This window comes from Oryctolagus cuniculus, chromosome 1 (genome assembly GCF_964237555.1).
Source record: "Oryctolagus cuniculus chromosome 1, mOryCun1.1, whole genome shotgun sequence".
Lineage (NCBI taxonomy): Eukaryota > Metazoa > Chordata > Mammalia > Lagomorpha > Leporidae > Oryctolagus > Oryctolagus cuniculus.
Window position 1 is genome coordinate 99534587 of NC_091432.1, and position 131785 is coordinate 99666371.

The 131785-nt window shown below is 43.3% G+C and overlaps 1 protein-coding gene, 1 long non-coding RNA gene and 1 pseudogene across 30 annotated transcripts; 2 read left to right on the plus strand and 1 right to left on the minus strand.

The window, feature by feature from the left end:
• Nucleotides 1-8523: 8523 nt before the first annotated feature.
• On the plus strand, nt 8524-93314 carry LOC103349530 (uncharacterized). Of its 27 annotated transcripts, none has more exons than XR_011390445.1 (7): nt 8599-8730; nt 27610-27741; nt 48585-48664; nt 60775-60972; nt 65476-65539; nt 89358-89415; nt 93134-93314. It is a non-coding gene; the product is annotated as an uncharacterized lncRNA (long non-coding RNA). The 27 variants fall into 27 exon arrangements; XR_011390468.1 differs by lacking the exons at nt 89358-89415; nt 93134-93314 and adding exons at nt 52631-52754; nt 67396-68236; XR_011390448.1 differs by lacking the exon at nt 48585-48664 and having other exon boundaries at nt 8524-8712.
• Nucleotides 43282-99577, minus strand: SLC35F2 (solute carrier family 35 member F2). Of its 3 annotated transcripts, none has more exons than XM_051849731.2 (9): nt 99441-99577; nt 98775-99046; nt 60178-60353; nt 58160-58287; nt 50980-51139; nt 49973-50129; nt 48785-48837; nt 47100-47254; nt 43282-44683 (listed from the first exon to the last, which is right to left on the minus strand). In XM_051849731.2, the coding sequence occupies exons 2-9, from the start codon at nt 98882-98884 to the stop codon at nt 44498-44500; spliced, it is 1125 nt and encodes a 374-aa protein (XP_051705691.2). In that variant the 5' UTR covers nt 98885-99046; nt 99441-99577; the 3' UTR covers nt 43282-44497. The 3 variants fall into 3 exon arrangements, with proteins under 3 accessions (XP_051705691.2, XP_069933825.1, XP_051705701.2); XM_070077724.1 differs by lacking the exon at nt 99441-99577 and having other exon boundaries at nt 43702-43838; nt 44374-44683; nt 98775-99035; XM_051849741.2 differs by lacking the exons at nt 98775-99046; nt 99441-99577 and adding an exon at nt 98135-98327 and having other exon boundaries at nt 44357-44683.
• Nucleotides 99578-114171: 14594 nt separating this feature from the next.
• On the plus strand, nt 114172-118689 carry LOC138847639 (small ubiquitin-related modifier 2 pseudogene; annotated as a pseudogene).
• Nucleotides 118690-131785: the final 13096 nt, after the last annotated feature.

The following is a 131785-nucleotide window of genomic DNA, read 5'->3' on the forward strand; positions in this document are numbered from 1 at the left end:
CTACTAGGCTAATACCATCTGCCCCCAACACATTCCCTGCTTTCAGGCTGACTTTGTTATGTTTCTGAAGGGAAATAAGAATTCAGCAGTCTTTTGAGACGTTGTTGCTGAGCGGTCCGGGGAGAGTCGGGCCAGACACACCCACTCAAAACAGTCTGCTCCTTAGTGAGTTTGGTCAAGGGCATTTTCACCAGGTCTCTTCTGAGAATCTGTCAGTCGGAATAACACAATTGCCATTTCAGCAAGAATAATGGGGATCAAACCACCTTGCTGGTTGTTCTCCGGGAGAGTCCATTTGCTGTTGCCTCTGGCTCCTACGGCACAGAGAGCAGAGTCATGAGGGAGGAACCATGAAAATCTGCCTGTGTCCTCCGTGATGGTAATGAGAAAACTGAAGCGCCCAGTTGCAGCAATGTGGAAGAGGATTCGCTGGGTGCAAACTACAGGCTGGGTTTCCTTTTGGATTAGGGATGTGCTGTCTCACAGGGTCACTGGGCACTTGTTCGACAGGCTGGGGAGTAACCTAACCTTTTACACTTTTACAGTAAGAACGAACGTGGGGTTGCCAGGGGCTAGTATTCTGGGAATTTGGGCAGCTTCTCTGGGAGAGGTGGTTCAGTCCTACTCTACTTAGCTTCCATTTCACTGCTTCTTGCCCCCACTTGCTGATGTAGAACAGAAAACCCCCCCCACACACATCCCTCAGGCCACCAATTCTACCTGTGTCTTCACGGGGGCACACCTTCTGTGCCCACACAGTTCTCACCAGGCACTCACAGTCAAGCTTTCAGTCCCGTCACTCTCACTGAGACCGACACGTGTGCCAAATACCCCCCTCCCCGCCATGTCCACCTTTGCTTGCCTGGGGTGTTGTCCGTGCCTACAAGGCTCCCTTCCTCTGTGGCCCCCTAGGAGGGATCCAGGGCGTTTCACCATTGGAGATGCCAAAGTTACACTCACTTCTGGAGCAAAACGGGCCTCCTTCTGTGTGCTACACTGTGCTAAGGATACTGTGTTAATCAGGTTCTCCAGACAACCAACCAGTGGGCTACCTGTAGTTACATAAAAGGAGACTTCTTATGGGAACGGGCTTCCATGATTACGGAGGCCAAGAAGTCCCTCGATCTGGTGTCTGCAAGTTGGAGGACCAGGGAAGCTGGTGGTGTCCTTCATTTGAGTCCACGGGCTTGACAACTAGAAGCTACAGTATCCAAGGGCAGGAGAAGATGGGTGTCCCCACTCAGGAGGAAAAGGGAAGTTGCCTTTCCTCCACCTTTTTGCTCTGTTTGGGTCCTCAGAGGATGAGGTGGTGCCCACCACACTGGCAATGTGATCTTCTTATCAGTCCACTGATTCCAGTGCTCATCATTCCAGAAACACCCTCGCAGACACACCCAAAGAAATGGTTTATTAGTATCCAGTATCTCTAAGCCCAGTGAAGTCAATATTTAAAATTAATCATCATAAGTACTGAAGAATACTACCTTGCCTTCCCTCGTGTCTACCCTGACATGAGTTAATGGGATAGTTAAACCAAGAATTACACTGAAGTGAAGGCATCGCTTTCTTTTTCCAAGAAGGAATTCTCCCTCTGGATATGCCTAAGTTCCCAGATCACATCAAATCAACTTCTATCCAGCTTAAACTGTTAGTTCTTGAGACAAACCTGACAAATCTAGGTTGGGGAGCTACGCACACCTGTGACTCAAGCAGAGGCCCCACCACATCAGTCCTTGCACAGATGTCACGGTTTCTACTAATTAACTTGGAATTGCAGTCGTGGTAGAAAATGGCTTCTCTGCACTCCAGGTAAAGAGTATAAGGTTTCTTATTTCAGTGGTTTCCTGTCGCTCCCAGATAAAATCCAAAATCTTCTGAAGCAAGGTCCTGCAATGATCTACCTTTGAAGCTCAAACTACACTCCTCGTCAGCAAAGCCAAATGTGTAGTTCCTCAGACTTTGGCCGCAAGTTTGCAGATATGTGTCTCATATGTATTACAGCACCGAGCCTGCCTTTTCTTAATAGCTCCCACTCCTTTGATCATTAACAGCACTGTTTAATTCATTGTCACATGGCATGACACACAGACCACTAGGCAGACAGACCTTTGTAATCTACACAGTCCTACATACCATTGACTTCATCTTATAGCCATCCTTGACCTTCTTGTCCACCTCCCCTCCTTAAAAATAGAGGTGGCATCTCTCACCTCTGTAAGTTCAGTGCCTGGAGTCACATAGTGCATGGTATGTAGCAGGCATTCCATAAACATTTGTTGAATAACTGTATGCATGAATGTAAAGTGATTAAAATTAATTCGTAACTGTTCAACACTGGGGAGTCATGGCAAATGAATACTTTTTAAAAAGAAAATATTCTAATCTCTCATCAGTTTATGTTCAGAAAAATGGTGCTGTTTACAAGAGCTGTGGTAACTTGAACTACTCAGGATTTCTTGATCTAAGAATAGTATATTCTAGGCTGTCTTCCACTGAGCAGGTCTGACAGCTGTTTGTTAGGTTGCCATATAACATGCTTTAACGGGCTGGTTTTCTCTGCTGTGAAGTTGAGCTGCAAACAGGGTAACTTCTTTGAAGAGTGGACTTCTTTGAAGAAAAATTTTAAATCTAGAAAAGTAGAAATAGTTTAAATGTTCCTAGTGTACATAGTTAATACTTCTTAAATGCTTTGTCATATTTCTTTGTGGGATTTTTTGATAAAAGAATGAAAATATAAAGTTAAGGTCCCATTTAACCACTATTCTCAGTTCTATGCTCCTTCCCACCTCCCCAGATTAAACATTTGTTATGAGTTAGGTGCATTGCCCTAGTTCCTGTGATTAACCCTCTGAGATCCAAGCATCGAGGCTGTGCTAGCCTGAGACATAGGTTTCCCTTTTTCCTTCTCTGAAACAGTCTGTGTAAAATGGACATTCCTCTTTCTCCCTCTCCTCCTTCTCTCCTCCCTCTCTCTCTCTCTCTCTCTCTCTCTCTCTGCAGTCGTGTTAAACTACGTAAGCCTGGTAACCTTTCAGAGGAAATTTTTGACTATTGAGTTCATGATTATTCAGTTATCAGTCCTACTTTATAGATTTTCTATTTCTTCTTTGGTCAGTTCTGGCAATTTATTATAGTACTGGAAAATTGCCCCTTTAATATTTTGTATTTTTATTAGTATCTCTTTTCATTGTATTCTGCTAGACTTTTTCAATTTCCCTCTTATCTATTGTTATGCTCCCCCCTTTCTAAAAATATTATAGAGGGCTTTTCAACATGTAAAAGTTGAAGAGATATGGGGCAGGCATTGTGGTGTAGCAGGTTAAGCCACTGATTGTGGTGCCAGCATCCCATATTACAGTGCCATTTCAACTCCAGGCTCCTCTGCTCCACTCCAGCTTCCTGCAGATATGTCTTAGAGGCAGCAAATGATGGCTCAAGTACTTGAGTCCTTGCCACCAACATAGGAAACTGTGATGGAGTTCCTGGTTCCTGGTTTCAGCCTGACCCAGTTCTAGCTGTTGTGAGCATTTGGGGAGTGAACCAACAGATGGAAGGTCTCTGTCTCTCCCTCTCTTTCTCTGTCATTCCATCTTTCAAAGAAATAAATATTTTAAAAAATAGAAGAAATAATATAAAGAACTGCAAATTTCAGCAATTATGAAAATTGTGTCTGGGCTGGCGCTGTGGCTTAGCAGGTAAAGTCGCCATCTGCAGTGCCGGCATCCCATATGGGCGCCGGTTCTAGTCCCGGCCACTCCACTTCTGATCCAGCTCTCTGCTATGGCCTGGGAAAGCAGTAAAGGATGGCCCAAGTCCTTGGGCCCCTGCAACCATGTGGGAGACCCGAAAGAAGCTCCTGGCTCCTGGCTTTGGATTGGCGCAGCTGCAGCCATTGCAACCAGTTGGGGAGTGAATTATCGGATGGAAAACGCCTCTCTCTCTGTCTCTCTTTCTCTCTCTCTCTCTCTCTCTCTGCCTCTCCTCTGTGTAACTCTAACTTTCAAATAAATAAATAAATCTTTAGGAAAAAAATTGTTTCAATCTTGCTATATTTATTCTTAGCCTCCTTACTTTTCTTTCTTCCCTTTCTTTCCTTCTGACATTCTCTCTGCTGAAATATTTTAATGGGAATCCCAGAAATCATGATAATTTCATATGCATATTTCATTGATGACATATTTTAACACAGCCTCCACACCATTATTACATCTAATGAAATTAACAGTCATTCTGCTGAATTCTATCTAATAACCAACCTAGAATCAATTTTCCCTAATTATCTCAAAAATGTCTTTTTTCAATTTGTTCCAATTAGGATTCATACGAGGTCCCTATATTGCATTTGGTTAATATGTTCTTTATTCTCTCACAGTTCCCACTCTTACTGTGATTAATCTGTCAGAGAAATAGGACTGTTACTCTGTCTGATGTCTATATTCTTGACTGGAAGCACTGCTTCCCTGTGATGGCATGTAACTTGCTCCTCCATCATCTGTATTTCCCACAAAATGCTGATTAGACCTAATTCATCTGGCTGTTAGATTCCAATTCAGGTTTGGGGGGCGGGGGAGAATTCTTCATAGTTGGTGCTGTATACATCTTATTATTATAACATTGTAAGACATAGAATGTCTGGCTTTCCAAGTTACAGTGTTGCTGAGTCTGATCAGTGAGTTCTGGCAGTTTTATAACTGTTGCCCTGATCTATTATTTAGCAGAGGTTGCAAACTAGTGATATGCTAATTCTGTAGCTGCATCTACATTTAGTCACTGAAATTCTTCCATACAGCACATCCCTTAATCAAATTCTGTTTGATTGTCCAAAAAATGTAGTTCAGAATGGAAGGCAGGAGGGATACTTTCCCTTCATATATCAATTTTTACATGTCACAGTTGATACCCTATCACCCCTCAGTGGTTACCAATGAGAATTCCTGAATATTTTTATGAACTAGAGAATTTTTCTATTTCTGACGTTTCAATCAATAATTGATCATTTTTCTACTGCTCAACTTTGTTCCATCTAAAGGTCAGTGGCACCCTGAAGAAGATTTTTATATTCTCCTTTTGATATGATTCCTTTCAGAAATTACCTGCGTCCAAGGAGCCCTGCTTCCCTTCAGTGGGAGATGGCACTCAGACAGCAGCTTCCACATACGGGGTGTCCACTGCCACGGCCTTGTCTTTCTGTCTTTTAAGCGCCTCAGTTTTGCTTTCTTTCTTTTTCCTCCTTAATGAGAATTAATACTTTATTAACTTGTTTTCTATTTAATTTCTTTATTATTTCCTTCTATTTTCATTGATATTATTCTTTGCCTGGTTTCTAACTTCGTTGTTTAAATGCCTAAGGATTTTTTAAAAATCTGCTTTGTTTTTAAATAGAAGAGATCTTCAAGAAGTTTATGGGAAATGTCTATTATGAAAACACAATGCATGGATTTCAAAATTTTTGCACCAAGATAAATTTATCTTTCAATTCACTTTCCATGAACTTTTTGAAATACCCTCATGTATGCACTTGAGATTAGAATGCTCGTAAACACTAATTTAGCTGCTTTCTGCATGTTTCAGTATAATAGCACTGTTGGGATCAGTCAGCATTACAAACTTTATCACTAGGGTTTCCTTTTTAAACATGTATTATATATGAATGAGAATTTTAGTTTGGTTTGATTTTATTCAAACATGGATATTTGGAGTTTACTATTATTTATGTCTAATTTTTTCTCATTATTTCCCAAGATTGTCCTTTAGTTGATATGAATTCTCACAGAATTATTTTAAATATGTATTTATTTATTTATTTATTTTTTTGAAAGTCAGAGTACAGAGAGACAGAGAGAAAAAGAGATCATCCATCTGCTGGTTCACTCCCCAAATTGCCACAATGGCCAGGGCTGGGCCAGGCCAAAGCCAGAAGCCAGGAGCTCCTTCCACATCTCCCACATGGGTGCAGGGGCCCAAGCACTTGAGCCATCCTCCACTACTTTCCCAGGCACGTTAGCAGGGAGCTGCATCAGAAGTGAAGCAGCCGGGACTTGAACCAGTACCCGCATAAGATGCTGGCACTGCAAGTGGCAGCTTAACCTGCTGCACCACAGCACCAGCCGCTCACAGAATTTTTCAAATGACTACTTACTACTTATTTTTCATCAACTTGAAAAGCAAAACAACAAAGTAGGAGAGAGAGAGCACATGAGGGACTAACAGAGAGAGATCTTTCATCCCCTGATTCTCTCTCCAAATGCCTTCAACAGTCAGGGCTAGGCCAGACTGAAGCCAGGAGCCCAGAACTCCATCTGGGTCTTCCATGTGGGTGACAGAGACTCAAGCACTTGTGCCACCATCCACTGCCTCCCAGACCACATTAGCAGGAAGCTAGATAGAAGTGAAACAGCTGGAATTTGAACCCGTCCCCATATGGGATGCTAACACAGGTGACAGGTTAACCTGCTGCACCACAATGCCAGCCCCTGTCTTATTACTTCTAGTGAATATGTATATTTTACTTTTAAAAATAAGTGTTAGAGGGGCCGGTGCTGTGGCGCAGCGGGTAAAAGCCCCTGTCTGCAGTGCTGGCATCCCATATGGGCGCCAGTTTGACTACTGACTGCTCCACTTCCAATCAGCTCTCTGCTATGGCCTGGGAAAGCAGTAGAAGATGGCCCAAGTCCTTGGGCCCCTGCACCCATGTGGGAGACCCAGAAGAAGCTCCTGGCTCCTGGTTTTGGGTCGGCACAGCTTTGGCCATTGCAGTCATCTGGAGAATGAACCAGTGGATGGAAGGTCTCTCTCTCTCTCTCTCTCTCTGCCTCTCTGTAACTCTGCCTTTCAAATAAATAAATAAATCTTTAAAAAAAAGTGTTAGAACTATATAATGAGGACTAAATGGGGGAAAAAACTATTCTGTTTACTTTTAACCTTGTTTATAATATTCTTACTGTCCTAAATTTGCATAGACTTGTAGAAGCTATGAGTTGAGAGATTATTTTGTCTAGCCTTTGTTTTGTAGACAAGTAAGTTAAGGTCAAGTTAAATGATGCAGTCACATCTCTAATCTCTTTGACCTGCATGTTATGGATTAATATTAATTTACCATGAATGGTTAAAAGGCATGTACATTTTATTGATCCACTTTGACACTAGTCTGGATTTAGCAGATTTTACCCAGCAGACTAATCCAAACTAATAGCCTTTTTGTTATATCCTTTCAGAGTGTTCTGTGCCTTTTTTTATAGCGCTTGTTACAAGTTTTAATTGTATACAAGCATTTCTTGTACTTATTTGCTGATTTCTCCTCCACCAGACTCTGAAGTCCTTGAAGGCTGACTGTATACATGTTTTGCTCTCCGTGCCCAGTGCCTAGCACAGTCCTGCTATGTCAGGGGCACTCAAGAACACGCAGTCAGCGGGTCACGGAGTCATTGACTGCAGGTGCTCTCTATTGACTGTCCTTTCGTGCCTTAATGTGCCTCTGTTTATTGAGCATTTAGATACCACAAGAATGTCCCATGTGCATACAGACTTTAAGCTCATTAGTAGCACTATTATTATCTCTACTGTACGGATGTGAAAGACTAAGGCTGGGGGAGGTTAGGTAAAAGTCAAAAGGGCAGAAGCTGGATGCTGGGGTTTGGGTATGGATCATCCCCTACAGGTTCACGTGCTGAAAGCTCAGTGGGAGGTGACTGACCATCACCTGTCCTCATGAAGAGGTTAGTGCTGATCCCCCAGAGTGCGGTAGGTCTGACAAGAGTGGACTCCTTCCCATGAGAGCGGGTTGTTATAAAAAAGCAGGTCTGGCCCCTCCCTGGTCTCTTCCTTTCTCACCATATGATCTATTCTGCACACCCCACTCACCTCTTGCACGTGCTCTGCCTGTGATGCCACCTGCCAGAGGGGCTCTGATGCAGCCAGAGGAGCTCACGAGATGCTTGCCCCACACTGCTTGGACTTTCCAATCACCGGAATCATGAGTCGAAAGACTTCTTTGCTTTATCATGTGCCCAGCCTTGGGTATTTCATTATAGCAACACAGAATGGACTAAGACACAGAGCAAGTGACAGTGTGCGATTCTGGAGTCTGCGATCAACCATCTGCTTGCTAATTTCTTGGCTTCAGTTAATCTTTGGGATTCAGTGACAGGAATGGTATCTCTTTACCCCCAATTTAGAAGTGTTCTGGGCTAATAAAATAATCTTGTCAGATTGAACATATATTATTAACTTTAATCCTTCTCAGAGACCTTCTAAAATGATAGTGGAGAGATTCTCTTTAAAAGCATAAAGCTATGAGGACAAGAACTGACAGGAGAAGGCAGCAAGTTGATGTTGGGAGCTGTGAAGCAAAAAGACAGGTGTACCTGACAGCACAGCTAAGAAAGCTGAATCCTAAACTGGGAGTAGGGGCAAGCGAGCGCCCATCTGATTTATGCTGTTCAAGCTGCTGGCAGTGGGAACGAAAGAGATAAGGAGAATTAGTTGAGAGCCTTTAAAGAAATTGGCCCCAAGACCCTTCCCTTTACCCCAGCCTTGACACAGCCAATGAGAGCTCTTTCCTCATCCACGCAGAAGACAGAAGACTAGGGTTTAAGTCCCAGGGAGAGTCTAGACCAGGAAACTGTATGCACAGTTGAGGCAGAAGTATCTTACTGAAGAGAGGAGGTGCTCCACCAGATTGAGGGGGAAGACCAAGGGAATGCCAAGGCAGCAGTGAGTAGACATTTCAAGGTAACACTTGTGTTTCTAGAATCAAGCGCAGGCAGACTGCAGGAGATCAGAAGGCTGTGAGAGACGCCTTAGGGAAAACGCAAACGGCTCTGACACCTGCTGCATGCAGCACCTTGGGAGGAGTGTTGGAGCACCATCAGAGTCTGGAGTTGAATGAGGGATAAATTCATAGAAAAGCAGACAACTAAACCCAGAGAAAAGAAGATGGCTATTTTTACCCTGGGTGGTGGGGAGGTTAAAATTTATACAGAATATAAACCATTCATTATAGTTGACTACGTGGCTCATCTATGAATAACATTTTCAAAATCCCAAGGTAAAACATTGAATAATAAGCCACATAAAATTAAATATAACTTATTGGGACATTGAGGAAAGAGTAGTGAAGAGAAATAAATTATTTCTACATTTGCGACAAGTCAATATAATGGCTAAAACTAAACAAAAGAGTAAAGTATTTTATTTAAAAATGTGTGCAGATAAGAAATGAGCAAGCAAAAGTAAATATATAGGAAAACATGAATCAGCAAAAAGGTGAAGGTGGCTGGCATGGGACAAGATTGCAATGAGGGCATAGATGCTCTTGTTTGTTGTAAAGCTGTCTCTTTAAACCACAGCATATGTAACAAAAATTAAAACCAACAAAACAAAAAGAAAATGTAAAGAAAGATTTTTAAATGACAAAACTTATCCTCACCCCCTCTTCTCCCTCCCCTCCTCAACCTCCCTCCTTTCTTCTCTCTCTAAAATTACAAACCTTGTGTCAGTCAGTCCCTGCAGCCAGTCAGCTAGAGAAGAGGGCTTGTTTTAAAATAGCAAGTTGACTCAGCAGGTGAATAAGCAGAACCCAATTAGACAAGAAGTTCATTTCCTTTCTAGCTCTCCCTAAGAACCAATGGAGAACTTGCTGTAAGTAGAAGTTGCAGTTTTGCCATAAAATAACCCTTTACATGATTTATTGCTCATCTCTGTGTAACACTGCATTTCTTCCTACTGATCTCTATAAAAGCTCTACATAATGGTGTGTGGGGATTTAGGACACTTCCTCCAGTCTTTATTCCATTTCTACTTTTTCTTACCTTGTTATTTCACCTGCCAGACGCCAGTGTTACTATCTGACCATGCAAAGGGTGTGCAGCCAAAGAAGGTCCTCAGTCAAGCTGAGGCCTGAGGCAGGCGGTGAGGCCCAGTCAGTGCCTTCGGGCAGTCAGATTACATTTCCAAGGCATTCTCGTGTAACAGCTGTGTACCTTTGATCAAAACACTGAGAAACACAACCCTCACGACCTCCTCAGCGCGGGTGCATGTGCACGCACACACAACAGCCTAGACTCTGTTCTCCTAGATCAAGGAGAGCTGGGGCAACGGCTCCACTGGCTCTCAGAGGCACTGAATACCCACGTTCCCAGAAGAGCTCAAAGGCACAGGATGACGCAGGTCAGTCCAGAGAGAGGACCCCTGTAGATGGTGGGACAGATTCTCTCCAGGAGGGCACTTTCCCTGGCTGCCTGCTCTGCCCTCTGCACCTGCTACAAGACTTGGCACATAGTAGGGACCCAGCAAATATCTGCTGGATTAATGATTGAGTCAATATGCTGCTCTGTCTGGTATGTCTTCTACCTTTTCTCAAAATGACAAATTCCTGTTCATCCTTCAAATTTCAATTCAACTATCTCTTGTACAGCTTTCTTTGGCACATCCAAACTTTTTCCACATACAAAGGCACTTGGAAAAGTTCACGAAAAAAATGAATTAAAAGAAAAGTTTATCTTGGTGCAAAAATTTTGATATCCATGCATAGTTTTCTTTTTAATAATATGTGTTTTTTGAAGATGCCATATATCTTTACTTGGAACACATATCTGTTGCTTGTTCTTTTAAAAGTATTCTATTTATTTATTTAAGAAGGAGAGAAAGAAGAGTGAGCGAGCACACGCAAGCAGGCACTACCATCTGCTGGTTCACTCTTCAAATGCCCCCAACAGCCAGGGCTGGGCAGGGCAAAATCCAGGAGCCAGGAACTAAATGCAGGTCTCTCACGTGGATGGCAGGGATCCATCATTGCTGCTGCCCTTGGCAGGAAGCTGCAATCAGGAGGCAGAGACAAGTATCAAATTCAGACACTCCAAGACAGATACTACAAACACTCACTCCTGTTATATAATAATACATATTATTATATAAAGTATTTTTCATAATATAAGTATATATTATATACAAGTATAATGCATATTATTATAGTACTTACCTACATGTCTCTATACATATTATACTTTAGCTCTTTCAGAACTAAGGTTGTGTCTTTTTTTTTAAGATTTTATTAATTTGAGAGGTAAAGTTACAAACAGACAGATAGAGAGAAAGATCTTACATCCACTAGCTCATTCCCCAGATGGCCCCAAAGGCCAGAGCTGAGCCAATACGAAGCTAGGAGCTAGGAACTTCTTCCAGGTCTCCCACACAGGTGCAGGGGCCCAGGGACTTGGGCTGTCCTCCGCTGCTTTCCCAGGTGCATTAGCAGAGAGCTGGATTAGAAGTGGAGCAGCTGGGACTTGAACTGGTGCCCATATGGTATGCCGGCACTGGAGGCAGTGGCTTTACCCGCTATGCTACAGCGCTGTTATAAAGGGGCTAGCCCCTTTATCATACTTCTTTTTCCAGAAGCTGGCCCTACCAAGAACCCTATAATTCTCGGAGCCACCTGACACTCCATCTTATTTGGAAGATCTGTGCTCACCACCAGTCATCTAATCACAGCCTATTGCAGCGACGGCACAATACTTTCACGCCTAGTTCTGTTCCTCTTCTTGTAGATATGAACTCTGAAGTCTACAGAAGATGGTGATTACTATATTTAGCTTTAATGTGCCATCTTATAAAAACATTTCACCCCTATTCGGTGTGAACCCAACAGCCCTGGGAAGCTGCATCATCCTTTTTTAACACATCAGGAAACTGAGGCTCAAATGGAATTAGTGGTAGAGCTGGAAGCCAGGGCTCTTCTGCTGCCTGCCCAGTGCACATTCTGCCACGCCTCAGAAGTCACACCAGTAGGAACGGAGCCAGGAGGAGATGACTCCTCATCCAAAACTCCTTCCAGAAGGCAAGAGCATTCTGACACCTGATAGGAGCGGGGTGCTGCTAATTATTCACAGCCTGTCCCAATTATAAGGACACCTGTGCTCAACGACTCACTTGCCAAGAGCCTGGAGGACACCCCAAGATAGAGGTTTACCTGGTCTTGCCTTCATTTGGGGTTAGCTTGTTACAAATAAAAAAGATTGTTAATTTTGACTCCATTAAAAATGGAACATGTCTGTAAAAGCAGAACTCTACCAATAAAATTAAAGGATAAGTCATAGACTGGGGACAGATATTAACTGCATATAAAACTCATCAAAGAAATACTATGTAGAGTTCAAGGAGCTGCTACATGTCAATGAGAAAATGACTAATAACCCATCAAGAAAAAACTGGCAAAGGATATAAACAGGCAACTTGGAAAAATGCAAACTGTAACAGCCAAAAAGCACATAGAAAATGCTCACCACTAATCAAGATGTGCAGTAAAATGGTATGATCACTTTCACTCCAGATTTATAAACACTTGAAAGTGTAGTCAAAGGAAGTGTTGATGAAGATGGGACAAGAACTCCCTTTGGAGTAAGTCAAACAAAGCTAAAACACTATGACCCAACAATGAATTCCACTTCTTGATTGATATATATATATATATATAAAACTCATACACATAACTAATATTATAAAAAATATCTGTAATATATATTAAAGAAGCTCATGAGGGTACTTCAAAAAGTTTCTGAAAAAAAGGAATTAAATTTTTAAAACTATTTTCAAAGCTTTTTTTTAAGATTTATTTATTTGAAAGGCAAAGAGAGAGAGGTCTTCCATCCACTGGCTTACTCTCCAGATGGCAACAACGGCCAGAGCTGATCTGATCCGAAGCCAGGAGCCAGGAGCTGCTTCTAGGTCTCCCACATGGGTGCAGGGCCCAAGCACTTGGGCCATTTTCCACTGCTTTCCCAGGCCATAGCAGAGGGTTGGATTGGGAGTGGAGTGGCTGGGACTTGAACCAGCACCCATATGGGATGCCAGCACTGCAGGCAGTGGCTTTTCCCACTACGCCACTGCACCAGCCCCTTTATTATCAACTTTTGATAGAAGATTTTTGAAAACGAAATTTTAAGAAACACAAAACACAACAAAGAAAAAAAATCCTAACAAATTTGAAGCCCATTTCACTCTTTTATCTTCTTCCTCTCCTTTTAGAGGTAACTGTTATCATGAATTTAATATATATATAGTCTATCCTTTTAAACTTTTGTTTCATATATGTATCATATATAATTGTTATATATATTTCATAGACATGTATTAATAGATCATTTTAATTTTAGAAATGGTAACATAGTACATGACATTCTGAAATTTGTTTTTGTTCATTTCAACAGTGCAATTATTTTTTGGCTTGTAATATGATAATGTTTATTTCAAGGTTTTTATTTAATGAATACAAATTTCATATGTACAGCTTTTAGGAATATAGTGGTTCTTCCCCCCATTCCCGCCCTCCAACCCCCCCTCCCATCTCCTACTCCCTCTCCCATTCCATTTTTCATTAAGATTCGTTTTTAATTCACTTTATATACAGAAGACCAACTCTATACTAAGTAGAGATTTCCACTATTCGCATCCACACAAAGTATAAAGCACTGTTTGAAGACAAGTTTTACCACTAATTCTCATAGTACACTTCATTTAGCACTAAGGTCCAACATGGGGAATAAGTGCACAGTGACTCCTATTGTTGGTTTAACAATTAACACTTTTATTTTTGATGTCAGTGATCACCCAAGGCTCTTGTCATGAGCTGCCAAAGCTATGGAAGCCTTTTGAGTCCACAAACTCCTTTGGTATTTAGACACAGCCATATGCAAGGTGGAAGTTCTCTCCTCCCTTCAGAGAAAAGTACATACTTTTAGTGCAACTATTTTTTAAAGATTTATCTATTTATTTGGAGGACAGAGTTACAGAGAGAAAGGGAGAGACACAGAGGGATCCTCCATCTGCTGGTTCACTCCCCAAATGGCCACAACAGCAGGAGCTGGGCCAGACAGAAAAGCCAGGAGCCATGTGCTTCATCCAGGTCTCCCACGTAGATACAGAGGCCCAAGCACTTGGACCATCTTCTGATGCCTTCCCAGGCTATTAACAGGGAGCTGGATCAGAAATAGAACAGCTGGAACATGAACCATGCCCATATGGGACGCCAGCATTACAGGTGGCGGCTTCACTGGCCACCCACAACGCCAGCCCCACAGAACATTTTACATAAGCCAGACATTTCACATGGACGTTTTTAATATGCCCTTTTGAACCCCAGACTTAACACCACTAGTTTATTCACCTGTGTAATGTAAGAAAAAGTAGATAAGGTCATTTCCAAGGTCCTTTGCAGCCCTGACATCCAAGACTCCTATGAAACCTCTAAGTCCTCTGAAGAGCACACAGACCTTTTGTACGAGTGTGTTCTGGGAAGGGGCTAGGAATATGCTGCCAGCTGTTGCAGGGGGAAGAAGCCTTGGGACCTTCTTACAACCTGTGAAAGCCGCATCTTCTCACTGTAGCCTCACCCCAGAGGCATTCCCCACTTGCCATCCTCTCTATTTATATTCTGTTAGCTCTATCTAAATCCAGCTCTGATTTGTACTATGACGGGGTCTGGACGTTCTGGGACTATTTCTCTTCCCCTTCCCCAAGCCAAAAACCTTTACTTGAAACTTCATTGTCGCTGACTCCTGCATTGTCACTGACTCCACTGACTCCTCCTAGTGTCACTGACACTAGGCTTGGAGGTTTGGAGACCATACATTGAACTCCAAAATAGAACTTACAACCTGACACCAGTCTGATGTTGCAACAGACTATTTTGCAATCAAGATGGTGCCAGCAAATCTCCAGTCTTGTGGAAAGGAACCAGTTATAGACAAGATGAGAAGACGCTGGCAGAATCAAGAATCTTATACACAGTCAAGCTGTCCCTCTAGTCTGCGCCAGCTCCCGAGGAACCCATGAGGGACCAGTTTCATTTAACCCAGGGGAAGCAGGAAACATCAGCAAGTGGGCTGATCATAAGCATTTAATATGTTTAATCATACAGAACAAGACTCAAACAAAGATTAGAAAATATGTAGAACAGTACATGAACAAAGCAGAAACAATGCAACTAAAATAATGGGAACAGAGAGATAAAGGGGAAAATAGAAAAGTGTGATTCAAAGAGGGAACCATCTCTAACTGAAAGTATACAGGGATGGCGTTGTGCTATAGCAACTAAGGCTGCAACCTGCAATACCAGCATCCAATATAGGCACCAGCTCAAGTCCCGGCTGCTCAACTTCTGATCCAGCTCCCTGCTAATGCACCTGTGAATGCAGAAGATGATGGCCCAAGTGTTTAGGCCCTTGCACCCATGTGGGAGACCCAGATAAAGCTCCTGGCTCCTGGCTTTGGCCTGGCCTAGCCCTGGCTGTTGTAGCCATTTGGGGAGTGAACCACCAGATGAAAGACCTTTTTTTTTTTCTCTCTCTCTCTCTAACTCTGCCTTTGAAATAAATAAAAATGAATTTTTTTTTGAGAGCTAGAGTTACAGACAGAGAGGGAGAGACAGAGAGAAAGATCTTCCATCTGCTGGTTCACCCTGCAATTGGCTACAACAGCCAGAGTGGGCTGATCTGAATCCAGGAGCCAGGAGCTTTTTCTGGGTCTCCCATGCAGGTGCAGGGGCCCAAGTTCTTGGGCCATCTTCCACTGCTTTTCCAGGCCATAGCACAGATCTGGATCAGAAGAGGAGCAACTGGAACTCAAACCAGTGCCCATATGGGATGCTGGTGCCACAGGCAGAGGCTTAGCCTACTAAGCACCCCAGCACCAACCCCTAAATCTTTTTTTTTTAAAGTGGATGGTAAAGATGGAATGTGCCACCTTGAGAGTCATTGAGCACCTAATGTTGGGGCTGTACAGGCAGAGATATCACATGCATTATATGTATCATAATAGACACTTTCCGTAAACTTTCTCAAGCACCCTCATTCCTAATACACTGCCTGTTGTGCAAGGAAAAAAAAAGGAGACAGAAACATACTTGTATCGAATATCTTTTCTGCAAAAAAATAAAATAAAAATAAAATAAAATAAAGGAAGAGTAACTAGAAAATGATGAAATTGGTCACATACCAAAAAAAGGAAAGAGTGAAGCTTCTTGGCAAGTGGTATTGAATTTTGGAGGAATGGAAATATTCTACCTATGCCAGTGCTAAAGTAGGGTCAACAGGAATTGGTGAGGGACAGGGGCTAAAATTTAGTGCAAACAAATTAGTTCAACTGGGTGTGAAATGAATCACCAAAATGGGTAGAAGAAGGGGAGAACTAGTGAGAAACTTTTGAACATGACCCTCAGTCCTCAGACTAGTGAAGGTAGTCATGCAAACAAATTCTGAACCCCCCTTTTTTTTTAAATGTATTTATTTATTTGAAAGGCTGAGTTACAGAGAGAGAGAGGTCTTCCATCTGCTGGTTCACTCCCCAAATGGCCGCAACGGCTGGAGTTGGGCTGATCCAAAGCCAGGAGCCAGGAGCTTCTGCCAGGACTCCCACATGGGTGCAGGGGCCCAAGGACTTGGGCCATCCTCCACTGCTTTCCCAAGACCATTAGCAGGGAACTGGATCAGAAGAGGAGAAGCTGGGACTGGTCCCCTGAACCCTTTTTAATAGGTTTGCTATCCTTGGCAGTGTGGATGTAACAATTCAGAATCTACTTTACATTGATTATAGAATTGAATAAATGGGTAAACATGATTATGTTTGAGGAAGCCTGGGATCTCCCTGTGGAAGGAAGGAGATACAATTATGGAATTGAGGAAAGAAAGCAACATCTCTGTGCTATCAAAGTGGCATCGGGGGGTGGGGGTGGAATCGTGGTGTAACAGGTAAAGCCACTGCCTGCAACCCTGGCATCCCGGATGGGGACTGGCTTGAGTCTTGCTACTCCACTTCTGATCCAATTCCCTGCTATGGCCTGGGAGAGCAGTGGAAGATGGCCCAAGTCCTTGGGCCCCTGCACCCACGTGGGAGATCTGGAAGAAGCTCCTGGTTTCAGTCTGGCCCAGCCCTGGCCATTGTGGCCATTTGGGGAGTGAACCAGTGGATGGAAGACCTCTCTGTCCCTGTCTCTCTCTCTATCTATAAAACTCTGCCTTTCAAATAAATAAAATGAATCTTTAGAAAAAATAATTGGCAGCAGAAGCCTAAGGAAGAACTCATGCTTTCTAAAAATAAGCCCCGCTAGTGCCCAGATCTGAGCTGCTTTATAGTAGAAGTGGCATCACAAAATTAGAGGGAAACATGAGTGAAAAAAGCACCCTGTGATATGGAAAGGAATTAATTTGGATGCACACTTCACATCATAAATTAAGGTAAATTCCAGGTAGGTTAAATAACTATGTAAAAGGTAAATTCATGAAGCAAATAAAAAATGTAAAAACCCAGGGGTTTCTTAAACAAGACCCAGAAGGCAAAGACCATGAGGAGAAAATTTCGTATTTTACCACATCAAAATTAAGGGTTTTTGCTTAACCAAGCACCGGGTACGAGCAAGTGCTAGGATGACAGATTAGAATATATTTGCAATATATTAAGCCAACAAGGAATTAATTTCTAGGGTGAACCAGGGTCATATAAAAAAGAGAAAGGACATCTAATTTTTAAAATGGCTAAATAATATGAACAGGCAATTCATGAAAAAGAAAAACCAAAAAACTAGCAAAGATATCTCATCAAGACAGAATCTTTCTCTTCCTCTACTATACCAAATTCTTTTATTGTAGCCAGTGAGTCTTTTCCAAGCATTGCCTCTGTCTCAAATCCTTTTCCCCTAAAGCTTCCTATGACGAACTCTTCCTTGCTATTTAGGTCTCAGTTTAAATGTTGTCTCTCCATACAGGTATTTCTGACCCACCCCACCTTCTTTTTTTTTTTTCATCATACATTATTACTTGCTGACATATTTTTCTCTATCATCTAATTAACTCTTTTCTCACCAGAAAGTCAGACTCCCAGAATAGGAAATTCATCTATCTTGTTCAGCCTCGCATGCCCGGTGCTTGACACATAGTTGGTGTCCAGTGAACACCTGTTGAATATATTGATGTATGAAAAAGGTAATACAATCCTTTTTGCTGACATAATGCACTTTCCAGACAAGTATATTCAACTAATCCATGGACTAATTAGTGGAATCTTGCGAAGCAGCACCAACCATCAGCTGGAGAACTGAGCAGGACGACCATTTAACATACTCCTTCTAAATACATTTTATGAATCAGAGGACCACGATTCCCTTGGACACCTTTGTTTTGATCACGCTGCACAGATCTCATTATTCGAGCTAAATGGACTAGGCCAGTTGAAACTCAATCCCCTTTACAACTATGCAGATTCTGAACACCAGCACCCAGAGGGGGCGCTGGTGTGAATTCCAGCCACAGGAGGTGGTGTCTGTGCTGAGTTTTCCAGGAGGCAGGAATAATCTAACCATGAGTCTTTGGGATTCAAGGTCACTGACAGTTGCTTCCCACTTTAAATCCTAAGGAGTGGGAGTCACCACATGATAATGGAAAACTACTTTGCATACCAGGTCTCACGTGAGAAAATTTAGTGAGTTTCTTATGATCAAGTCTCAGGAGGAAGAAAGACGGCAGGGGGACCACACCTGCCATTTCAGTTAAGGTATAAAGGGCTTGATTTCACAGATCGTTGAATTTATTTCAACAGAGCACTTACATGCTTGGAAAATCTGTCATGCTGCTTCTCGGGATGCCACGCGTTTTCTAATGATCCATTTATGTAACTTTTGTTGACCCAGTGTAAGTTGAGCCTTGTCCCTGGGGATTTGCAAGGATGTCTGTTTATGAGACTTTGTTTTGGTTTGTTCTAACTTAGATGAAGAGTTAAATTAAGCATAATCCTAATTCTTAGCACATTATCATCAACAGTCCATATAAAACATCTCTCTTGCTTTATGTTATCTCTCCTTTTCCACTTCATTTCTGATCCCAAAGTCAGTAACTCTGATGTATAATTTTACATAATGTCCTAAAATAAACAAGCACTCTCATGAATGCTGTGGTGTTGTCAAGAACATTTAATGCAATTTCAATCTCTTTTTTTATTTTTATCTGTAACACCATTTTTCTTAAAAGACTTGTTTGTTTAAAAGGCGGAGTTACAGAGAGAAGGAGAGACAGAGGGAGAGATCTTCCATCTGCTGGTTCACTCCCCAGATGGCTGCAACGACCAGGGCTGGGCCAGGACAAAGTCAGGAGCCAGGAGATCTTTCCAGGTCCCCTATGTGGTGGCAGGGGCCCAAGGACTTGGGCCATCTTCCTCTGTTCTTCTCAGGCCATTAGCAGGGAGCTGGATGGGAAGTGGAGGAGCCGGGACATGAACTGGCGCCCACATCTGCTGCCAGCACTGCAGTTGGTGGCTTTACCCATTACGCCATACCACCGGCCCCTGTAATACTATTTTAAAGACCTATCTATGCTGGCATGAATATCTACTTCAAAGCTTCCATTTTTATCTTTATCTACTGTATTCCACTATATTTTAATCATCCATCTTCTTAACTGTTATCACAATTATGAACAGAATATTATTTTCTATATTATTTTCCAATTTGTTGTGCCTAGCCTAAAGAAGAATACTCTTGATTTTTACAAATTGGCCTTGTATCCAGTAATCTTGCCAAATATTTGCATTACTTCTAATATATGGGCATTTTGAACAGATTGGGTTTTACCTCTTTTGTTTCAGTCCTTATATCTCTTGTGCCTTTTTCTTTTTTTAACCCTTGAGCCAGGACCTCCCTATCTCTATTAAAAAGCAGCAGTAAACAAGAGTATTCACTGCAGTACAACTACATTTTATATGTAGAACCATAAAAGGAAATGAGGAAGAACTCCTTATTTTGCAGTGGAATAATCTCTGAGATATGCATATATTGTTAAATGAAAAGCAAGTTACAAAACAGTGTGTATAGTACTCTTCTGTTTACTCAAGAAAGAGGAGATAAAAATGAAAGAGGGAAAAAATTTTCCCCAGAAAAGCTAGGATTTGAGACAAGCCAGAGCCAGAACCTTCACTCTTCACATTTCTAGGACTTTGCTTTACCTGATATTCCAGCTTATTAATTATTTGTCTCTATTCATTCTGTTTAATGCCATGTCTATTCAACCAATAGTTCAACTATTATACTTTGTATACTTGGGATATCTGTTCAGAACCAAGTTACTTTTTGTGCCTACTGTTAACATAATCTGATATTTCTTTGAGGGTATTTAATAAGCTTCTTTTGAAACCTTGATCCATGTCTTATATTAATTCTGCTTCCTGTACTATAGGTCATTTGAGTGGTGTTCTTTCTCTCAAACAGACTGGACTCCTTCCAATATCTTGATATTTTTTGCCTCTGAGTTCATTTTCCCCTGGTAACCAGAGTGAGGAGCTAAGGCCTGGGCTCCTGCTTGTGTGTCATTCCTAGGGAGTTGTGGGGAGAGGGTGTCTATTTCACATCTTTCACCTTCACCAAGTGACCCTGACACTCACAGCAGATTACTGCAGAAGATGCATAAACAGTGACCTTCAAACATCTCCACTGAAAGACTGGTTTCTCTCTGCAATGCAATTTTTCCAATCCTGGAAACGTGGAGCAGATAGGAGAGAGCAGAGAAGACACAAAGTCTCAATAATCGGGCGTGCACCATTATCTGCTCCTCACCCCAGGCAACCACTCTACTGTTGTGCCACTGCCTCTTGAAGCCCTGGGCTGGAGCTGCTGCATTTCTATTCTACATTACAACACAGACAGCAATGATCCGCCCAGGACAACAAACAGCATAACTCAAATCCCACCTGCACTCCTAGCCAAGCACAGCCTGGCTTTCTTCTACTCCATAATGGGTTCTCCTTCCCATACCACACCATAATCACTTTTTATCTCCTCTAGGGTTTCTCATGGATTTTGCTTCTCTTCTCTAATAACTGTAGCATCTCTACCATGCAGTTACAAAAGGGAGCCAGCAGCTGGGCCAATTCATCCTCTTGCCTAGAACCAGAAGAGCTACTGTTCCCTGTCAGCGCTAGTTGAATTCTCCCTTTGACTTAAGATCTTTGAATCTTTACAAATTTTCTAAATCTTAATTTGCCTCTTCTACCCACTGGCAATTGGATCTTGAGTAAGCTAATCGAACCTAAAATCTCTACTTTTTAAAATTCTATCTCATATAGTATCTGTGAAAAGCAAATGAGGTACCATGCAAAATCAGCTACAAAATATGATGTACAAAGTATACAGTAATTTAGAGGGAGCACAATCAAGTTATCAATTAGTTTTTGATGCTTAACAAACCATCCCCAAGCTTAGTAACCTAAACAACCACAGTTCATTTAGCTCATGTTTTTGTGGGTTGGCACTTCACGCTGGGCTCAGCTGAGTGGTTCTGAGAATTGGCTGCTGTCAGTTAGAGCCAAGGAGGTAACTGGGCCACGTATTTCTCTTCAACCAGCAGGGCAACCCAGGCTCATTCACATGGCAGCAGGCTGGGTTCCCAGGGTGAGAGCAAAGCATGTGTGGTCTTTTGAGGCCTGAGCTTGGAACTGGCACAGCATTGCTTCTGCTACATGCAAACGGCCAAACCAAGTCACAAAACTAGTCCAGATTCTACCTCTCGATGGGTGGAGGTGCAAAGTCACTTTTCAAAATCCCAGTTACAGAGAGAACGGCCATCTGTATCCACTTCTGCAATCCACAATCAGGATTTAAAAACAACCTCTGGAGTCAGGTTGCCTGGGTTTTAACGCTGGATCTGCGACATCATGGTTGTGTGACTTTGGATAGTTATTCACTGTTTCTGTGCCTCAGTTTCCTTGTCTATAAAGAAGTTCTAGCACATATCCTGTAGATTTGCTGTGAAACTGAATGAGTTCACAATAATAAAACACATTGAACAGTGACTGCCACAGAAAGCCTATTCAAAGGTACATCAAAGAATTTGTAGAAATGCATATTATGAAAAAACTATGCACGTGTTTGGGAGAGATTATGGTTGACATATTGTATATATTGTATGAAAAAAAGAGAAGAAACAAGCTCCAAGCCTCCAATTATAAAGTAATGCTAAAGAAGTGAAAACATTACCTTATTTTGATCAGTATATATGACATACATGTATTGAAATATCATACTGTAGCCCATAACCATGTAGTTATTATCAATAAAAAATTTTTTAAATCAAGAATTGTAATGGAACCACATTTTAAAAAGAATTCACGTAAAAATATGTATTGTTTAAAAAAAAACACAAGGGATTTGATTGTGTGCCAAAATAAACTTATTTTTTAATTCCATTTTTCCATGAACATTTTTTTTTATATGCTTGGTGGGGCTTTGTTTTATTTTGAGATTTTTTTTTTTGACAAGTAGAGTTGTACACAGTGAGAGAGACAGAGAGAAAGGTCTTCCTTCCGCTGGTTCACCCCCCTAAATGGCCACTACGGCCGGCACTACGCCAATCCGAAGCCAGGAGCCAGGTGCTTCCTCCTGGTCTCCCATGCGGGTGCAGGGGCCCAAGCACTTGGGGCATCCTCCATTGCCCTCCAAGCGACAGTAGAGAGCTGGCCTGGAAGAGGGGCAGTTGGGGCTAGAATCTGGTGCCCATATGGGATGCGGGCACTGCAGGTGGAGGATTAACCAAATAAGCCACGGCACCAGCCCCTTGAGGTTTTTTTTTAAAGATTTTATTTATTTATTTGAAAGCTAGAGTTACAGACAGTGAGAGGGAGAGACAGAGAAAGAGGTCTTCCATCTGCTGGTTCATTTCCCAGATGGCCGCAATGGCGGGAGCTGTGCCTATCGGAAGCCAGGAGCTTTGTGCTGCTTCCGGTAACATGACATATGTATCCGCGACTCAGTGCTATGATGGGCCCTGTTGTTTCTGTCAATGAATGTGGTGTGACTGAGCTCTGATTCTGAAAGTACCCTTGCCAACACAATCACAGATTATTTTGATACTACTTTACTATATTTTTAGGAGCCTCTACCATGGAGTGTTTTGAGTCAGCATAGCACAAGATAAAAACAAACTACATCATAAAAATCAATGTAAAAAAATAAAGTTCTGATCTTCTCCATAATAGCTATTTTTAAAAATAAAAATTACCAAACTCCTTCAAAGTATGTCTTCACATTTTTATGGGCGGGGCTGAGAGGGCCCTGAGCACAGAAATGATCTCCATTTCTGCTACTCCAGAATGGGAACAGGTGCTGTTATTACTCATGTGCAGCCAAGTAGGGACGAAGAAATAGACAGGTGAGGAGGTTTACCAAGATCACAGGGTTAACAGCTAAGCTAAAATCGTGCGCTTCCCCCAGTGGATTATACTGAGTAAGGACCAAGGGTGTGTGTGTGTGATCAGGTGGAAAATATCTACAAAAAGACAAGGTAACTCTCTCGGCCTGAAGGAAGGTCTGGGCTGACCTGCTATCTCTGTGGGCACAGTTGCTAGGGAAAGTAAGAAGGCGCTTCAGAAAGTTCGTGGAAAAATGGAATTAAAAGATACATGTATTTTGTTGCAAAAAAAAAAAAGTTGAAAGCCATGCACAAGTTTTTCCTAACTTTTTGACGGTCCCTTGTACAACTTCCGGAGAGACTCCGTTCAAGTCTTTGGAACTTGGCATCAGATTGCAGCACGGCTCCCAGAGTACCATGGAGCAGAGAGGAAGTGTTTCTCACCTATCTGCCAGGGCTTCCCCTGCTGCGGAGGGGACAGGAATCAGACTGGATTTTCAGGGTAGGAGGCAGCAAGTGTAGTCCATCTGCTACAAGCATCAGGGACAGGCTGTGAGAGAATTTATTTCTTCTTTATGGCAAAGTTTCAGTTTTACGGATAATAAATCTGAATGTGGCCTTACAAATGTTTTGGCGTCTCAGCAGCGGATGTGTGCAGCCCGACGGGCGAAATGTGGAGCCTCCAAGGTAATACAATCTTAACCAGATCATTGTTCTTTCACAGTTATTAATTATCAGGATGTCAATAACAGGACTCAGCAGAACAAAGCCCCTGGGGCAGCTTGTCAGCGAGGAAGCATTTGCTTTCCAAAATTTTTATTTCAACATCGCCATCTAGTGTCCAGTTCCCTGCTTTACCAAGCCTCAGGATTTCTGCTCAAAGCAAGATCAATGTTGTTGCCATGGAAAGATATCTATGAGATATCTCTGCATGTATTATGCAAACTTTTTGGTGTGTGTGAGTATGTGACACTGACACTCTCTCCTCCCACTTTGATTTGTAAGGACTCTTGTGGCTGCATTGAGCTCCCTGGCTATCTACTCTTCGAAACATCCATCATTTGATCATAAATGCAATGTTCCCTTTACTCTGTAAACTAACACGTCCACAGGTTCCAAGGGTTAGAATGTGAACATCCGTAGGGGACCGTTTCTCTGCCTAAGGGCCTAAACTCTTAAGAGTTTTTGGGTTTTTAAACCCGTTTGCAATTATAATTTTTAAAATATGTTCCTGCATCAGGTTGTTTTCACTATGAGAATTTGTTCAGGTGTTGCCATTTAGAGTGCAAAGTTACTTCACAAAGAAAAGACCCAAATTTCCTTATTTGTGCAGTTGTAGATTTCTAGCCCTCTGGGAGAATTCCAAGTTTGGAGGGCCATATATTTCTGGACTCTGCATTATTTACCACCAATCCAGGACCCACATGGAGTTTTTTGCCTAGAATCTCCTTCACAATTCACTATGGTTCCCAATCCAGGGAAAGATCAAGATAAGTTACAGCTGGAGGGTAGAAGGTAGACTCTAAGAGAGTCATAAGGAACAAAGAATAACGTGAGATGGGTGCAAATAAAAAAGTCAATACATTTAAAGTAGCTTTTGAACAGCCTTGTGATTAAGACCTCAGGCAAGTTACAGAAGATTTCCATCACACTAGAAAGTTCTCTCATGCCTCTTCCAATGACTCCCATACCACCAAAAAACAACCACTTTGCAAGTTTCTCTTTCCATGGATTACTCTACAAGATTTTGAGTTTCATATAAAAAAACAATATAACTCTTGTTTCTGTCTTCTTTCACCTGACATAATGTTTTTGAGATTTATTCATATTACTACTTGTATCAATTGTGTGTTTCTTTTTATTGCTGAGTAGTAGTCTATTTGTGAATATATCCATTTTTATTCATTCTTCTGCCAATGGACATTTGAGTTCTTTCCAATCTTGGGTCATTATGGTGAGAGCTGCAACAAACTTTCTTGTCAATAGGAGTTCACTGGGCTGATGGTCTCCTCTATCTCTGAGGGCCCAGGTCATAATCCCCTATAATACAGTAGACAATACATATGTATACCAGCTGATAGTGATACCTAAGCTCTAATGCATACAAGCAAACTTTTTGAACCCATCTGTAGCCTATCAGAGGGTAAGGAAGTAGAAGAACTATATTGGACAATCTGAGCGGAAGCATGGAGTTACTTGTTATGCATTTAGTGTAAGTGTTATACATTTGAAAGGTGATGTTTGTCTTATTGGTACAGGTATAGTAATATAGAGAGCCTTCTGCACTTGGGGATACTGTCTGTTGTTAGTCTGTAGATTACTGAACATGGACTTCAGGGGTTCTCCAAAACCAAATACAAACTGCATGTTGATTGCCAAAAATCACATGATTTTGGAGTGAGCTGGAAATTATCACAGACAACTCAAGAGAAGAGAGCTCCTGGAGCATATAAAATGCCACATCATTAAGAATCTAACATAAGGACAATTGAAAGAGAAATGAACAATAAGTAGTATTTGATGTCCCTTAGTCAATAGCAAGTGTAATAGGCCTATCATGGGCTCCAGAGGTCCCCCAGAGACTACGATCAGTATCTTGACCAAGATCTGGTAACCTACAGAAGAGAAAACAAGAACGTCTTACTGATGCTGCAATGAAATTCATAATCTCTCCATTCTCTTCTTTCTGAGGAAGTTGGTACTGGAGTTATTGGGATAGAAAACTGAGAAATGAACCATAAGAAATGCCTAGGGAAGTTCAAGAACCACAGGATATAGTGGATATGATAGGAAAGCTTTGGCCATAGGATTATTGGTGCCAATCCAATGTCATGTACCCATCTCCCTTAGCTGGATAGAGGTATTCTCCCACACATATTTCCTGGGTTGGACCAGATATGATGACAAGCAGGTAAATGAGGACTGATTTGACATTTGCTATAGTGTTGGAATTTTGCTGGGCAGGATGTGGGTACAAGTAAATGAAGGGCATAGGTGAGACTAGAAGTCCAAGCAATAAATCATGATCTCCAGAAAGGGTAGAGAAGAAAAAAAGCAGTCAAGAAAAAAGGAAAAAAATAAAGTAATTAAAAAACAGGAGTTGAGTAGATGAAGAAAGCTTGGAAAACAGTTGTGCAGGGTTTGACAAAGTGAGTTGTGAAAACTGAGAATGCAGGAATTTAAGACACAGAGATAAAGCATTTCTAAATGAAAACAAAATTTAGATACAAAATGGGAGTAAATTCCAGAGAGAAGTCAAGGTAACAATCATTGGCTTTAAGGAGATAAGAAATCATGTCATTTAAGCAGGGGTAATTGGGCATGGACCACCCAACTGATGGAGGAAGTTGAGTGAGAAGACTGTAGCCAAGTTCCAAAGTCCTTTTTGAAGGCTGGGGAGTGACTGGAAGACAGAAGTTGATCACAAGAGATAGAGTATAAAAGTAAATAGGAAGAAAATAAAATGTATAGTTTTATTGTTGGAAATATTTTGTTGCTATGCAAAAATCACAGCTAATTTTTCCATTAGGCCAAAAATTGAAATACTGTTAGCAGCAAATGTAACTGCTATGTAAAAAAAAAAAATACAAAAACAGTCCCCATCAGAGAAGAGCTTCCTGGTAGGTGTTATCCTTTTAAAGAAAATGTCAAACTTTTGAAACTTTACAGCTTTTTAAAGAAATATACATATTTATTTGAAAGTCAGAGTTACCAAGAGAGATGCAGAGAAAGAGGAGAGAGAAAGATCTTCCATCTGTTGGTTCACTCCTCAAGTGACTGCAATGGCCAAGACTGGGCCCAGCCAAAGCCAGGACCTTCATCTGGGTCTCCCCAATGACTGTCAGGAGCCCACGCACTTGGGCTAGCTTCCACTGCTTTCCCAAGCACATTGGCAAGGAGCTGGATTGGAAGTAGATCAGCCAGGATACAAACCAGTGTCCATATGAAATGCCAGCACTGCAGGTGACAGCTTAAACTACTCCACCATGACACCAGCCCCTAAAGCTTATTCTTCAGTCTAACTAATCCTCATATGAGCAGGTGTTTAGCAGTTAGGACACCAACATCTCACCTTAAAGTAGCTGGGTTTGACTTCCAGCTCCAGATCCTGTCCACATCCTCTTGCCAATGCAGACCCTGGGAGGAAACAGTAATGGCTCAAATAATTGGGTGTCTTCCACCCACGTAGGAGGCCTTGATTGGGATCCTAGCTTCTGGCTTCAACCCCATCCCTGTCCCAGCCTTTACAGGCATTTGGGGAATGAACCAGGGAATGAGAGCTCATTCTATTTTCTCTCTCTCTCTCTCTCTCTCTCTCTCTCTCTCTCTCTCTCTCTCTCTCTCTCATCCTCCCTCCCTCCCTCCCTCCTTCTTTGTAAACAAACAAAAAAAGTTTTCAAATTTTAAATTAAAATAATTTTAACAAGCATCAATTTTTTAAATTCTTTTTCAGCAAAGAAAAGTGACCTAATACACCGAGAGACGCTTCTCTTGGGAATAGAATAGCTTCGGTCCTTGAAAACAGTCATTGCCCAGAATTTGATGTGGACACACTTGTATCTCTTGAGAGAAGCCCCCTAAGAAGGTGAGTGAGCCTCGCAGTACTCTCTAAGTACTAAGGGTTGGTTAGCAGGATGGTGAACCTGATGTGTGGAGGAAGAAGGTTGTTCTGTTTTGGGGATTGAAAATTTGAAAACTGCTTGGCTACTAAAGGTGTGGACCCCTGGGCAGGAAAGGAAGTCAGTAGTTCCTGAGCAGTAGATACTTAAACTAAGTGTCTGAGTCCAGAGGACACTTTGAGAAATCACTGTGTATAAATCAAAATGCTAAGTGCCAGGGATTGCAACGTGTCTGGCCAAGCTTCCATAGGCTTGAGTCATTCATTCATTCATTCTCTACCAGAGAACCACATCAAATCTGTGCAGATCTGAATGCACACAGGCTTCACCCCAGAAAGGAATGGCATCCTCTGTCCAGCCTTTAACACTTCAGTTGATCATTGTAATATTGAAGACGGTGTTTATACCACCGATTCTTAAGGGTTTGGAGCCCCATGATTAATCCTTAGGCTGTACCCTTAGAGGTGAGTCCATATGCTTCTATGCATGACTATACTTTTTTTTTTTTACAGTTTTAGACTACCTCCTCCATCTTTTATTCCCTCTCTTTTTTTAAGCTGGTATCTTTTTCCAATTGCTTTAAAAATACATATAATTAACTCTGTGTTACATAGAGAATTCAGCCTACAGTGTGAGGTAGATGAAAGAGAGAGAAAGAAAACAGGAAAAACAAACAAACAAAAACAACCAACAAAACAAAACCAAAGGGATATACACAGTAAAAAGTAACAGTAGTTAACTGTCTCTAGACAATCAGGTCAAGGGTTTTCAAGGATATTAGTTCTGAAGGTGACTATTTCGCTTCTATAGCTTTCATTTTAGCTGTGCTGATAATTCTCCTGAACCAGGGAGAACATATGGTGTTTGTCTATTTGAGACTGGGTTATTTCACTGAGTATGAGGTTTTCCAGCTTGCTCCATTTTGTTGCAAAGGACCAGATTTCATCCTTTTTTACTGCCATGTAGTATTCTATAGTGTACGTGTCCCACAGTTTCTTTATCCAGTTTTCGGTTGATGGACATTTAGGTTGCTTCCATGTCTTAGCTATTGTGAATTGAGCTGAGATAAATATGAGGTGCAGATAGTTCTTTTGTTTACTGATTCATTTCCTTTGGGTAAATTCCCAGTAGTGAAATAGCTGGGTCATATGGTAGGTCTATATTCAGATTCCTGAGGCATCTCTAAATTATCTTCCACAGTGGCTTTACCAGTTTGCATTCCTACCAACAGTGGGCTAAGGTGCCCTTTTCCCCACATCCTCTCCAGCATTTGTTGTTTGTGGATTTCTGTATGAGGGCCACTCTAACTGGGGTGAGGTGAAACCTCATTGTGGTTTTGATTTGCATTTCCCTGATGGCTAGAGATCCTGAGCATTTTTTCATGTGTCTGCTGGCCATTTGGATTTCCTCTTTTGAAAAATGTCTGTTAAGGTCCTTGGCCCATCTTTTTATTGGGTTGTTTGTTTTGTTGCTGTGGAGTTTCTTGATCATTTTATAGATTCTAGTTGTTAATCCTTTATCAGTTGTGTAGTTTGCAAATAGTTTCTCCCATTCTGTCGGTTGCCTCTTCAATTTCCTGACTATTTCTTTTGCTGTAAAGAAACTTCTCAATTTGAGGTAATTCCAATTGTTCATTTTGGCTTTGACTACCCATGCCTCTGGGGTCTTTTCCAGGAATTCTCTGCCTGGTCCAATGTCTTGAAAGGTTTCCCCTATGCTCTCAATTAATTTGATGGTATCGTGGCGTAGATTTAGATCTTTAATCCATGTTGAGTGGATTTTTTATATGGTGTAAGATGGGAGTCTTGTTTCATACATCGACATGTGGACACCCAGTTTTCCCAGCACCATTTGTTGAAGAGGCTGTCCCTGTTACAAGTTTGTCTTAGCTCCTTTGTCGAATATGAGTTGGTTATAGATGTTTGGATTGATTTCCAGTGTTTCTATTCTGTTCCGTTGGTCTATCCATCTGTTTTTGTACCAGTACCATGCTGTTTTGATTATAACTGCCTTGTAGTATGTCTTGAAGCCTAGAATTGTGATGCCTCCAGCTTTGTTTTTATTGTATAGGATTGCTTTAGCTATTCGTGGTCTCCTGTTCCTCCATATGAATTTCAGCATCATTTTTTACAGGTCTGTGAAGAATGACTTTGGTATTTTGATTGGAATGGTGTTGAACCTGTATTTTGCTTTCGGACGAATGGACATTTTGATGATATTGATTCTTCCAATCCATGAACATGGCAGATTTTTCCATTTTTTTGTGTCGTCTTCTATTTCTTTCTTTAGTGTTTTGTAATTTTCATCATAGAGATCTTTGACATCCTTGGTTAAATTTATTCCAAGGTACTTGATTGTTTTTGTGGCTATTGTGAATGGCATTGATCTTAGAAGTTCTTCCTCGGCCACAGCATTGTCTGTGTATACAAAGGCTGTTGATTTCTGTGCACTGACTTTGTATCCTGCTACTTGACCAAACTCTTCTATGAGTTCCAATAGTCTCTTAGAGGAATCTTTTGGATCCTCTATATATAGAATCATGTCGTCTGCAAATAGGGATAGTTTGACTTCCTCCTTTCCCATTTGTATCCCTTTAATTTCTTGCCTGATGTCTCTAGCTAAAACTTCTAGGACTATATTGAATAGCAATGGTAAGAGTGGGCAACCCTGTCGTATGCCAGTTTTCAATGGAAATGCCTCCAACTTTTCCCCATTCAATATAATGCTGGCCATGAGTTTGTCATAAATTGCCTTAATTGTGTTGAAGAATGTTCCTTCTAAACCCAATTTGCTTAGAGTTTTCATCATGAAAGGGTGTTGTATTTTGTCAAATGCCTTCTCTGCATCTATTGAGATGATCATGATTTTTGTTTCTTAATTTGTTATCACATTGATTGATTTTTGAACGTTGAACCATCTCTGCATGCCAGGGATACATCCCACTTGGTCCGGGTGAATAATCTTTCTGATGTGTAGTTGGATTCGGTTGGCCAGGATTTTGTTGTGTATTTTTGCATCTATGTTCACCAGGGAGATAGGTCTATAGTTTTCTTTCTCTGTTGCGTCTTTTCTGGGCTTAGGAATTAAGGTGATATTGACTTCATAGAAAGAATTTGGGAGGATTCCCTCCCTTTCAATTGTTTTGAATAATTTGAGAACTGGGATTAGTTCTTCTTTAAATGTCTGGTAGAATTCAGTGGTGAAGCCATCCAGTCCTGGGCTCTTCTCTTTTGGTAGTGCATTTATTACTGATTAAATTTCTTGCATGATTATGGGTCTGTTTAGGTTTTCTATGTCTTCATGGCTCAGTTTCAGAAGGTTGTTGTGTGTTCAGGAATCTATCCATTTCTTCCAGGTTTCCCAGTTTATTGACATGCAACTCTTTGTAGTTGTTTCCGATGATTCTTTTTATTTCTGTTGTGTCTGTTGTTACATTGCCATTACCATCTTTAATTTTACAGATTTGGGTCTTCTCTCTCCTTTTTTTGGTTACTTGGGCCAATGGTGTGTCTATTTTGTTTATTTTTTTCAAAGAACCAGCTCTTGGTTTTGCTGATCTTTCATATCGTTTTTTTGGTTTCAATTCTGTTTGTTTCTTTTCTAATCTTTAGTATTTCTTTTCTTCTTCTGTGTTTGGGTTTGGTTTGCTGCTGTTTTTCTAAATCCTTGAGGTTCATGGAGAGGTCATTTATTTGGTACCTTTCCAGTTTCTTGATGTAATCACCAATTGCTATAAACTTTCCTCTTAGCACTGCTTTTGCTATATCCCACAAGTTTTGATAAGTTGTATTGTCATTTTCATTTGTTTCTAGAAATTTTTTGATTTCTCTTTTGATTTCTTCTATGACCCACTGTTCATTCAGAATCACGTTGTTCATTCTCCATGTGTTTGCATATGATGCAGAGATTCTTGAGTTGTTGATTTCGAGTTTCATTGTACTATGGTCTGAGAAGATGCATGGTATAATTTCAATTTTTTTTTAATTTGCTGAGGCTCCCTTTATGGCCTAGCATATGGTCAGTCCTAGAGTAAGTTCCATGTCCTGGGGAGAAATAAGTTCTATGTACTGGGGAATTCCATGTACTCTGTGTCTGTGGGGTAGAAGGCTCTGTAGGTATCTACTAGGTCTATTTGGTCTATAGTGTCAATTAGCTCTGTTGTTTCCTTGTTGGTTTTCTGACTGGTTGATCTGTCCATTGGTGAAAGTGGGGTGTTGAAGTCCCCTGTTATCATTGTATTTGAGTCTATATCTCCCTTTAAGTCCTTTAGTAATTCTTCTTTCAAATAGTCAGGTTAGGTGCATATACATTTATAATAGTAATATCTTCGTGTTGGATTGATCCTTTAATCATTATATATGTCCTTCTTTGTCTCTTTTTTTATTTTTTATTTATTTGACAGGTAGAGTTATAGGCAGTGAGAGAGAGAGACAGAGAGAAAGGTCTTCCTTTGCCGTTGGTTCACCCCCCCCCCCACAATGGTCGCTACAGCTGATGCTGCGCCAGTCCGAAGCCAGGAGCCAGGTGCTTCTTCCTGGTCTCCCATGCAGGTGCAGAGACCCAAGCACTTGGGCCATCCTCCACTGCCTTCCCAGGCCACATCAGAGAGCCAGACTGGAAGAGGAGCAACCGAACTAGAACCCAGTGCCCATATGGGATGCTGGCATCGCAGGCAGAGGATTAACCAAATGAGCCACAGCGCCGGTCCCAGCCATGACTTTAATGATAAGTCACTTTATGCTTCCTTTGTTTTTGGACCTTCTCTACCATCAACACAGAAACACTGGTTATCTTAAGGTGGAGGAGGTAGCAAGACTGCATAACTTGAGATAGCCAAAGTGAAGGAAGAATGCAAGGCAGTAGCTCAGGGGACAGGGAGCCCTAAATGTTGCCACAGGAGCATAGCTGTGTAGTGCTCAGCACTTGATGAATCCTCACTTTTTCACAAAAGGAAGTAGATGCACAAGGCTCACCCAGCAAGGAGCAGAGCCAGGATTGCACCTGTGGGGCTTGCCATCAGTACTTTAGGGAGCTTTGTGCTCACAAGGCTGGGGGTTTCTTCCAGAAAAGCTCTCAGATCAGACCCTGCCTGTACTCTAACCCATCCAGGACTATTATAAAAGCTTTAGATCAAGAATTCTAGAGCTTAATATATCAGTACATTAGTTATTCTGGCTGGCACTGCCAATAGTTCCCTGGGTAACAGGCCCACGTCTGGAAAACAACCAAAATTGAAGCTCAAACTTATTTTCAAATTTCCAATGTCTAAAAATACTCTCTGGCAGGCTTGGGTGATCCCTAATTGAGGACAATCAAAGGACTGCATGTGAAACTACCCACCAAGATGCAACAAAATGGCAATACTTCAAGCTCACCATTCTTGGTTCCAACAAGACCTCCATGAGTCTAAACAATGATTTTATGATAAAAGTTAAAATAATACTTTGTGATATAGTCATCCTTTTACTTCCCATATTACTGATTTTACTACTGCAACAAAGGTAGATAATGCAAGTATTACTTTTTTACCATGGTAATATATCAAGGTAGCTAAAAATGCAGACTCTGGATTAAGTCACATGAGAGTTTAAGTTTAATAAAGTAGCTCAACTTCTTTAAGCCTCTGAAAATTTTCGAGATGCACATAAATGCCCCAGGTTTCTCCCTACCAGAGCACATAATAGAATTGCTTTTCCACATGCCCTTGAATTTAGACATGGCCATATGCTATACTTTGGACCATGAAATTAAGAGAAAGAGGCATACATCACTTCTGGAAGAAGCCAGGGAGAAATTTTTTTGCTTCTCACTTTTCCTCTGCCATGGAAGTTCCACTTGCCTGGGTCCCAGAGGAGGACAACTTGAGGCAGACCCACATGGAACTATAGTTCAACCAAAAACTTCATCTTTGTTGTTATAAGCCAACGAGATATCTGGTGCTGTTTGTTATAGCAGCAAACTTGGTCCACCTTGACTGGTGCAAGCCTTGGTTTCCTCATGTATTAAATGGGTGCAGAAACATAACATCCTTAAGATGCAGGAAGTGGCCGGCGCTGTGGCTCAATAGGCTAATCCTCCGCCTTGCGGCGCCAGCACACTGGGTTCTAGTCCCAGTCGGGCACCAGATCCTGTCCCGGTTGCCCCTCTTCCAGGCCAGCTCTCTGCTATGGCCCGGGAAAGGCAGTGGAGGATGGCCCAAGTGCTTGGGCCCTGCACCTGCATGGGACACCAGGAGAAGCACCTGGCTCCTGGCTTTGGATCAGTACGATGTGCCGGCCGCAGCACGGCGGCCATTGGAGGGTGAACCAACGGCAAAAGGAAGACCTTTCTCTCTATCTCTCTCTCTCTCTCTGTCCACTCTGCCTATCAAAAATTAAAAAAAAAAAATGCAGGAAGTTTAAGTAAGGTAATATATTTGTATTAGTTAATTAACTTTAATTAATTTGTTGGAAAGGCAGAAAGAGAGAAATCTTCCATCCACAGGTTAACTCCCCAAATACCTACAATAGCTAATGGTGAGCCAGAACAAAGCCAGTGACTAGGATTTCAATCCAGGTCTCCCATATGGATGGCAGGGAGCCAACCACTTGAGTCATCACCTGCTGCCTCCCAGTGTGTACATCAGCAGGAAACTGGATTGGAAGCAGAGCCAGGACTTAGCCAGGCACTCTAATACGGGATGTGGGCATACCAAGTGGCATCTTTTTTTTTTTTTTTTTTTTTTGACAGGCAGAGTGGACAGTGAGAGAGACAGAGAGAAAGGTCTTCCTTTGCCGTTGGTTCACCCCTCAATGGCCACTACAGCCGGCGCACTGCGCTGATCCAAAGCCAGGAGCCAGATGGCTTCTTCTGGTCTCCCCTGCGGGTGCAGGGCCCAAGGACTTGGGCCATCCTCCTCTGCACTCCCTGGCCACAGCAGAGAGCTGGACTGGAAGAGGAGCAACCAGGACAGAATCCAGCGCCCCGACCAGGACTAGAACCTGGTGTGCCGGCGCCGCAGGTAGAGGATTAGCCTATTGAGCCGTGGCGCTCATAATTTATAAATTTATTATAAATTTAATTTATAAATTAAACTTTAATGTTACATATTACAAAGAGAAAAAAAAATATATATATATATGGTTAGGTACTATCTGCAATTTCAGGCATCCACTGGGAGTCTTAAGGTATCTCCTGAGGAAAGAGATGACTACTACATAGTCATTTGCACTGATATTTATATTAGCGTGAAGGTGACCATAATTTCCTGTGATTTCCCTTCTATTTAGTTTGCTTGTCATTTCTCAATAACATGGGCTCTGACCATGGAAAATGTAACCTACTGACCTAGGCTTTCCTTTTTCCGAACTGGAGTAGCATTTCCTCATCAAGCATCTTCTAAAATTCTTTGTTCTGGCCCATTTTAGCTGATGCCTAGAGTGACACTTCCTGGGAGAGATTAATGTACAACATCAGGTAATGCCATGAATATTAAATCATCATTTGGTTTCTTACTTAAAAATTTTTATTTATTGATTTAGATAAAGGGAACAGATTCCACATATTTCATATATACAATTTTAAGAACATTATGGTACTTACCATGCTCCCTCCAACCTCCCTCCTCCTTCCTTTCTTGTCTAAGTCAAAAATAGTGATTCATCAGTTTACAGCATGATAAGAAGCAGGCATTGTGGTGAAATTGGTTAAGCCACTACTTGGGACAATTGCACCCCGAATCAGAGTGCCTGAGTTGCGGAGTCTTGTCTCCACTTCTCACTTAGCTTCCTACTCAGGAGCACTTGGGAGGCAGCAGATTATGGCACAAGTACTTGAGTCTCTACCACCCATACAGGAGACCCACATAGAGTTCCTGGCTCTTGGCTTGGGCCTGAGCAGGCTCCGGCTGTTACGGACATTTGGGAGGGTGAACCTGCAGATGAAAAGTATTTCTCTCTCTCACTCTGCCTGTCAAATAAAAATAAATAAATGTAAAAAATAATCTGATAGAAAATGACAAAAACATAACTGAGAAACACAAATGAAATATACTGAGTTCCTGTTACTTTTAAGGCTTTATGCTTGCTGCTATTTGTCCATAAAAAGATTTTGTTTCTCAGCTTTCTCATCCATGAAGATTGAAGTACACCACAAAGTAAGACAAAATATGCCTTAGTTCTTCCAGGCTATTGTAACAAAACGTACCACAGACTGGACGGTTGAGAAGCAACAGAAGTGTATTTTCATGGTTCCAGAGGCTGGGTGTGCACTGGGGGTCTGAGGAGGGCCTCCTTCCTGGTTTCTAAAAGGTCGCCTTTTCTCCAGGGCCTGACGTGGCAGGAGGAGGAAGGGCGCCCCTGGGGCCTCTGTGTAAGGGCACTGATCCCGTTCACGAGGACTCTGCCCTCAGTACCAAATCACTTCACAAAGGCCCTGTCTCCAAACACCACTGCGCTGGGGATTGAGTTTTCACGAATGTTCTTTATTTATAGTTTCAACAGAAATGCAAACATTCACTCTATAGCAAAATACAATCTCTGTCCATAACAAATTTGTAATTTCATTAAGAGGCAATAGGAAGATCTCAAATTCAGTACTTTCATAAAATCTTCATTTTTCCTTTTTAGATATTAAAGCCTCAAACCAATTTTTGAAAGCTGTATGGGGCCATCTCCTAGAACAGTGCCTTCTCTGATGCTCAGTAAATATATTTTTGAATGAAGAAACAAATGATGGTGCTGCCAGCCAACAATTTAATTCCAGCCTTATCCCCCACTGAGCAATCAACTTTTATATACCTATTTACCTATCTTATCTCATTTTGCCTATGTTATTTAATAACAAGAAGTGAGAATGGGGGGTCCCAATTAGGAGCATAAATTTTTACAAATGTAACATAAGACAAAAGTGGACATTATTTCTTTCCATTTTCAAAGAAAGAATGGAAATTTTAAAAGTGGTGCATCTGTAGCCTCAATCAAGATCACTGGTCTGTTAAGTTATTAAGTGAGAAATAATAAAAAATGTGTACAGAATGCTGAAAATGTATCACCAAAGTATGTATCTGAAATGTGAGATGTAGTTGAGAATTTTAGGTTTTCTTGGCTTTCTTGGAATGAAGCTCCTTCTTTACAATGTCTAAGTGCAGTGTTTGATGCCCACTTTCAACTCCCATACACATTCTGAGGAATGCAGCATAATTCTGATAGGACGTGATCTGTGTGTATCATCCGAGTGGGACAAGAGGGTAAATACTATGGGCATTCTGCAGAGGGAAAGAACCTTATGCACACCATCAGATAGGCAGGAGGAGGCAGAGCTGAGCTGAAGCCTGGAGAATGAAGCAAGCATTAGCTACACAAAGACAAAGTGGAAGAAGCAATAGTGTGCCTAAAACTAAGTCCTGAAGGAAGATTGCAGAAAGCATGTGAGCACAGACCACAGAAGAGGCTTGTTGACTGGATTTGTGTGAGCTCTGTCACAGGAGATCAGATTAGCAATTTAAGAAGAAAGTCCGTTAGGCTCAGCTTGAACTTCATTCTAAAAGTCATGAGCGATGAAGTTTTCTGAACCAACTAGGGATATGTCAGAAAGATGCCACTGGAAGAACTATGTGGGATTTAAAGAATGATAGGAATATGAAGAGAATGAAAGAGGATGCAAAAACTCAAGATAGTTAGGTGTGATATTTCCTTTTTTGTGTCAACTTGAAGGGGCTAAGGGATACCCAGGTAGCTGGTAAATATCACTCTGCGTGTATCTATGAATGAGTTTCTTGAAAATACCGGCATTTAACTCATTCCACTTAGTACAGAAGGTCCATCCTCTCTCGTGTAGGTGGGTGCCACCTAATCCACTGAGATAGCACACAAGGGTGGAGGAAGGATGCCTTCATTCTTTCTGCTTGAGGTGGGCCATCTGTCTTCTCCTCAAACACTGAATCCCCAGTTCTCAAGTCTTCAGGCTCAGATTGGGACTTACACCACTCGCTCTTCTGGTTCTCAAAGTTTTTGGACTCAGATGGAACCTCTATACCCACTTCCTTTGGCCTCCAGGTTGCAGACGGCTCGTGGGACTTAACCTCCATGATTGTGTAAACCAATCCCTCATAAATGTCATTAGCTATATCCCATTAGTTTCTCTGAGGAACCCTGACTAATACGAAAGACTCTAGGACCAGTACTGGCAAAATAATGAGAGTTTGCACTGAAGCAAGAACTATAAAGAAGAGACACAGGAGACATCACCAGAGAAGTGCCCTTTGGGATGTGAAGAGTGAGGAATGGATAGAACAGTTTCAAAAGTTGAATCGGAACACTAGAATGGTGCCATTAGTGAAATATGAAAATTAGAAGTGGAAACTAGCTGGCGCCGCGGCTCAATAGGCTAATCCTCCGCCTTGCGGCGCTGGCACACCGGGTTCTAGTCCTGGTCGGGGCGCCGGATTCTGTCCCGGTTGCCCCTCTTCCAGGCCAGCTCTCTGCTGTGGCCAGGGAGTGCAGTGGAGGATGGCCCAAGTCCTTGGGCCCTGCACCCCATGGGAGACCAGGATAAGTACCTGGCTCCTGCCATCGATCAGCGCGGTGTGCTGGCCGTGGCAGCCATTGGAGGGTGAACCAATGGCAAAGGTAGACCTTTCTCTCTCTCTCTCTCACTGTCCACTCTGCCTGTCCAAAAAAAAAAAAAAAAAAAAAAAAGATACAGAATCGGGCTGGAGAAATGCCCCTTTTAGAAAGTTAAGAGCATTCTGATGACAGAGGCCTATTGGGAGGCCAAACTGAGTTCCGTATGTCTCCAGTGCTCCCAGCTGCCTTTCTTGAGCTCATCTTAGTCCCAGGGTCCTAGAAGTCTCACCTTCTCCAGTTAGTTCTCCTCACACATACATCCCCATTAGGAGGGCCTTTTTTTTTTCCTCTTTATTTGAAAGGCAAAGAGAAAAAAAGGTATGGGGGTGGGGAGAGGGAGGGAGGGAGGGAGGGAGGAAGGAAGGAAGGAAGGAAGGAAGGAAGGATGGAAGGAAGAAAGAAAGAGAAAAGGAAAAAAAAAGAAAAGAAAAATTCCCCATGCCTTGGTTGACTCCCCAAATACTTGCAAAAGCCAGGGATGGGCCAAGGCCAAAGCCAGGAGCCAGGATCACAACCCAGGTTTACCCAGTGGGTGTCAGGAACCCAATTATTTGAGCTATCACCACTGCCTCCCAGGGTCTTCATTGGCAGGAAGCTGGAGTCAGAAGCCAGACCAGGATTCAAACCCATACTCCAGTGGTGGATGTGACCATCTTAAATGCTAGGCTAAATGGCCACTCTCTTGGGGCCCAATTTAAGTGCCCTCTCAGACCCTAGCTAGCCTTCTTCCTAAGAGATTGGCTGTTGGAGTACTCCAGTCTCTACAGATAGACTTCCCCAACACTGTCTCCCAGCCTGCCCCAGAGACCTCCTGCTGTGCTCTCCCCACCCACAATGAACTGTGGGTTTGAACCATGTTCCTAGATGATAACTGAAGAGTACCTGAGATAGTAGTACACTGTGCTCATCAGCTAAATTTGGCTCACAACTGAATCAAACCTACCTGCTCTAGCATATCCTGCGCTTTAGTTAGCAGATCAGGGGCCAAGCCTTGGCTCTCCTCTTTAATCCTATCAAATAAAAAAGCGTTGTACACCAATTGTGTCCAAGTAGAGGCCATATATACTCAACCTATGAAATTCTACCGGAATGCTATAGAGGTGTGAGGGCCTGGGACAGATTCCCTGAGGCTGCTGCAATCAGTCTCTCTGAGAATAGCAATTCCTCAAAACGGTGGTCCTCCACGGGGTTTGCTTGGGTGATGGGGTAAGTGTGTGGGTGTGTGTTCTTCCCACCACCACCACCACCTGAAGATGTGTGGACTAAACCAGCAGGCTTTTCATGGACCAAGGTAACATCCCACATGGGTTTGTAAGACCAAACTCAGATTATGAATGTAAAAGCATGTGAGTCACTCAGGAAGAAGAGAGCAGCACAGTCGCTAGGCAGACAGAGGCAGGTAGATGGTCCAAGGTCAGGGAAGGGGAGACAGCACGGAAAGTCCAGCTGTGAACACAAAGTTTTCCAGGTCATACATAGTGTAAAGACTCTGGCCTCCCCAGCGGACAGGCAGTGAGTGGTAACAGCTGAGTGATGGCCCTAGGAAACCTCCTGAACCCTGTTTATGGTCAGCTGGAGCCAACGGTTGTTCAAATGGCTTATATATTTTTATTGGGATCAATTCTCCTGCCCTATCAACCTAAATTCCCTTCTCTAACAGTGTCTATCTTTTTTAAATTAAGCTTGTTAGAAGAAGGTAATATTTAAACCAAGGAATAAAGTGCATGGTGAAAGTTGGAACACTGGGAGGATAAACCTTGTGACGCTAAATCCTACAGGTTTATAGATGGAGGGGCAGGTAACACTTTGCTGTTCTGCAGGTCTTACTTCCCTGACTGACCACTTCCTCTACTGCTAGGCTTCTCCAAACCCCCTCTGGACAACTGTTGGAGAACTGCATGTTCAGCATTACCTAATTTCCTCATAAATCTCTTGCCTTTTAATCAGCTAAGTGGCTATCTGCTGAATTTCCCTGATTTATTGACATCTTTTGAGGGCTCAGGATATGTCTAGATCCTAAGTGATTAAATGTGGATGAAATGGCACAGCACCATAATTATGATAGAAAAGAGAAGCGTGACTAGGCATACGAATGGAGACCGCTCCATAGAAGGGCAGCCTCCAGGGCTGCAGGAAAAACCGTCTACCAGGCTAGCTTTTCTCCCCAGAAATCCTCCCCAACAGCTCTCATTAGCAGTACATTTGCATTTGCATTTTCTGGCTTAGCAGAAGGATGAGCCACTAGGCTCTAGTGGGAACTGACTGCTGGCGAACCTCAAAGGTTAGAACACCATAGATGGCCGGCGCCGTGGCTCACTAGGCTAATCCTCTGCCTTGTGGTGCCAGCACACGGGGTTCTAGTCCCGGTCAGGGTGCCGGATTCTGTCCCTGTTGCCCCTCTTCCAGGCCAGCTCTCTGCTGTGGCCCGGGAGTGCAGTGGAGGATGGCCCAAGTGCTTGGGCCCTGCACCCCATGGGAGACCAGGATAAGTACCTGGCTCCTGTCATCGGATCAGCGCAGTGCACCGGCTTCAGCGCACCAGCCGTGGCGGCCACTGGAGGGTGAACCAACTGCAAAGGAAGACCTTTCTCTCTCTCTCTCTCACTGTCCACTCTGCCTATCAAAAAATTAAAAAAAAAAAAAAAAAAAAAAAGAACACCATAGATTTGGTTTTCACCCTAGCCACCAACTCCACGTGAGGATGTTTCTGTGATGGATGTTTCAGTTTATCTGGACCCAAATTCTTCACTTGTTAACCATGGCATTGCCTGTAATACCCTCTTTAAAAAAACAAACAAACAAACAAAAAAAAAAAACAAGGAACAGGTGTGTGGCCTATAGGTGTGGGACACTGGTCAGAACTCCATATCCCACATCAGAGTACCTGAGTATGAATTCCTGCTGCAGCTCCTGATTCCAGCTACCTGCTAATGTAGATCCTGGCAGGTGATGGCTCAAGTAACTGAGGTCCTGCCACTCACATGGAAGATCTGAATTGAGTTCCCTGCTCCTGGACCAGCCAGCTACTGTAATCATTTGAAAGAGCACACTCTTGTAAAATTTAACAAGACACTGTGGAGGTACTAAAAGTGAGACAAATTATTATGTATGTCACCAGCATTCTAGATGTTACAGTTGTTAAAGCACCACCAGTTGGAAGCTCCACTGTTAAGTACATACCAAGTGAATGAGATCTGCATGCCCTCATGAGAACCTAATTTCAAAATACAAATAGTATTGCCACAGTCCAGCTGCACAATTTATTATATCTACACAACATTGGAGAACAATCTAGCAACTCTATAATATTATTTAATAGGGCTTTTTTTTAATAGAATGAGTATCAACCAAAAAATGAAAAATCAATATGATTGCAATAGGAGAAAAAGAGATTTAGAGAAAGTTCCCAATCAAAGTATGGATTGTGTTTCAAAAGTCCATGCGTGTTTCTAATTTTTTTAAAAAGACATATTTACTTGTTTGAAATTGAAAGAAATAGAAGGAGAGGGAGAGAGAGAAAGACAATCTTCCATTGCTGGTTCACTCCCCAATGGCCACAGTGGCTGGGGCTGGGTCAGGCTAAAGTCAGGATCCAGGAGCTTTTCCAGGTCTCCCATGTGTGTACAGGGGCCCAGGCACTTGGGCCATATTCTGCTTTCCCAGGTGCATTAGCAGAGAGCTGGACTGGAAATGGAGCAGCTGGGTCTTGAACTGGTGCCCATATGGGATGCTGCCACTGCAGGCAGAGGCTTAACTTTTATGCCATAGTGCTGGCCCCGTTCCTAATTTTTAGCTTCTAGGATCTTAATGTCATCCATGGATTTTATAGTAAAATACTCATTGGAAAATTCTTCATGAAAATTAATAGGGGACTGGCCCTGTGGCATAGCAGGTAAAGCTGCCCCCTGCAGCACCAGCATCCCATATGGGTACTGGTTCGTGTCCTGGCTGCTCCACTTCCGATCCAGCTCTCTGCTATGGCCTGGAAAGCAGCAGAAGATGGTTCAAGTCGTTGAGCCCCAGCATCCGCGTGGAGACCTGAGGAAGCTCCTGGCTCCCGGCTTCAGGTTTGCTCAGCTCCAGCCGTTGCTGCCATCTGGGGAGTGAACCAGCGGATAGAAGACTTCTCCATCTCTCTCTCTGCCTCTGCCTCTCTGTAGCTCTGCCTTTCAAATAAATAAATAAATCTTTTTTTAAAAAAAAATTAATGGATTGATATCAGACAGATTTCAGTTTTAAGTGTTGTGAAAAACTTTGACTCTTCGGTCTTTATCATGGGACAATTGATGCAAGGAATAGTCAAAAAGTTCATGGAAAGCACATATGATGAAAAAAAACATGCATGGGCTTCAACTTTTTGCACCAGGATCCACAGCAGGACCCAGCCTGGGCAGCATCAGGAAAGATTCACAGAGGAGCAGACATTAAAACTGGCTCTTGACGGACACGTGGGATTTCGTCACCTGAGATGCTCTACTGTAGCACTCTCCCTCTAAAGAAACAGGCTTATTAAGCACTGTACTTTCAGAAATAACCAGTGTGCAACCCAACCAGAAAGCCTTCCCCAAAGCACCATTTTAACATAACCTCTGCGCTCATGGATCATTGTTAATGGCAGGGCATGAAACCAAACATGAATTGAAAAAGCAATTTCCATCGGTTGTAGAGAAAGTTATTTCACTCAAGAAAGAAAAATCCCTGTGGTAATTCAGAATTCGAAGACATTTCTTCTGAAATGTGAACTCCTCCCTTCGATCCCAGAGTAGCCCCCAAATTGATAGGTTTGCCTCACCGAACATTAGACATGATTCTGAAAAGCTGGGTATGAAGAGATCGCAAATATATGGAGCCATTTACCACCCACAAGGGGAATTGGTTCATCAAAGAAACCACCACGGTGAATGTCTTTCCACGAATTCAAAGTCTTTTAATAAATGGACACTTAACTCCAATCTCTTTTATAGTCTTACAAAGAATTTACATACATATTTTCATGAAGTGGCATTCTGGCGGTCGATATTACACTTGAATCTGCATGACAGCACTTTGTACTGAAGGCGCATCACAGAAATGTCACGGCATTACAGATATTTGTAAGACGGGGAGCAGTACCCCATTCTCAGGGCTCCTGGACATATCCTTTTCTGAAAAATTATTAATTCTGTTTCCATTTTGATTAAAATCTATTTTTTACCACTTACAGAAATAAAGCTCTCTTCTTGTTGTGAAAATTGGCAGTAAGACTTGGTTTCTTCAGTCGATATTTAAAAAATGGGACCAAGAGGAATACTCGAGGAGGTTGTGGGAATTTTTTAGAAAGGATGGCGTCCATGTATTCACTCGGGTCTGCGAAGTCTTGGAGAGCACAGTGTAGGAGTACATATGTGGAAGAAACATCCAGTGTCACAGGCTGGAGGGCAGAGTTTGCTCTGGGGCCTGGAGGGAAGGAGTGACTGTGACTGGCAAGGAGCCAGGAGTGACAGAGGAGAAATTAAAAAAAAAAAAAAAAAAAAAAAACCTTGGAAGATGACTCCAGGATTTACTGCACTGCCATTTAACACGTCTATAGTCCTCACATCCGTATCTCAGGACTTCTCAAGTGCAGCCCCAGCCGCCTCCCCCAGCACGTGCCATCAGTCACTAGGCCACATCTGTGCAAAAAGGCCACAAGGCCTGTAGACAGTGACTCTCTACGGGGTGAAAACCCCAAGCCTCCAACCCGGGAAACCTAAGACACAGCCACCCTGCCCTGTCCCTACTCCCGGCCAACCGCAGCCTGTCCTGTGGCTGGCTTGCTCCTGGGTACCTCCCCCGTCCTGCTTCCCCATGTGTGCCTTGGAGAGCTCAGTGTGGAGCCCACACCTCACCTCCCTGACACTAACAGGTAGTGGTCCTCAAATACTCAGAAGCATTACCCTAGCCTCGGGCTCTGCTCTATTTTGGTAGTTCTAGTTTGGATACATTATTCAGAGTTCTTTTCTAAAGTCTACGCACTGGGTCCAATCCGATGCTGTGGAGTGTTGGCTCGGAGTCTGATCATTTCCCCAAGTGGCCCCTCAGCAGTGGGCGGGCGCTGCTTTCTCCTGGTGGTGCACAGGCGGGCACCGTCCCTCTCCGGCTACAAGACCTCAGAGTGCGTCTCCGGGAGGTTCTCCTCGAGCTTCAGCCCCAGGTTGTCGATGCCAATGATGGTGACTGGGGGTACGCTGCTTTCGGCCGGCTCTGCCGTGCGTGTCGGGGTGGAACAGTACAGGACGAAACCCACCATGATGATGGTGAAGGACAGGATGTAGAGTCCTGAGAACTGGAAGAGAAGAGCAGGCAGTGGACTGTGCTCCCCCAAACTCATCTGTGCTGCTGTGCTTTTAATGCTCTCATCCCACAATCCTTTGTGGCAAGCTGCCTCAGGGATGCTAATGCCCTTTGAAAACACTCCCAAGCCTACCTGGGCTCCGCCAACCAGATCCTTGGAGAAATGGAACCTTTGCCTTTCTTAGTGATAGTCCAGCTCTACCCTACCCTGCAAGTAGTCCTACTTAGTGGAGAAGATAAAAGGTCAGCATAAATACTCTGGGAGAGACCCTTTCAGACAACAGGCACAGCTTACAATATTGACATGAAACAGGAAAATATTGGGCCAGAGTTGTAGCACCACAGGTTAAGCCACCACCTGCAATGCCAACATCCTATATGAACGATGGTTCAAGTCCAGGCTGTACCACTTCCAATCCCAGCTCCCTGCTAATGTGCCAGGGACTCCCAGTAACCCGTGTGGGATAATTATATGAAGTTCTGCGCTCTTGGCTTCTGCCTGGCCCAGCTCCAGCCTTTGTGGCCATTTGGGGAGTGAACTAGTAGATAGAAGATCTCTCTCGGTCTCTCCCTTTTTCTGTAACTCTTTCTAATAAATAAATCTTTTAAAAGCAATTTTACACCTCTCTTTCAACTGTCTGATTCAAAAAACTAATAGCTAAAGTTATTTAGATAGTATAATTTCATAAATTGGTGGTGCACTGGGTTTACAATTCCGTATTTTAAAACTATGTTAAAAAAAAAAAAAAAAACTATGTTTAAAATGCTAGACATCTTTATTATGCCCTGAAGTTTTTTCCTACCTCTGAAATTTACTCTAAAGATTCCACTCCTGCCAGGCACATTACACTATAAGGCTTGACATGACCTCTGACCAAAAACAATAAAATCTCATCCAAGTTCAGAGTGAACTGCTAGACATGCAGGACAAAGGAACATAAAAGAACTGAAAGGAATGTCAGAGTGCCTGCTCTGATTCCAGGACTAGTGCAAGTTAAGTGTCCAAACAATGAGGCATGAAAGGGCTTTTTTATATCAAAGTCAAAAGCAGCTGAAGAGCAAATATTTAGATTAAGCGAGTTTACAATAGGTAGTAACAAGTGTACTTTCACTTAGACGTTATTTCTTTAACCTTAGCTCCCTCTTGAACACTCTTTTACTTATGATGGAAAAGCAAACTACTAAAGCTAAATCAATGTTTGGTTAAAAAAAAAAAAAAAAGCAGAAGGAGGGTGTTACTTGTTATACTGCTGAGTTCTCAGGCTTTCTTTGGGTGTAGTGTGTTACCAACCTGGCACCACAGTAAACAAACACCAGCATCCCTAGTGGGCGCCATAGGAAATGCAGCCATGGCACTGATGTAGTCCTTGACAAACTGTGCTCTCACAGAAAAAATTATCAGGGCCTACAAAGACCACTTCTCTGATTCACTCTGACATTTACCACCTTTTTATGATGCTACCAATAAGTCTTAAATATCCTTTCAGTCTCAGTTCAGGAATATCTTAACCAGCAAGTCTGCAAAACAACCGCTAGTTCCTATCACATGTAGCCTTGTAAGGCAAAAAGGTTAATGCTTCTTTTGCAGAAATTTCTGAAAGCCCATTGAACTTAATTCAGATAAATGTTGTGAATCCATGGCAAAGTCCTGGGAACACTGTCAAATCAGGGACAAAGTTTTCTGTACGGATACAAAATTGTACCAGGACAAAGAAATACAGTTGGTATCTCCCACTGAAACTAAAAATTATCAGGTAACAACCAACATTATAACTATGTTCTCAAATGATTATCAAGAAAGATAGCAAGCAAGTCAACAAGACCTCACTGCTGAGAACAGATGCATCTCTAAAGCACTGGCTCTCCAAAATGTGGTCCAAGGACCCCTGAGGGGATCTAAAATCTTTGAGAGGACTCTGTAAGGTCAAAACTAATATCACAATAATATTAAGATGCTATTTGCCCTGTTCCATTTACGTATGTATGAATCTCTCTCTCTCTCTCTTTCTCATTGTCTTCCATCAGCCACTCCGGACATCTCTGTGTACCAGGGCAAAGACAGTGAGCTCCTGGCATGCAGTCTAAGCTAGAATGTCTCTTGAGGGCCACAGCAGCTATGGAGTTGCTTGCATATCCCCTGGCAACAGTTTCCTAAGCTAGTGTCCTAGGGCGTACCATCAGAGAAAAAACCAATTGTATTTCACCCTTCAGAAAAACCCTAAAAGGGCAATTCTTTCTTGGACCTATTTTCTAGTTTAGAAGCAGTTACATGAGGAGTGAGGCCTGTCACTGAGATTCTTGCCAGGTTGGATGATAAGATTTTGTTTTGGGACATAGGGTCTTAAACAAACCTGCCACTTCTTTTGGACCAACCAAGTGTTCTTATTTAACATGATCCACCTCCTTACCTTATAGCCAAACAGAAAGAGTCCAAAGAACAGGCTGTAGAGGTCAGCTGTCAGGATGCCCAGGTTGACAGACGTGGCACTAGTGACTTTTATCACCAACGGCATGAAGCTGTACAGGCAAAACATACAGAGGGCAAATGCCACGAACAGCAGAGCTGCGAAGAAAGGGAACATTTACTGTTATGTGAAGAAGTCAGGAGACAAAGGGCTCAAAAGCTCGGCTGCCATCTAAAACTCCCTGGTCTGCTAACACACCATGTATAAGAACTCTTGTTAACGGTCAGCATTGTGGATGAGACTACAAAACTTTCTGTGGTAAAAATAATTATCAGGGCCAGTGATGTGGAATAGCACATTAAGCCTCCACCTGCAGTGCTGGCTTCCCATATGGGCACCGGTTCAAGACCTGACTGCTCCACTTCCGATCTAGCTCCCTACTAATGCACTTGGGAAAACAGTGGAAGATGGCCCAAGCCCTTCAGCCCCTGCACCCACTGGAAGACCCAGAGGAAGCTCCTGGTTCCTGGCTTCAGCATGGCCCAGCCCCAGCTGTTGCAGCCATTTAGGGAGTGAACCAATGGATGGAAGATCGATTTCTCTCTATCTCTCCTCCTTTCTCTGTAACTCTGCCTCTTAAGTAAATAAAAGATAAATCTTTAAAAAATAATAATAACAGCAGCAAGTTGTGATGTATATGAAGGACCTCAAAAATCCAACTAGGTGCTGGATGACTAAGGCCATAAAATCTTGCTTATGGTTGTGACTGCATCAAAAACCTTCCACCCTCTCAGGGCAGGGTGACACAGGTCAATAAAAGTAGAATCAATATCTTGTTTCAAGAAAAATCACTCATGATCTTTTGTTTGCTTTCGTTTGGTTGGTTAGACATGGTTTGTGTAACTGGATTCAGAATAAAGTATTTTTAGGGCATCAATGAGAATTATTAGGTCAGTTGTATTTTGTTCATCTCATTGGATTAAATAGTCCCAGACAATACAGACAACTATCCTCTCTAGGTCAGTGCTGGTCATGTGATGCTACCTGTATCATCTGTATGACTGCTCTGCAAGGGATTCTTCAATCTCATCCCATATGCAACACACACATTTTTCTGGCAATCTAAGTTATTTAATTGAATTAAATTATCCAAGCATGGTGTGCAACCTTCAATGACATGTATATTTACCTTGTTCTACCCATCATTAAGTAAGGTTAAAATCTTTCCTAACCAGCCTAACAATTTCTTCTGCCCTATTTATTTGTTCAGATGCCTGGGACTATCAGATAAGAGGGGCTAAGGGGGTGGTGGGTGATTACACACCATCAGATGATTCAGATTCATGCTTCACAAGTAACAGCAAGCAGATAAGAACCTTCACATGAAGTTTGAGGACCCAAGATACAGATCTAACTGAAAGCTAGCGTGATGAAGGCCAATCTTCAGTGAGGCTCAGAATTCCTGGTAAAGTAAAGCTATTCCTGCAGGTGAAGATCAAGCATTAACTTTCCTGGAGGTTCATCACCAATTCTCAGAGGAAAACAAGCAACGTAAAGCACTATAGCAGGTATGATTCTTACAAGGATGTTTAAATACTATTGAAAGGATGTAGTCATTTCTTGATGTGAATTTTGTTGATTAAAGGATATAATACCAACTAAAAAGAACGTATCACTTATGTACATACCAACTTTCCAGTCCCAGTGAATGCTAGCAATATCCTCATATTCCACAATCAACCTAAAGTTAAAACAAGAAGTTTTTGAGAGGTCTACATACTAATTTTTACTATTTTTTTAAAGATTCTATTTATTTATTTGAAAGGTAGAGTTACAGAGAGGCAGAGAGAGAAAGAGGGAGAGATAGATCTTCCATCCACTGGTTCACTCCCCAAATGGCCACAACAGATGGAGCTGCACCAATCTAAAGCCAGGAGCCAGGAGCTTCTTCTGGGTATCCCACATGGGTGCAGGGGCCTAAGCACAAGGGCCATCCTCCACTGCTTTCCCTGGTCATAGCAGAGAGCTGGATCAGAAGAGGAGCAGCTGGGACTAGAACCGGCACTCACTACGCCACTACTATTTTATAAGCATGTTAGTTACCATTCTTTGGCTAAAGTTATGAATTATGTTAACTTTTGGGGCAGGCATTTGTTGGGGAGGTTAACACACAACTTGGGACACTCACATCCCTAATTAGGGTGCCTGAGTTCAAGTCCCACCTGGCTACACTCTTGATTCTAGCTGCCTGGTATTGCACATCCTGGGAGTCCACAGATGATGGCTCAAGTGGTTGGGTCCCTGCCACCCATGTAGGAGACTCAGAATGAGTTTCTGGCTCCTGGTATCTGCCTGGCCCAACCCTGGCTGTTATAGGCATTTGAAGAATTAAAATTAAAATTAGAATAAAAATGTTTAAAGAATTATGTTGACTTTTTAATTTTTCTTAAAATATAACAATGACTATCTTTAATAAAAAGACAAAGAATAAAGAGAGCCCTTAAAGACATGCTGTATTCCTTTCCAAGTGCTATTCAACACAGTCAACTATCAGAGGAAGCCATGATACTATGCTTTCCCTTTGAATGCAAGGGAAATAGGAAGTTAAGGTATTAACATTTACTGAAAATGAGTGGAAAAGAAAAGTTCCAACTGGTAATGACCCTCACACACTGTTACCAGGAATCCTGAGTGTCACACATGTCAGAAAATAAAGCACAACTGTTGATGTTAACAATCCCCTAGTAGAAATTTAGCAAGCTATTGATTTCAAATGCAAATTTTGGCAAACTCAACAATGAATATTAGCAGTTCCAGAATAATCATCTTTGATACATTTGCTTGTTTTGTTTTTAAGAAAAATTTTAGAATCTTACAGCTGTATGCCACTAATAATTGTTCCAAATAAGCCCACCATTCCTAAAAACTCCTGTCTGCTCAGCTTTTTCACAATGTATTCTTCACACACATTAGAAACGGCATAGAGGGAAGCCCCAAGAAGGACCAGGATGTCACCGATGAGTACGCCACTCCCTGCAGGAAGAAAAGCCACAGAGGGAAGACATCATCAATGGGTGAACCTCTAACTCTGACCTGGAGGAAACTATCAGACTTTCATTTAAATAAGATCATGCCTAACCCTGGTTTCTAGAAATTCAAAATCCCTTACTCTTCTCCTTTTCTGCCACAGTTCTGTTCTGCTTCCTCTTATTCTGGTTCCTCAGGAGAGTCACAGACTGGAAGGTGGTGGTACACACCATAACAACCAGCCTCAGGAGGTGACTCTACGACATGACAAATTCATGGAATCCACCTAAGGGAATTTATTTAAAACTACAGGGGAAGAAGCTTGGTGAGCAAGACACTTATCTCTCTTAATCCAAGGAGACACTGAAGTCACCTGTAGATTGGGTGACTTCACAGACCTTATTTAGCTAGGAAGCCATCAATGATCTACATTTGACACCAAGGACAAAGGCACCTACAGGGTGAATCCATCAGAGGCCTCCAATGAACTCAAGTCTCCTTTTTGGTAAAAATGAAAAACAAAGAATCTTCAGTAGGCTTTCCACTAACTAATTCAAAGGTATAAGCCAAAGGAGATTATTGCAAATATATAATAAAACTTCTCTCTTGTCAGACAAAACGGGACTTGGCAGGATGACACAAAGGACAAGGCCAAGACTGTGGGCTGGTAGGAAAATAAAGATTGTTTTGTCCATGTGGTTACAAAACCCCAGAAACAAGGAAATCTTAAAATAAAGTTTTAAATGTAATTAACTAGGGTCTATTTTCTGCCTTTTACTCTATCTTTGCAAAATAGAAGTGAAATATGAGCAACACTGTTTTGTGACTGAACCACAAACAAGGAACAGAATCTTACCTGAATTGTCTTCCCTCCCTGCTAATATGTCTGCACCAACCATGGTTCCTACGCCCAACAGACAGACAGCCACAGCAATGAAGTGAATCACTCTGTATCTTGCATACAGAACAAACCATGAGAGAGCCATCAACACAGGAATCCCAAAGCAATCCAAAAGCTGCATGAAAAGAGAAAGAAACTTTAAAACCTCTTTCAGAGGTCGGTATTGTTGCATTAGGTTAAGCCAGCACTTGATGGCAGCATCCCATGTCAGCGTACCAGTTGGAGCCCTGGCTGAAGTCTTGGCTGGGTAGGCAACAGAAGATGGCCCAAGTACTCAAGCCCTGCCACCCATGGGGTAGACCTGGATGGAGTTCCAGGCTCCTGGTTTTAGCCTAGCCCAGCCCTGGCTGTGGGGGCTATTTAGAGTGAACCAAGGGCTGGCGCTGTGGCGTAGTGGATAAAGCCACTGCCTGCAGTGCTGGCATCCCATATGGGTGCCGCTTCAAGTCCCGGCTGTTCCACTTCTGATCCCACTCTGTGCTATGGCCTGGGAAAGCAGTGGAAGATGGCCCAAGTCCTTGGGCCCCTGCATCTGTATGGAAGACCTGGAAGAAGCTCCTGGCTCCTGGCATTGGATCAGTACAACTCCGGCCATTGTGGCCATCTGGGGAGTGAACCAGCAGATGGAGGACACCCCCCCCCTACTTTTGCCTCTCTGTAATTTTGCCTTTCAAATAAATAAATCTTAAAAAAAAATAGTGAACCAATGAATGAAAGAGTTCTGTCACTCTTCCTTTCAAATTAAATAAATAAATAAATCTTTAAAAAATTAAACTCTCTCATTACTACAAGATGGACAATTAGGTCATATTAAGAGCCAATAGTTGTTGAGTATTGTTGGCAGCTCTGTACTAAGAACTTCACCTGGGTTATCTTTTAATCTTTATAACTATATGAGTTGCTCCAAAGTGACATAAAGAGCCAGCTGGTGAACCCAGGAATTCTGGCCAAGGTCCTGTGTAACTTATCTCTATACTTTCAACTGTGTTTATCTGTAAGTCCAGGAGGCAAAGTTTCCTTCCTTTACTTGTTCAATCAGCAAATATTTATTAAACCTCTCACATATTTGACACATTGAGAGGAGCTATGAACACAGAGATGAACAAGACAGATAAAGGAGCCCCCAACAAGCTAGCAGACACAGAATAATCATGCAACCAACGTTTGGTAATTGGGCCAAGTGTGACAAAGAACAGGAAACAATGAAAGAGCAAATAGATGCCACCTCCTTGACCTAGTGTCCAGCCCCACTATGTGAAACAGACACTTGTTCATGGCACACACTCCCACTCCCCTTCACTGTATGTCTTCAGCACCTGTTAACCCTGGCTCCAGAAAGCTTGGCACTGCCCATCTGAAAGGCAAGGCAATTGGGGGTGCCAAAATTATAGCCAATCCAAAATCATTGGTCAGATAAAGGAAAATTCAATCTCACTTTGCAAGATCCTGTGAAATTTCATTCAATTCTTAAATTCACAAATTCAAATTTTATATGAACTCAGAATAAAATACACTTCATAGAATATTCCTGAAAGTGCTGTATTACTGCTTGCCCTGTTTTGTGTGTGTTTCACTTTGTCCCTTGTCACTCCCCGTCTTCATGGAGGAACGACACTAAACCCTGCCTAGGCTTCATATCCGAGTCACGGCACCATTATGTCGCTCCCCGTCTTCGTGGAGGAACGACACAGGACCCTGCGCTGTTCTTTCGTCTGCTCGGCCCTTCCCAGGTTTGCTGCTGGTTCTTCCCAGGTTGGCTACCGACCCTTCCACCTCCGTGGAAGGGCAGTTCCCTCTGTCACTTTCCCCACTTCCGCGGGGGAGCGGCACACCGCCGGCCGGCTCTCTCGGGGGCTGCACAGGTGTTCCTTCAGATAGATGTTCCTCAGGTGTTCCTGGTGCATGTTGTCTCTCTCCTCCTTTATAGTCTTCTTCCGCCAATCCCAACTCTGCTACCCACACGCCGAGTACGCTGCTCTCCTCCAATCAGGAGCAGGTCCCACAGTCTATTGGTTGAACTGGAGGCAGCTGTGTAGAAGCTGTTTCCTCCTCTCCCAGCGCCATATTGTGGGAGAGCAGATGCATAGAATAAGTCTTAATTCCAGTAACTTAGTCTAGTCCGAGTTGCTCCCAGTTGCTCCCCACAGTCCCTGATTCTCTTTTATTCTCCCCTAAGTCTCTGGCAGCCTGTCCGATTGTACCCACAGTTGTTTACTGATTGCCCTTCACCATAGTGTCATCACTGGTGTCCATCGTGTCTGGTGTGGGAATGGGCACCTTTGCCTTGTCACTGATTCCAGCTGTGCAACCCTAATCTCCTAAGTGTTTTACTGGGCTGCCTGAGTAACAAACCATTAAGTGATGCAGATGATAATGGCCTGTCCTGGAAGACACCAGGAGAATGCAGCCATTGTGGTTTAACAAAATCTAAACTACATTTTTTAAACAAAAAAACTAGAAAAGGCCACTCCAAAAACTTTCACAGAACCCTCCTACCCTCAAACTGTGTTTTAAAATCAAACTGAAATTTGCTTGAACCATTTTTGGTGCAATGATTGTGCCTAAAATGGAGCTGCCTGTGCCACCATGAGAGCCGCAGGGCCTCAGGTCCCAGTCACTCTCTGGAGTTCCACTTTACATGGAATGAAGGGATCAGACCAATGGTTTTACAAGTCTGCTCCTACTTGAAAATTTCAGGACTTATCAGCTGATCCCTATTACCTCCGATCATTTATCTACATGAACCACCTTTTCAAAATGTATTCTCAGGGCTGGCCTGAATTTTTGGTCACCTGCAATGCCAGCACACCATATGAATGCTGGTTTGAGTCCTGGCTCCTCCACTTCCAATCCAGCTCCCTGTTAATGCACCTGGGAAAGCAGTGAAGATAGGCCAACTACTTGGGCTTCTGCATCCACGTGGGAAACCTAGATGAAGCTCCTGGCCACTGCAGTCATCTGGGGAGTGAACCAGCAAATGGGAAGTTCTCATTCTCTCCCTCTTTCTCTTTAACTCTTTCAAATTAATAAATAAATCTTTTTTAAAAATTTTAAATGTATTATCTTGGTGATAGATGTCTTCTTCAATGCTTTTGGTTCTAAAAGTCTCATTTAATTAAATGTTTTTAAATGATGGTAGAAAGACCGGTATTGTGGTGCAGCAGGTTAAGCCGCAGTCTGCAACACAAGCATCCCACATGAGAGCCAGTTTGAGTCCTGACAGCTCCAATTCCAATCCAGCTCCCTGCTAATGCACCTGGGAAGGCAAGAGAAGATGACTCTAGTACTTGAGCCCCTGTCACCCACATGGGAGACACAGATAGAGTTCCAGGCAACTGGTTTCAGCCTGGCCCAGCTCAGGCCATTGTGGCCATTTGGGGAGTGAATCAGCGATGAAAGCTCGCTCGCTCACTCTCTCTCTCTCTCACTCTCTCTCTAACTCTGATTTTCCAGTGAATATATAAATCTTTACAAAAAAAAAAAAAATCAGACAGTCACAGTAAGCAGGATACTAAGACCTGAGGGAGGGGGGAAACATGAATGTACTCATGAGTGAGACCATAACAGGTGCACAATGAAGTATAGAAGAGAAGTGAAACTGATTTAGGCCTGGGGGGCATTAGGGGTGGGCTTCAAGAGGGCTGCATTCCAGAAAGAATAGAGGAGCTCAGAAGAGAAGGGCCAGACAGTGGGTGGGGAACTGGCAGACTGCGGCAGTAAAGAGGGAAAGGACATGAGTAGATACCTCAGCCATAAAATGTCAAGACTATAATTTCAGCATCTTGAAAGGAATCCTTATAAGAAGGAGGTTCAATGACCATTTAATCCAAACTTCCGCCCTGGCAGATCACGCAGGCCAGAGATCTACTCAACTAGAGAACCAGCTCATAGCTCCAGTGACGGGCATCTCTGCTGCTGGAGGGAGCTTTGGAGGTTCGAGGCCTTTTCAAATAATATATTCCTTGCTAGGACCACAGGCACCTGACTTCTGACAATAAATGCTAAGATTTTTCTGAGAGACTAGAATGAAAGAAATTGTTCTTGACAGTTCAAGGCACAAACTTCAGTTGCAAAAACCCAACTGTGTTTTGCTTAGCTGTGTTTAAAACTTAAACCAATTCAAAACTTTTTTTTTTTAAGATTTATTTATTTATTTGAAAGGCAGAGTTACAGAGAGGCAGAGGCAGAGGCAGAGAGAGAGAGAGAGAGAGATTGAGATTCTTCCATCTGCTGGTTCACTCCTCAAATGTCTACAACGGCCGGAGCTGGGCCAATCTGAAGCCAGGAGCTTCCTCCGGGGCTCCCATGCAGGTGCAGGGGCCCAAGGACTTGGGCCATCTTCTACTGCTTCCCCAGGCCATAGCAGAGAGCTGGATCAGAAGTGGGGCAGCTGGGACTCAAACCAACACTCATATGGGATCCTGGCATCGCAGGAGGCATCTTTACCTGCTATGCCACAGTGCCAGCCCCTCAAAACTTTTCATCATTATTAGTCTGATATCAATGTTACTAAAAATTATAATCAGGTAATTAAAATGTGTGTGCAATTACGATATGGGGGCCAGCATTGTGCCATAGTGGGTTAAGCCACCGCTTGGGACACTTGCATACCATATCAAAGTGCTACTTGGCTGTTCTACACTTCCAATCCAGTTTCCTGCTGATGTGCCTGAGAGGCAAAGGATGATGGAACAAGTACTTGGGTTTCTGCCACCCATGTGGGAGACCCAGGTGAAGTTCCTGACTCCTGGTTTTGATCTGGCCTCACCCTGGCTGTGGCAGGCATTTAGGGAGTGAGCCAAAGGACTGAAGATATCGCTCTCTCTCTCTCTCTCTCTCTTTCTCTCTTTCTCTCTCCCCCTCCTTCCCTCTTTTGTTCCCCTCTGTGTCACTCTACCCTTCAAACAAAATAAATTTTAAAAGTTTCTATATACTTATACCTTATCATCTAATGATAAAAACTACACTTACTCCTATCGGCAATAAACTTCATCCTCTAGGTAACTCCTGTGTTTAATTTCTATGAAATTCTGGGTTCTTTGTGTGCCTCTTACATCTGGCTTAACAAATCATTTGTGTTTAACTTTGTGTTTAACTCCTGCTGGTCAAGAACCAAGAGGTTTGCTGAGGACATGCTTGGCATAATGTTACAAACAAGAAGCAACTTAATAAAATGCCTACTGTCTGTTCACTTTGGAAAAATACTGTTTTTACAATCTTTCTCTTTTCCAAGTGAAATAAGTCTAATGTCATTTAGTTTTACACAGCTCCTAAAATCTAGAGATCAAATAAATAAAAACTCTGTGTTGTGTAGTGAGGAAGTGAGCCATCAGAAAGTTATAAATTCACCACACTGAGAAGTCTAAATCTGTCCTTAGAGTCTCCCTCTCTTTCACTTCCACTAACAAAACATGTTGTTGTTAGTGTTGGTGAGACAGCATCATGATACATCCAATAGTTTGCTAACAGACAACGGGCACCAGTCTTCCTGGCGACACAGAGTTGGAGGTTACTACTGTACATCAGCATCTTCCATCTGGGCTACTACAATGGCTTCCTCAGTGAGCTTCCTGCCACACCCCTCCCCCTTCAACATGACCTATACTCCATTCCAAAATGACCATGATCCCCTTAAAATATAATTCACATTACCACCAGGTAAACTCCACGAGGGCAAGGATTTTCATCTGCCTGGCACATATGTGGTGATCCACAGATGCTAGTGGGATCATGTCACTCCTCTGCTTCTCATCTGTCAGCTCGAAAAGCCAGTGTGCTAATCACTGTCCATCAAGCCTCACAGCTATGCCCTCCCCACCTCCACTCCACATTATCTCCAAACCCACTACCTATAGCCTCATCTCCCACTACCATCCATCCTCTTCCTCCATTCCAATCCCTCTGGCACACTCCTGTCCTTTGTGCATGCTGTTCCCTCTGCCTAGAACACTCTTCCTTTAACTGACTTCAAGCCTCAACCCTCACCTCTGTTCCAACACTCATTACCTCTTTGTTTCATTTATTTTTCTCCACTGGGATACTATGTAATTTAATTATCACATTTGTTTCTGTCCCCTGACCCCCAACAATAATGTAAGCTCCTAGAGGGTACAAACTTTAAAGAAATTTACTTATGTATTTGAAAGAGTTACAGAGAGAGGGGGAGATGAGGGAGATGAGAGAGAGAGAGAGAGAGAGAGAGAGAGAGAGAGAAAGAGAAAGAGAAAGAGAATATGAGAGAATCTTCCATATATTGGTTCACTTGCACATTGGCCACAACAACCAGGATGGGGCCAGACAGAAACCAGGAGCCAGGAGCTTCATCTGGGTCTCCCATGTGGGTGCAGGGGACCAAGCACTTGGGCCAGTTTCCACTGCTTTTCCCAGGCCATTACTAGGGAGCTGGGTCAAAAGTGGAGCAGCCGGGACTCGAACCAGCGCCATATGGGATGCAGTTGTTGCAGACAGCAGCTTTTCCCAATGCGCCACAGTACAGGCCCCAGGTACAGACTTTTAACGATTTTGTTCATTGCTAATCCCCAGCAGGTATTAGTGCCTACCACTTAAGAGCTAGGCAATAAATATTTGTTTAAAAAGTAAAAAAAAAAAAAAAAAAAAAAAGGACTGCTATGTAGGAACATTTTCCTTTCAACTCAGCAAGAAACAGTGCTGGTAGTTTTACCTTTGGGTACAACCTCGCCCTAAAATGTCTAATAAGCTCCTTCTAATCGGTTCCTTTGTTGTCAATAGCAACTTTGCCAGGAAATCTCCAACTTTACAGCAGTATCAAGGTATATCTAATTGTATACAGCATGTTTGAGCAATGCATAAACCAGAGCTCTCACCAACATCACAGCATCAACTGCCAACTAAATATTTATGCTTATTTTGGTAGGAACAATTCTAATCTGCTATAGCATTAGCAGTTTGAGAAGTGATTAACTTGTATACATTTTCACTAATTCCAGGAAACATTACTCATTAGAACATATGCTCCACTGGAAACAGAGAGCATCCACCTGTGCTTAGGTTTGCTTCAAGTGAACAGGTTTTCCATACAACTGGGTTAACAAACATAAGTTCACATTCTCCTCTTGAAGCTGTAAAGCCCAGGGGTCAGAGGACTCCCCCTTACCTGGACACTGGTGAGAGTCGTGTACTGGTATGCTTTGACAATCAAGTAATTAGCTTCCACATCTGCCAGCCCCAGCAGAATGTACTTCCACCATTTTCTTTTCAAGATGTCTAAAAGGTTTTCACTGCCTGGGTGAGAAAAAAATCTAGATTAGTACTTGGCAAGATCATTTGGAGCTTGAAGAGTCAAAATAAGGTTTGTTGTGTATTTTGATGGGGGCCCCACCTAATTTCCATTATTCATAACCCAAACTCTTGCAACAGTTCAGCAGAATCAATCATATGTTTTCTAGCTTGAGACTCAAGTTGTTAAAGTGTCATCATAAATCAAGGGTTCAATGAAAACATTGGAAAGGAAATAAGAGAAAAGTGGTAAATTCCCTATCCTATCCTAATAGAAACACAATATATAGATAAGAGTTTGCATGTTGCCATTTCTGACAAGCAATAGGGTATTCTAAGAAATGAAATGTTTTTCAATGAATTAACAGGCTTCTTCAGAGGACTATCTGTAAGTGACCATTCTTTTGGAAGAGATGTGCTCTCAAATTAACTAGGATCCACTAGTTTGGAAAATCTAACATTATAGGAGAAGTAAAGTTGGTACACATATGAAAAGGCATTGTGGTATGATAACATTAAGAAATAAAAGTAAGTGAGAATCACAATCAAATAATTAAGACCAATTTGCAGTTACATCCTGAAAACACAGAATTAGCCTCTACACAGCATGGCAGGAAACACCTAAGACCTGTCCCTAGGAGGACCACAGTGATGTGTTATGAACCACACTGACATTCGAGTGGCCAATGCTGCTAGGGAAGAGTGGTGTCCAGGGCCATGAACCATGCACCAGTTCTACAAACAATCCCGAAAGTTCTGGCCAAGTCTTGTGTTTTCCCCTAAAAATGATCTCCCCACCCTCACAAAGAGCCACTCCTTTAAAAAAAAAAAAATGAATTATTTGTCTTGATTCACAGGAATGCAGTTGATACATTAAGGTTCATTTTAAATGGGGCTAACAAACATCATCCTGGTTATTTTGTTATAGGACTCAGAGATAAGGAAAATGGGATTGCACCCTCCCCGTCGGATATCCATTTTCTTCACACCCCTGAATTCAATCCCATTTAATTTCTTTTATACCATGTGCATCTATTGTGGGAAGAACTTTAGGGGCTGCAAAATGGGCAGCATCTAACAGAGAGGGGTGGTGAGATCATGGGCGCTGGAGCAGGTTGCCTAGGTTGGATTCCACTCCATCAGTTATTGCCAGTGCGTCTCAGAGCAAATGATTTAAGTATTCCATGCCTCAATTTCCTCATCTGTAAAGTGCAAGCAATAATAATATTCTTCTGAGTTATGAGGTTTTAATGAATTAATATACAACTTAGAAAAGTAAAGCAACCAAAATGATTGCCTCTCACAAAAATGTCAGTGACTTCCTACTTTTTCCCATTTCCACCTAGAAATAATTATTTTATGATGGTTCTAAAGTAGCTTGAGCAGCCAGTAGTAAAGATGTTAATTCTTTACTAATTCCTCATCTTTGTTTCTGTTACAACATACACTTGATCAATGTGAAATCCATGTTCCATTCAGCATTCTCTACTCAATTAAAGATATTTTGAAAAGTGAAGTTCTTGACATTTCAAGTACTTAATATTGTATCTTAATTTTATCAACCACAAGGGGAAAAAAAACATAAAACCCAACAAGTAATGACTTTTACACCTTTTTTTTTTTTTTAAATAACAATTTCCATCCTGTTAGGGTTTGGTGCTACTTGTTTTAATCAACAAGTTCTGACAGGAATGTATACGTCTACAGCCATTACTTTCAAGGCCTTTAGGAGTGTCATGCTTTTCGAATTACTTTTATAAATAACAGCTGTAGTTTCTTGGTCTTCATCTTACATGGTAGGTTTTTCTTGGGCTCGGGTGGTGGTGGGGTTGTCTGAAAGCCAACATTTTCATGAAGATGATTCTGTTGGAAAGGTAATTCCTACATGTAACATACCTGATTGAAATGCGAGCATCATGGTATAAACTATGAACAGTAAGCAATAGTTGATAAAGCTCTGAAGCATAGGGGTGTTCACTTTGTATTTTTCTGCCAAATACTGGCTGCTGATGGCCGTCCCACATATACACAAGGACAACATCTGACCCAGAGCGATTGTTTTCAGAATATGCCTAGAAAACAAAGGTGGGAGTCAGAATAATGTGCAAGTAAGTTACACCTTTAACATACTCACCAATATATGCTGCAGTGCCAAACACAAGGGGAGCCAATTATTCCAAGGGGTTCTGTGTTTCACCTTACAGCCTACTTCATGAGTATGGGAGCACAGTGTTGAATTTTGAGAGACTACACTGCATATTTGTTAGCATTTTTGACCCTCCCCCCACTCCCATACGGACTAATGTGCCATTTCACTGACATTCCATTTAGAGATCATTTTGCTCAGCTGTGTCAAATACTATGGAAATGTGTATGGCATGTGTATCTGTGTGTGTATGTGGCATTTATTTAAAGCAACTTGAACTCTAGTTTTATATCCTCCATTTATTCCATAAATGTTTAACATTTTCTCTTTCTTTCATTCTCCCAGAGACTTGGTTTCCCCAGCAGCTCCTCAAAGGCAGGGATGGGCCACACAGCCTGCACATCAGAACCATGCCTGCTGCAAGCGCATCCTAGGTGTGTCTTCAGGAGACTTCAGCTCTGGCCAGCACCAGGACTGAGGCCTGTGGGAGACCCCAGGGCAGAGCCCAAAACATGCTCTGATGCCTGCTACATAAAAACTGTGAGGTGATTAATGGTATTGTTTTAAGCCACTCCGTTTGTGGTAAGCCATTACAGGGCAATAGATAACTGGTACTTGGTTATCACTCAACAAATATTTATTGAATGAATAAATGTAAAAGAAAAAAGCACCATAATACTCAAATATGTGATATTTCCCCACTTTCTCAACAGAGAAAAAGATAAGGAACTCTGAGAGTGCCATGACACAAGCCAAGGTCGGTGCTGTGGTCTGGGGGTGGAGCTACCTCCTGGCTGCCCCACTTCAATCCAGCTCTCTGCTGTGGCCTGGGAGGGCAGTAGAGGATGGCCCAGGTCCTCAGGCCCCTGCACCCACGTGGGAGACCCAGAAGAAGCTCCTGGCTCCTGGCTTCCAATCAGCACAGCTCTCACCATTGTGGCCATCTGGAGGATAGACCAGCAGATGGAAGACCTCTCTCTCTCTCTCTCTGCCTCTGACTCTCTGTCACTCTGCCTTTCAAATAAATAATAAGTCTTTTTAAAAAATTATTTTTTCTATAAAAAAAAAGAAAAGAAACATTTTAAGAGGGATGAGAACACCAGCTCTGGAGTGTCAGCAGCTACACAGAGAAGCGGTACTGTGGCTTGAGACACAGTGTGATTGGCTCACTGGAGATTGCTGGAGCTATGGAGGAAAACTTTCTATTAGTGGCAAGGTCCAAAGATCTCAAGTGCTGAGCAAGTAAAAGAGAAGCAGGTTGTATGTGTGCATTTTATATCTATATCTATATCTATCTATCTATATATATATATAAGTTCACAGTATGCATTTAGCATTTATTCTATTATAGCAGATTTGAGGTTTGTATCGAAATGATGCCTGTGAGATATAGGCTTTTTTCCAGTATTACTCTAACTGATGAGGGTGAGTGTTTGTTGTTCAGCTATTTATTAGATTGTTTAGATGGAGGGATTTAAATATATTTTTCTCTTCCCCTTTATGACTTAACACTTCCTTGGGCTGCTGAAAGTTAAAAGTAGGTAGAAATGATACTGATTCTATGGTACAGTGATCTGCCATAGTTGCTACTGCATGAAGAGAACAAGAGTCATACAAGTTCATCACCTTGCATTTCATAGACAAGGTCCACGGACACATTGCAAAGATATGTCTCCATTCTCTGTGCTAATAGCTAAAGTTTTCCTGATATCAAGGACACATCTTTAATCTGATTTTATTTTTGCCAAATATATACAATGGTATTTAAAATAATGATCCATCTAAATTTATTTCAACTTCATCTTGGAGGAAGGTAAGAGCTCTCAGTGATAATGAGTTTGTTTCTATCTTATGTGTTCAATTTGCAGATGATCAAATGACACAGAATTCTGACTTATTTTTGGTTCCTAAAATTAAGGTAGCTTGAATATTGTTTCACATTCCCTTTTCTTTTTAAATAACCAGGTATGCTTTGCAAAAGGCTTAATGATGGAATGTTAGAGTCTCACTAGGGTAAAGGAGAACAAGAAAAATCCTGCAGGGTTAGGGAAAAAAAGATATACAGACAAACAGAAACAGCTCCTTTAAGTTAACACAAGGAAAGGGAGGAGAATTGGGATGGGGCAGGAGCTGGAAGAACAGGCAGCAATTAAGGAGAGAGTGTTCACTGTTTTGTTGGAGCATCAAGGAAACTGAAACATGTTTGTAAGATAAACTGAAGGCAAAGAGAATGAAATCTTGATGACTTACAAGGATGAAAGTTAAGAGGTGACAAAGAGAGTTCTTGAAACACTCAAGAACCAAAATTGAGAACACTGCAAACTTTATTTAAAATGTTCTCTACACAAATACTTTCTGAAACAAACAAGCAAACAAACAAAAAACAAAGAGATACAAAATGTGAGTTCATTATTTGGTAAACCTCAGAGTTCATCTAACTCACTGATCTTTCCACCACAGGTGTGCACTAGAATTAACAAGAGAATGGACTTTCTTTTTGTTTCTTTTTCTTTTCTTTTTTAAGGTGGAGAGAGAGAGAGACAGAGAGATTGTCCATCTTCTATTTCACTCCCAAAATGCCTGCATCAGCCAGTGCTTAAGCCAGAACTTAACTTTGGTCTACCAATTGGGTGGAAGGGCCCTAAGCATTTGAGCTGTCACCTGCTGCCTCCTAGGTTGTGCATTAGTAGGAAACTGGTTCAGAAGTGAAGTAGCCAGGACTCAAACCAGGCACTCTAACATGGGATGTGGGTGTCCCAAGTGGTGATTTAACTGCTGCATCGAATGCTAGCCCTGGGGCCAGTGCTGTGGCACAATAGGTTAATCCTCCACCGTGGCGCAAGTATCCCATATGGGCACTGGTTCTAGTCCCAGCTGCTCCTCTTTCAATCCAGCTCTCTGCTGTGGCCTGGGAAAGCAGAGGATGGCCCAAGTGCTTGGGCCCCTACACCTGCATGGGAAACCAGGAGGAAGCACCTGGCTCCTGGTTTTAGATTGGCGCAGCTCTGAACCAACAGAAGAAAGACCTTTCTCTCTGTCTCTCCCTCTCATTGTCTACCTCTCAAATAAATAAAATAAAAAATCTTTTTAAAAAAAATGCTAGCCCCAAGAGCCATTTTATTTGTTTTTTTAAAGATTTATTTATGTATTTGAAAGGCAGAGATACAGAGAGAGGAGAGCAAGAAAGAGAGATCTATTGATCTTACACCCATTGGTTCATTCCCCAAACAGCTGCAACGGCCAGACCAAAGCCAGAGGCAGGAGCTTCCTCTGGGTCTCCCCATGGGTGCAGGGGTCCAAGTATTTGAGCCATCTTCTGCTGCTTTCCCAGGCACATTAGCAGGGACCTGGATCAGAAATGGAGTGACTGGGACTCAAACCAGCACCCATATGGGATGCCAGCACTGCAGGAGGAGGTTTAACCTGCTTTGCCACAGCGCCACCCCCACCTCCCTCCAAGCCACTTTAAAACATTGATGCTGAGGGCTCAAATCAGATCAATTATTTGACAGTCTCTAGTGTGGGATATTGGTATTCTTTTAGCTCTCGGCTGATTCTCCTAGGACACCGCCAGGTTGAGACCACTGATGCAGTCCAACCATGTCAGAGTGGAGACAAGGTGCCAAAGCTATCCAAACTAGATTTCCAAACTTCTGTGGAATTACCAGGACATGTCATTCTTTTCTCTCAAAGACTTCTTGGAGTTTCTTCTAGCTTCAAGATGTTTATATTATGCTTTCCCCATTTTTTTTCAAATGTCTTTTTTAGTCTTTGTTTCATTAAATAAATATGTACTTTGTGTCACAGCTTCTAAACAAAGTAGAAACTATCAAAAGGTAGAAAACACAGAACCTCTAAAAGTTTACAATGTGCTTTTTCCACTGGAATATTTGTTGCAGTAACTTACAACTAACCTCAAATAAGCATAGCACAAGGTGGAGCTTGCTGGGCAAGACAAACCTGAATACACTTGTGGAGCACTTTCCATGTGCCAGGTCATGAAGTCACAACAATGAAAAGGCAGCCCTAGTGCCTCTGGCAGATAAGTGGGCATATACGCTGGTCACCAGAGTGCAGCAAGACAAACGCTAACCTGACTAGTTGTAAAAATTCCTGAGGCCAGTGCTGTGGCACAGCAGGTTAGGCTGCCACCTGCTGTATCAACATTCCCTACAGTCACTGATTCAAGCCCCAGATGCTTTACCTCCCATCCAGCTCCCTGCTAAGGAGCCTGGGAAAGCAGCGGGAGGATAGCTCAAGTGCTTGGGCCCCTGCACCCGTGTGGGAGACCTAAACGAAGCTCCTGGCTCCTAGCTTTGGCCTGGCTCAGCCCAGCTATTGCAGCCATTTTGGGGAGTGAACCAACGGATGGAAGACTTCTCTCTCTGTCTCTCCTCTCTCTCTCTCTCTCTCTCTGTAACTCTGCCTTTCAAATAAATAAATCTTAAAAAAAAAAAAAAATGGCATCTCTCACCAAATAAATAAATAAAAATCCAAGAGTTCACCAGAAAGGCAAGATAATGAAGGGTGTTCCAAGCAGAAGGAATAGCATATGCCAAAGCAATGAGCTCTAAAATAATGTGACACATTCGGGAATGTCTAAAAGGTTGATGGAGCTACAGCACCAAGTCTAAGAGAGAAATAGCAGTGGAGGAGGATGGAAAAGCCCACCAACACCAGATCAAAAGGGTGTGATGTATAACTCTCTAATGCTGGCTGCCACTTATCTTGCTGGCGATGAGATCATTGGAATCTTCTGAATAAGGAGTAACGTGATTAGCCAGGCAGGAACCAAGCATTCCTGGTTTAAGTACTAGTGCCCCCACCACAGCCCAAATTCAAGAGTTGAGCCCCCAAAGTCTTAAGCTGCTGATATTAAGGGGGTGGAATGTAATGCAATCACGGCATTTGCAGGTGGTGTCTGCTGGGAGACCCTTAGGTCCCTGGGAGCATGTCATGGGAAGGGAGTTCCCACAAGCGGACTGTTACAGAAGCCTGATTTGGGCCTGAACTCTGCTTCCTGACTCACCATGTGCTCCTCACTCCAGGTACTTCACCAGCCACTACGATTCCTCACCAGGCAAAGCCGACTCTGAACCTCCCAGCTGTAAGGTAACTAAACCTCTTCCTTCACCAGTATTGTCTTAGCTATTTCACTGGAGTAACACAAAACTGATTATTGCCCTGGATCCCCAAATACATCGGAGCATAGCACCAAAACCTATTCTTAATTCCTAACATGGAAACCAATTAAAGAAGCAAGTTGACAGAGACAGAAGAGTTTATGATAATAGCCAGTTTCCTGGATCAGATAATTCATAGATAACAATACGATTAATCAGATCCCAAAAACGGGGGAGGGGGAGGCATTTGGTGCAGCAACTAAGACACTATTTGGAGGCCTGCACTGAGGCTTAGTGGGTAAAGCTGCCGCCTGCAGTGCCAGCATCCCACATGGGTACTGGTTGGAGACTTGGCTGCTCCACTTCTGATCCAGCTCTCTGCTATGGCCTGGGGGAGCAGTAGAAGATGGTCCAAGTGTTTGAGCCCCTGCACCCCCGTGGGAGACCTGGAAGAAGCTCCTGCCTTCAATTCAGCCCAGCTCTGGCCATTGTGGCCATTTGGGGAATTAACCAGCAAATGGAAGATCTCTCTCTCTCTCTCTCTCTCTCTGCCTCTGCCTCTCCCTCTCTGTAACGCTGCCTTTCAAATAAATAAATAAATCTTTAAAAAAGAAAAAGAAAGAAGAAGACAGTGCTTGGGATGCCTGCATCCCTTATTGGAGGGCCTAGTTCCAGTCTTGCTCCTCCACATCTGATCCAGCTTCCTGCTAATGAACACCCTGGGAAACAGCAGGTGATGGCTCAAGTACTTGAGTCTCTGCCATCCACTTGGGAGACCCAGAATGACTTCCAGACTACTGCCTTTGGCCTGGCCTAGCCCAGATCAGACTGGGGCATTTGGGTAGTGAACAAGAAGACAGATTTTTCTCTCTTTCTCTCCCTTGAAAATAATTAAATTAACTAAACATGTTTTTAGGTTCCAAGAACAGTAGAGAAAGGTACATTTGGAAAAGATAATAACTCCACTCTGAACATGTTGGGTTTTGTTTCATTATGAGACAGCCAAGAAGAAATGTTCAATAGGCAGTTTGGAGACTGGATTGGAGAAATAGATCTGGCACTCATGAGCATAATAAAGGTGGTAGTTGAAGCTGGGGATATAAATTAGACTGCCAAGGCAAATAACTAAAACCCAAAAAGAAATAAAGGTAAAGAGAAATATCCTGGGATAATTTCTTTTTTTTTCTTTTTTTTTTTTTTTTTAATTTGAGAGGTAGCGTTACAGGCAGTGAGAGGGAGAGACAGAGAGAAAGGTCTTCCTTCCGTTGAGTCACTCCCCAAAAGGCCACTATGGCCGGTGCTGCACCAATCCGAAGCCAGGAGCCAGGTGTTTCTTCCTGGTCTCCCATACAGGTGCAAGGGCCCAAACACTTGGGCCATCTTCCACTGCCCTCCTGAGCCACAGCAGAGAGCTGGACTGGAAGAGGAGCAACCAGGACTAGAACCCGGCACCCATATGGGATGCTGGCGCTGCAGGTGGAGGATTAACCAAGTGAGCCACGGCGCCAGCCCCTGGGCTAGGTGTTTGGTACAGCAGTTAACATGCAACTTCAGACACCTGCATACCATATCAGAGTCCCAGCTAACCCATTCCTTGTCCAGCTTCATGATAATGTGCACCCTGAGAGGCAGCAGATGATGGCCGAAGTGCTTGCTGGCCACCTATGTCAGAGACCCAGATAGAGTTCCAGGCTCTTGGCTTTGGCCTGGCCCAAAAAGACTGAACTAGCAGACAGAAAATCAACCTCACGCTCTCTCTCTCTCTCATTCTCTTTCTCTCAATGCTGCTCTCCCTGTTGTTCTGCCTTTACAAATATTTTTTAAAAACATAAATAAATATTCTAGGAAACAGCCACATGTAAGGGACTGAAAGAAGAGGAATTAGAGATGGAGATGAAGGGGCACGGTCAGAAAGGAGGGACCCGGCAAGGAAGGGCGAGCACTCTGGAGGCCACATGGAGGTGTCATTTCCAGGAGGAAGCCCCAGCGTCTGGACCTCAGCCACATTCTCCTAACTGCTGTTCCTGCTCCACTCACTCTGCAAATCCAGTCTCCACACCATACTTGGAGTCAATGTTCTGGATGTTAATTTGATGGGATTGCTCCCATGGCTAAAAACCTTTCAGTAGCTCCCTCTGCCCTTGGATGAAAACCAAACTTGAAAATGGCCACCAAGGCAGCCAGCCATCTGACCCTGCCTGGCTCGTCAGCCTCGTCTTTGGCCACTCTCTCACAGCCTACTTAATTTTTCATGTTTTTAAATTTCTTATAAGATACTTAAAGTATAACAAAGTATAATGTATATTCCACAAGTATTCATGTAGCTACCAGGCAGTTTAAGAAATAAAATACTAAGGGTGGATGCTATGGTACAGCAAGTTAAGCTACCACTTGGCACACCAACATCCCACATCAGAATGCCAATTTGAACCCTGGCTACTCTGCTTCCTATCCAGCCCCCTGCTAATGCATCCCGGGTGGCAGCAGAAAACGGCTCAAGTGCACAAGCTCCTGTCACCCATGTGGGAGATCCAGGCTCCAGACTTCAGTCTGGCAGTTCCGGCTGCTGTGGGCATCTGGGGAGTAAACCAGCCACGAAATACACCTCTCTCTCTTTCTCTTCCTCCCTCTCTCTCTTTCTCCCTGTCAAATAGATTAAAATAAACATTTTTAAAAATAAATAAAATATGAGCAACAGCAATTTATTCCCCATGTTCTCCCTGATGTCTTAGGCCTCTGGTGAGATAAGAGAACTTGGTATTTTCAGAACTTGGTATTAACTATTCTTTCATTTCTATACAGGGTAATATTTACACTTCCCTAAGCAATAAGTAGAATTGTTTTGTTTTGAGACTTCATAGAATGCTGTATATTGTATATGTACTTCTGCAGCTTGCTATTGTGATCAACACTGAGAGACTCCTCCATATTGACACATTAGTTCTAGTTCATTCCCTTACTGTAAAGTACTCCACTTTCTGAATAGGTCATACTTTATCCATTCTGCTTTTATAGACAACGTTTCTACAAATATTCTTGCATATGTGTCCAAATATATATATGCAGATACTTCAAAAAGTTCATGGGAATGGATAAAAAAATGTTTATTTTGATGCCAAAAATTATTAAATCCATGTGGCCTTTCATATTATGCATCATTCATTAACTTTCTGAAGGCTCCCTCATATCTAAGACTCTCTCTATATTTTAGAAAAGTTGTACAATTGGATTATTATAAATACGGTGAGACCCGGTCTTCTCAGAATTCAGTATGGCCTGATGGGGGCCATAGACAGCATCTGGCGAGCATCCAGCCAGTTGCTTTCAATGCTAGGAACCGCAAACTCAGAGCTCCCTGAAGATATGAGGACTTTCCATTTGTGCCAGGGAGTCTAAAACACTCATTCACTCTGGAGATCTTTCTAAGAGTAGAATTGTTGGTCTTAGGGCATAAGCATCCTCAATTTAACTTGTTTTGCTATATTGCTCTCCAAAGGATTTTTATTATTAGTCTGTTACACCCAAAAGGAAGGAACTGAAGAACCTCCACCCATCAAGAGGGAGAAATGATGGCAGGAATGGGCTGAATCAAAAGACATTTTATGAAGCTATTGAAGGACATTTTCACCATGATGAGCAAAGGGGAAAGGACTCGCTTCCATAGAGCATTCTTTTTTCTAGGCACAGGTTGACAAAACGAGACAGATCCAAGGATTGCTATCTCTTTTTCTCGTGGTCACTTCCTGCTGAAGGAAGGCGTAGTTTGCACTGATTCATGGTTTGGGGTTGCCCTACCCTAGACAAAAGAAGTTCACTACTTGGTCCTGTACAGTGCACTAGGAGTCTACAGGAATATGGACCCAAAGCCATTTCATGTCATTGTTCCCAGCCAAATACTTCCTCAGGAATCAGAAGGGGAGGGGCACCTGGCCAAGGAAATGGTTCTAATTCTCCCATTTTTCATTGTTCAAATAATAACACCACAGCACACATTCTCAACATAATACTCACAACAACCCTGAGAAAAGAATGATTATAATCATGTTACAGATGGAGAAAATGAGACTCAGAATAGCTCCATAATTCACCCACACCCATTCAGTTAATAAAAAGCAGAAAATCAACACTCTGAGCTGTCAAAAGACTTGCTCAAAGAGTTAAAATTTATTTAGGAAAATAACTTAGGGAAACTTTCTCTCCTCCCCAGAAGAAAATCTCAGAATTAGATCTTGGGTGCTCATGCCACATTTTTAAGTTGAAGAGAGACTAGGGGTACAGAAGAGGGAAGTGTTAGAGGCAATGCCCAAATTTCCTGGCTATTAAATACCTGCTGTCCTTGGATAGCACATGGAATAATAGGTGAGGCCACCCCTCAAGGCTGGTCTCTTCCTACCCTGTATTTCTCTTCCTCCTCACTCTTCCCTCTTCTCACGTCTCCATGATGATTCCACAATGGAACTTAAACTAGAAAGCACCCTTGCACCTCACCTTGCTGCCAGGAAAGAAGGGAGCTAGCCTGATCTTTCTCCTCCCCATAGTAACATGGCTTCCCAATGCATCATGATGGAGCTGGGTGCCCAAAGAACAAGGTACATAAAATCTAATCAAAAGGCTAATAACCTAATCATATTCAGAACACTTTTCACATCCTGTAATGGACTTGAAAGCAATTATAAATTTGAAATAAGTGAGAATAAGAAGTGTGGAAGTGCCGAGCCCTGCTCACAAATTGACAAAATTTCTCCACTAAGCTTGTGTTTGCATTCTAAAATAGCACAATTAAGCAAGCTGCCCTCCAACGATAAAGGATAACTATTTTTTTTTTTCAAATAAAAAAAAAAGGAGACTTGCAAATTGAGTATGGAGATTTAAAGTTACAGGAATGCACTTCTCTTGGCTTCAAACCATAATGACCTCATCTATAATGGAAGAGCGAGAACGAGAGCAAGCAGAAGCTGGAGGGGACAGAGATGGAACAAAGAGAGAAAAGAGAAAAACACTGAGACTTGTAGGGAAAGACGAGACAGGCTTCAAAACAATGTCTGTTACTTTTGACTTCACTTAGAGGTAGATTTGCGTTTTACCACAGATTCTACTTCATTTGAATTCTGCACTCAGGGGCTCTCTACACCATAACAAAATCTGTTCCTGCCTCAGAGAAGCTGCCAGAAGCCACATGCATCTGACCCTGGGACATATCCTGTTAGGATGTTTCTAGCGGAATCTTCACTGAAGTGAACTTCAATGGCAGGATGTGGTGAAACTCCAAGAACGTGTTTCCCAAGGCAGCTTCATGCTGTGGGAGCCAGGGCACCACAAACCACAGCAAACAAGAGCTCAGAGCCATGCGGGGGTGGGGGTGGGAAAACAAGTGGGAGACAGGCTGAGTAAGGTCATCCCCACCCACTTTACTGTCTGGGTATACATGTGTTCTACAAATTTAATAATGTATGGAATGAAGGAAGAAAAGATTTTAAAACACTTTATTTCCCATTCTTTCTCCCAGAAAACCCACAGTCCCTGTGTTAACCTCACTTCCACTCCAAAACACACTCATGTCCACACTTTCCTGTGAGACTATACCTTCTTTTACTCAGCTGGTAAGCTTCAGTCATGTAAGCAACAAAGGTTCCTGGGTGTTATGCACCAAGCACGAGGAATTTATACTTTAAAAGACCCCCATGACAAAATCATAGTTGTGCTTGCAGCCGGAGAGAGGAGTGGTGAGGACTTTGTGGAGAAGGTTCACAGAGGCTGAGACCTTTGATCACAGAATAGGAAGATGCATGATTTCAAGAAGACTCTGGCATGGAGGAAAGGCTATCACCTGGGTTTCTGTCTTCTTCAAACCCGTTTTACATAATATATACGTGAGACAGAGAAATAACATGGTCCATTCAGTCCATTCACTTCTTTAGCTTTTTTTTCCCTTTGCAACTTTGAGTTAGGCAGCTCTCTACAGCTCTCTACTGTATATTAAACAGTCAGCAAACCAGTATGTTATTCTCTTCTTTTTATTTGAAGGGGGAAAAGGTGCTCCAAATGACTGATAAAATGCATTGTTTGAATTCAAACCACACATTTCCTTCACTTTCTGTCTCAATAAATCTGTGCTGCCACACGTTGCCATGTTGCCAGCTAACGACACCCATGGCACTAAAAGACTTCTATGGAACACAGTAACTTCAGGTAGATTTTCAAATCCAGCCTATCTGCCACCTGAAAATACCTGGTAGGGAATAATAACTTCCAGCATATCTATAAAAATCCTATCACATAGCTGAAAAAAAAAAAAAACCTGTCATTTAAGCAAAGTCCTCACACTTAGCATGCAAGTTATTCAGTTTCTGTTTCTGGAACATTTTAAGTTATATTGCAAACAAGCTCAAAAATGAATTATCAGTAGTTTTTTTTTTACACGGTGAGTAGCAGCCTAGATGATCTGTTTTATTTCCATTTCTACATTTCTATGACTCAAATCCTTCCAGCAATACCACTACTGGGTATAATTCAAAGGATATGAAATCAGTACATGGAAAAGATATCAGTACTCCCCTGCTGAATGTGTGATTCCCTACAGGCAACCTAAGTGTCCATCAGTGAATGGATAAAGAAAATGTGGTATAGAAGCAATGGAATACTATTCAGCAAGAAAATGATATACAATCCTCTCATTTGCAGCAGCACAGGTGGGCCTGGAGAGCATAGTGTTAAGTGAAAGAAGTCAGACACAGAAAAACAAATTCTTCATGATTTCACTCATATGTGGAATCTAAAACAGCTGAGCTCATGGGGGTTGTAAGTAGAATGGCCATTACCATAGGTCGGGAAAGGGAGAGGAACTGGAGATGAGGAAAATTAGTACAAAGTCAAAACTAAATACAAGGAATAAGCTCTTGGAGACTATTATATTATGGTTTACAACATCGCATCTTGTAAGCCCAGAGCTACTCAAAACAGCTAGAAGAGAGGAATTTTGAACATCATTGTCACAAAGCAATAATAAATCCTTGAGAGGAAGGAGAACCTAAATGTCCTGGGTTTATCAGCACATAATGGATATATGTATCAAATTATCAGGGCCAGCATTGCGGTGTAGCCGGTTAAGCTGCCACCGGCAATGCTGACATCCCATATGGGCATTGGTTTGAGTCCTAGGTACTCTACTTCTGATCCAGCTCCCTGGGAAATACACCTGGGAAAGCAGCAGAAGATGGCCCAAGTGCTTAGGCCCTGCACCCACATGGAAGACCCAGAAGAAACTCCTGGGTTCAGCCTGGCCCAGCCCTGGCTGTTGTGACCATTTGGAGAGTGAACCAGTAAATGGAAGATCTCTCTCTGTTTCTCTCCCTCTCTCTGTAACTCTGCCTTTCAAATAAGTAAATAAATCTTAAAAATTAATAATCAAATAAGTAAATATGGGCCCCTGCACCCACGTGGGAGACCCTCAAGAAGCTCCTGGCTCCTGGCTTCGGATCAGCCCAGCTCCAGCCATTGTGGCCGTTTGAAGAGTGAACCATCAGATGGAAGATTCTCTCCCTCTCTCTGCCTCTGCCTCTCTGTAACTCTGCCTTTCAAACAAATAAATAAATCTTAAAAAAAATAAAAATAAAAGCAGTGGCAGGGGAGGCAGTAATTTGGTGTGGAGGTTAGACACCCACATCCCTTATTGGAGTGCCTGGGTTTGAGACCCTGCTCTGCTTCCATCTCTGTCTCTCAGTCCTTCAAATAAATAAAAATAAATTTTAAAAAAGGAAATATTTTATGTATACAATATCCAATACAGTAGTCTCTAGCCACATATAGCTACTGAGCACTTTAAATGTGGCTAATGTGAATGAAAAACTGAATTTTCAATGGCATTTAATTTAAATTTAAATTAAAATAGCCATTGTGGCCAGTGGCTACCAAATTGGACAGTTTAGCTATGGACTAGCATTGTGCAAACAGAACTTACCGCAGTGATGAGACTGTCTGAGAAGTACCTGCCAAGCACTTAAAATGTGGCTAGTGTGAATGAGGAACTGAATTTTCATTTTAATTCATTTTCATTTAAATAACCACATGTGGCAGGGGTTATGGTATTCGAGAACTCAACGCTAGCCCAGTGCTTTTCAATTTTTAATGTGCTATAAATCACCTAAGGCTCTTATTAAATTGCAGCTTCTAATTCATACATTTGGAGAGAGCTGAGGTTCTGCATGTCCAGCAAGCTCTCAGGCAATGCCTATGCTGCTGGTCCACGGACCACAATTTGAGCATCAGGAATCTGAAGCAGGGTGTCTGATTCCAAGATTTCTGACCCCCTAGGAATTCACACAAGAAGCAGCAGCAATCCACGGGCTGCTCAGGATCTGTCTTTGATGCTTCAAAGAGCTTAGTAGTACTTCTGACTATTGCTGGTAACAGCACTAAATAATACACCCTCTAAATCAGGAGTGAGGGTGGCAATTTCTCACAATTTTTATTTCTAGAAACCTATCCCAAAGATACTAAGGGAAAAAGACCAATAAGTGTTTATACAAAGTTACTCATTACAACACTATTTGTAATAGCAAAAAAACTAAAGGAAAAAACCTAGTCTTAACAATATGGGACTAGCTGAATAAACACACAGGATTACTGCAGAGCCATAAAAAGCAAGGCAAATATTTCTTTTCACTGCTATAAAGTGACTTTTTAAAGTGTAATTTTAAAAAAGACAACAAATATACAGAAAATGGGTATAGAGTGCTAATATTTATCTGTAATTTGTTGATGTTCTTAAATGAAAAGATAAACACTTTTTTTAAAGTTATCTGTAGGGCAGGAGAGGGATCAAAATAAAAGGATAAGAGCTTTGTCTTTGGAGCCATGTAAGTATTCCACATAAACTGAAACCATGTAAAACAAAACTTAGAGAGCCAATATTGTGTTACAGCAGGTTAAGCAGCAATGACATCCCAGATGGGAGGGCAGGTTCAAGCCTGCTTCGCTTCCAGCTAATGTGCCTGGGAAAGGAGTGGAGAGAAAGGTCTTCCTTCCATTGGTTCACCCCCAAAATGGCCACCATGGCCGGCGTGCTGAGCCGATCTGAAGCCAGGAACCAGGTGCTTCCTCCTGGTCTCCCATGCGGATGCAGGGCCCAAGCACTTGGGCCGTCCTCCACTGCACTCCCGGGCCACAGCAGAGAGCTAGACTGGAAGAGGAGCAACAGGGACAGAAGCCGACGCCCCAACCGGGACTAGAACCCAGGGTACCGGCGCCGCAGGCAGAGGATTAGCTTAGTGAGCCGTAGCACCGGCCAAATAAATCTTTTTAAAATCTATTATTTAAGATACTTTTGTAAAGAACTTATGAAGTGTCCTCAAAAAGTTCACGGAAATATATTATGAAAAACCGATACACAGATTCCAAAGCTTTTGCACCAAAATAAACTAAATTCTTAACTCTATTCTTCCACATTTAAAAAACTTTCAATTATTTATTTGCTTGAGACACAGAAAGACAAACAGAGCTCTCATCCGCTGATTAATTCTTCAAATGCCTGCAATGACTAGGGCTGGGCCAGGTCAAAGCCAAGAGCTAGAAACCCAACCCAGGTCTCGCACAAGAGTGGCAGAAATCCAGGAATTTGATTCATCACGTTCTGTATCCCAGTGTGGTCATTAGCAGGAGGCTGGAATTGGGACTGGAGCCAGGACTTGAACAGACACTCTGATACAGGATACAGGTGTCCCAACCCAGCTTCTTAACCATTAGGTTTATCAACCACCCTTATGAACTTTTTGAAGTACCCTGTATATTAACATATGTCACAATTTGTTTCTTAATCATTTGTCAACTAAATATATTTAATTGGTTTCCATTATAATCCCATGTGATTAATTTTATACTTTAAAAAGCATTATGCCAAGAAGGAAATACCGGAAACCCAGGACACAGCCAGCAAAAACAAGAATGTGAGCAACTCTACATGACAAATGAATTGTTTCTTCAAAAACAGCCGGTTAACACCCTGGCCTGAAGCGCCGGCATACCATATGGGCATCAGACCCGAAATTCCCATCCAGCTCTCTGCTGTGACCTGGGAAAGTAGCAGAAGATGGCCCAACTCCTTGGGCCCCTGCACCCACGTGGGAGACCCAGAAGAAGCTCCTGGCTTCGGATCAGCGCAGCTCCAGCCATTGCAGCCAGTTGGGGAGTGAACCAGCGGATGGAAGACCTCTCTCTCTCTGCCTCATCAATCTGTGTAACTCTGACTTTCAAATAAATAAATAAATATTTAAAAATAAATAAATAAATAAAATAAACTGCAAGGAAAATTTAAAAAGAGGGGCAAGAGTTTAGCCTAATGTTAAGTTGTCAGTTAAAACACAGAAGTCCCACATCAGATGAGTTCCTGGGTTCAATTCCAGGGTTCAATTCCTGGCTCTGGCTCCTGATTCCAACTTCTTGCTAATGTAGACCCAGAAAAGCAATGGTGATGGCTCAAGTAATTGGGTTCCTGACACCCATGTAGAAAAGACATGGATTGAGTTCCTGGCTCCAAGTTTTGGCCCAGCAGCACAGGCTGCTGTGGGTGAACCAGCAATGGAACTGCTCTCTTGTGCTCTCTGAGTCTCCTGCTCCCCCCACCACCTGTTATATCTTAATGTTAGCCTTCGCAAAGCACACCGGACACTGGAGTAAGGGAAAGGGTTTATTGGGGAACACCCTACAGACCGGAGTGAAGGGGCGGCGAAGGAAAAAGAGAGAAAGAGAATATAAGAGTGAAACAGAGAGGAGGGAGCTAGCAAGGAGAGAAGATAGAGCAGAGAGCAGAAGGGAAGAACCAAGAGCCAAGAGACCAGAGGAGGAGGCTGGAGAGAGGAACAGAGAGAGAGCAGGAGAGAAGGGCCGAGAGAGCACGTGTGCAGGAACAGGCCCTTTTAAAACTTTGCCTGAGGGCGGGCAGGGAAGCAGGAGCAGCGAATCCCATTAGGATGGGGGTGGAGCCTGGCTCAGGTAGCTGGGCCATTCGGCCACCTGGCTACAACTGCGCCAGTTTCCTAACACCACCAACCCCACCTTTCAAATAATTTTTTTTTCATTTTTCACTAAAAATTTTTTAAAAGAGGAAGGGAAGACTACAGAGAGAAAATGATGTAGACAGGAAGATGCATTAAGTGCTCGCTTCAGCAGCACATATACTAAAATGCACTAAAATATACGGACCTTATTTGCATGTCAACTTGAACAAAATATTCTTAAACTTATGAGATAACTGAAGATACCTGAACAGGAACTGGATATTTTATATTAAGGAATTATTGTAGTTTTTAGATAGGATAATGGTATTATGATTACATGTTTAAATCCTTATCTTCTGGAGATTAATACTGAATAATATGTATGTACGATATTATAGGACAACTGAAATTTAAATCATGAGGGGGAAGGAAACAGAGGGATATACATGAAACAAGATGAGCTGAAGGCATTTACTGAAACCGGGTGATGGGTACATAACAGTAGGAAACAGCTTCTACTTGCTTGAATATTCCCATAATAAAGCTTAAACCAAAACCTAAAGGAATGGTACCTTTAAGATAATAAGGCTGTTCACACAACCAAAACACACATTTATTTGCTTCCAGCTATAATTATAGCAACCAACTGGAATAACACTCATTTTTTTTTTTTTCATGTTAAGCAGAAGCTCTAGAGTCTGATTATTTAAAAGAGAGAAAAATAAACTCATTACTACTCAACAAATGCAGCTGTGGGGAGGGTCAAAATCTTTCAAAAATAGCATTCTGGGGGCCAACGCTATGGCTCACTTGGCTAATCCTCCGCCTGTGGCACCGGCATCCCATATGGGCACCGGGTTCTACTCCTGGCTGCTCCTCTTCCAGTCCAGCTCTCTGCTGTGGCCCGGGAAGGCAGTGGAGGATGGCCCAAGTGCTTGGGCCCTGCACCCGCATGGGAGACCAGGAGAAGTACCTGGCTCCTGGCTTCAGATCGGCGTAGTTCCAGCCTTAGCAGCCATTTGGGGAGTGAACCAACGGAAGGAAGACCTTTCTGTCTCTCTCACTAACTCTATCTGTCAAATAAAAAAAAAAAAAAAAAAAAAAAAAAAAAGAGCATTCTGGCAAAAATAAATAAATAAATAAGAACAGGAGCTCACAACAGAGGAAAACCCTGAAGACTGCTGCTATAATGTAAAACATCTCACACTGTATTCCAGGTAGTATACATGTTTGGGTCCCTGGGTAGATTGCAGGCTCCTAAAAGGCAGAAACAATGTCATATCCATCTTTGTTTATCAAAATGTGCATCAAAATGGGCCGAGTGAATTGCTGCAAACATGAAAATGCCACCAAAGCTTTACCCAAGCCTCTGAGTACAGCTGTAGCCAGGGGATTATGATGGAGTACACCAATAGATCATTCTACATTGCAACTGGGAAATGTCAACCCAAATGTGACCACCAGAAAGAATTCAACCTAAAAATAAGTCACAATGCATATTCAGATGGGACAGAGTGACAGTGATCTGCTCTGCTAGGCAAAATGAATTCTGGAAGAAGAAAACTGGATGAGTTATCTCGTATTCTTCCGACCTATACAGGGGTCCAGCGTTTTCCTAAGCTACGAGTCTTCACCCATTTGGAAAGCAGGTGCCAAGAGAAAGGGTTTCATGAAGTCGGGAACATGTAATTTCTTTTGTCCTTGTTCTAGATTCACCAAGTAACTTCAGATCTCATATTTTCTGTTGGGATGGTCTTATTGTGACTAGAAGCCAAATTTAGCAGTGATGATTCTCATTATAAATTAATACACTCATTTTCAAATATAAATGTAAATTTGGGGGGCTGATGTAGAGCAGCAGTTTGAGTCCCAGATGCTCCACTTCCAATCCAGTTCCCAACTAATGCACCTGGGAAAGCAGCAGAAGATGGCCCATGTACTTGTGCTCCTGCCATTCACATGTAAGACTCAGATGGAGTTCTTGGCTCCCGGTTTAGGCCTGGCCCAGTGCAGCCATTGCAGGCATTTGGGGAGTGAACCAGCACATAGACGATCTCTCTTTGTCTGTCTCTCCCTCTCTCTCTGTAATTCTGACTTTCAAATACATAAATAAACCCTTTTTTTTTTTTTAATGTGAATTTGGACAGCAAGACTCACCCTAATGACTGAACCTGGTGTTCCAGACATACAGAACTAGAAAATTCATGGTGGGAGTTTGGCACAGTGATTAAACCACCACTTGGGATGTGATGCCCATATCCCATATCAGAATGCCTGTGTTCAAGTGCTGGCTCTGCTCTCCATTCCAGTTTCCTGCTGATGCAGATCCTGGGAGGCAGCAGATGATGGCTCAAGTACTTGGGTCCCTGTCACTCACACGAGAGACCCAAACTGACTTCCAGGCCCCTGGTGTTAGCTTGGCACAGCCCTGGTTGTTGAGAGCATTTGAGGAATGAACTGGTGGATGGGAACCCACTCGTTTTCTCATTCTCATCTTTTAAATAAATAAAATGATTTTTTTTTTAATGAAAAGAGCTAGAAAATTCCAAAGAAGTTGTACCAAGTCAAGAAGCATTTAATGAAGCACTGGAAGCAAGCTTTACCAAAAATTACTTCATAACACAAATTACATTTTCTTGTTTTCATGATTATTTTAGATAAAATAATTGAGCAGGCCACTTCTGAAATTGACAAAATATTTTTTTCTCTACTAATCTTTACAAAACATTATATGGTGGTGGTGCCGGCACTGTAGCATAGAAGGTAATGCTGGCCTGTGGCGCCAGCGTCCCATATGGGCACCAGTTAGATTCCCAGCTGCTCTATTTCCAATCCAGCTCTCTGCTAATGGCCTGGGAAAGCAGTAGAAGATGGCCCAAGCACTTGACCCCTGAACCCACGTGGGAGACACAGAAGAAGCTCCTGGTTCCCGACTTCGGGTCAGCTCAGCTCCAGATGTTGAAGCCATCTGGAGAGTGAACCAGCAGATGAAAGATCTCTGTCTCTGCCTCTCTTATCTCTGTAACTCTGCCTTTCAAATATATATATATATATATATATATCATATGGTGCTTCTTAGATTAGAGGCAGAGGAGATTTTGCAGTGTCCTATAAGAACACAACAGAAGTTTAAAGAGCAAGTCGTGTGCAGGTCTAGATCCAGCAAGTAGCCCATCTGATTACATTTGGTCACTTTAGTCATAACTTGGGATGTTTTTAATCAAGACAAACTTCAATCCCTGGGCATTCCCATCTCTACAAGGTCCTGGATCAGTTTCATCTGTTCCAAATCTGCAGGAGCAAGAAAAGGGCTAGAGCCAAAAGATGCCACTGCAAAGGGTAAGAAGTCAATACCTCGGCAAACTGATTAATAGATCAAATTTCCTGACTGAACCTTAGAAGAACCAGAGAATTTGGACCAGATTATGGGGCTTTTTTTTCTTTTCTTTTGGTTGCTTTACTCTTTATTCATGCTGTGTGTAGAAACTGACAATGAGAAATCAATTTTTAAAACCTACATCCTTTTTTAAAAAAACAAGGAAAGTGAAAGAACAGTGAGAAATGCTCCTTGCAACACTGAAGACTTCTCCTTGACTTGTCTGGAATCCTTGTGCTCACTAGGATTCGCAGCTCGCCTTTCCTCTTCCATTTCTCCCCTACCCGCCTTTGCTTCGTGACCCTCTGTCAATATTCAGGGTTTCCAAACTGCTGATTTAAAGCTCCATGGACTTGCCAATGGGCATCCATCATCATCACATATTATTTATTTATTACACTCATGCTAATGGACCCCATCAGAATAGCTTGTTTTTATAGTGCCTCACAGTTTACAAAAACTTTTCTTATTTGATTTTTTTTATCCATTTACCAATGCTGTGGGATCACAGAGAGTGAAAGGGTTCCCTAACTGATGTTGTTCAACAGTGTCAGAGCCAGGTGCAAGAAACAATTTCCCTGGCACTAAGTAGAGTGCTTCCAGTAGCACCTGCCTTCTATGTGACTCTAAAAATAACTTCCCGATGGAAGATCCATCTCCTCTTCTTCTCTAACCAGATAGCTGATGGAAATGAATGTAACTGCAAAAATACAGGCTAGATCATACAAATGCCATTTCTTTCTATAAAAGCCCAATCTTGGGCCGCCTCCATGGCTCATTTGGTTAATCCTCCACCTGCGGCACTGACATTCCATATGGGCACCAGGTTCTAGTCCTGGTTGCTCCTCTTCCAGTCCAGCTCTCTGCTGTGGCCCAGGAGGGCAGTGGAGGATGGCCCAAGTGCTTGGGCCCTGCACCCGCACGGGAGACCAGGAGGAAGCACCTGGCTCCTGGCTTCAGATCGGCGCAGCGCCAGCCATAACGGCCAATTAGGGAGTGAACAACGGAAAGGAAGACCTTTCTCTCTGTATCTCTCACTGTCTATGACTCTACCTGTCAAATAAATTAAAAAAAAAAAAAAAAGCCCAATCTTTTATCTGACCATTAACTATTGAGTATTTTTATATATATTTTATGACACATAATATATTTCATAATAAGCATGCCATTATTGAGAAATTATAATTTACATTGTACTTGGAATTTTACATGAAATACATCTTAACACACTCCAATCAATTTAATATTGTCCATACTACTAACATATACCAACTTGTACAATACCTGGCAATTTTAAATCATCACACTATTATCCCATAGCAATAACCAAGAAGCTAAGAATATCAGATCCTCTAGAAAACTAGCAGAAAATCAAATGAATGCTAGTTGAAGGGACCAATATTCAATGTCTCAAAACACACATACATGGGGCCTCCCTCCGCTGTGGTGTAGAAGGTTAAGCTTCCACCTGTACCATATGTGCACCTCCACCATATGCGCACCAGTTAAGGGTCTCGGCTGCTCCACTTCCCATCCAGCTCCCTGTTAATGCACTTGGGAAAGCAGCAGAAGATGGCCCAAGTACTAGGGTTCCCACCATCCAGGAACCTAGATGGAATTCCTGGTTCCTGGCTTAGGCCTGGCCCAGTCCAGCAGTTGCAGCCATTTTGGGGGTGAACCAGCATATGGAAGACTCCCTCTCTCTCTGCCTCTGTCTCCTCCCTCTCTCTCTCTGTAACTCTGCCTTTTCAAATAAATAATTAACTCTCTAAACACACACACACACACACACACACACACACATAGATCAAGCAAATGCCACCTGAGGTATGGGAGGGTAAGTGAACCTACCAACAGGACAGAGCTCCCTGATAAACTGCAGCCGTAGATGCTGGCGCTGTGGCACAGTGGGTTGAAGCCACAGCCTGCAGCGCCAGCATCCCATATGGGCGCTTGTTTGAGTCCCGGCTGCTCCTCTTCTGATCCAGCTCTCTGCTATGGCCTGGGAAAGCAGTAGAAGATGGCCCAACTCCTTGGGCCCCTGCACCCACCTGGGAGACCCAGAAGAAGCTCCTGGCTCCTGGCTTCAGATCAGCTCAGCTCTGGCCATTGCGGTCATTTGGGGAATTAACCAGTGGAATGGAAGACCTCTCTCTCTCTCTGCCTCTCCTCCTCTCTCTGTGTAACTCTGATTTTCAAATAAATAAAATAATTCTTAAAAAAAAAAAAAAACTGCAGCCGTGTTTGAGGGCTCATCTACCTCGGGAACACTCAAATAAAGGTTGGACCTGTGTCTTTGGAGGAGAGAAGGCTTTGCTGCAGGACTTCTACATAGAGACTGGAACGTGTAAGAATTTTCCTTACCTGCTTAGTGGAAATAGTGAAAACCTAGGAGGCGACTTCAACAGCCCAAAATGATTTTTATTACCATCTCCTCAAGGATAATCAGTTCAATTCAGCAAGTTGTTTTTTTGAGTTTTGTTTTTTTGTTTCTTTGTTTTGTTGTTCCTAGAGGGATCCTAACACTGTACCATGCTCTAAAAACATGGAGAAACAGAGCCGCTGAGCTCATGGAAATCACCAGTGCAATGAATGTGACCAACGAGATGCAGAGCATAGGATGGGCTCTTAACCTAACCTGGGATTTCACGGAAGTCTTGTTCGTGGAGGGATAGTTCATCTCTTGCTCAGGTCATCCCAGTAGAGGGAAGAGCATGGTAAATTCTCCAGCATGACTAGGCCTGACAGCCCATCCATGGGTATCAGCAGTGGTCTAATCTCTTTCACTCCTGGGGTAGGACTTGAACAGAGTCAACAGAAATTCTTGGATGATTTCAAGCACTGAGTTATATAAAAGGTTGTGAGTTAAAAGGGCTAAGAAAAAGTTTCCTTGACATTTTATGAATTCTTGCTGCAGTTTTACCAACATCCAGATGGTCTTTTTTCTTTGTGCTCTAAAGCTATTTTTTTTATTGGAAACATTTTTAGGTTCTATCACTAAACATGGAAGGGAGAATAATGGTCCTCCCAATATGTCCAACCTCCCTGCCACACACATACACACCTGCAAATAAGTTACCTTACACAGCAAAAGAGATTTTGCAAATGGTATTAAGGTTAGGTACCTTGAAATGGGGAGCTCTTCCTGAATTAGCCAGGTAGACTCATCTAATCAAATGAGTCCTTAAAAAAACAGAACCTTTTCCAGTTACAGTCAGAGGGAGAATTGAAGAGATGCAAAGTGTCTGGCTTTGGAGATCAAGAGGGCCATGACCCGAGGAAAGAAACAGGTAGCCTGTAGAATTTGGACAAGTGAAGGAAACTCAATCTCCAAAAAATCTTCGAAAAAAGAATGCAAGCCCAAAGATCTTTTTATTTTGGCCTGCATTTTCCTTCTGACCTATTAACTGTAAGATAATAAATTTTTAATAGTTTTAAGCCATTAAGTTTGTGCTAATGCATGTGTGGGGCTGGCGCTATGGCATGGTAGGTTAAGCATCTACCTGCAGTGCAGGCATCCCATATAATTGCCAGTTCGTGTCCCAGCTGCTCCTCTTTGAATCCACCTCTCTTCTATGGCCTGGGAAAGCAGTGGAAGATGGCCCAAGTGCTTGGGCCCTGGCACCTACATGGGGGACCTGGAAAAAGATCCTGGTTCCTGGCTTCTGAAGAGCACAGCTCCAGCCATTGCAGCAATTTGGGAAGTAAATCAGCAGATGGAAGACCTCTCTCTGTATCTCCCTCTCTCTGTAACTCTACCTCTCAAATAAATTTTTTTTTTTTTTTTTTTTTTTTTTTTTTTTTTTTTGACAGGCAGAGTGGACAGTGAGAGAGAGAGACAGAGAGAGAAAGGTCTTCCTTTGCCGCTGGTTCACCCTCCAATGGCCGCCGCTGCAGCCGGCGCACCGCGCTGATCCTGGCAGGAGCCAGGAGCCAGGTGCTTTTCCTGGTCTCCCATGGGGTGCAGGGCCCAAGCACCTGGGCCATCCTCCACTGCACTCCCTGGCCATAGCAGAGAGCTGGCCTGGAAGAGGGGCAACCGGGACAGAATCCGGCGCCCCAACCGGGACTAGAACCCGGTGTGCCGGCGCCGCAAGGTGGAGGATTAGCCTATTGAGCCACGGCGCCGGCCCTCTCAAATAAATTTTTAAAAATGCATGTGATACTTTAAAACAATGCTTGAATCATAGCTATAACTATCTACATTCATCTCAATGAATTTGCTTAGAAACAAGATAATCACATCAAATAAAGAGTCTATTAAATAATGGCAGGCAAAGCTGAGCAGGAGCCACCCTAGATTAAAACACTGTCATTTTCAAGGTAGAAAATGAAAACCAGGCCATCAAGCTGAAATAATGGAGCTGGTTTCACAAAAGCCAACAAAAGTAAAAACTGTAAATCCAGCAGTTTCTTCTTATACATTATGTCCTACAAGAACATAGAAGAAGCATATTAATACCCTCTCACCCCCTATACAATAAAAAGAAGAGGGGACACAGTGCCAGCCACTGGTCTGACCTCTTGGCTTAATCAGCTTCCTGGATTTTCACACAACATATAAAACAGGTGTCATTTGGCCAAAGCTCAAATATTTTAACCAAGTTCCTTTGGCAAATAAACAGCAGCACTAGCTTAAAATCCAAAAATGTGTCTATGTTCTTTCAATTCTACCATGCTAAAAAAAAAAAAAAAAAAAAGAGAGAGAGAGACAATTGTGGGACTACAGGCAGTAAGAAGGCTGCCCAGTGCCACAATGGTGACCTCTAAATCCTTGTTACCACAAGGATTGTAACCCCCTTTTCCCTCTCTCTACATTTTGCCTTGAATGTCTCACATGATACATTTGCTCTAATTGATTGGGAACTGTGTCAGGGGTATTTTTCTTCCCTTTATACATACATAGCCACATAATATCTTCTAAGAATAGTAGTGGTAATAATAATTATGGCTTGCTGAATGCACTCTATGTACCAAGAACTGTCCTGACGATTTCAAAATCCTAATCCATGTGGTAGGTATTATTATGATAGCTTTGTATAGATAAAGAAACGGAAGCACAGAGATTAACTGATGCAAATTATCCTGCATCTCTAACAATGGGCATTGACTAGCACAATCTGTTTGATGCTATGTTCTACAACGATTATAACAAGGGCTGTTCTATAGAAGTAGGGAAAGGGTATAAGATCTATTTATGAAATCCTTCTCTTCGTCTTCCTGTTTATTTTAAGATTTATTTGTTTGTTTTAAAGGCAGAGTGATGGAAGGAGGGGAGATCTTCCATCCACTGGTTCACTCCCCAGATGCCCACAATATCCAGGACTGGGCCAGGCTGCAGCCTGGAACTCCATCCATGTCTCCCACATGGCTGGCAGAGGCCCAAATACTTAGGCCACCATCCGTTGCTTTCTCAGGCGCATTAGCAAGAAGCAGCAGCTGGGTCTGGAACCCACTCTCCCATATGGGATGCAGGTGTTGCAAACAGAGGCTTACCCTCCTGCAAAACAACAGCGGGTCCTCCCTTCTTATTTTTTATTTGCTGAATTGAGCAGGTGTGAAACACATTTTCCAATCCCCAATTTTGTTGAGAACCTTGAGTTACAGAGCCTAAATCAGGAAGAAGGCAAAACAGAAAGGGTGCACTAAACTGGGGGTGCTGTGTGGGGTTTGTGGTCCCTGCCCCCAGCATCTACCTCTCACCCCAGCCTCCTCTGTGAGAATCCCAGGAGGAGTACCTCCAGGGAGACACAGGAGCTCCCAAGGAGACTGAAAAGGCAGGAGAAAGACAGGGGGAAGGGTACAATCAGGAAGCTTGTGACTTGCACTGGGCAATGAGTGCGCTGCTGCTCCTAGGGTCCACACTAGACTAGAGTTCACATCCCTGAGACAGGCACGCAGCCCTGCCTCTCCCATCCCAGCCTGGCACGAGAACTGAGGAGAGCAGACTGATCCGTTCGCAGCAGGCAGCCAAGAAGCCACATCCCATAAATGTTCAGGGCCGAATACTGCCTGCCCATTGAGGTGGAATGGAAAGTTTTCAACTAAATTTTTAAACTATGGTAAGATCTAAGTGTAGCTCCTTATGGACTGCCAAAATAAAAGTCATTCCGGAAACGTGAGCTTTTTGTTTTGGCTGGTTTATCCTGTCCGACAGAATCCCCACAGGAAGATCATCAACAGTAAGAGCAAAGCACAGGAGATAGGGAGGAACCCCGGGCTGGGTGCTGGTCCTGGCTCCAGGCTCCAACCGCTCCTCTGGTCTCTCTGTGGTTTGGCGGCAGAACCCTCGGTCATTCTGTAAAGTAATAAATTCTCTTTCTTCCTGTGCCAGTGGTGAGCCGGATTTCTCTAATAACCGACCTAAAACACTCATCAAACAGCAGGCAGGCACCTGAAGAAAAAAGGAGGCTAAGGCTAGTCTAGAAAGTTCCAAGGGCCCAGCCCAAAGAGGCAGATAGAGGCGTAGAGCAGGTTTCCTGTGAGTCATGCACCCCTTCCAGCCTTTCAACACCCACAGGACTCGAACCAGAAATATGGTCATGCTCCTCCCCTTACCATGCCCCGGCTGCTCCTCATTTAATCCAGCCAACACTCAGACTTTGCAAATGAACTGCACATGAGGTGAAACACACAGACATTAGTGGCGAAGCTGACGCAAGCCCCGGATTTTTTTCAACTCTCAGGTGGTACCTTTAGAACCCACGGAAATTGCGATGTGTATAGAGCAATCTGCTTACTAAAAAAATTATGTGCAAAAGGTGGGTGTTTCACAAAACACTAGCACTTCACGGAAGAAGAACCACATAGGCCAATAAACATACAGAGACCCCATTTCCTTAGTGATCCGGCATATGGAAATTAAGAAATACTCTTACATTTCTTTAGCTGTCCCAAGCACAACAGCAAGTTGTTTCAGAGGATTTCTCATAGACCGCTGCTGGGTGTACAAACTGGTACATCTGTTAGGCAGGAAGCTGGAAATTAGCCTACGTTGTGTGAGAAGGGCTTGAAGCCCAGCCCCTTCTGCGCAAGCTCCGGAAGCCCAGCATTCTAGTTCAAAATGTGGATCAAACGGAGGTCCAGCCAAAAGAGAGGAAGTGTTCCAAAAGAGACTTAGTGTTGCAAAAGAGATGCTTATAGGGCAGATATCAGAGAACTGGGTTCCAGGAGCCCAAGAAAGCTCTAGTATCCACAGGCTACACAGTGAAAATCCAGAAGCCCAAAAACTTACTACATAAATCCAAAAATTCACCGTTTGGTATGTTCTAGAATAAACTTACAGGTTACACAGTGACACTAGTTAAACTTGGCAACCCAGGCCCACCAGCTACACAGTGAAAATCCGGAAGCCTAAGGATGTCAGAGATGTCTGCCACTTCTCTAAGTCAGGCTATGCAGCAAACACTTGTTAAACACCAGTTAAATTCGAAAGCCCAGAAAGTCAGGCTAAGCAGAGACCTGACTTGCTGCCTCATTTCTCCTCTTTTCTCTTCCAGAAGGGAAGTTGACTGTTCCATAGGACTCTCCACAGTGATGTGCAGTTTGATCCCCACACCTTATAAAGGGATGACTGACCTTTTCTGTAATAATGCCTAGCCACAGTATAAAGGACCAAATAGCATAGCCAGAAAATGAGAGATGAAACTATGAAATGATTTAGCAGCTAGACTGATTTTTCTGTGTACACAGTAAATGGGAAGAACTCCCCTTAACCCAATTTAGGGGGAGGTGGGAAGTTGTATGATGACCTCAAAATATACAGACAGGTCACCACATTTGATCTTACCTGAAAGGTCATACTTCTCCACATGGATACAGTTTTAATTCACATTTATTTGCTGAATTGAGCAGGTGTGAAACACATTTTCCAATCCCCAATTTTGTTGACATGCGTCAGAGAACCTTGAGTTACAAGGAAGAAGGCAAAACAGAAAGGGTGCACTAAACTGGGGGTGCTGTCAGAATTTGCCCATGACCATAGCTTCCTAGCTCATCCTGATGATTTTAAAAGAAATCTTCAAAAATCAGGGTTGGGTTGAGCACCCCCTTGACTGACATCATGGAGGCTGCTTCCATGGTCTACTTTATTAGAAACCAGGAGAATGAGGAGCAAGGTAGCGGCAGGAGCAATGTAAGGATGGGCAGCAGGCCAATTAATGACTGCTTTACACAGAGATCTGCTGTCAAGGAGACCCAACAAGGCCAGATCACCCCAAATGGCACCTGTTTCTGATGTGAGGAGCCAGGGCACTGGGCAAGAAGCTGTTGTAACAGAAACCAGCTTCTGTCAGCTCTGCCAAGAAACAGAACTGCCCTGGGTGTCGAAGAATTCCTGGTTAAGAACTGCAGACCCTGAGGCCCCAAGCTACAAAGCCTTTGGCTCTGTCCAGCCTCTGCCCAGCTTCCAGCTCTAAACACTGCTATTGAGGGGATGGCCGAGGGGCAGTGAACCGTAAGTTGCCTATCTGTACTAGCCTCCTTTTCAGTTCTCCTACTAGTCCAGCCACATGTAGAAGTCAAAACGGTGTCTCCTTTAAGGAGATTCACATCTCTTGTAATTCTCTTCCAGCATCCCATGGATAGGTCTGGGCCTCACACATACCTGGCCAGGCCTTAAAACCTATCCAAATATTGGTAAACTTAAAAAGCCCTTCCTGCCAGTTCCTAAAAACAGGGCTTAGAGCAACAGCTGACTTAGTCCTGCACCTATTTGGACAGGACCTCACCAAGGACTTAAAGGAGTATGAAATAATCTAAAATGTAGGTGGTTAAATGTAAATGATTTATTAGTCTGTTTCCTTTCCCAGCCTGAGACTCTGGTCTTATACATTAGCTTAACTTCCTAGCAAAACATAGCTATTAGGCATGGGGGGTGGGGGGGAGCATAGCCAGTCCACTAGAGAGTTAATTATTTAACCCTTATCCTCACCCCTGGGGAGAGAAAACCAACCCCAGAGAGGATATGGGCCATGCAGTAAATTCCTACTTCTGCAAACTTCAGGTAGTTCCAGCATTTCCCTAACCAGTTACGGATTCCTAGATACGGGAAATTGCATAGTTCCTAGATCAGGCTCTCAACAAGGAACCAAAGCAGAGGTCCCCCCTTTGGGAAAAAAACAAGCTGTCATGACTAGGGCTCTCAGAAAGGGATTGCTAATTCAGTCCTTCAAAACAGGCAGGCCCTAGACCTGCTACTTGTTGCCCAAGAAAGTGTCCTGAACTAGGGTCAAACTAGATGGGTACAAAATCATATTCATGCTTTCATGGACAGGACCAGACAACTCCAGGACCAGGTCAGACAAGGCTAAAATATCTGGCCTAACATCTGGTCATAGAAATCCTGGTCATTGCCTCCCCTTGGTGACATAACATCCACATTCTTTCTGCTTCTCTGCAGACTTTTGTGTCTAATGCCCTTGTTTTTTTGCCTCTAACAGAAGACAAGCCATCCACTTCAGGTGCTTCTAAGACAGGACTTCCAGCCTACCACATCAGGTAAGATGACCAACCCTCTAGACCAAGCAGGACAATGGTTCCTGATGCCACTCTCAAACACCATAGGACAGATAGCAAGAGAAAAATACCCATATCCCTCTCTACATCCATTTTGTCAGCTTCCGAAGTAGCTACAGAAAATGGACGTTTGGCCAATTATCCCCATAAGATTATGGGTATTTCTCTCCTGAGGGGGGAGAGAATGTTAGGAAGTTAGAAATTAGCCTATGTGTGAGTGAGAAGGGCCTGAAGATCAGCACCTACTGTGCAAGCTCCAGAAACCCAGCATTTTGCACTTCAAAGTCCTGCTCAGACCCTGATGACCTTCCAGGTGATCCCACCCTTTCCTCCAAAGGAAAGCTCCCAGGAGAATTCTGTCTCCTCAGGACCAAGTGGGGCAATAAAACCTTCACAGACACCCCCTCTGCCTGGCTCAGCCAGCACCAACAACCCTGGGAAGGAATTGGCTAATTTATCCTCCACAAACCCTTTGTCATAGAGGAGGAGGGGAAGGAGAAACCTGGCTCCTTTTTCCCTTAAAAGCCCCAGTCTAAACAAAGACTGGGCATACTGAGCCCTCTGCTCTCTGCTGAGCCGCCCTCCTGGCTTGCCCAGGTGTATTCTCTCCATTCAACCATGTAATCTCGTTCTCCCCTAGCCTGAATGACTTGGCACTCTCTATCTGTTCCTTCTGTTCTGATGGATGCCTTATCCCCAACAAAACCTTATTACTTCACTCTGTCTCATGCCTGAATTCTTACTTGTGTGAAGACAAGAACCCCACAGCTTCCATGGCTCTTTTCTCCAGTGACACAGTAAAGCTAAGCCTCTGCCTGCAGTTCCAACATCCCATACGGGCACCAGTTGGTGTCCTGGTTGCTCCTCTTCTGATCCAGCTCTCTGCTATGGCCTGGGAAAGCAGTGGAAGATGTTAACACTCAATAATTGCACATATTTATGTGATGCAGTGTGATATTTCAAGAAATGTGAACAATGAATACTGAAGAAATCAGAGTAATTAATGTGCCCCTCTCTTTATCATTACTTACATTTGGAGCCTTCCAACTCCTTGCTTTTATTTGTTTATTAAATACGTAACAGGTTACTGTGAACTACATTCAACCACTGTGCCGCAGAACATCAGAACCTGGCACCTGTAATTCATCCTCTCACTGTGGCCCTCTACCCTTCCTATTCTGTATTCAAATTATCTCCTCTCCACACACACACACACACACACACACACACAAATACTCTGCTTTTTAAGAAATGACTAGAAAGAATTTTGGGGCTTCACTACGGTTTTTTACAGAATCTATCTCTGCATCATTAATCTAAACAGCCAAGTTTAGTCTGACTGTAATTAACAAACTCCTGTGACCATTCAAAATAAACATCCCAAAATTTGTGGACTAAAAGATTTTATAATGTATTAAAATGAATACTATTCAAATCTTTATTCGAGGCCTATCTATACTTTGAAGGCAAGAGCAATTCTAAGAAGCTGAGTTCTATGGTTTCTACAATGTTGATAGATTAGAAATCTTAATTTAGAAAGAACACAGGCTTCTTCTAGAGATATGCTTGAAACCACAGAAAAAAATCACAAGTGATAACCCGGGAGAAAAAAAGTGAGAAAAAATAATAGAATTCACTCCAATGCTCTGAGCATATTACTGCCACTTAGCAGAATAATGAAGCTCATAGTGATGATCCAGAACCAAAAAGCAAAGTTGATATCTACTACGTTGAAGGCACTTTGTGTATTAAAAGGAGCAAAGTCACATATATTTGTTCCAAATATGCTATGAAGAATTTTACATCATGTCACTTTTTCTTGGCAAAATCTTCAGGATTAGTTGCAAACAGACCCACTCAGTTAAGTAAATGGATTCACCTACCCTAGAGAGTTGTTGAGTACAAACCAATTAAATGTTGAAGAATCACTGCCAAAAATTATGAATAAATGAATTAGCAGAAGTGGATAATCTATTACATAAGTAGTGCTTTTTTTAAAAGTGCTGTTTAAAAATAATTTTAATGCTCAAAAAGTGAACTTTAAGTTACCTTGAAAATTAATCTGTGAAATGTTTAGTTCTCTCTGATAATCCTCAATGAATAATAACAAAGGAACTGTTCATAGAATTTTTAACAAACTTACCAAAATTTATATACACAAACAGCTTCCTTGAGAGGCAGCTTGCTTCATCCACAGATGTGGCTACCTCCAAAACAACTTTGAAAGCTTCTTTTCAGAAACAGCCTAACTTTATTTCAGTTCTAACCATCACATCTTATTTATCAAATCTGGTTACAAATTCATTTAAATTTTTTTTTTTTTAATTTTACTTGAAAGGCAGAGAGGGAAAAGCAGAAGCAGAGGCAGAAAGAGGTCTTCCAACCGCTGGTTCACTCCCCAAACGGCCACAACAGCTGGACCTGGGCCAATCTGAAGCCAGGAGCCAGGAGCTTCTTCCAGGTCTCCCACACGGGTGCAGGGGCCCAAGCACTTGGGCCATCTTCTACTGCTTTCCCAGGCCACAGCAGAGAGCTGGATCGGAAGTGGAGCAGCTGGGACTTGAACCAGTGCTCATACGGGATGTTGGCACCGCAGGCAATGGCTACCTGTTAGGCCACAGCACCAGCCCCACAAATGCATTTTTACCATGACTGGAAATCAGTTCAACCTCTAAAACACAAAGAATTGGTACCATTTCAGTTCAGTGCCAAGCACAAAGCACTGGCAGGACTTCAATGCTGAACAAGAGCCTCTGCCCATGATACGGCATTCTCCCAGGGGAGCAATGATTACATGGAACACACAACGTGGGAACTGCAATGTCATGAGTTAGGAACAGGTGTCTGGGGAGTAGAGAAGAGGGGCACCCAACCAAGATGGGTGTTAGAAGGGGCTAAAAGGGGGCCAGAAGAGGCTTAGCCTACTGCACTACAGCAACCGGCCCCCACAGAAAGTTCTTAAGCCACCATGAGGAGAGGTCAGATGGCAAAAGCATCCGAGGAGGGAACTACAGGTGCAAAGGCACAGGCCCTGCTGGGTCCACGGGAGCCACAGGCACATCAGAGTGGCTGGATTGTGCCAAGTGAGAGCGGCATCCTGGGAGATGAGCCTGGGAGGGCCTTGTCGTCCCTGTCCAGAAGCTGGAGCTCACGTGAGAGGTCCGATCCCATACAATCCCGCTTACATGAGGTTATCTAGAGAAGTCAGATAACAGAGACAGAAAGGTAGAATGGTGCCTGCCAGGCGCTGCGGGGAGGAAGGGACAGTTATTACACAGTGGGTAGAGCTGGTGTTTGGGACAATGCAGAAGTTCGGGAAATGGATAGTGGGAATGGACTTCATGGCCCTGAATTCACTGTACACATAAAAATGGTACCATGGTAAATTCTATTTAACCACAATACAAAAACCACTGAAGTGAAAACCAATTACAGGAACAGAGCAACGAGAAGGATCAGCAGCAGCTTAGCTCTGAACACTGCCTTTCAGACGTGGTTTAGCTGCAGAACCCTTTCTTCAAACCAGACTGTGTATTCGCTTCTGAAAAAATTCCCACGTCGAAACCTTGTCTCCAGTGTGATGGTGTTTGAAGAGGTGTGGCTCTGGAAGGTGATGAGGCAATGAGGGCTAGCCCTCACCCATGGGATTAATGGCCTTATAAAGAGGCCTGAGGGAGCTGCTGTCTTCCCTTTCCACCAGGCGAGGACACAGTGAGAAGACACCAACCAGGAACCTGGGAGCGTGCCCTCAACAGACACGGAATCTGAAGGCACCTCGATCAACTGTGAGAAATAAGTCTCTGTTGTTCATAAGCCACCCAGCTACCGTTTTATTACTGCAGCCCAAATGGGCTAAAATAAACACCTTGCATAAAAGCCCAGCTATATAACAGGCAAGAGCAACATACCCTAGAGGGTGCCAGAAGCCCACCAGCTCTCACTCCCTACTTTTCCCTAGTAGGGAACCCTAAGGAAACTCCAAAGGGCTCCAAGGGCTCCCCAGTTTGCAAACCACAGGTGCAGACGACAGGAGGAATCCTGAAAGGTTTCAGTCTAAACTTGATGCAGTGAGATTTCTGAAACAGTAAAGTTGGTCTGCCTTTTAGAATCCAATGAAACCATCTCAGCTCTGCCTCTCACCAGCTGTGTGCCTGCTCTGTCAAATGGATCTGAAAACCCTATTTTTATAGACTTGTCATAGGAGTGATGAAATACGAGATGTCTGATACATGGTGAATTCTTACTTGATGACAGTGATCTTTCACTTTGGGGCTCACTCTGGTTCTTGTGTCATGAGATGACGGTGGGAGAGGGAGAGGGTGGAGGGCAGCAGTGGAAGCTATTTGGACAAGAGTCCAAGCAAGATGATAAAGGCTTGACCTGAAGTAGTAACAATAGGCATCGAAGGGACAGGTGACTTGGAATATTATGAAAGTGCTATCAAGATAGAGAATAAACATTAGCAGCCACCTCCTCTCAGCCTAAAGAAAGGCTGCATTAATCCATTGGTTGTCTAGAACCAATCTGGTAGAGGGAGAGGCCTACAGCTTGGGCAAAGTTGGGGCATGCTGGAGGAAAGCTTTTAAGTTCCGCTTGCCACTCCCCTACATTGCAGGGAGACAATTGCTACCTGCCCCTTTAACAGCGCCCTGTAGGATGGAGAAATTAATAAAAACAGGTTCAGGTTGTCCAACTAGCATCATTCTTCCTCTCACTGCTCCAAGCTCCTTGAGCTTACGGGCTACAATCTAGAGATGCTGACACTCTTCCCCCCACAATAGCAACTGATAGGAATAGCCTAATGGAAGAGCACTGCAAAACAGCAATCCATAGTGGTGCTGTTGCCCACGGTTTCTTCATCCTGCAGTTCATCCCCTCCCCGATAAACTGAAGTCACTTGGAAGGACTCAGACCCAGGCCTGGCCATCAGCTCTTCTTCAGTACTCAAAGGGAAGTGTCTAGGAATGCTCATCATGCTATGTTGCATTATCTGGGACCATGGAGCCACAGAATTCTCTGAGACAGAAACACGGGGCTGGCTCAGTGGTTCTCCACCAAGGGGGATTTCATTCCCCAGTAGGCACTGACACTGTCACAACCAAGGGGGTGGTGACAGGGAATGTGCTATCCTGTCATCAACGGGATAGAGACCACGGCTGCTGCTATATCCTACAATACACTGGACAGCTCTCACTCCAAAAAAAAGGACCCAAAATCTCAATAGGGCTGAGGTTGAGAAACACCAGATGAACAAAACAACATAACTGAATCAAAAACAAACATATAGTACATTATACATTATATAATTCCTATTTGGAATCAGGGATTAATTTAGTCATGCATCAGGGGCCGGCGCTGTGGCACAGTGGGTTAACGCCCTGGCCTGAAGCGCTGGCACCCATATGGGCACCGGTTCTAGTCCCGGCTGCTCCTCTTCCAATCCGGCTCTCTGCTATGGCCTGGGAAAGCAGTGGAAGATGGCCCAAATCCTTGGGTCTCTGCACCCATGTCGGAGACCTGGAAGAAGCTCCTGGCTCCTGGTTTCAGATTGGCGCAGCTCCCGCCGTTGCAGCCAACTGGGGATTGAACCATCGGATGGAAGACCTCTCTCTCTCTGCCTCTCCTCTCTCTGTGTAACTCTTTCAAATAAAAATAAATAAATCTTAAAAAAATTTAGTCATGCATCCAATACATATTATGTATCTACTGTAAGGTAATAGGTACTGTAACCATCAGAGTATACTCACATAAGAGTAACCAAAACTATATATCATTTCTGGCTTCTGGGGTCTAGTATAAGAGGAAGAAATTAATTAAAATTAATAAAAAGGGGCAGGGAGAAGAATTTATGGGTACGATCTAGAGTTCCCCAATTGCCCCACTGCACAAGCCAGAAAAAGCCCCTTACTTTACATCTTTGCTTAAATAACTCTAATGAATAATACCCTTCAGCAGGGCTACACACCAGCTTCAGACTTGCGCTGTGCGCATGGGGGTGCACAGATGTCTGCTCAGTGAACAGATGAAGCCCGCATAGTTAAACACAACTCAGTGACCCCTTTTAAAACATCGTCTGCAAGGAGAAAACAAAAATGAAAGAAGAAACCAGAGGGCCAGGCCAGGTCCTTTGTTAGACAACAAGGAGAACACTCATTGATCAACCTACTATTATTGTACCATTGCTCCTCTAGCCCATGGCCTCCTCACACCACGCTACCTGCAGCTCCTTAAGCAAAACACTCTCCAGCACTTCCAAGTCCTTCCTCACTTAGCCCCCCTGGAAAACTCTTATTTATGCTTCATGATCCTGACTACGTCACTCAAAGCTCCCCAGGCCTACGGTACCCCGTAGACTTGGTCTCTGCCACTTGTTTTAGCTTAACTTTGTACTGACCTCCATAGCACTCATCATAACTTCTTACCATAATTTGGCTACAAGCTTCCTTGAGAGCAGATATTCATCATAGTAGCCAAGATGCTAGTCTAGAACCTAGAGCACAGAAGTTCAAGTTCTGAAGAATGAAAGAATGAAGGAATGAACTGCATCCAGCACTGTCCGACAAAAGGAATCTGACAAAATCAGTGCTCTCCAAAAGTTTTCTACTTGATGGGGAAAAAAAAAGATAGATATGAAATAACCATTAAAGGATTTTGCCACCGGCACGGTGGCTCACTAGGCTAATCCTCCACCTGCAGCGCCGGCACCCGGGGTTCTAGACCTGGTTGGGGCGCCAAATTCTGTCCTGGTTGCTCCTCTTCCAGCCCAGCTCTCTGCTGTGGCCTCGGAAGGCAGTGGAGGATGGCCCAAGTGCTTGGGCCCTGCACCCCATGGGAGACCAGGAAAAGCACCTGGCTCCTGGCTTCTGATCGGCGCAGCGCTGGCTGTAGTGGCCATCTGGGGAGTGAACCATCTTTCTTTCTTTTTTTCTTTCTTTCTTTTTTTTTTTTTTTTTTTTTTTTTTTTTTTTTTTTTTTGACAGAGTGGACAGTGAAAGAGAGAGACAGAGATAAAGGTCTTCCTTTTGCCATTGGTTCACCCTCCAATGGCCGCTGCGGCCGGTGCACTGCGCTGATCCAAAGCCAGGAGCCAGGTGCTTCCTCCTGGTCTCCCATGCGGGTGCAGGGCCCAAGGACTTGGGCCATCCTCCACTGCACTCCCAGGCAACAGCAGAGAGCTAGACTGGAAGAGGAGCAACCAGGACAGAATCCGGCGCCCTGACCGGGACTACAACCCAGTGTGCCAGCGCCGCAGGCAGAGGATTAGCCAGCAAACCTCTCTCTCTCCCTCTCTCTCTAACTCTGCCTTTCAAATAAATAAATACATCTTTAAAAATGTATCCCATGCACATGGTGATAACACATCAAATCCATTCACCAAACTCACCCTCCACAGTGCACCACCCATGGTTGGAGATTCAAGAACAAAATTCAAACTTGGGAGATGAGATTTAATAACAGTTTCCAATACTGAGCAGAAGGAGTACTGGATATCTGGTAAGATGTACTTTTCTGATTACTGTATTAGACAAAGAAAAACTGCTATCAGAATCCACCAAATGCATGAACGGCTGCCTGGATTAAACTGAAAAGCTTAAGGAACAAGAGACTTAGCCTTCAACAAAGAAACTCCAGCCCAAGACCCTCCCTTGGAATAAAGATAGATAAAGGTGAGAGTTTAAGAAGTGAGGCAGAGTAGAAAGAAAGCTCCAAGAACCTTCGTCATCCACCACTCACTCACTCATTTGTGTGCTGGATACACAAAAACAAAAGACACTATTGCTACTGTTAAGGGACTCTGTCCATTGGATTATAAAATGCCCACAAGTGGTTATCACACAAGGAAGAAAGTAAAGCCCTCAGATAGGTACAAAAAGTTTATTGAGAGCCAGCAGAAATCTCCTAATTAGAAAGCTTCTAGACACTCCTGATTGTAAAACATACCAGGATTCAAGGGTGAGAGATAAGGCACAGGGGGTTAAGCCACTAATTAGGATATCTGCATCCCATACTGGAGTACAAGTTCCCATCCACCTTCCTGTGAAAGCTGAGAGGCAGCAGATGACCGCCCAAGTGGAAGACCCAGATAGAGTTCCCGGGTCCTGGCTTCTGCCTGACCCCGCTCTAGTGTGGGAATCTGGGGAGTGCACCAGTGGATGGAATATATTTCTATCTAAAATCTTAAAAACAACATGTCAGGATTCTGAAAATATGAGGACATTAGAAGAAAAAAACCATCATGGTTCATTCTCTTTACATCTTGCTAAACTGACAACTGGCATAGTGTCTGCCCCAGGCTCAGGCCACGGGCATCCCCCTGAACAACCGCCACATGTTCTCATCACCTAGGAACAGTGGTGACATCTAACCAGCGCAGAGCACTGAAATGACCAGGCTGTGGGTCCGCTCCCAGGTAGCCACCAATTAATCCTCGCCACAGCCCCACAAGGTAGGAACCGTGGTCATCTCCACTTTACAAGGAAGGAAACTAGAGCACAGAGAAACTGAGTGACCCAACCAGGATTTGAATCCCAAATCTATGCCCTCAGGGCAAATTGCTTAGCCTTCTTTGTTGCTCCATCTGCAAAGTGGGTACCACAATCATTCTATTTCCTGAGGCGGAAAGGAGATTTTATCCATCTAAATTGCTAAGCAATTACAGTGCCTGTCAGAGTGCAGTAGCTAGGTCCCAGGTTACCTGTACCTGCAGAAGGCAAGTCTTCCAGTAACCACAGAAACGCTTTCCCCAGGTCCCTGCCAACTCCTCCAGAACATTTCTCCCCGCTTCTCACCGGGCACGGCGGCGCCAGCGCCAGAGGGGCCCGGCCTCGCTCAGGCCCGGGGAGAAGGCAGGTTCTGGTCTCCTGCCACTCAGCAGCACACAACTCCACCGCGTTTCGCACTTGGGTGAACTCGTGTTAGTGGAGGCTCACAGGGCCACGTGTGACCCGCTGGGCGGCAGAAGGAACTCGGGCGGGCGCACCGCCAGAAGAGGAGTCCATCCACCGCCAAGCCCGAGGGTGGGCACTCCTCCTTCGCCGAAGCCCTGGGGGCGGCTCGGTCCCCACCCCCACCGCCGCCAGGCAGCCACAGGCTCCGACCGCCCAGTGCCAGCCGGGTGCCTTCCCCACCAAGTCCCCTGAAATGCCCTTCCGCGGGAGGAGCACCGAGCACTTCGTGAAGCCAGGTGAAGCGCAATATCCTCGGCGCCCAGAAACAAAGTCCACGGAGCCGCCACCTTTGCCTCCCCGGCGCCGGCAGACACGTTCGAGCCGGGCCGCAGGTTGTGCGAGCCGGCGCTCCCTGCCGCTCCCCGCCGCGCCACGCGGCGGCCCCGCACTCACCAGGTGAAGACTTTGCCTTTGATCCGGCTCAGCACCCTGCCGAACGCCTCGGCCGCTCCCAGCGCGTGGGCCTGCGCTGCGCCGGGTGCCGCGGGCGGTGCAGCCTCCATGGGGACCCCTGAGCGTCTCTTGCGCGCGGAATCCCCACAAGTGCCGGGGCTGAGAAGCCGGGAGGCGGCGCCTGCGCTGCCGGCGCGGGCTCCCCTCGACTCCCGCGCGCGCTCGCCGCTTCCCTCGCTGCTTCGCTCGCTCGCTCCTCCGCGGGGCTCCGTCTGCGACAAATCATTAACTGTCAGGCCCGGGGACCAGACAACACATTAGCAGATAACAACCTGGCACCTCCGGGGCAGCAGGAAGAGCAGGGATTTTGTTGGTTTTTTTTTTTTTTTTTTTGCCTTGGCACTGGAGCCTCCGTGCTGGGTGGCACCCAATGCGCATTTCAGGTTTTTACGGTTCCTTGTTTGAAATCAGCAAAGGAGGTGATACGAGGTTGTCGTGACTGCTCCCAGGGTGTCCTGACCCAAGAGGCAGCGAGCTAACAAGTGAACTTTGCTAACTTCAAGGACCTCCCGACCTGCCGCCTGCTCTCCTAATCTCCCGCCCTCTGACACATTTATACCAGTCAGAACCCCCACCACCGCACCCCACCCCCACGCATCAAAAGACCTGTCTTTTCTTCCCAAACAGAGGTCACATCCCAAAAGGATCCCGTAGAAGTGTCTTCGCGGCGTGGAGCGAGGCGGGCTTGCCTTCTCGGGCGTGCTGGGGCGGTGTTTCAGAGCTGGGCCGGGAGGAAGACGCTGCAGAAGCCCGGGCGCTGAGCCAGCAGGCCCGGGCTCGGCCACGCCTTCCAACGCTTCGGCGGACCGAGGCGGAACTGAGAGGGACCGAGAGCCCAGTGGCAAAGTTCCTGACTCTCTTGAGTCTGGTAGATTCGGCGCTTCCGGGAAGGAGGAGGGCGAGGACAAAAGAAAGAGGTGTTGGGACCGTGTTTTGTTTTTCCTGGCCACTTCTTTTAGACAGGACTAAAGTAGGTTGGAGAAGGCAGTACATCCTAAGAGGCGGCTCTGGAGGAACAGTCTAAGAAAAAAGTAGGTTTCGAAAAATAAAATGTAAGTTCGGCAAGTTTAGCAGCTGAAAGAGTCCCGAAGTTTAGAGGAAATGCTTTTTTTTTTTTTTTAATTGAGGCTAGATGGGAAGGAAAAAAATGAAGAACCTGACCACCACAGAGGATTGATTGAATATTACAGTACAACCACATGGAGAAAAACACACTGAGGATATTGACAGCACCTTTAATATGCACTCATTTTTGTAACATACACAGCCTGCAGATTGACAATGCTGAGCTGTAGCTAAGCCCTGTGCTCTTAAAAAATAGGATGGTTAAGAAACCGCCCACCCTTTTCTGTTCTCAGAAAGGCCTTCTGCCTATGGTTTATGGATAAGACCCAAGGTTGCTTTGTACTAGAACAAGGCCTGACACTGAGTTTCCAAATTCCTACCCCATGCATGCTTCATAAATGATAGGTTGAATTGCTTGTCTCCACTAACTAATCCAAACAAAATGATTGTTAATCAAATTACTGTTAAATTTTTCTCCTTCCCCCAGGCGTATAAATTTTCACCTACCCTGCATAAACCTGCCTTAGAGTAAAACATTTTCTGATTGCAGTCAAGCCACCCTTTCATTTCACCGCCCCACAGGGAGAGAATAATCCCCAAACGCTGATATGGATGGTCATCTTTCCACACCCTCCACTTGTACTGATCCTTTCAAATAAAGTCCTTAACTAGAACAGATTTGATTTTTATTGGAGTATATATATGGTTATATGGACATGAAGAAAAGAATAGGATACATGTCAATGCAAGTAACCTTAAAAGAAGGTAGGAATGCAGAAAATGAGAAAAAAAAAATTGTACTTAAAAGAAAAATCTTCAATGTCTGGCACTGTGGTGAAGCAGCTGCTTGCAATGCTGGCATCCCGTTATCAGAGTGCCTGGTTGAAGTCCTTCATTTCCAATCCGGCTCCCTGTAAATGTACCTGGGAAACAGCAAAAGGTAGCCCATGCATGTACTTGGGCTCCTGCCGTACATGTGGAGAACCAGGATGGAGTTCCTGGTTCCTGGCTTGGGCCTGGTCCACACCTGGCTTTTTCAGCCATTTAGGAAGTGAATCAGCAGACGGAAGATATTTCTCTGTGTGTGTGTATATGCATATGTGTGTGTCACTACGCCAAATAAATAAATAAATAAGTCTTTAAAAATTGATCAAATCTTCAGTATTATGCTATAGTCCCTTTTATGTAAAATATATGCTTTTGCATAAGTACATGATATTAAAAGATGCACTTAGGTGTTGTGGTAGAGTGAATACATCCCCCCCCCAAAAAAAAAAAAAACCTGAATCCTAATCCCTAGAAGCTGAGAAGCTTGCTTTTTGCAGCAAAAGGGACTTTGCAGATGTGAGTAAGTTACACACATGTGCTGAGAGATTATCCAGTGAGCTATAATGTAATCACAAGTGTCATTTTAGGAAAGAGGCTGAGGAAGGCTTACAACAGAAGAGGAGACGGTGATACGATGATGGAAACCGAGTTTGGAGTAAAAACTGGAAGGACACACCACAGGCCGAGGAATAGCAGCAGCCACGGGAGGAAGTCAGTAGCTCTACTGACTTCAGGAGCGACTGTAACCCAGTGACACAGATTTTGGATGTCTGACCTCCAGAATTATAAGACAATAAATCTGTGTTGTTTCAAGCCACTAAATTTTTGCTAATTTGTTTCAGCACCTGTAGGGAACAAAGCAGAGGTTCATACACTTATTTATAAAGATTGTAACATACTGTAGGTAATTAAAGTTACAGAGTAAGCATTTAATATGATTCCATTTTAATAAAAACCTTAACTAAGTAACTAAATATATTCATATAAATACACAAATACAGATATACACATGTATTTTGTGCTTTCCTATGTTTATATGAGCTAGAAGGGTTGGGTGTGGAAGAATGCATACCAGGCAGTTGATAATGATCAGAACCTGGGAGTGCTCAGTGATAGGAGGGGTGGATAAGGAAAGAGAGAGATTGCCTTGTTTATTTTTATTTTGTTTTCTTACTACAGGCATATACTGCTTTCAGTTAAGACATTTTTCAGGGTGGTATTGTGACCCAGTGGTTAGACTGCCACCTGCCACTATCATCTCATGTGAACACAGGTTAAGTCCCAGCTGTTCCACTTGGGATCCAGCTCCCTGCTCATGTGCATGAGAGAGCATCAAAGAATGGCCCAGGTGCTTGGGCCCCTGTGGGTACGTGGGAGACCCAGATGGAGTTCCAGGCTCTTGGCTTTGACTTGGCCCAGCCTCAGCCATTGCAGCCATTTGGGGAATGAACCAGCATATGGAAGATCTCTCTGTCTCTCCCTCCCTCTCTGTAACTCTGCTTTGCAAATAATTAATAAGTAAATAAATCAATCTGTTTAGGTTGCATTAATCTTAATTTAAAACATGCTAGGCTCAACATGTGGTCCCCAGAGGACCACAACTACAAAGTTATATGTAGTTCCTAACCACAAAATCTTCCTCAAAATGTTGCAATAGTAGCACTGCTTTAGCCTTCCTTCAAAATGAGGTCATCTCCCTTACTGAGGAGTATTGATCAGTCTGTGTTATTTTGGTATCAGGATTAAAATACATCGAGTGGAAATAAGGGCACCAATCCACAAGTTTTTTCAAAGAAATTAACTATGGAAAAAAATTTAGGTATTGGGGATTTTGCATAAAATAGCCTTACAAATATGAAAATCAACCATCACTTATTAAACACCTACTGTGTGCCAGATACTTCATGCTCTCTATTGTTCATATCAATCACCCTAAATCTTAGCGGTTTCAAACACCAATCATTTTATTATACTTTGTGGTTTATGTGGGTCAGGAATTTAGGAAGAGGTGGCCCAGGCAGTTCTGGTTAGAAGTCTCTCCTGTGGTTTGTCATAATGATGTAAATAAACAGGATCTGTAAAACAGTAAATACAAGGTTTATTCAGGGCAGGACATGAATGACCCAGGCCCAGGACCCACAAGCCCAAGGACTTTCAATGAGTCTTAGGAAGTGTTCAAATTGTAGTCAGAATTTATGTACTATACAAGGAATATACATTTTTCCAGTTTAGTCCTAAAAGTCTTTAGGTAAGTTGGGGGTCTGGTGGGAGGCCACACATTTCTCACTGGTTAGAGATTACTTTCTTTAGAGGATGATTGGCTACAAGCATCTCCAGAGATGGAGGAAATTGTCTCTGAAAAGAGGTTCCTGATTGATTTTAAGAACATTTCTGTGAATGGACAGGGAATGTGTGGATAAATAACAAAGAATTGCTCAAGGTTGCTCCAGATGACTAAGACAAAACAGACCCAGTGTGCACTGAAGTCAAAGTGACGTAGACAAGATTGATAGCTGTCTGGTCACTCCTCAGACAAGTCTCAGCAGGTGTTTATCTTGAATGCCTGCAGGCTTCTGGGGGGCAGTTTGTTCTCATCAGAAGGTTGCTGAAGCTGGAAGACATAGGTTGGAGTAGGAGGTTAAGGATGGAACAACCAGAGCCTGGCTAGCATCTCTGTCTCCCTACATAGTTTCAGGAGCTCTTCATACAGACTTTCTTTGTGGGCTAATTGGGGCTTCCTCACAGTCTGGTGACATCAGAGTAGCTACTCTAGTTCTATGGCAAGTGGTGCCCCATTCCCCAGGAAAGTGCCCTAAGAGAAACAATAACCAAAGCACATTGTAAATGTCCTTCAACTAAACACCACCATGAATACACATGTAAACAAGTTGAACTTATTATTCCTCACATGGATACAGGGGTATTAGAAAGACAGTCAGCTTTTTGTATCCAGAGTTCCAAATCTGCAGATTCAATCAAACCCAGTAAATATCGAAAAAGAATTTGCATCTGTCCTGAATAGGTACAAACTTTTTTTTCCTGTTCATTATTCCCACACAATAAGGAATAGGAGCTATTTACATAGTATTTACAATGCATGAGGTATTATAAGTGATCTAGAGATGATTTAAAGTGTGCAGGAGGCTGTGTGTAGGTTATATGCAAATACTATGCCATGGTACATAAGGGATTTAAACACTCATGGATTTTGGTATCCACCAGGATGGAACCCATCCTCCACAGATACAGAGAGATGGACAAGAAATGTAAATGATTTGGGCTTTGAGTGAAAAATCTGAGAAAGGATCTAAGGAAGTGGTTTTGGTATGGGCAGGCAGCCAGCTGGGAGCTGTAAGGAGCTCAAATCCTATCACCTTCTGTGTTAGCTCAGCCAGACTGAATGCTCAATACACCCGTACCCCATCGAGCAACCACACCTCACTTTCAGTTGTGCACCAGATGTCATGACACCTTCCTGGAGATCACCATGTGCACCGCAGCCCCACCCAAAACCCTCCATCCTTTGAATAATCCATCAAGCCATGCCCTGAGCACAACCCCTTGTCCTATAATAAGGACAACACCAGCCTGGGCGGGATGATTCTCCCTTGTGAGGTTGCCCACACTCGTATCTGTGTGTACCATCCCTAGGCCTTTCAATAAATCCTGCTTTTCTCCTCACCTCTATCTACACCTGCTTGTTGTATTCCTGCATGTGGGAAATCAAGAACCTGGCTAAGACCAGCTGGAGTTCTCTCTCAGCCCAAGTGGGGCTCTGGATCCCCACAATGTAATCCAGGGGTCCCTTCCCCACAACAGATTCACTTTAGATTGGATGCTGTCAGATTGGATGCAATTCTGATTGATATCTCAACCAATCTTATATGAAGGGCAGTCTAGCGAGAGGATAAAACTGAAACAAAGTAGCAGGCCAGCACCACGGCTCACTAGGCTAATCCTCCGCCTGTGGCACTGGCACCCCAGGTTCTAGTCCCGGTTGGGGCGCCGGATTCTATCCCGGTTGCTCCTCTTCCAGTCCAGCTCTCTGCTGTGACCTGGGAAGGCAGTGGAGGATGGCCCAAGTGCTTGGGCCTTGCACCTGCAGGGGAGACCAGGAAGAAGCACCTGGCCCCTGGCTTTGGATCGGCACGGCGCGCCGGCGGCCGCAGTGGCCATTTGGGGGGTGAACCAACAGAAGGAAGACTTTTCTCTCTGTCTCTCTCTCTCTAACTCTGCCTGTCAAAAAAAGAAAAGAAAAGAAAAAAGAAACAAAATAGCAGTCACTCATTTTGACCAACACAGGAGAGTTGGTATTTTGTGGGTGGCATAGTGACCTGTTTTTATGCTAACGAAGCTTTAATAGCTAAAATGGGGTCAGTGCCAGCACTGTGGCATAGCAGGTAAAGCCCCCACCTACCTGCAATGCTGGCATCCCATATGCACACCAGTTTGAGTCCTGGCTGCTCCTCTTCCGATCCAGCTCTCTGCTGTGGCCTGGGAAAGCAGTAGAAGATGGCCAAGTCCTTGGGTCCCTGCACCCAAGTGGCAGACCTGGAGGCATCTCCTGGCTCCTGGCTTTGGATCAATCCAGCTCTAGCCAGTTTGGTCATTTGGGGAGTGAACTAGCAGATAGAAGACTTTCTCTCTCTCTCTCTCTCTCTCTCTCTCTCTCTCTCTCTCTCTTTCCCTGCCTTTGCCTTTCAAATAAATAAATAAATCTTAAAAAAAAAATACAGTAGCTAACTGATGGTGTCGCAAGTCACCAAGCTGCCTCTCCAATTTAACTGGAAAGCATGGAACAAGCCTTTTTCCTAACATCTTTTTCTGACTGCTTGTAAAAAAAAGCTCTAGGTAAACATCTTTTGTAAATCTCACCAAACACAGCATACTGAATAATAAGGACAATTATAGTCACATTCACATTATCATCCAACAAAAAGCTTAAGACTATTGGGGCGGGATTTGGCCTGGTAGTTAAGACACCCTCATCACATGATGTGGTACCTGGGTTCAATTTCCAGCTCTGATCTCCAGTTCAAGGTTCCTGCTAAAGCGAGGCACCCTGGGGGCAGCAGGTTCACAGGTCAGTGATTGGGCCCTGCCACCCATGTGAGAGACCTGAGTTGAGGCTCCAGGCCCCTGGTTCTGGCCCTGGCCCTGGCCCCACCACAGCTGTTGGGAGCATTGGGGAGTAAACCAGCAGATGGGAGAACTCTGTATCTCTCTTTCTCTCCTTCTCTCCACCTCTCTCTCTCTCTCTCAAACAAAATAGAGAGCTCTAAATATAGGACTATAGTTCTAAATAGTTTTGATTTTCTATTACTTTGCAAAGCATATTTGAATTCCAAAAATGTCATGTTAGCAATGAACGAGAACTTCTATATTGAAAAGGGTCAAAAAGAAGAAAAAAAATTTGAGACAGCTTGCAGATATGAAAACTTATGACCCTTTTGACTTAGAACCAGTGTTTAAGGTAATCTGCACTTAAAGTTCATATTAAAGCCCCTACTTAGAAGGCCTTCTTTTAAAAAGATTCCATCTGGAGTATCCTATTCAATACATTTATTGCACTACACTTGAAGTTCCCAAAAGTCTTACTCCAGCTAAGTCTCTTGTTTTCCTTTTCAGTGGTGTTCTAGAAATTCTGGCCAGCCAGTCTTCTAGTTGAATGGCCAAAAGTACACAAGGTACCAAACAAATGAAAATGTCAGAATTATTTGTCATTAAGCAAAATGAATCAATAATATTCTGTGCTTGGATAGCAAGTTTGGAGAATTCACATTATTGCTATTGCATTAGTATAGGACATATTGCAAATCAATCAACCAGGTATTGGTTGAAGGAAAATCATGTACAGGCCACATGATCTATGATGTTCAAGACATAAAAGATATTCTCACCCTTTCTTCCAGTTTTCTTTTCTCCCTTCTTTCCATAAACGTGTTTGGAACTCCTACTATTTTCAGTGCCTTGTGCTAGGTGGCAGGGAAAATGTAGTAAGAATAAAATTTGGTTCTTGCTCTGAAAGTGCTTACAATTAAATAGGGAAAAATACTTGAATATGACTCTAAATGACCCTCTGCCTATTTGAGAAGATTCCGAGATTATTCCTTAGTCCCAGCAGACTCCCACCTCATCCCTTCTTTTTGTACCTACAACCCTGACAGATTTTCTTCTTAACAAGCCCTTTTCCAGCTGCCATTTCCTGAATCACTTCCTGAGGGTGCCCAGCTCCTAAAATAAGTACTGAAGGGATCACGAAAAGGGCCACGGTCTGAAAAAAAGTGATATGAGTTGAACAACAACAACAACAAAATAACCAAAATATAGGGGACAGAAAAGTCATCTAAGAAATATTCAATTTTGGGGGCCGGCACTGTGGCGCAGTGGGTTAACATCCTGGCCTGAAGCGCTGGCATCCCATAGGTGCACAGGTTCGAGACCCGGCTGCTCCACTTCCAATCCAGCTGTCTGCTACGGCCTGGGAAAGTAGTAGAAGATGGCCCAACTTGGACCTCTGCACCCGCGTGGGAGACCCAGAAGAAGCTCCTGGCTCCTGGCTTCGGATCGGCACAGCTCCGGTGGTTGTGGCCAATTTGGGAGTGAACCAGCCGAAGGAAGACCTCTCTCTCTCTCTCTCTCTCTCTCTCTGCCTCTCCTCTCTTTGTAACTCTGACTTTCAAATAAATAAATAAATCTTTTAAAAAAAAATTTAAAATGAAATACTCAGTTTTGTAATTAACTGTAGGTGCCCCTTATTATTTTATTATTTAAATATTTTATTATCTAACCCCATAGTACCATCCATAGACTGATGACCCAAATTTTTATCTCTAGTGTGGGCTTCCCCTGAGCTTCCCAAATTCTGCCCTTTTGAGTTTTTATAGAGTCTTCATTGCATAAGCATGATCAAAGCACGGACAACCATTGTAGAAGTGTGATTGGACCAAAAGGATATGACCTAGTGCTAAGAGATTAAATGAGCAAATTCAGCAAGGCCTGTTTGTTTTGTTTCTCTCTGGTCTCTCTGTACAGCATTCCTTCCTCCCCATTATGGGGCCAGACACCTTCTAAAATGGAGGTCTTGTGATCTACTATCAGATAAGGTAAGTCAGAAGATTCTGATATAGCTAGCTCCAACACAGAAAGGTAGGGGAAGATAAGCATTGGTTTTGAGTTTCTATGAGTTTCTTCAAAAAGAGAAATCCTAGCTTCTATCCCCTGCCTTATGGAGGAAAAGGAGCAGGTAAAAGGAGGGCAGAAGTTCAGAGAGAGAGAGAGATTTCGCTCTCCAAGGCCTAAAGCACCCCAACACTACAACAAAAGACTTTCTTTCACCTCTGTTGCTAGGAAGCTGCTTCAGAAACAAGAGACAAAAGGCCAAATGCTTTAATCTTGTTGCATTAGTCATTGTGGAAGTAGAATGGGCTGTGGGAGCTGTGAGCCAGGAACCAGGAATGAAAACCAAGACATCAATATATCACACAAATACAACTTCTCCAACTTCATTTTAGTTAGTATAGACCTGGGTATTTTTCTCCCTATTATTTCCTTTTCAATATATATAAAAATGAGGTTTATATATGTCATCAAATAGCATAGAGCTGGATTTTGTTGTGTGTTTTACTCTGAAAATCTTTGTCTTTTCATCGGACTGTTTATTTAAATAGAGTGATTACTGATATATTTGGATTTATTTCTACCAAATTACTGTTTTCAATTTGTCTCATTTAATATTTGTTTTTTAAATGTCTATTCATCTCTGTTTATTTAAAGGCAGAACAACAGAGAGAGAAAGAGACAGAGATCTTTTATCTATTGGTTCACTTCCCAAATGCCGACAATAGCAGGGGCTGGGCTAGGTCTCCTCCATTGGTGGCAGGGACTCAGCACTTGAGCCATCATCTACTGCCTCCGGGTACATTAGCAGGCAACTGGATCAGAAGTAGAAGTGCCAGTAAACAAGCCTACACTCCAATTTGAGACATGGGCACCCCAACTGGTGGCTTTACCTGCTGTGCCACAAGCCCACCCCAAAGTCTAAAATCAGTCAAAATATTTATCCTGTTCTCAAGCAATGCAAGAACCTTAGAATATTTTAACCCTAATAACTCCCCTAACTTATATGCTATTGTTGACCAATAATTTAGTTCTAGTTTGCTCTTTGTCACCCACACAGTAGGTATTATTTTTAGTTTCATACAGTCACAATTGTTTAGGACCAGAGCCATGGATGTCTGACCTGTGCAGTCACATAAGGCCCCACGCTCAGAAGTCATGCTTGGAGTCTTAGTTTTCCTGAGCGACTGTTTAAAAATTGTCTGAGGGGCTGGCATTGTGGCTTAGTAGGTTGAGCTGCCGCCTGCAATGCTGGCATCCCATAGGAGCACCGGTTTGTGTCCCAGCTGCTCCTCTTCCAATCCAGCTCCCTGCTAATGGTCTCAGAAAAGTAGCAGAGGATGACTTAAGCGTTTGGGCCCCTGCCACCCATGTGGGAGACCCAGATGAAGCACCTGGCTCCTGGCTCCTGGCTTCTGCCTGGCCCAGTGCTAGCTGTTTCAGCCATCTGGGGAGTGAACCAGCAGATGGAAGATCTCTCTGTGTCTCTGCTTCTCTCTCTGTAACTCTTTCAAAACAAACAAATAACTATTTAAGAAAATAATAGTTATTTTATAAAGAAAATAATTTATTTCCTTACATTCTTGTGAGAACAAGGCGCTGGCAGGTTCAGCTGTCTGGTGAGAAGGAACTTTGGAAGAATTCAGCTCCAGTCCAGGTTATCAGAATACTTAGTTAGCACGTCTTTGTGGTGAGCCCTTCCACATGATGGGGTTTATTTTGTCACTTTCCTGAATACTTCAAGGATAGCTATCTGGCCCTCTAGCTCTGTTAGAAGGCATAGTATGCCACGTGGCACAGCAGGTTACAGCCCTGACCTGAAGCACCGGCATCCCATATGGGTGCCGATTCTAGTCCCGGCTGCTCCTCTTCCAATCCAGCTCTCTGCTATGGCCTGGGAAAGCAGTAGAAGATGGCCCAAGTCCTTGGGCCCCTGCACCCATGTGGGAGACCCGGAAGAAGCTCCTGGCTCCTGGCTTCGGATCAGCCCAGCTCCAGCTGTTGTGGCCATTTGGGGAGTGAACCAGTGGATGGAAGACCTCTCTCTGTGTGTGTAACTATGAATTTCAAATAAATAAATAAATCTTAGAAAAAAAAAAGAAGGTGGCATAGTATGCCAAACTTCCAGCATGCCTGGATTTTAACTTCTACACTTAAAGAAGTAGCTCCAAGACGTCTTCAAAACAGAGCCTCATTCTTCAACATTTAGTAGAAATCTTCAGGACAAATACTAGCTTCAGCTCATTTTTTTTTTAAAGATTTATTTATTTATTTGAAAGTCAGAGTTTCACAGAAAGAGGAGAGGCAGAGAGAAAGGAGTCTTCCATCCACTGGTTCACTCCCCAGATGGCCACAACAGGCGGAGCTGCACCGATCTGAAGCCAGGAGCCAAGAGCTTCCTCTGGGTCTTCCCACGCAGATGCAGGGGTCCAAGGACTTGGGCCATCTTCTACTGCTTTCTCATGCCATAGCAGAGAGCTGGATCAGAAGTGGAGCAGCCAGGACTTGAACTGGCACCCATATGGGATGCCGGCACTGCAAGCAGCAGCTTTACCCGCTACAATACAGTGCCAGCCTCTTCAGCATGTTTTTATCTCACTCTATTTGGAAGATTCTGCAGAGTTATTACATTCCTACCAACTCAGCAGTGCATTGTAAATTATTTTGTATTCCTTATATTTTAATTGTTTAGTTTGGAGGACCATTAGGATATCTAACTTAACAATAGTCCCTGAAATGGAGTTATGCTTTCACTTAATCTATAACCTAAAAATGTTGAGCCATTAAGATATTTTTCTTTAAAAAAAAAAAAAAGCTAGCAATAGGGGCTGGTGCTATGGCATAACAGGTAAAGCCACCGCCAGCAGTGACAGCATCCCATTTGGGCGCCTGTTCAAGTCCCGACTGCTCCACTTCTGATCCAGGTCCCTGATGATGTATCTGGGAAAGTGAGGAAGGTGGCCCAAGTGCTTGGGTCCCTGCACCCATATGAGAGACCCAGAAGAAGCTCCTGCTTCAGATCTACGATGTGGCCATTTGGGGAATGGACAAGTGGATGGGAAGACCTCTCCTCTCTCTGCCTCTGTCTGCCTCTCTGTAAATCTGCCTCTCAAATAAACAAATCTTAACAACAACAACAAAAAACCAGTCTTTCCAGGACCTTGACTTTGGACTTCTAGCCTCCAGATCTGTGAAAGCATGAATTTCTTCTGTTTTAAGCCCCCTGGTTTATGATAATCTGCTGTGGCAGCCCTGGGAAATTCATACACTATGGGGAGATATCAGCTGGGACAGAGCATGAAGAAGCCTTCTGGGGCACTGAAAATGATCTGTGTCTTGATCTGGGTGGTGGTTACACTGTGTATACATATGTAAACATTTATCAGCCTACATCTTCATATGCACTTTACTCTGAGCTATACCTGATTTTAAAATAATAAAAAGTAAAACAAACAGAAAAGCATAGTACAGAAAATGATATAAAGTTTATGACTGTAGGGACATAAAAGATAATATCTCTTAGCACTTTATTTTACTTTATTGGAGAGCATTTGTATTTCCATAGCCACAAAGAAGTATGGGAGATCTAATTTTTTGATTTTCAGTGTTTGCAAATAAGAAAAGCACACTACAAGAAAACTGAATAGAGATAAAGTATTAAGCTATCATGTTACCAAATAAATAAAACAAAAAAAGGAGTGGTGCAGAGATTAGAAAGCCCCTGTTCCACAGTGGATTCTGTTTCTCCAGTAACTGGAGTGTTTGTATCTGTGAAACAGTGTCTCTCTCCCTTGGATAATACCAAAATCTATAATTTTCTGAATTATTTACCAGTCATAAGATTACAACTTGGGGGCCAGGGCTGTGGTGCAGTAGGTTAATCCTCCACCTGCGGCACTGGCATCCCATATGGGTGCCAGTTCTAGTCCCAGCTGCTCCTCTTCCAATCCAGCTCTCTGCTATGGCCTGGGAAAGTAGAAGAAGATGGCCCACGCATTTGGGCCCCTGCACCCATGTAGGAGATCCAGAAGAAGCTCCTGGCTCCTGGCTTCAGATCAGCCCAGCTCCAGCCATAGCAGCAATTTGAGGAGTGATCCAATGGACAGAAGACCTTTCTCTCTGCCTCTCCCTCTCACTGTCTGTAACTCTACCTCTCAAATAAATAGATAAAAATCTTAAAGAAAAAATTACATCCTAGGGGCTGGCACTGTGGCATAGCAGGTTAAGCCTCCAACTACAGTGCAATATGGCTGCCGGTTTGAGTCCCAATGGCTCCACTTCTGATCCAGCTCCCTGCTAATGTGCCTAGGAAAGCAATGGAAGATGGTCCAAGTGTTTGGGCACTTGCTCCCACATGGGAGACCCAGAAGAAGCTCCTGGCTCCTGGTTTCTGGTTTTGTCCTGGCCCAGTCCTGGCCATTGCAGCCATCTGGGGAGTGAACCAGTGATGAAAGACCTCACTCTCTGTCTCTCCTTCTCTCTCTCTCTCTCTCTCTCTGTAACTCTGCCTTTCAAATAAATAAAATAAATCTTAAGAAAAAAAAGACTACATCTTAGTCACAGTAATTATTAGCAATACATATCTTAGAGTGGATCCTTCTGCAGCTGGTATCTACTGCAAAAGTTAGTTAATGAGTGCACGATTCTTTTTGGTTTTTCTCTCAAGCCAGGAAACCCTGGGAATGCCTTAATGTAGCTCTCTTTTTTACTACTCTCCTCCCTGTTGAGGAATAACTAACTAGTTTCTATTGGAAATGTCAAATGGAAAGAATTAAGAGGGGAAATGCATAAAGAAGCTAACTTCAGGAGCTAGAGTTTTTCTGTGCAAAAAATCTACATTGTGGATTATTACATTATTGTTCAAATACTAAAGTGCTTTTGAAAAGTTGCCAGGAAGTAAAAAAAAAAAAAAAAAAGAGGTTTGTACATTTAGGATGTAATGGAACATCATTTAAAAGTGCTACAGTTAAAAAGTAAGTAGGTAAGCACTTGAGAAATTTTGGGCATATAGCATAGAGTGCATATAAAGATATTTTAAGCTCAAGATTGAACTAAAAGTCATATTGAACTGCTGACAGCTTTGAAATCTATTGAAAGACTACAGCGGCACAAAAGAATAACACAAAGAACTGAAAAGGCAAATACAGTGCCATCCTGTACCAAGTGCATACACTCTGTCCTCTAATGTTTCTTATAATTATCCTCATAGGCTCAGCCCACTTGTCAGCAAAAATTAAATGGCAGAGTTATAGTGAAATAATTACCAAGATGCTGCCTACTTTTACAAAACACTCTTTAAGACATTTACTAATGCACTACAGTGTTGTTATAAATAATTAAAATCAAATAAATTCAGAACAGCTAAATAATTTACAAACTTGTCAAAATAAATCAGCTAAGAATATTCTGAGGTTTAGTGCGTTTGATTTTCATGCTTTGATTTACTTGTTTTCTTATTAAATCAGATAAAAGAAAAAAGTTAGGATTTTGATTCATATATGACAAATTACATCACCTTACTGCCCTACAACATCCACTTGTTAGAAAACAAACTTAAATACATCAACAAAAAGCACTTACAAATTAGTCACGAAATTTTGGGTGATTCTCCACCAGTCACAAATGTCCCAACTTCACTTGGCAGTTCCTATGTCCTCCCAAGTATCCACACATTTTCACAGAACATATGTCCCAATTTTTGTTAAGTGTATATAGTTGTTGGGCTCAAGTCATTGTAATATATGTTAGCAGGTATAGGTTTATGTGTTCTTGGCATCAAGAAGTTAACAATTCATTAGAGAATTAAGGCACATGCATTAAAAGTGAGGCATTACATGTCAACGTTGTGCATTATACAGGCATTCAGAACTAGATGAAATGGTTCAGGATCCAATCAGAGAAAGGTTCCTGGAGAAAAAAAGATTGCTGTTTCTCTGAGATTTAAATTATGATCAGGACCTGTATGGGTGATGCACAAGAGAAAACGTGGAACCCAGCAAAAAAGTGGAGCATATATTTAACATACAAGGATAAGCAAAACAGCCTGGATGAAGGAAGGGAATTCATGATAGGAAACAGGAAATGATAAAGAAAGAAAAATAGATAGGGACCTGATTGTGTAGTGTCTGGAATTATGAGTCAAGAAGCTTTGGTTTCATTCCACAATCAGTGGACAGTCATTGAGAGGCTCTCGTGAGCAGAGGAGTACTAAGAAGCTAGTTCACGTAGACTATGTCAGAAAGAAAGGCTTCTGGAAGCAGGGAGAGCCACTAGACGTAATTATCACAGCACCAGAGTGGTAACAGGGTCCCCTTGTAATGGTAACATGAGTACAAAAGCAGGAACTGAAACAGAAGTGTCTGAAGAATTCACAGATCTCAGCAAGGAAAAGGAAGGGATGAAAGAGAACCTGAAGCTTTTGTTTGGTTTTGTTCTCGTGGTAGAAACACTTGCTGTGAGTCCTGCCCTAACATATTTTTTCTGCATCCATTATACATTTTGAAAGCAGAGCAAGAGAATCAGTTACACAGATCTCTAAATGGTAGAATTTTTCAGCAAGAAGAGGTGGCACATCAACTGTATTTGTAATATTCCTTCTGTAACTCGGTGTTGGTCACCTGGGTTATTTCCTCTAGCAATAATCATCAAAATAGCAGAGCCTCTCTTTATCAGGTCACCCAGAAACACCAACCCAGACAGGAGAGGTCTGCAAGTGTGGGAGGTGAAATGATCAGGGTTTGCCCATAGACTGATCTCTCCCAAGGCTGGGGTCCCTCCACATTTTTTCTCTACTTTTCACTTGACTGAACAGAGAGAGAGAGAGAGAGAGAGAGAGAGAGACTCTCATCTGTAGATTGACTCATGAAATGCAGGCAGCAGCCATGGCTGGGCCAGGCCAAAGCCAAGAGCCCAGAGTTCAATCTGGTCTCCCATGTGTATGGAATGGACCCCACCAGCTGAGCCATCACCTGGTGCCTCCCAGGTTGCATGTTAGTGCCCTTATACCTGGGTCCCTGCCACCCACATGGGACACCTGGACCACGCTCTGGCCTCCCAGTTTTGGCCTGGCCCAGACTCAGCATTTGGGTAGTGAGCCAGTAGGTGAGAACCACTTGTCCCCACCCCCTCCAATTCTCTCTCTACTTCTCTCTCTTTCTCTGTCACTGTGCCCTTCAAGTAGATTAAAATAAGGAAACTTTTTTAAATATAAAAAATATGTGCTTATAAATGTACTTTGAGGGAAAGGCCAATTATGGACACATTTAAATGTTGAATGAGTCTTACTCTAACGTATTTTTAAGTATACAGCACATTATTGCTTAGCATAGTACAGCATTGCACAACAGATCTCTACAGCTTATTCATCTTGTTTATCTGTAACTTTATGCGCATTGATTCATAACTCTTTGTTCCCCTCTACTGGCCTCTAGCAACCACCATTCCACTCTGGCTCTATGAATCAGACTGTTTTACATACTTCATATGAGTGGCCTCATGCAATATCTGTCTTTCTGTGGCTAACTTATCTCCCTTGCATAATGTCTGAAGTTTCACCATATTGTTACATATCGCAGAATTTCCTTCTTTCACCAACGACTGCAGCAGACATTGTTCCAAAGAACATATACAAATGGCCAACCCATGAATAATGCTCAGGGTCACTAGTAGTCAGGGAAATTCAAATCAGAGCTATAATGAGATGTCACCTCGCAGCAATAAGAAAGGCTACTACCCAAAAAAGAAAGGCAAATATAGGCTAGGATGAAGAGAAATTAGGCTGGCGCCGTGGCTCACTAGGCTAATCCTCCGCCTGTGGCGCCAGCACCCCAGGTTCTAGTCCCAATTGGGGCACCGGATTCTGTCCCGGTTGCCCCTCTTCCTGTCCAGCTCTCTGCTCTGGCCCGGGAGGGCAGGGGAGGATGGCCCAAGTGCTTGGGCCCTGCACCCCATGGGAGACCAGGAGAGGCACCTGGCTCCTGGCTTCGGATCAGCGCAGTGCGACGGCTGCAGCGCGCCGGCCGCAGCAGCCATTGGAGGGTGAACCAACAGCAAAAGGAAGACCTTTCTCTCTGTCTCTCTCTCTCACTGTCCACTCTGCCTGTCAATTAAAAAAAAAAGAGAGAGAGAGAGAGAGAGAGAGAGAAATTAAAGTCCTTGCCACTGTTGACAGGAATATAAAATGGTGCAGCCACTATGCTTCCTCCAAAAATTAAAAATAGAGCTATCCTATGATCCAACTATCCCAGTTTTGGGTATTTATGCAAAAGAATTGAAATCAGTCTCAAAAATGTATAGTAGGGGCAGACACTGTGGCACAGTATGTTAATCCTCTGCCTGAGGCGCTGGCATCCCATATGGACGCCGGGTTCCAGTCTTGGCTGTTCCTCTTCTAATCCAGCTCTCTGCTATGGCCTGGGAAAGCAGTAGAAGATGGCCCAACTCCTTGGGCCCCTGCACCCACGTGGGAGACCAGGAAGAAGCACCTGGCTCCGGATTAGCACAGCTCTGGCCGTTGCGGCCATTTGGGGAGTGAACCAATGGAAGGAAGACCTTTCTTTCTGTCTCTTCCTCTCACTGTAACTCTACTCTAAAATAAATAAATCATAAATCTAAAAAAAAAAAAGTATAGTAGCACTCCTATATTCACTGTGGCCTAGTCACAGTGGCCAAGATGTGGAAACAAACCTTAATGTCCCTCAAAAAATGAACAAAGAAAGTGTGGTAAACACAGCCTGAAGGCTGTGAGAGTGACTAGGAGAATGACAATACTGCTGACAGAAAAAGAAAAATCATCAGGAGGAGTCACTTTGTGTAGAAAATAGTTTGATTTTCAAGCATTTTGCATTTCAAGGAGCTGCTAAACTTCCAGGGCTTAGGTATGGGGCTGTTAATATACATAAAATGGACAATACTACAGAAAAAGCTTTGGGTTCTTTCACCTGGAATGAGTGGCTGAGATGATGAAACTGAATTAAATTCCTTGAAGATAAGAGTGTAAGTAGAGCAAAAGAGGACCAAACCTGGAAATCGCCCTTACTTACAAGATGGAAAGAGGAGGAAAGGTCGCGGGGGCAGTCTAAACATTTCATGGACATCGGTGCAGCGAGTAGTAATATGAATGATGATATTGATGATTATTTTACAAGTTTGCTACTCAGTATTTTCAGGGAAATATAAAATATTGAAACTTTACTAAGAATAATGGAAAGGCAACCTTCTTTTAGGAATTCCTTCAACAGAAATCATAACGTGTTAAGGCACAACAGATAAATATTGCAATGTTTTCCAATTAAAAACTTCTTATGTGGAGCAAGCATTGTGGTGCAGTGGTTAAACCACTACTGGGATGCCCGCACCCCTTGTCAAAGCGCCTAGGTTGGATTCCAGCTTTCCTCCCCATTTAGCTTCCTGCTAACGTGAACGCTAGGGGGCAGCAGGTGATTGAGTCCTTGACTCCCGGCTTCAGCCTGACCCACCCCTGGCTATTGTGGGCATTTAGGGAGTGAGCCAACAGATAAGAGATCTCCCTCCTCTTCTCTCTGTCATTCTGCCTTTCAAATAAATAAATGATTTTAAAATCTGCTCATGGGGCCGGCGCTGTGGTGTACTGGGTAAAGCCGCCCCCTGCACTGCCAGCATCCTATCTGGGCAGCAGTTCAAGTCCTGGCTGCTCCACTTCCAATCCAGCTCTCTGCTAAGGCCTGGGAAAGCAGTAGAAGATGGCCCAAGTCCTTGGGCCCCTGCACCTGCATGGGAAGACCTGGAGGAAGCTCCTGGCTCCTGGCTCCTGGCTTCAAAATGGCCCAGCTCCAGCCATTGTGGTCAACTGGAGAATGAACCAGTGGATGGAAGATATCTCTCTCTCTCTCTCTCTCTCTCTCTCTCTCTGCCTCTCCTTTCTCTGTGTAATTCTTTCAAATAAATAAATAAATCTTAAAAAAAAAAAGCTGCTCATTTAGGTGAGATGAAGAGTAATAAAGCATATGTATACAAATATTTGAGCTACTGAATACAAAATCTATGACATATATATGCATAAGAAATAAATCACCTGTGCTGGCTGAGTCCATCAGCTAATTGCATTCTTTCAGAAACTGACCAGGTTGCTTCTGCCTCTCCTGGTGTGCTTGTGTGCTGGTTTGGTGAAGCCCTGGTACCTCTTTTGTGAAGCAGCAGCTGAGGAGACTCCACAACTCGCCAGGGCTGATGAAAATCCCACAGAAGGAATCAAGACTGAGAACACCAATCATTAATTTGAAGGTGGCAGGACTGGATGGTTCTGTGGTGCAGTTTAAGATTAAGAGGTGTGGGCCAGCATTGTGATTTAGAGGGTTAAGCTGCTGCCTGCAGCTCCAGCATCCCATATGGGCAATGGTTCAAGTCCTGGCTGCTCCATTTCTAATTCAGCCCAGCTCCCTGCTGATGCACCTGGGAAAGCAACAGAAGATGGCCCAAAGTGCTTAGGCCCCTGCACCCATGTGGGAGATCCCGAAGAAGTTCTTTGCTCCTGGCTTTGGCCTGGCCCAGCCCCAGCAATTGCAATGGATAGAAGATCTCTTTGTCTCTCCCCCTCTCTCTCTCGGTAAGTGCCTTTCAAATATATAAAATAAATCTTAAAAAAAAAAAGATTAAGAGGTGTATACCACTTAGTAAACTAAGGAAAGCTTATTGTGAACCACAGGGTTTGTCAATGAGGCAGATCAGGTTCCAGTTTGATGGGCAGCCAATCAATGAGTGAGACCCACCTGTGCAGTTGGAACTGGAGGCTGAAGATAGAATCGATGTGTTCCACCAGCAGAGAGGAGGTGTCCACGAAGAAGGGAGGCTGCTGCTGTACTGTTGAGCTCTGTCCTTTCAGATCCAGAGTACATTCTCATTCAGAAAACTGCAGTTGGTTCCATGACATCCTGCCTGCTACGGAATGGTTTTCTCCATTATTTCATCTTCCTCTTCATTCCTTTTTCCCCTTTCTCCATTAGTGGCATGCTCATTCAGCTCTTATCTTTATATTCCAGTGATTATTTTTCTCTATTTTAACAGCAACATAAAAATCCTTGCATACCTTGTTTGATGGGAGAATTGTAATATTTTTCATTTACTATTATAAAGATAAGACAATTTTATAACTTTTTGTATGTAACTGTTATATGTAGAACAATTTGTCTGCAAGCAGGAGTAAATTACTCTCTTTATTTTTTAAAAGTTTTATGTATTTGGGCCGGCGCCACGGCTCACTTAGCTAATCCTCTGCCTGCAGCACCGGTACTCCGGGTTCTAGTCCCGGTTGCCCCTCTTCCAGTTCAGCTCTTTGCTGTGGTCCGGGAAGGCAGTGGAAGATGGCCCAAGTGCTTGGGCCCTGCACCTGCATGGGAGACCAGGAGGAAGCACCTGTCTCCTGGCTTTGGATAGGCGCAGCAACGGCCATAGTGGCCATTTGGGGGTGAACCAACAGAAGGAAGACCTTTCTCTCTGTCTCTCTCTCACTGTCTAACTCTGCCTGTAAAAAAAAAAAAAAGTTTTATGTATTTATTTGAGAGGTAGAGTTACAAACAGAGAGAAGGAGAAACACAGAGAAAGGTCTTCCATCTGCTGATTCAGTCCCCAAATGGCTGCAATGGCAAGAGCTGGGCCGATGCAAAGCCAGGAACTAGGAGCTTCTTACCTGTCTCCCTTGTGGGTGTAGGGGCCCAAGGACTACTGCTTTTCCAGGCACATTAACAGGCAACTGATTGCAAGTGGAGCAACCAAAACTCATTGGGCACCCATATAGGATGCCAGTGCCACAGGCGGTGGCTTTACCCAGTACGCCACAGCGCCAGCCTGAGAGTCTGGGCTCTTAAATACAGCTGTATGCCTTCTCCAGAAAAAGGTGCTTTGAATGTAGAAAGAAAGAAGCTCCTGATGCAGAGGGCAAGAGGCAACACAGAGAGGGTGCAAAGGGGTCCAGAGTGATTGACTGACAAAGTGGCAAAGGCAGCTCTTTACATAGGAATTCAGTAGACAGTTAAGGAGATTTTTTCAAAAAGACATTACAGCAAAAAAGAGGAGGAATTGCAAACACACCAGGTGTGGCTGGTTCACAGAGGACACGCATTGTGGTAAAAGAAGGGAGACGAAGGGAGGGCAGGAACTTTTCATAGGAGAGCTTGATGCCACCCCAGGACCGGCAGCCCGGGAAGCCTGGGAATGTCACAGTCACTCTGTCAGCAATGTGTGTGCCATATGTATGCCTTCCTATGGGAGGGCAGAAACATCACTTAGGGGCAGTTTCCCCAGTCCAGGAAAAAGAGGAGGAAGGCCTGAACTAAGGATAGTGGAAAAGGGACAGAGTTTAAACACACTTAGAAAACTGAATCAACAAAGTTTGGTACTGCTCAGATGTCATGGGCAGAGGGGATGGAGAAGCCTAGGCGAAGTCCCTGGCTTCTGACTGAAGCGACTGCATAAAAGATGATTTATTCCTTTTAAGGACTACAGGGAGAGGAGTAGTTCCAAAATGGAAAATTATGACTTTTTGTGTGCTTGCATGACCTCTAAGACAGATGGAGGTGTACAGTAAAGTGGTTTAAAAAAAAATCTGCTGCCTGGAATTGATTTTTTTTAAAGATTTATTTATTTATTTAAAAATCAGAGTTACAAAGAGAGGAGAGGCAGAGAGACAGAGAGAGAGAGAAGGGTCTTCCATCTGCTGGTTCACTCCCCAATTGGCTCCAACAGTTGGAGCTGCACCGATCTGAAGCCAGGAGCCAGAAGCCAGGAGCTTCTTCCAGGTCTCCCACATGGATGCAAGGGCCCAAGGACTTAGGCCATCTTCTACTACTTTCCCAGGCCACAGCAGAGAGCTGGATTGGAAGTGGAGCAGCCAGGTCTCAAACCGGCACTTATATTGGATGCCGGCACTTCAGGCCAGGACATTAACCCACTATGCCACAGCGCCGGCCCCTGGAACTGATTTCTTCACATCCACTAATATGAGGTTAATTTAGCCCTTCCAAATGTATGATATTTGTTTTATTAATTCACAAAATATCCTTTGATATGTAAAGAAAGGCATAGATTTGATAGCTCACATCAAATGTCATAATCATGCACCTGGTCCACAACAGATCTTTTTTTTTTTTTTTTTGGATTATTTATTTATTTATTTATTTACTTGACAGGTAGAGTTATAGACAGTGAGAGGGAGAGACAGAGAGAAAGGTCTTCCTTCTGCTGGTTCACCCACCAAATGGCCACAATGGCCAGAGCTATGCTGATCTGAAGCCAGGAGCCAGATGTTTCTTCCTGGTCTCCCAGAGAGGTGCAAGTGCCCAAGCACTTGGGCCATCCTCCACTGCACTCCCGGGCCATAGCAGAGAGCTGGACTGGAAGAGGAGCAACCAAGACTAGAACCCAGCGCCCCAACCAGGACTAGAACCCGGAGTGCCGGTGCCGCAAGCGGAGGATTAGCTTATTGAGCCGCGGCGCCGGCCAACAGATCTTGGCTGGGAACATCAGTCTGATGGCTGACCCTGGACTCTACTATTAGACTGTACTGCCTCCATGTGTAAAAAAGTTGCAATAGCAGAAGAGAAATTAATTGCCTCCTTCATTGTTTTAGGCACATCTCCAAACACTGTGAGGTCTAATGTAATCCAATGAATCAGATTCTCAGTTTATGTAAACTTCTGGGAAACTTTTTGGAAGTTTATTCCTAGGAAAAAAAAAAACCTTAAGCAACAACAATAATTTCTATGTGATATAAAAAGTTATTCAGTAATCTGTAAGGACTTCATTCTTAGCTTTATCAGATCCCCAACAAGTAATAAACCAAATAGAAACAAGGGCTATGGAGAGGGCATTCAGCCTAGTGGTTAGGGCACCCACATCAGGGAGCCTGAATTTAAGGCCCAGCTCTGGCTCCTGACTCCAGCTTCCAAGCAATGCAGACCCTGCGAAACATGAGGTGATGGCTCAAGTAATTGGATTCCTACCATCCATATGGGAGACATGGACGAATTCCCGTTTTCAGCACCAGCTGTGGCAGGTATCTGGAAGTGACCCAACAGATAGGAGTTCTCGCTAGCCTTCTCAGTAACTATTTTCACTGAATGCTTATATTAATCTTCTATTTAAAATAGAGTGGTTTCCATTGCCTTTCTGTACCTGATGGCATTGTGGACAACAGACATTTAAGGATAAGAAGCTGGGGTTATGTGACCTGGATTGGTTTGAAAGGGCTGGGGGATTTGCTACAATTAGAAGAAGGGAAACTGATAGCCCAGCACCCAGTGGCAAATGTGCTTAACTTGTCGCATGTGTACACTGAATTGAAGTGTCTGTGTAGGCACTTGGTGGACTGAGTAGCTGAAGCATGCTGTGGTCTGGTGTGCATGAGGAATACCAGGACTGTGGGGTTAGTTACTGTCTCTAACAAAATTGGAGTTTAAAAAAAAATGAGGGGGCTAGCACTGTGGCACAGTAGGTTAAGACTTTGCCTGTGATTCTGGCCTCCCATATGATCTGTTCCACTTCCTATCCAGCTTCCTGCTGGTGGCCTGGGAGGGCAGTGGAAGATGGCCCAGGTCCTTGGTCCCCTGTATGCATGTGGGAGACCAGGGCAGGGACAGGGGAAAGGGCTCCTGGCTCTTGGCTTCGGATCAGCCCAACTCCAGCTGTTGTGGCCACCTGGGGAAGGGACCAGGGGATGGAAGACCTCTCGCTCTCTTTCTCTTCCTCTATCTGTGGCTCTGCCCCTCAAGAAGATAGATAGATCTTTAAAAAAAAAAAAAAAGAAGAAGAATATGAGAAGTTTGGGTACTTTTGCCTCCCACAGTTCCTTTAAATTTTTCCCCTATGCTTTTTTTTTCTCCTAAACTTGGTTTTTGACCACTTTGGAAATTAGTGCATTTGAAAGAGAGAGATAAGGGAAGCAGAAAACTTCAGACCTAATTGTCTGACACTGTCATGGCGATGTGGCATCAGTGGTCTCTGGATTCCAAGAAGGCTTTAAGCCAGTTCTATATTTCATGGACACTTTAATAGATTGTATGGCAGGTTGCATAAATCTCACATTGGCAGGAAGCTTTCTCTTGCAAGTCCTGGGCCACGGGCATATGCATCTGTATTCTGGCAGGTGGTTTGCTACTCCTGCAGTCACAGGCCTCCAGTGGTACAACCCCAGGAAGTCCTCTTGGATGGAATCTAAGACAATTCCATGCTGGCTGCCTCACAGGTCTGACTTCCTTCTGGTCTATGGAAAACACTCATTCATCCTTTGTCCCAAAGAACAAGAACTCAAGTTAGTTCCTTGATTTCTTTGTAACTTCCCTTTTGCTCTTCAGCAACTTCTCCTTCAGTCCTCTCTTGGAACAGATAGTCAGAAAAGCTCTCATTCTGTAGATTTCTTGGCTGGAATGAAACACAACGGAAATTTCAGGGGTTACATACTGGGCTCAGTGAGTGGTCCTGCTGAGGTTTTCTTCCTGGTCCTGAGGTAAGGGGAGAACTCACAGAACACTGCCAGCTCTCTCCAAAACCCTCTCTTATTAAAAGAAGCCCATGACCTTTTATATTCTCTATATAAATATTGGGTTATGAATGGAATGGCCAGGTAAGGCTGTCCCATTTGAGATTTTTATAAAAGGTTTGTTTATCTATTTGGAAGGCAGAGAGAGAGAGAGAGAGAGAGAGACAGAGTCTTCCATCTACTGGTTCACTCTCCTAATGGCCACAACAGCTGGTAGGGCCAGGCCAAAGCCAGGAGCCAGGAGCTTCCTCTGTGTCTCCCATGCAGGTGCAGGAGCCCAAGGACTTGGGCCATCTTCCGCTGCTTTCCCAAGCACATTAGCATGGAGCTGGATGGGAAGAGGAGCAGCTAGGACTGGAACTGGTACCCATATGGGATGCTGGCGCCACAGAGGGCTTTATCCACTGCACCACAGTGCCGTTCCTCCCTCCCTTTGAAATTTTTGAATCTTTGTTTAAAGACTTTGGATTATGTTCTCTGTCATACAGAAGGTTCAGTTGAATTTTCCATTTTGTTATACTTTGGTGAAAATTAAAATGATTGGCTTTCACTAGACTACATTATTCTTAAGGTATCTTTCAGCTCTAAAATCTGTATTTGGAGAAGAGGTGCATTTGAAGAGAATGATAAAATGCTAATGGTCACACAGAGATGAGAAGGGAAAGGGAGGGAAGAAGAGGTGGAGGAGGAAAAGAAAGGGAAGAAGTAGAGAAGGTATGACATGTAGCTGTTTGATAGCAAACTATAGCAATGCCATCTTCAGTCTTGCCCCTCAATTTTGACCTCCATCTCCAAGAAGGATACTGACCACCTGCCTGCCTAACTGATGCCACTCCTCAGCCTTAAAGTTTTAGTATTCTCCCAAGCCTGTCTGATAAGTTCAGAGAAACTAGCAGGATGCCTGATGTTTTAACACAGGATTCCTATTGATTTGTAAATGTCTAAAAATCTTGCCCCTTCTGCTACCCTGTGCAGGAAAATCCTCACTGCAGAATGTGCTCAGATCACACATATACTCCAGTCTGGAATCCAGTATGCAAGTTGCCCTAATAAATGCTCTGTTCTCCCATGGAGCTTCCTTCTTCATTCAGTCTCAGGATTCCTTCTCAGTTCAGGCGCTCTTTACACTCCTCTAACATTCAGACAGTGGTGTGATGTGGTCAAGGAAGAGTGGAGCAGCCAGTCACATTGCATTCCCTGTTGATCATCCCTGAGAGCCTTGGAAGGTAAGGAAGAGCTAGCTGAAAGAAAAACCACACAAAGCCCCCAAGAACTACCGGCCAAACATCATCATTTGAAGAGTTCTAAAGAAACTAGCTTGAAATAACAAAGAACATTTTCTTCTCCATTGTTGGATCTTTAGAATGTTAGGTAAATGCAGTTTGATATATTTAACTCTGGAGAGGACAATAATACTGACTCTTATATAACTCTTCATTTTTTAAAGCTTTGTTTATTTATTCATTTGAAAGGCAAATGAATTACACAGAGGGGAGAGAGAGAGAGAGAGAGAGAGAGAGAGAGAGAGAGAGAGAGAGAATCTTCTATTCTCTGCTTCACTCCCCCAGAGGACTGCAGCAGCCCAGGGCTGGGCCAAATTGAAGCCAGGCACCAGGAACTCCATTCAGATTTCCCACATGCATGACAGAAACCCAAGCACTTGGACCATAATGTGCTGCCTCCCAGACGTATCAGCAGGAAGCTGGAACAGAAATGAAGCAGCCAGGACTCAAAGCAGGCACTCTACGTGGGGCATGAGTGCCCCAAGTGGTAGCTTAACAAGCTGTGCCACAACACCCATCCCAGCTCCATGCTTTTAATAAAAATAAATGAGCACTCCTTTGCAAGTAACTACATGAATGTATTATTGAAGAATGAAGGCTACAATCAGGTGAAATGCTGGTTGATAGAAAATACAGTAAAAACTAAATTGTTTCTTAAGGAATAATGACAGCCCAGGCATTTAACTCTGATAAAGTGGATAGATCCCAAACACTCTTTGGTAGACTTCCAATCAGAAATAACTAGAGTCTGAGAAGGCTGGGCATTGGAAAAGAGCCAATTTTTTCTCTGTCCTCTCTGTCAGTAATATTGATTTTTGTGCATCTTTGTAAAACAAATTCTTCTAAATGTTTTAGGTTTGGGACTAGAGGACAATTTGCTTCCTTTTTTCACTGTTCAGAAATTCCAACAAACTGCCTTCTTTAATGATCTTGAAACTCATTGTGATGAATTATGCCCTAACCATTGAATCGTTTAATTTCCAGTGATGGGAAAAGTGAGGTAAGGAAAAACTAGAATGATCAATCATTGAGTTAGTCAGCCTCAGCAAAACTGTCAATTTGAGAGGTTAAAATTGCATATCATTGATTTAATTTGCATCTCTTTGACTAACTAGTGAGGTTGGGCATTTTTTCAGTACTTACTGGCCTTTTAAATTTCTTCTTTTGTGAATAACCTGTTCAGAGATAGAAATGGTCTTTTGATAAATCAAATAGAAATTTCCAGTGGAGTAGAGACAAACTCTGTTCTGGTTCCTCTCTCTTTTTAAATTTGCAGGCTAATGACACGATACTGCCCTTGGATGGATAGTTTACAGACCACCGCCATAAGCTGAAATGAAGCAAAGACCAGCCTTAATCTTAAATATAAATTATTAATGTTTCTGCTGTCACTGATCTGCTCCCTATCTTCTAAGAAGAAATGTACCTATAAAGTCAACTGTTCCAAAAATAAATGCCTACCTTTCAAAGAAAGATACTAAAGTGTAACACACAAATTATAAACTTATACAGGTTTACTCAGTGGGTTACCTAATTTATTTCACTTCGAATGTTCAAGATAGGCATTTAGTTTTATCTGATTTTAAAATTTTCTGAGGCTAGTTACAGAAGTCATACCCTACTATATAGAGCTTTGGGTTGGAAGACCTGTGTGCTGCCATGAATTTCAAACTGCTTCCTGGCCCTGCTCAGGGGTGCTCCCTGCATGCCCTTCAAACACTTCTGCCTTCAAGTGAGGTTATCAATGCTATCCACAGGCCAGCTGACTATTAAAATGTAAGTCCCAAGAGTGGGCATTGTGGCACAGTGGATTAAGCTTGGAATGCATGCATCCCTTGCTGGAGTTCTGGTTTGAGTGCTGGCTACTCAGTTTCCAATCCAGGTTCTTGCTAATGCATTTTCACAAGCACCAGTGCTTGGGCCCCTGCCACCCACAGGAGACCCAGATAGAGTTCCAGGCTCCTGGCTTTGTCCTGCCCAGCCCTGGTTGCTATGGGCATTTGGGGAGTGCCAGATGAAGTGTATATGAAGATATGAAGAGCTCTCTCTCTTTCCCTTTCTCTCTCTCTCTCTCTCTCTCTTACACACATAATGAAATAATAAACATTTTTCTAATTGTATAGTCCTACATTACACATCAGGTTCTTGGAATTCAGAATAACACTGAATTCACAACACTTGTCAAAAACAAGACAAACAATATATATGCTACTTTGACTGACTGGTCTGTTAACCTGGTTTATCCTAAGATCTATCCCCAGGAAAGACCAAGCCAGGAGGAAACAGGACCTCAGCCTCTCTTCATCTGTTCTTGCTGAATTACACTCAATGTGCCACCATTGACCTACACTGAGGGGAATTGACTTGAAAAAGTCAAACTCGCTGGCCTCTCATTCCTTGACTTCCTCGTCAACATTGACGTTTTCATCTACACGGAGTACCCATTCTCCACAACGCCATCCTGGAATCGTCACCCCTAGAAACAGCCCACGCCAAACATCACCCATCAGCACTCCCATTCTTTGCTCCAGCAGCCCCCTACTTCAGTAGCTGCTGCCACAATTCTTCCTTCTCATTAGGGATACCTAGGCATTGAATCCCACCACCAGCAGCACTCTCAGTCTGACAAGATTTGCCTACCCTCACTTTATTCCTTGTCTACCTTAGGTACCCAGCTGTGAAATTTATAACCACTTATGACATTTTTAAAAAAATCTGAGGATACAACCTGCTTTGGTCATGGTTGGGGTCATATCAATCAGACAGAGGCACAAGAACCCAGTTTCTTTACTGGGTTTAAGAGCTCTGCTTCCTCCAGGTTAATTCCACTCTCAGGTAAGTGCTCTCCTCCTCATGGTAAACAGGCTGCACTCACCAGCCCCAAAATTCCAAATTCAACCAAATGAGTGTTTCTTAAGAGGATGCACACTTGACCCTTTCTTCCTCTGGCTTGCTAGAATGCAGACAGGATGAACAGTGTTTATGCAGTCATTTGGGGGATGAAAATCACATATAGAACATGGCAGAGCGGGAACAGAGAGAGCCCAGCTACATTATTGGTCCTGGCAGCCCAACTTTATACTTCTTTTACCTGAAAGATAAATTTCCATCTTGCTTAAGCCATTGTTATTTTCAGTTTTTCTGTAACAACCTATTCTAATCCCATCTGATATAAAGTGCATGGTATTAAGATAGACATTTTAAAAGCCACATTTAGTACAGTAATGTAACTGCAAAGAGAAAGAAGTAGAAGGTGAAGTAAAGTCCAAAGGTAACTAAAGCATGCCTTTTATGCAATTCTAATTTATTTAAATTTTGTATTTAAACAATACATATGTACATACAGGGTAGATTTGTAACATTGTGAGATGGGAGTAATATGATCAGATTTTTTTTTTAAAGATTTATTTTATTTATTTGAAACACAGAGTTACAGAGAGGTAGAGACAGAGAGAGAGAGGTCTTCCGTCTGCTGGTTCACTCCCCAGATGGCTACAACAGCCGGGGCTGGGCCAATCCAAAGCCAGCAGCCAGGAGCTTCTTCCAGGTCTCCCACATGGGTGCAGGGACCCAGGTACTTGGGCCATCCTCCACTGCTTTGCAAGGCACATTAGCAGGGAGCTAGATCCAAAGTGGAACAGCCAGGACTTGAACCAGTACCCATATGGAATGCTGGCCCTGCAGGCTGGGGCTTTATGTTAGAAAGACATGATGGAAAAGAAGCAGGTACCTTTCTCTGAAGGGAGGAGAGAACTTCCACTTTGACTATGACCTTGTCTAAATATGATCTGAGTCAGCGAACTCAAAAGGCCTCCATAGCCTTGGGAACTCATGACAAGAGCCTAGGGAGATTACTGATGCCATAAACAGGAGTGTCAATTTGTTAAGTCAACAACAGGAGTCACTGTGCACTTACTCCTCATGTAGGATCTCTGTCCTTAATGTGCTGTACATCGTGATTTAATGCTATAACTAGTACTCAAACAGTATTTTTCACTTTGTGTTTCTGTGTGGGTGCAAAGCTTTACTTAATATATGCTAAATTTATCTCCTATATATAAAGATAATTGAAAATGAATCTTGATAAGAATGGAAGGGGAGAGGGAGCGGGAGAGGGGAGGGTTGTGGGTGGGAGGGAAGTTATGGGGGGGAAAAAGCCATTGTAATCCATAAGCTGTACTTTGGAAATTTATATTCATTAAATAAAAGTTTAAAAAAAAGAACTAAAAAAAAAGAAAGACATTATGGATATTTTGGAGCAAGACTAAAGGAATCGAGCTTATAACAACTCTAGCAAGAGATAATAAAGGTTCAAATCAGTATCAAAGAAGGCGAAGAGGAGACAGATTTGAAAGATATGTACAAAGTAGAACCAAATGGAACGAGGTCAGCTGGAATGACTTCTGAGGCAACAGAGGCAGACAAGCACTGTCACCAGTCTGCCACCAGCTGATATCAGAAGTGACATTCCAGAGAAATGACACAAAAAAATTCTGCTACCCATGCCACAGGTTGTTCTTTGACCACTCGCATATATAGTTTTCACAGAAGTTCTGAGATTCACATACATGTTATATCTAAACAAATGGGCACACTATATCAGAGTGAACACATATTTAAATCACTCTTACATGTCAGTTATCATTGGATCAGTTCTTCCTCTCATAGTAGGCAAGATATCATCGATCTATTGCCTCAGGCATGCAAATGAATTGTAGCTTTATCTTCCTAGGACTCAACTTGAGCCTCCTCTCCACGTGAATGTATAATTTAGGTATTTAAGTTATGATCTGCTACACAGCAGACTCATAGAATGGCGGATGTCCTAAACAGCACTCTGGTCTCAGAATCAGCCCTAAAGGCATTCGGATCCGGCTGAAAAGCCCATGAGAGTATTTCAGGCATGGAAAGCCAAGACACTCTGGCAAAAAAAAAAAAAGGGGGGGGACCTAAATGAAAGATCTCTGTGAGTGAGATCCCAGTGGAAAGAACAGGTCTTCAAAGAAGGAGGTACCTTTCTGTGAAGGGAAGAGAGAACCTCCACTTTGACTATGACCTCGTCTAAATAAGATAAGAGTCGGAGAACTCAAAAGGCTTCCATAGCCTTGGAAACTCATGACTGGAGCATAGAGAGATTACTGATGCCATAAACAGGAGTGTCAATTTGTAAAGTCAACAACAGGAGTCACTGTGCACTTACTCCTCATGTAGGATCTCTGTCCTTAATGTGCTGTACATTGAGATTTAATGCTATAATGACTATTCAAACAGTATTTTTCACTTTGTGTTTCTATTTGGGTGCAAACTGTTGAAATCTTTACTTAATGTGTACTAAACTGATCTTCTGTATATAAAGAAAATTGAAAATGAATCTTGATAAGAATGGAAGGGGAGAGAGAGTGGGAAAGGGGAGGGTTGCGGGTGGGAGGGAAGTAATTGGGGAGGGGGGGAAGCCAATGTAATCCATAAGCTGTATTTTGGAAATCTATATTCATTAAATAAAAGTTAAAAAAAAGATATTATCTGCAACCATTGTCAATCCAGGATTTTTTTCTCCCTCTCTTCATGTTAGTTCAGGTTATTGAAACACCCAAATGTTTTTCTGAGCTCATTGGATTTGTAATGTGGAGTAAAATTGGACATTAGTCCAATTGAGAGATAACAAAGTCCCCAAGTAATGTAATAGCTATAGTTTTTTAACATTTTTATTCATCTATTTTTAAGAGTTATTTATTTATTTGAAAGTCAGAATTACAAAGACAGAGGAAGACAAGTGAGACACATACACATACACATACACATACACATACACACACACACACAAAGAGAGAGAGAGAGAGAGAGAGAGAGAGAGAGCGCTTCCATTTGCTGATTCACTCCCCAAATGGCCACAAAGGCTGGAGCTGGGCTGATCTGAAGCCAGGAGCTGCTGCTGCTGCTGCTGCTGCTGCTGCTGCTGCTTCTTCTTCTTCTTCTTCTTCTTCTTCTTCTTCTTCTTCTTCTTCTTCTTCTTTTGACAGGCGGAGTTAGACAGAGAGAGAGAGACAGAGAGAGAGACAGAGAGAAACGTCTTCCTTCCTTCCGTTGGTTCACCCCCCAAATGGCCGCTACGGCTGGTGGGCTGGTGCGCTGCGCCTATCCAAAGCCAGGAGCCAGGTGCTTCCTCCTGGTCTCCATAGGGGTGCAGGGCCCAAGCACTTGGGCCATCCTCTACTGCACTCCCTGGCCACAGCAGAGGGCTGGACTGGAAGAGGAGCAACCGGGACAGAATCTGGCGCCTCAACTGGGGCTAGAATCCGGTGTGCCGGCGCTGCAGGCAGAGGATTAGCCTAGTGAGCTGCGGAGCCTGCCAGCCAGGAGCTTCTTCTGGGTGGAGTCACCAGGGAAATATCCAGTTCTGTCAACAACTTGATTGTCCACCTTAATCCTTGGTAGGAAAATGTTATAAAACATTCAATTCGTTAAAAAAAAAGATTTTTTAAAAAACTCATTCAGTTTATATATGCCAAATTTAAAAATGTTTTAAAAGATTTATTTTATTCTGTTTAAAAGGCAGAATTACAGAGAGAGAGGAGAAGACAGGGAGAAAGTCTTTCAACCGCTGGTTCATTCTCCAAATGTTCACAATGGTCGGGACTGGGCCATGCAAAAGCCAGGAGCCAGGAGCTTCATCCAGGTGTCCCATGTTGGTGCAGGGACCCAAACACTTAAGCCATCCTCTGCTGCTTTCCCAGGCACATTAGCACGGAGCTGGATCAGAAGTGGAGCAGCTGGGACTCCAGCCAGCCTCTGTATGGGAAGCTGGCATTGCATGTAGCGGCTTCACCTGCTGTGTCACAAAGCCGGCCCCCCAAATTGTAACTTGTAACACTGTATTCACTCTTCACAACCAGAAATTTCTTTTTCTTTAATTTCCATCCAAAATCTTCAATCTTCACATCTGAAATCAAATATCATTATCTTTCTTATTTAACTAGCAGTCATTCTGATTTATTCTTCTAGAGGAAATTTATGGAAGCTTTAAATTTATCCAACAAATATTTACTAAGTGTCTATTTCAGATACTGTGTCAGGTACTTGGATACAGCCATGAATAAAACAGACCAAAGCAGGGTCAGTTGTGGTGCAGCAGTTTGAGCAACTGCCTG

Excerpts from the sequence above, each read along its gene's own strand:
- SLC35F2 (XM_051849731.2), bottom strand. The coding sequence starts at position 98,884 with ATGGAGGCTGCACCGCCCGCGGCACCCGGCGCAGCGCAGGCCCACGCG. Across the intron at positions 48,838-49,972 it reads ATTATTAGTGGCATACAGCT|GTTGATTGTGGAATATGAGG; the intron begins GTAAGATTCTAA and ends TTTTAACTTTAG. Across the intron at positions 44,684-47,099 it reads TCTTTCTGTTTGGCTATAAG|TTCTCAGGACTCTACATCCT; the intron begins GTAAGGAGGTGG and ends CTTCTCTTCCAG.